The 118028-nt window shown below is 35.0% G+C and overlaps 3 protein-coding genes and 3 pseudogenes across 3 annotated transcripts; 2 read left to right on the top strand and 4 right to left on the bottom strand.

Annotated features, from left to right (window-relative positions):
• Positions 1–1166: 1166 nt before the first annotated feature.
• Positions 1167–3906, bottom strand: LOC120157684 (annotated as a pseudogene).
• Positions 3907–31929: 28023 nt separating this feature from the next.
• On the top strand, positions 31930–35063 carry LOC120157621 (protein NETWORKED 2A-like). Its single transcript, XM_039168704.1, has 3 exons — positions 31930–32105; positions 32224–33692; positions 33843–35063. The coding sequence occupies exons 1-3, from the start codon at positions 32009–32011 to the stop codon at positions 35061–35063; spliced, it is 2787 nt and encodes a 928-aa protein (XP_039024635.1). The 5' UTR covers positions 31930–32008.
• A 1702-nt stretch (positions 35064–36765) lies between these two features.
• On the top strand, positions 36766–40044 carry LOC120157496 (annotated as a pseudogene).
• Positions 40045–46376: 6332 nt separating this feature from the next.
• LOC120157691 lies at positions 46377–86822 on the bottom strand (annotated as a pseudogene).
• A 3315-nt stretch (positions 86823–90137) lies between these two features.
• LOC120157688 (E3 ubiquitin-protein ligase UPL2-like) lies at positions 90138–105440 on the bottom strand. Its single transcript, XM_039168750.1, has 17 exons — positions 105253–105440; positions 104965–105088; positions 103178–103273; positions 102883–103089; positions 96178–102754; positions 94960–96053; positions 94568–94873; positions 94286–94490; positions 93805–94058; positions 93456–93724; positions 92020–93142; positions 91789–91935; positions 91555–91635; positions 91243–91468; positions 91019–91158; positions 90674–90780; positions 90138–90423 (listed from the first exon to the last, which is right to left on the bottom strand). The coding sequence occupies exons 2-17, from the start codon at positions 105058–105060 to the stop codon at positions 90321–90323; spliced, it is 11031 nt and encodes a 3676-aa protein (XP_039024681.1). The 5' UTR covers positions 105061–105088; positions 105253–105440; the 3' UTR covers positions 90138–90320.
• Positions 105441–111625: 6185 nt separating this feature from the next.
• Positions 111626–117539, bottom strand: LOC120157690 (transcription initiation factor IIA subunit 2-like). The gene is made up of 3 exons (XM_039168751.1): positions 117411–117539; positions 114844–114894; positions 111626–111953 (listed from the first exon to the last, which is right to left on the bottom strand). Exons 1-3 carry the CDS (start codon positions 117537–117539, stop codon positions 111813–111815), a joined length of 321 nt encoding a protein of 106 aa, XP_039024682.1. The 3' UTR covers positions 111626–111812.
• Between the last annotated feature and the right edge of the window lie 489 nt (positions 117540–118028).

Raw genomic sequence — 118028 nt, 5'->3', positions numbered from 1 at the left:
GTTAAAAAATCATTAAATTAGACACTGTAATTTTTCTTTCCTTACAAATTAATATTACATTCGTAGAATATAATATCAATGGCAGCAAGTTCAGTACAAAAATAAAAGTTTGGCACAGAAAGTAGGGGCGAGCGTTTGATTGAGTTGAGTCAAAAATTTTCTAACTGACGAGTCCTATTTTACAATTTAGAGTTGACTTGAAATTTTTCGAGTCGAATCGAATTTTTGAGTTTGTATTTAAATTCAATTATCATATTTACAATATTATGATATTATTTGATTTTAATTTAAATTATTTTTTATGATCATATATATATATATATATATATATATATATATATATATATAACAATCAATTTTTGTGTTATTTTTTATAAAAAAAAATTACAATACATGTATATTTCATTCATATGTGATGACATATATCATACAAAATTGAGTGACTCAATTCAAACTTGAAAATACATCTATTAATTACTAAAAATTTCGAGTTATTCAAGTTTTATTTCATAACTCGATTTGAACTTGAAATATTTTCAAGTCGAGTTGAGTTTATGAGATTACTACTCGAAGTCATTTCGAATGAAGTTTTTTTCGAATCGAGTCAAGTTGAAAAAAATCAATTTTTCAAATCGAGTTTTGCTCAACTCTAAAAAAACTCAGTGTCTCTTGCATAATAAATTCATGCATGCGGCGTAAATACATAGGTTTGTAGACAAATACATAACACCTCATGCCATTTATACAACCTTTACAACAACAATCAAAAAGCTTTCATCAAAGCCAAAATACATCGTTGAAAACCCCACGAAAGCACCAGCACAAAAGCAAAAAACAAATACATAAAGCACCTTTAAGGGTTACTCATGCTCGAATGTGTCCAACATGGATATCTCTAGATTTAGAGAAGATAATGAACACGCAAACATCAAAAACAAATACTCAACCGGAGCATCACAACTCACAATGACCCTTCAGGCGCAAGTAGTTGGATGATGAAATGGTAGATAGGCTCATTTGCTCGTGCAACTTTCTATATCAAAGAAAAAGGGAAAGCCACAAGGATTAAGCTTGGGACCCAAAACACCTAAGAGGCGTGCACTTAGTCCACCCTTTATGAGGGTCCCTGCATTAACCAATCTTGTCATGCCGGCCTGTGTGTTTGGTACTTTCTCTAAACCCCAAGACTAATAATGATTCACAATCCTTCACCATCATGCTTTCTCGAGATACAGAGATTTCAAGCCAAATGGTACTGGTTTCCAGCTCAAATCATTTGAGAAAAGACACAATGGGACTCGAGTTGGTAGGCTCCAGATCGTGTGTAATGCATGCATCTCCAAGCACAACAGCGTAAACTTCATTTATTTTAGCTCGCTCCATTACCAACGACTAATTATGACGGATGCTATACTAACACTACTAATACGAGCAGTGACAACTCATAGAGTACCACGTCCCAAGGTTTCGGCTCCGCGTTTCAGGGATTTTAAGTAATCAATGGCTTCATCAAGAACCATAATAGCATCCTTGCCCTCAACACCTGGAATTAAGCTTCTTAATACGCTCGCAGTCTCACGAATTTTATCCACTCTCATTCTCTTGTTGCTTGAAGATGAATCCATACCATCGGATCCTGGATTTTGGCCAAAACTGGAATCAGCACCATACTCATGCTCAGAACATCTATTATGATTCACTGAACTATTATTGTCCACAGGGAATTGCATATAACCATTACTGCCATCGAGCAGTTTTTGCTTTTTGGTTAGACCAGTCGAGCTAGCAACCCCTTCAGCGCCTCCCACAGATTGCTCATGGTAAGCTGTCATAGTGCTAGGATAGTGACCCGTTTTCGTCAAATACACCTTTAAATGTTGGGCCAGGGTGAAGATCCAGGCTCACTTTAGCCAAGGGATCCTCCCTACTCAAGTTACAAGCAAAAGGTAATTTGGGACCCAAAGAACCGCACTTGATAGGAGTCCCAAAAGCAGAACTAAGCATCACGGTAGTTTGACCACCAGATTGGTAAAAAACAAGGAATCCCTTCTTAGCACACTTGGGAGCAATGTTTTCCGTACCATTCCCATGAGGGTTATGTGGGAGTCGCTCATTCAAGAAAGTGTTTGATGCAGGTGCAAATACTGTTGGGAGCGGGGTAAACAGTCACACCAACCATGGGACTGAGGTAAATCACGACATCCATAAATTGGTGAAGTCCCAGTAGCAGAGACCATATTAGTTCCAAAGTTTATGGGTTGAGAATTAGCACTTCGCTGCCTCAAAGGATGGGGAGCAGCCAAAGTATTCAGTTTGGGTGATTGCCAATCAAATTGCTGCAGAGGAAACCAGGACCCGCAGCCTTCTCCCATCCAACCAGAACAATCACCTACGAAAACAACAAAATCAATATGAAAAAGGATATTCCAAGAATAAAAAGTAGATACTATTAATACCGAGTACAAGCAATACATACCAGGAGTTAAATGTTGTGGCAGTAGAAATAGCAGTTTACTTTAAGTTTCTCTCAAAACCGAAAGGAAATAACTAAGAACTCCAGCTTATAACTTGAACAAGGAAATATAAAATCAAACTACGTAACCGGCTTAAGCAAATGACGGAAATATTCAGCCTGCAAAAACATAAGAAAGGAAATTCAACAGAAAAGCTTTGCATAAACATTCTTATCAATCGTCAGTAATAAAAAGAACAAGAACGAGGAATTCCATACGAATGTAAACAACATAAGTGTATATAATTCCTTCAGAAAGGTTTGTACAAAAATATAAAGAAAATGGAAAATAAGGAAAGAACTAACCTGGCAATCCTGAAGAGGTTGAAAGCATGCTATAATTCTAACTACAATGGTGGCACTCCCTGCAATACCATTTTCGTACTTCAATGCCCGAAATCTAGTTTGGCTAGCTGCTTGGCACACAATAACTACGTTCCCAACCCTTCAATATGACAAAAATCGAGAGATCTTCCGGTCGAAGACTTGCTTAAAACCCGTAATCCAGATCGATAAAACCGAAATACCTCTTCAAAAACCACCCCTACTAAAATCAAAAGGCTAAGTCTTGGATTAGAAACTTGAGAAATGGGTTTGAAGGCTTTCAGCTGGTACGTTGAAAGTAACATGGAACGACAACGAAAAATGTGGATCCCATGGAAGATTAATAAGAAGACGGGTGAGTAAAAATGAAGGCTACTTGCTAATACAGATTACTGAATTACAGAATCACTCTACAATACAAGTTCAAATAGATAACTTTTCGAAACACATCAACGGAAAGAGTCAGCCACCACCACATACTGTTCTTTATTCAACTACAATCACCGCACTTCAGTTTCTTAATAACTCGTTTGTCTTAAAACAACCTGTTCAAGAACCCTGCAATGGCCAATATATCCATTCATAATTTATAAATGAAAATTCATAGTATTAAACTAACGCAAGACAAAAAATGGAAGAAGACGGTAGTGAACAAGTAGTAAACTTCATTCTCTTAATATAACTGTAAATGTTGAGATAAGATATGACATCTTAACATCCAACGCTCACACGCCTGACATATCTGGTAACAACAATTATTTTATCACTGAAATCACTCTGTTCGTGCAAGATATAATTAGGGTTTCTTCCAGAATCCAAAAAGAAAAAAGAAAGTAGATGAAATCAACCACCCAAATCTAATAAAAAAAATCAGCTAAAACCAGACGTAAAAAAACAGGAAAGCAAGAAAATTAAACAAAAAGAAGAAGAAACTTAAACCGATTAAAACGGATAAATTGAAAAAGAAAAGCACGAGAAGCCTTACGGAACTGAATGAAGCAGATGAAAACCCCAAAACCCAAATCGAGAAAACAAAAGAAGCCACTTAAAATTGCGTCAATCCTTAAGCTATAGAGAAAGACACTGGAAAACGGAGAGTGAAAAGGTCAAGACATATGGAATGCACGGAAGCTTAGATTACGATTATTATATAGAAAACTAAATATAAACATAAAAAATAAATAAATTGCGATTAAAGCTCTAATACGTGCGTGCGAAGGTGTGCACGCAAGGTATTAGTGAACAATAATGAAGCACAAGTTGAATCCGTGGGGTTGGCGGTTAAGGTCGATGTCTTTCAAAGAGACTGATATTTATAATTAATTTCCATTTATTTAAAAACTATAATTGTTTTATTTTTAATAAATAAATATGGGGTACCAAATAGGTAATTTACCAAAAAGTCACACCAGAGGTGAAAAGGTAATTAACTCTGGAGTGAAATTGAAAGGAAAAAAGAATGAAGAACTCGTGCAAGTCACAAAAATGAACTAAAAGTAGAACGCATCCAATGTTTAAACATGAAGACCCATCATTTCAATCTTGACCATTCAAAGCATGGATCATTCAAATATGATGTGACCCTTCTACCACTCATGGTCTTTTATTTATTTCTTTTTATTTATATTTTCATTATCATTTTTTAGTTTTTTAAATAATATATATATATATTGCAAATTTATTGTCACAACAAACAGTAAATTGTAAATGGTATACATTTTATTTCATTGTTGCAACTTACAAATTAAGTTTCATCATTCGTAATTAGGGATATTCATGTACGATTAATTATAATGTTTAGTTTAAACGGTCGGTTAATCGTTATAACAATTATGAGATTTTGTTAATCAATTTAATCGTTAAGAAACAATTAATATTTATTAACGGTTCGATTAAAGGTTAACATACGATTAGTCTATTATAATTATTTGTCAAAAATTTCCACAATACATACTACAACAAATATAATACTTAACACATGCTCACACTGATGTAAATAAATAAAATAAAAAGAGTATAATACTTAACACATAATTACACTGATGTAAGTATGTACATCTTTCAATATCTTGGTGCCTAACAATAAACACATAATTATATTGGTGTAAATATGTTTATGTATTTTCAAAGAAATAAAAAATTAAAAATAATAATATATATATTAAATTACTTGTGTATAAATTTGATTAAAAATATATATAAATTAAAAATAATATAAAATTATATTAAGTTATTTGTGTAAAAATATAATAAATTAGAGATATAATTATAAATGTAATTTATTTGGTCAAGCGTTTATTAAAATTCGTAATTGTAATCTTAACCGTTAACTATTATTTTTAGTGGTTTGGTTAATCGAACCGAACCAAGTATATTAGACCATTTTTGTATAATAAAAATTGGTTTCAAATTTGTTCAAAATAAATGTAATTAAAACATGTAGTGATGGATTTTAATACAATAACAAAAATCAATATTAATTTATAATATAATAATAAGTGAAATGAGGGAAGGGTATGGTTTGCACTTTGCACCCAAAAGGAATAAAATAGAGGAGGAAAGACCCGTGATTTAATCACGTGAACAGGAGATCTAGTGCACAGATAAGATCCACAGCCCACAATTATAACTTCATTGTAGCTTCAAATATTAGAGAAAATATTATATTTATTTATATTATTTACAAAGTTAGTTAATAAATAATTTGTGATAATAATGTTGTCTTAATGATTTTTTATTACTTTATTTTTATAACATTTTAAATACAAATATATTATGTATAGCAGATTTGAAAAAACATATTTAAAGACACATAAAATATATCTATTTAAAGAGCTCTGTAAATACAAATAATGGATAACTTTCATCATGCCATGTTGTTAGGAGTGGAGGGAACAATCAGTAAGCCCAATCAAGCTTTATCATCCTCCCTATTGGGTCTACCCTTTTGTAGCACTAAAACCACTATCACCGATATTAGATTATACATTATATAAAATTTAATATTTATTCATACAGTGTAAAATTTTATATAATTTTTACATTGTTTGATGAGTGAAATTGAATGAATAAAATTATTATTAAAAAATAAAATATATTAATTAATTTAGGGTGATTGTAAGGTAATATATGTGTCGGAACCGTCTTTCGGTCGGGCCCCGAATTAGGCTTCGACTTGAATTAAACGAATTGGAGTCACCACCAACCACTTTAAAACGAATTTAGGTGAGTCGGACATCATCTTATCTGATCTGCGTTGTACCAGAAATATGTCAGGTTCGGGAGTCGGTTACGGTCAAGGAAGGATTAGCACCCTTGAACCGCCCTTTCGGTACCAATTAATTTATCGACTGTCTTTAATTGCGAAAATTGAAAACTTAAATTAAAATTCAAAAACCCGATTCGAATTGCTTACCTTTGATCGATTGAAATTATTACTGAAAAAGGCAAAAAAAATGTTAGATAGGAAAATAAGTAAAAATAAATAAATAAATGAAAAGACAAAAAAAACAATAAAATAAAAAGAATAGAAATAAAATAATAGTAATATAAAGAAAATAAATCAAAGGAAATAATAATAATAATAATAATAATAATAATAATAATAATAAATCAAAGAAATTAAAATTAAATTAAAATTAAATAAAAAAACAAAAAAAAACAATTATTTAAAAAGTAATAAAATGGAAACAAAATGAAGTAAAAATAAATAATTCTAATAATAATTAAAAAACATAATAATAATAATAAAATAAAATAAGAATTTAGTGGTCAAATTGCAAAATACATAAAATATAAATGGGGACCAAATTGAATCAATTGAAAATTCTGTGGCCAAATTACATATAGTGACTGAAATGAATTGCGACACAAAACATTAGTAATGGCGGAAAGGATTTAAAAATCCTATATTTGTAAAACGGTCCTTGGTATATAAATACCCAAACAAGCCCATTCTCCCTTCATTTTAACCATTTCTCAGAAAAGCTATATCCCCTAATGAGAGATATGCTCTCAACTAGCCCTCCCTGGCCAATGGCCGGTCGAAACCCGATGACAGCCCGTCGCCACCGAGCGGCTGCCGGAAAAACTAAACCTTATAAACTCCCTTTAATCCCGTACACCCAAACCCGAGACCTAAAATACCAAAACTTACCTCTATCGACGTATATCTAGGCGTAAAGTTTTGATTTTTACCCTTAAACCGTTTGTATTCCCGGTGACCCCTCCTCTTCCGACGTGCTCCACGACCGAAGCCTCACTTCTTGTGCGAGTGGTTTGCTTTGTGACTTGTATTCATGTTTTTTTTTTGTGATGAATAGTATAGGTTTGTGTGGGTTTTTTGGATTTCGTGGGTTGTTGTGGTATTTTTGGTACCGTGAGGTTCTCGTCGTAGATCTTGTGGTTTGGTTTTGATTTTGTTCCACTGTGGTGGTCTGGCTCACTGTGTTGTTGTTTGGTTCTGAGTTCGCTGTGGGTCTCGATGATTCTCGTGGTGAGTTGATGGTTTGGTATAGCGGAGTGTTGATGGTTCTGTTACTGAGATATCTCTGTGTATTTCGTGGTCGTTAGGTGAAAAATACTGGCTTACTGTTGATGGCCGGTGTGTTCTCTCTTCGTTCGATCGTTTCACTGTTGGTTGTTGTTGATGGTGCGTATGAGTTCTGTGTGTTCTCGGTCTTGTGAGTTCTAGATGCTCGTTTCTGTGTGGTTCTCCGGGGGCTGTTTTTTTTGTGTATTGTTCTCGCGATGATATTGTGTTTAGTTTCGTTTTTTGGCAGTATGGGTTAATGGTTCTATGTGCTTGGCCGATGATGGTTTCTCGTCGGTGATGGTTGTTCTCCCCCCGTACTGTGATCTGTGGTGAGGTATTTATACCCCCACCGGTGCTGGTCAGTTCCGATGGTCACGGGGTCGTGAACGTTACTGGTGAAATCCCAGGATGGTTCAGTCCCGGGATCCTTGGCCGACGTCTGGCCATTTCGCGTGACCCTTGATCTCCTGATTTTGCGGCGTTGTTGAAGGTTGAATGAAACCCTAGACGGTTGCAACCCTAACCTCTGTTGGGCTAGTTCAGGTCTAATCTGGACTGAAATGTGGACTGGATTTGGACTCGTTTGGACTCTAACAAAAATAACAATAAATGAAATTAAATTAAATTAGATTAATAAAATGAAATGAAATGAAATGAAATAAAATAAAATAAATATTAATAATAATATAGATTATATAATATATGTTTCAAAAAAAATATTTTTAAACTATATATTATAATTAAAAACGTTTTTAAAACTATATATCATATAGTTTTCAAAAATGATTTTAAAAATATTATATAAGTTTTCCAAAATGTTTTTTTAAACTATATATTATATAAATTTTCAAAAAATGTTTTTTTTAAAAAACTATATATTATATTTTCAAAATGATTTCAAAACTATATACTATATAATTTTCAAAATGTTTTAAAACTTATATATTGTACATAGGTTTTCAAAAAACGTTTTAAAAAACTATATAATATATATTTCAAAAAATATTTTTTGAATACTATATATTATATTTTCAAAAACATTTTCAAAAATTATACTATATTACTATAATAAAAATAAATAAATAAAAAGCCCAAATTCGGACGAAAATGAGTGTCTACAGCTGCCCTTCTTTGTCCTTTTTCGTGGAATGAAAAAATAGGACAAAGATAAAAAAGACACAAATTTTCATCCGATGGAGTTGAAGATTGAATAAAATAACTCCCTGTCGAATGGGGTTGCGGATGGCTCCTTCGTCGCGAAGTCGAGTCCATCATAAAATGATATATAATTGAAGTCGTGGTCTGGACTTTGAATCGGAATGTGACTTCTCGCCTCGGTCTTTTCTCAGTTTTAAGACCTTGGTTTGAAAATTCGACTGGAAAATATTTCTTTGACTCCACCATCTAGTTGACAAGCCCTCGAGTTGAATAAAATCGAACTCGAAAAGTCTTCGTTGACAAATAGCTTTTCTTGACTTAAGCTACGCTACCGGAAAGTGGTTTTTTGTCACTATGACACAGTTAACTAGGTCTTCTTCTCGACTTGAAAACCTCGATTGCAGCCGGACAGTAAAGGATGTGCCCTTCTTACCTTGAGCTATGATGTAAAGGATGTGCCCTGGAGCTGAGTGTAGTCGAACTCAAGGGTCTTTGGTTGGTAGTTAACTCTTCTAGCTTTGAGTTATGCTGCGAATGATATGCCTCCGAAGCTGAGTGTAGTCGTGTAACACCCTCAACCCGTATCCGACCCGGATACAAGTCTGAGGTGTCACATTGACTTTTCAAACTTTAAACTTTTAACGAAAACCAATGAAATTTAAAACTTTTATTAAAATAACATTTTCATTGTACACGAGTTAACCAAAACAAGACAAAACTAATCAGAGCATTTGTAACTAACACTTTTCTTACATGCCAACACACTACATACAACAAAATACCTACTATGACTTTCCTTCTGATCTGATCGCTGAGTGGAGATATGTTGATCTGCAAATTCCTATTCTTGATTCTCCTGCTCTTCGAAACCTACGTGTAAAATCACTTACACGCTAAGTCATAGACTTAGTGAGGCATAATTACATAATAAAGAATTACTAAAAATATAAACATTTCGTCTGCTATCCAAACGCAATTATACTATCATACCATCATTTATTATACCACATATGAGACAATATAAATCATAATAATACCATATTAAGATACAATTATATACATCCTCGTTATGTCCTATTTAAGCCCATATACACTATTGAGAACCCAAGGTATACGAGTATTATGAGGTTGTGCACACGTATGCTGTCACCACAGCTCAATGAATGTTCCGAAAGACCTATCCAGAGGTTATAAAGATCCTCGGTAACTATCCAGAGGTCATAAAGATCCTCGGTAACTATCCAGAGGTCATAAAGATTCTCGGTAACTATCCAGATGTCATAAAGATCCTCGGTAACTATCCATAGGTCCCGAAGAACCTAGGTAAACTATCCATATATTCCTTAGAACATAGGTATACTGTCCATATGTCTCGAAAGACATAGGTAGTTCTTTGACTCTTGGCATGCCAACTATACCTACAGTTCTCATAACTCATATCATGGGCATTGTCTTTTACCTTATTACATATTCACACATCATATCACATTTTTCTTTTCCTATAGCTCTTTATCACATGTTCATATGATCATCTTATCACCTATACCTTTTCATATAACCATTACATACATACATGCATACATGCATACATGCATACATGTCATCATTTATGTTTTTATCATACTCCTATAGTATTATCCTTCATCTCTTTTATCTCTTGTTCATTTTTCATCCAATAACTTATATAAATGTATATATATCACGTATACTAGTTCCTAGGTCCCATTACATTAGCATATTTTCATATATTTGTAATCACGAAGTTTATTTTTCATATAATTCATGTCACCTCTCATATGATTTCATATTCATATACTATATATTTCATATTCTTTCTTATGTCCTTTCCATACTTCTTATTTCATATTCTTATGAAATCATATTGATCATTTTAACTATTTCACATATTTAACACATTTATCTACCTATTTACACAACTCATATAATATATATATATATTGTAACATGTCAATACATATGCTCATTCATACATATAAACCATAAAAAAACACATCACATACACTTCATATACCTAATATAGATATCTCGTAACTCATTCAATCCCATATGACACATACATTCATATATAAGCTCTAATCTGGAAAATAGACTTACCACAATTTGCATAGTATATCCCATAATGCATATGGTATGAATTCATATCATCTTTAATAATATTGAATGAATCATGTATCAAGATATTAAATCTATACTTATCGCAAGTCTAGAACTGAATATACTAACATAATCATGTTATGCATATGCACTCACCTTAGCCTTGTTTTAATTGAATCAATTCTAACCCTTCGATTACTTTGAAGCAAAGTCACGTTCAATATCTACATAATAATACATTGATACATATCAGTATCCAATTAATATACTCTAATCTATCATTTCTTAGACCAAAAGAAAGGTTTATTTCTATTTCTCTTGAAGTGCATCGATGCATTCAACAGTGCATCGATGCATTCTTTAGCATGTGCATCGATGAAGTACCCGTGCATCGATGAAGTACCCGTGCATCGATGCACAAATCACCTTCGATGTTTTCATTTTAAGGGGATGCATCGATGCACTCCTTATGCATCGATGCACCAATTGCATTCGATGTTTCCATTTTAATAGGTGCATCGATGCACTTCCTGTGCATCGATACACACTAAAACAATTTCTAGAGATTTACCCTTGATGCATCAGTGCACCTTGAATGTGCATCGATGCACATAGCTCAGAATTCATTTTAAATCCCGAAAATCTACTCAAAACAACTCAAATGCTTCATATTTAATCCCCTTTCATGTTCTTAACTCTCATACACTTATTTAAACTAATTAATACCCATTCAATATCTTTTACACTTCAAAATCCATTCCTCCACATAGAATTTAAGAATTTCACTCAAATTCCCATATGATATAATTTTGATTCTAACCCTTCATATCCTTTAATCAAGTTTGGGACAAGTCAAATTCAACTTCCAATTCTCAATATAAACTTTATTTCTATATTTCATTCAAAAACTCCAAATCTTTAAATCCTCATAAACTCTTCATCTTGTTGTTTTAAAGCAAATTAATTTTTCCTTAATCTTACTTAGCATCTAATAATCAAAAATAAACTTAAATTTCAGCACATAATCAGCTCAAGAGAAAACTCACCTTTGCTTGGCTTCACACGTGAAGAAGAAGAAGAAAAAAGAAGAGAACTCTGGAAACCTCTAAACTTGTTTCCTTCCTTCCACGTGTATCTATATATACCATATATTATTATTATATTTTTCTTTTCTTTGCAAATGACCATACTATCCTTTCATTCCTCATTCTTTTCAATTTGATCTTACACCTCATTTCTCATATAAGTCTTTAAACCACTCAATTATTCTAATTTAAATCACCAAATTTTGAAACCTTACAATTTAGTCACTAACCAGGTATTGAGGATGTTACAAGTCGAACTCGAGATTCTTTGGTAGATAACCCTTCTCGACTTAAGCTATACTACAAATGATGTGCCTTGGAGCTAAGCGTAGTCGAACTCAATGGTCTTTAGTTGGCAGATAACCCTTCTCGACTTAAGTTAAGCTGCAAATGATGTGCCCTCGAAGCTGAGTGTAATCGAACTCGAGGGTCTTTTTCAGATAGCCTTTCTCGACTTAATCTATGCTATAAATGATGTGCCTTGGAGCTGAGCGTAGTCGAACTCGAAGGTCTTTGGTTGGCAAATAATCATTCTCGACTTAAGTTATGCTGTAAATGATATGCCTTGAAGCTGAGCGTAGTCGAACTCGAAGGTCTTTTGGTCACAGATAACCCTTCTAGCCTTGAGTTATGCTGTAAATGATATGCCCTCAAAGCTGAGTGTAATCGAACTCGAAGGTCTTTGGCAGATAGCCCTTCTCGACTTAAGCTATACTGCAAATGATGTGCCTTGGAGCTGAACGTAGTCGAACTCAAAGGTCTTTGGTCACAGATAACCCTTCTAGCCTTGAGTTATGTTGTAAATGATGTGTCCTCGACGCTGAGTGTAATCGAACTCGAGGGTCATTGGTAGATAACCCTTCTCGATTTAAGCTATGCTACAAATGATGTGTCTTGGAGCTGAGCGTAGTCAAACTCGAAGGTCTTTGTTTAGCAGATAACCCTTCTCGACTTAAGTTATGCTGCAAATGATGTGCCCTCGAAGCTGAGTATAATCGAACTCGGGGGTCTTTGGCAGATAGCCCTTCTCGACTTAAGCTATGCTGCAAATGATGTGCCTTTGAGCTGAGCGTAGTCGAACTCGAAGGTCTTTGGTTGGCAGATAACTCTTCTCGACTAAAGTTATGCTGCAAATGATATGCCTTGGAGCTGAGCGTAGTCAAACTCGAAGGTCTTTTGGTCACAGATAACCCTTCTAGCCTTGAGTAATGTTGTAAATGATATTCCCTCGAAGCTGAGTGTAATCGAACTCGAAGGTCTTTGGCAGATAACCCTTCTCGACTTAAGCTATGATGCAAATAGTTTGTTTAAGAAAAATGGCTTCCCTTCACAGGTTGAAGCCGGTCATGATTTTTCAGGTGATTCCTTTGAGCGAGTCTGAACCAAATAAGACGATATTTGGATGACTTCCCTTTTACGAAAAAAGCCTACTGACAAATTCTGACAGCCGGATATCTTCCGTTGTGGAATCAAAATCTGGCTTGAAGACATTAATTGGTAACATGCTGCTCATTGAGTTGAGCTGAACTGGATTTGATCTGAATTGGTTCTCGAACCTATCTGAAATTGGTTCTGAGATCTATAGATATGTCAAGTCAGTTGAGGTGTAACATCTTGCTGCTAAGTCAAGCAACCACAATTAATCTTTAAAGGCACTTTCGAATCGAGTATCCTTCATCCTGAAGTCGAAGCTTGACTCCAAAAGCTGCAAAAATCTTGTATGCTAAAATGATGAATGTGATACACCTAAGTATGTCTAAGATGCATGCAACATGAATGAATTATGTTTTATCTCTTGGACGGAGTCTTGTGATTTGTCTGCCAATCTAGTCTATGGAATCGATCGTGCCCCATCTTCTTTTCAATATCCGAGACTGTTTTGTTTGAAAATGTTTTTCTCATTTTTCTTGTTTTAGGAGGGGAAATGATAAAAATGTTATAAAATATTGCTCGCAATTGAATCAAATTGTAAACGTGAGTTCAAAGAATATCAAAGGAATCAAGAGCTCTTTTAATGCTTTCAGAGTTACAGCTCTTTGACAAATGTTCAAATGGATGAGTTGGCTTTAGGTTGGCCTCATTTCAAGGTTTCGATAACCCAAAATATCATATTTTTGAAATATCGCAACATGCTTTGGCATTTCAATTGGGTGTGGACAAAATGACGCAACTAGCATGATCAATTACTAGTCCTTTTATTTCGGTCCTCTGAAATCTTCCATTTGTTCAAGTTTTGTAAGCTCCTCTAACAAAGGTAGTGCAGAAATATCGGTCTAAAAATGAAATTCTTGAGTGCTCGTGTGAAATTGACTATAACAGGTGTTCCTTAACTCCTTTAGTCCATTTTTACCGAAAATTTCTTGCTTAGATAAATTTGATTTAATTTGTCGTTTTCTGGCTAGCTGAATCCATAAAGCCAGGGCGTTTAACCAATTGCTTTAGAGGGACAACTTAACATTATAATAATTTTTATCAAGTTAACTGAAAGGTTCATCTCATCACAAAGTCTTCGGCCGGATAATAGCAGTTCAGCAAACACTGAATTGCCAAGTGTTCGATCAATGTCTTGGTTTGAACGTAATCTATTCATAAGGCCAGGGCTCTCAAGTTTCCTCTATAACCAATTGCCTTAGTGGAATAGCTCAGCTTTACGGATTTAATTTCTTAAGATTGTCAAGAAGAACCTGTTATAGTCTAGTTGTTTGTTAGAAGTCAAAAATTTCATCTTTAGAGTTCAATTTTCAAGCAACTGACCTAAACTGGATTCACCTACTCAACTCTTTCATTTGTAAAGATCATCATCGTCATTGAACGTCTTAAATAAAAAACATAGTAATTGTCATATGCAAATGATGCCCCATGTTGTCTGTACCTTATGAAAGGAAAAGGTTGTATTGGTTAATTGTAAGAGCAGGGTACAGTGTTTGAGAGTATATTCTGGGTAAGGTCAAGGTCCTTGTTTTAAAACATGTTACTTTTTCAAAGATCCGTAACTTTGAACCATTCACAGAGTTTCTTAATTCAAATGATATTCAAAGAATTGTCAGTTTGCAAATGTGATTTATTGCTTAACATCTTTAAAGTAACATGAATTTATTCGAATGTCCTTACAAAAACTTGAAAAAGTGGGAAAAACAAATTCAAGAAGAATGTCTCAAATGATGAGATGATCTTCCTCACTTGGATGCCCCCAAGTTATTGAAATCAAATCAAGTTCTGGTTACGCATCTTCTGTATGACTCTTTTGAATGCGTAACAGTTCTCAATTGTGTGTCCTGTGACACCGTCGTAATATTCACAATGCGCATTCTCATCATACCACTTGGGGTATAGGGGCTTCATGGGTTCCACCGGGTATGGTGACACTACATGGGTGCCAAGAAGTTGATGGTAAAGCTCTTTGTAGGTCATGGGAATAGGGTCAAAATGTTCCCTTTCCCTCCTTAGTTCTCTGGAATCTTGTTTAGAAGTACCTGATGGTACAGCTATAGTTGATTTCGGTTTGAAGATCGTAACACCTTTACTGGCATGGTTGATGTTGTTAATCTCTCCATCCCACTCTCACATAGGAGGTTTCTTACTGGCCTCTCTATCCTTAATTTTGCCTTGCTTTATGGTCGACTCAATCATTTCTCCGGCCATAACCAAGTCTGAAAAGCTTCTTGATGTTATCGCAACTAGGTGCCTGAAGTATGGGGTCTTCAGGGTCTGTACGAAAAGTTTTCGGGTTTCCTTTTCATCCAACGGTGGATGAACTTGCACAGTCAAGTCCCTCAATTTTTGTGCGTATTGCCTAAAACTCTCGTTATGCCTCTTTTCCATGCTTTGTAGCATAACTCGATCTGGCCTTATGTCATTGACATGCTTGTATTGTTCTAGAAATGACTTGGCCAGGTCCTTCCAGGTCTTTATATTTGATCGGCTTAGTTGGTTATACCACCGGATGGCTGAGCCCGATAGACTCTCCTGGAAGTAGTGGATTAGGAGTTGGTCGTTTCCTCCATATCCTGTCATCATTCGGAAGAACATGGTGATGTGAGCGGATGGACAACTGTTCCCGTCAAACTTTTTGAATTCCGGGGACTTAAATTTCGGAGGAAGAACTAAGTCTGAGACTAGACTGAGTTCTACGGCATCGACTCCATAGTAGTCATAGTCTCCTTTAACTACCTTCATTTGCTCCTCCAACTGCTTGACCATCTTCTTCGCTTTGTCATCTTCGTCCAAATCCAGTATATGGTAATAACCCGGATTAGTCTTAGGGTTAAATACGGAGGACGAGGGCTTCACTTTTGCAGCAGATGAGTCCCCTCGAAGTTTTGGTAAGATTTCAGGTGAGATAACCACTTGTGGGGTAGGTTGTACCCCTTCCGGTGAACCTGCTCAGGCACACTGGTCTATTGTAGGCCAACTAACTTGGCAACAATTTGATCAACCAAGAACTCTTGGTTCTTTGTGATTGTTTCCAGAGTATTTCGACTACTCTGGTTTATCTTGTCTTCTAGCTTTTTCTGCAATTTGGTCATGTTCTCCTCGATTTTCTCTATTCTTGCTTTCATCTTCTTCTTTTTCAGGCGGGTGTTATACGGATGGGGTGTGTCCAATGCTTGAGGTGGTGTATCCAGTATGTGTTCCCTTTTGATGAGACATGCATATGTTAGTTAATGCGAATGTAAAGAAAAATAACAAAATGCAAAATATGTCTAGATGCCTAATGCATGCAATGTTCGAGGCATTAATCCAAAAATATGTATGTTATTAGAAATAATCCTTATTGGGGACAAAAGTGTTTTATCTTTTAAGAGACAAAAAATATTCTGACAGCTCCTAACATGTTGGCTAGTCTTCTGCCTTCATCTGTCACCGGTTGACTAACCTGTCGAACCGCTCTGGCTTCTCTGGATGAACCATGCAAATAACGATTTGTTTGCCCCAAAAAAAAGTCTCGAAGGACTGCACCTCCGGCATTTATCTTTTGTTGAGCCTGTTCCCAACGAATACATCATTGGAGCCCTTAATTGATAGGAACTATGTGAAGTCCATTTGTTTGTTTCTTGAATTCGCCAGGAATGGTCTCCAATTTCAGCTATTATTTTTCCATTGGCGTCTTTGAAGTGACTCCTAAGATCAGTGGCCTTCATCTTGCCCCTGCAACTTCTGCCAGTCAGTTCTTCAAAGATAGACTTTCATTGTGCTTGATGTAGACCCAGTTCATTGAGTCATTTATAGTGCAGTATAGTGATATACTCTTCAATTGTGGGCACCACGTCTTCTGGATTAAATATGACACATAGTCTCCTTGTAGACTGTCATCTGCATTTTTATCTCTTGTATTACAACCCCTTTGCCCATTAATGCAAATTATTCATGTTTAACAAACACGTTTTTGGTGGATCAACACCTCGTTTTAAATTATGCGAATGATGAAAACAAAATAAAGGAGAACAAAAAATAAAAAGAGTTAGTGCGGTAAATCAAAACAATAATAAAAATAAAAAATCCTACCCCACATGATATCTACCATACATGCTTTAATTCCTACCCGGACATGATCTCTATCCCGCATGCTAATTTCAAACAAATCATAACCGCATATTTGTCTAGTTCGCATGCTTTGAACAGAAAGTAAAACAGGAAATAAAATCATAGCAGCATAGGGTTTAGAATGAGGTTTTGGGGTGGGCTCTAATTCCCTGCACTCTCCCGGTTTAGGTTCTAAAAAGGTACTCAAGTTCTCCTGGCCGGTGTCCCCTTGGGCTTGCCAGACCCTTAGTCCTAAACCCATCACAGGCTTGTGTGGACTAAGTTAAACTCGAGAGGACACATTCTCTTATGTCTGTGCGGTGAATAAATTCACACGAAGACATAAGGTATATGAATCCCGAATGCTACTAGCTAGGCCTGTGCGGTGAATAAATTCATACGAATGCGTCGCTTTTACCCCCACTTAAATAGGGTTTGGAGCTCGGGTATAGAGCTAGAAATGACAATTTTGAAAAAAATCTGAAATCATTAAAAAATGTCAGTACAACTATTTATTTGAAAAATAATAAAAGATAAATAATTGGAATCGAATAAATAAATTTAAATTTACCATTTTCGCATAAAAAAATAATCGAAAATAAATTTCGGCCTAACTCACTTACCCGTCCCCAGCGGAGTCGCCAAGCTGTCGGAACCGTCTTTCGGTTAGGCCCCGAATTAGGCTTCGACTTGAATTAAACGAATTGGAGTCGCCACCAACCACTTTAAAACGAATTTAGGTGGGTCGGACACCATCTTACCTGATCTGCGTTGTACCAGAAAAGTGTCGGGTTCGGGAGTCGGTTACGGTCAAGGAATAATTAACATCCTTAAACCGCCCTTTCGGTACCAATTAATTTATCGGCTATCTTTAATTGCGAAAATTGAGAACTTAAATTAAAATTCAAAAACCCGATTCGAATTGCTTACCTTTGATCGATTGAAATTATTACTGAAAAAGGCAAAAAAATGTTAGATAGGAAAATAAGTAAAAATAAATAAATAAATGAAAAGACAAAATAAACAATAAAATAAAAAGAATAGAAATAAAATAATAGTAATATAAAGAAAATAAATCAAAGGAAAAAATAATAATATAAAAAAATCAAAGAAATAAAAATTAATTTAAAATTAAATAAATAAATAAATAAGAGAAAAAATAAATAAATAAAAAACAATTATTTAAAAAGTAATAAAATGGAAACAAAATGAAGTAAAAATAAATAATTCTAATAATAATTAAAAAAACATAATAATAAATAAAATAAAATAAGAATTTAGGGGTCAAATTGCAAAATACGTAAAATATAAATGGGGACCAAATTGAATCAATTGAAAATCCTGTGGCCAAATTACATATAATGACTGAAATGAATTGCGACTCAAAACATTAGGGATGGCAGAAAGGATTTAAAAATCCTATATTTGCAAAACGATCCTTGGTATATAAATACCCAAACAAGCCCATTCTCCATTCATTCTAATCATTTCTCAGAAAAGCTATATTCCCTAATGAGAGATATGCTCTCTACTAGCCCTCCCCGGCCAATGGCCGACCGAAACCCAACGACAGCCCGCCGTCACCGAGCAGCGGCCAGAAAAACTAAACCTTAGAAATATACTCCCTTTAATCCCGTACACCCAAACCCGAGACCTAAAATACCAAAACTTACCTCTACCGGTGTATATCTAGGCGTAAAGTTTTGATTTTTACCCTTAAACCGTTTGTATTCCCGGCGACCCCTCCTCTTCCGACGTGCTCCACGACCGAAGCCTCACCTCCTGTGCGAGTGGTTTGCTTTGTGACTTGTATTTCTGTTTTTGTGATGTGTAGTATAGGTTTGTGTGGGTTTTTTGGATTTTGTGGGTTGTTGTGGTGTTTTTGGTACCTTGAGGTTCTCGTCATAGATCTTGTGGTTTGGTTTTGATTTTGTTCCACTATGGTGGTCTGGCTCACTGTGTTGTTGTTTGGTTCTGAGTTCACCGTGGGTCTCGATGATTCTCGTGGTGTGTTGATGGTTTGGTATCGTGGTGTGTTGATGGTTATGTTACTGAGATGTCTCTGTGTATTCCGTGGCCATTAGGTGAAAAATACTGGCTTACTGTTGATGGCCGGTGTGTTCTCTCTTCGTTCGATCGTTTCATCGTTGGTTGTTATTGATGGTGCGTATGAGTTCTGTGTGTTCTCGGTCTTGTGAGTTCTAGATGCTCGTTTCTGTGTGGTTCTCCGGGGGGCTATTTTTTTGGTGTACTATTCTCGCGATGATACTGCGTTTAGTTTTGTTTTTTGGCAGTATGGGTTAATGGTTCTGTGTGTTTGGTCGATGATGGTTTCTCGTCGGTGATGGTTGTTCTCCCCCCGTACTGTGATCTGTGGTGGGGTATTTATACCCCCACCGATGCTGGTCAGTTCCGATGGTCATGGGTCGTGAACGTTACTGCTGAAATCCCGGGATGGTTCAGTCTCGGGATCCTCGGCCCACATCCGACCGTTTCGCGTGACCCTTGATCTCTTGATTTTACGGTGCTATTGAGGGTTGAATGAAACCCTAGACGGTTGCAACCCTAACCTCTACTGGGTTGGTTCAGGCCCAATCTAGACCGAAATGTGGACTGGATTTGGACCCATTTGGACCCTGACAAAAATAACAATAAATTAAATTAAATTAAATTAGATTAGATTAATAAAATGAAATGAAATAAAATAAATATTAATAATAATATAGATTATATAATATATGTTTCAAAAAATATTTTTTAAACTATATATTATATTTAAAAACGTTTTTAAAACTATATATCATATAGTTTTCAAAAATGATTTTAAAAATATTATATAAGTTTTCCAAAATGTTTTTTTAACTATATATTATATAAATTTTCAAAAAAATGTTATTTTAAAAAACTATATATTATATTTTCAAAATGATTTCAAAACTATATACTATATAATTTTCAAAATGTTTTAAAACTTATATATTGTACATAAATTTTCAAAAAAAATGTTTTAAAAAACTATATAAATATATATTTCTAAAAATATTTTTTGAAAACTATATATTATATTTTTTAAAAACATTTTCAAAAATTATACTATATTACTATAATAAAAAATAAATAAATAAAAGCCCAAATTTGGACGAAAATGAGTGTCTACAATATGTTTAAAAGACTTTCAATCATTTGATAATACATGTTTAAATATTCTTGCAAACGTCATATTTGAATCGAGTACCTCAAAGAATAATTATCATTCCTTAATTATTATGTTCACTTGGATCATACAAAAGATATACAATATTTTTTTAAGTTTTATTTTTTTTATGTATATAAATTTTAGAGGTATACGTATGAGATGTAAAGCAAAGGATTCCCGTTTCTTTATCCCCATCCCATGTCTCATTGGTTTCCTTATAATCATCAAGTTCAAATTCAGTACTTTCTTTTTATCTATTTTAATTTATAAGATTTTAAGTAGGTTAATATAACATTTAACATGATAAGAATCAAGTTACCTTAATGATTAAAAGAATTATTGTTATTCTTAAAGGTTTCAAATTCGACCATCAAATATTATAGTATATAGGATATTTAAGTGTTCATTGTCAAATTATTAAGAATTTTTAGAAAAGATACAAACACTTGTAAGGCCCTTATATTAAATAAAAAAATATCATTTAGAATAATATATATATAAATAGTATTTGGTTTATAAGAACCAATGATTGCTCTCCTTCAACTCATAATATTCAACAAGAGAGCCAGCACTTAATGCTTTTTATTTAGTGTAGATTACATTATTACACATTATTATTATTATTATTAATTTACTTTAATCGATAGATTATTTTTTCAGTAAATCAATCATTAATGTTATTTTTTTCAAAATTAAATGATAATTTTGATATGATTTTTTTATATTTTTATTTTCTATGTTATTTGTTTCCTAGTCAATAGTTTGTGTTTATTTTTAATAAATTAATGTGCGCCTTCTTTCTTCATCAACAATTCAAATATTATTGTTAATAATTTAATACTTTAGACGGCGACACATATAATCATTTTATTGATAATTAAAATGAAAAATATTTTATTTTAGAAAAACCTAAACCTAGGACTCATAAATAAAATATTTCAATATTTAACCACTAAATTTTTATTTTTCTTGTTATTTTTCATATGATGTCATTGTTTTTTTTCTTGAGTTTTTTTTTTACTTTTAAATAAGAATATTTGTTATTTTGTCGTGCTTTTCTCTGCTCTTGTGGCATGTTTTTTCTCTGCTCTTATGGCATGTTCCTTATGGTTTTCATTAAATTTTTCGCATACTTCTGTGGTCATGTTGGTGCTTCTACAAAGATCCTCACAGCTTTTGTTTTCTGATTGGCTTGTCGGTGGTCACGTATTGTCAGATCATCTATATTGTAATTATGGTCGTTTGCCGATATAATCAAAATTTTGTAGCGAAGCAGTCTGTCAAGTTCTTTGGTTCGCTCACCACTCCTTTATCACATCGTAAAGTGTCTCGTTCTATAGAGTCCAGGAGTTTTATGAAGATTACTAGATTGTTATGATGTTTGGAAGGTTTCATTCTCTTCGTATCTTTGAGCTTAATATTTTAATTTCATGTATGAGTTTTTAGTGACTAGTGTCTCCATTTTCCCCTTTAGATGCGTTTCAATTTTGATTCCTTCATTTTTATTAATGAAATTCAGTTGTCGTTGTTCAAAAAATAATATTATCTCATTAATTTTTCAATTTATTAAAAAATATCACATATATTACTATTGAAGAGAGAGAAAATGATATAAAAATATTTTTATCCAATATTAGGGTTTTCGACTATCTGGACTGTTTTTATTTTTCGTTTATTGAATTCTCTTGTTTTTGGAGTATTGAGTTTTTCTTGGTGAACTATACACGGGTGGCGAGGAGTGATGGGGGACATTGTTAATAAGTTGGAAGGATTGGAGCTGGGGTGGAGGAGGAGGAAGAGGAAGTTCTTTATTTGGAAAACTTAGGTATTGCCCCGTTGGTATATTTCGAGAATTATTTTGTAACGTCCCGAATCCTGGATTAAAAGTATTGAGCTAACCCGAGACAGGCATTGGTTTAAGTCTATAGCTTGAAGGAAGCATTGACCCAAATTAAAGAGGATTTGGGCTTGAGGTAAGCCCAATAGTGAATAAAAATGTGTTTCTAATCTGTAGTCAGAATTGGAAGGACCAAGGAAACAATTATACCCTTGTTGAAAAATAAGCATGGAATCCTTAATTGCTTGGTGATATCACGTCTGATACACCCTCTTTTTCTCAACTTTCCTTTATTTCTTCTTCCTCTTCAAATCTTTATCTTCATAGCTCTTTCTTCCTCTCCAAGAACCAAGTAAAGGTAGAAACTTGGTAGTCTTGCAACCCTAGTTCAACAACCTAAAGATAGGAATCATGATCCTTGTATCCCAAGCTTTGTATCAAGCTCTCAAGACACCCATTTCACCATAGTTATAAGGAAGGGGTTTAGAAGGGTTTTAGGAACTAGATGGTTCCAACCCATTTTTCAGATATTTTTAGCCTTAGGAAGTGTTTTAAAACCCTCATTTGGTTTTGTTTAGTGCAAGAGGTTGGAGAAGGCTCATAAACTAAGGGGAAGGAAAATTTTACTTTGGGATGAGCCTTTGATGTTTCCAACAGTATAGCATTAAAGGTAACTCACTCTTGACACGACTATACCATATGTAAGCCATTTAGATGAAATGAAGTAGGTTGCATAAGCTTGAAGCATTCCCATGGTAGATTTCATCTTTAGAGTTATAAACATGCTTAAAGCCTTATTTATGCTCCTTTGTATTTTCATAAAACATTAATAATGTTTGAGACCTCACTAAGGTCTTCTGGATAGTAGAATAGGAGTTTTTGCACCCATTTTATGCTCTCTATAGGTTGAGTTTTGATACTAGAGGGATAGTATAGAAACTTGATCTTCTTTTCAGGCAAACTCGTAAGTTTATGGCCAAGAGTATGAATACTCTTTCAAGAGCATCGATACTTTGGGTCATAGTTTCGAAAATCCCAGAAAGTATTGAAATTAGGCGGTTCAGAATGTTTAAAAGTATCGATACTTGTAGAAAGCACTGAAACTTTTGCAGAAGTATCGATACTTTTAGTCTGTTTTGGAAAAAAAAGACCAGTTTTTAAGGGAATTAGACTCGAGGTACCTCAACACTTCAATATATCCCCAAATAAGACTTTAAGCGAGAACAATAATTAATAACATAACAGTAGAAAAAAATAGCTAGCTTTACATAAAACTAGCCTTGTTTGACGCTTGGGAAACAATTAGGACACCCGAGTTCCTTTTAGTAGAAATATGAAAGTTAGTGGTTCGAAGTCAATACCATGGTACTAAAGTAGCCGACTGGGTGCCAGATGCCCCAAGACTCGATAGAGTAAGTTGATGGGTGTACGTTCCGATGAAAATTTTCAGATCTCACCCAAGAGTAACCGATGGTGCTTCGGTAGTGCTAGAGGGGTGCTTGAGCTCAAAGATGCAGAATCCATCAGTCGCACCATGATGACAGCCACAAATTAGTAGTACAATATTCAGCATGTTCAAACCTGTGCCACTAGTCATTTCATCTAGTGAATTTATATGGTATATTACAGTTTTCCGTGAGTCACTCAGCTTGTCAACTCAGGGTTCGGAATGTGTTTCGTGCATAGGTTCTTAGGGGCAGATTTTAGGGAGCTATCGTCATCAGATATTCCAATGCAACAAAGCATATTTCCAGAGACCTTTTAGAGTATATCTTGAGTCATCTTTAGAGGGCATGTACTGTTATGGACATGTATTATATTTTCATTCGCAACTCTTTTTGGAACTCAGTATTTTGTATTATTTTTATAGATGTATTTTCGGAGCTCCTCATTAATTGTAAACTCAATTTATTACTATGTTTTTATATTACATTATGAATGTCTAAATTTCAAAGATTTACCAGCAGTTTTAAAAGAAAATTTTGAGTCACTATTTCGGTAGTCCCGTGTAACATTGTAATTCATGGATCTTCGGATCTAACTGGACTACGATGTTACATGTTCGGTGGGTAGATTTCTTACAACGGGGAGTGTTAATTTTCAGGCGATGAAATCAATGATGGCTAACGTTTGGCACCCCATTAATGGAACTGAATTGAAGGCTGGGCGATATCTATTCTGACTCTATCTTGAGGTGGATATAGATAGGGTTTAGAATGAAGGTGATTGGTATTTTAATTCCCATCTTTTGGATGTTCAACAAAAGCTGAAAGATGAAAATCCGAGTAAGGTGAATCTGATCCATACGATTAGAATTATTTCTCTCTCTTTCTTCAATAGAGGCAATGTCATTAAAATGGTCAATGACAATCCAAGGTTTTGAACTGGAAATCGAATAGTTGCTCAGGTCTTCCCAACATTCCTCTTTTTTCCTCAAATAAGGCTGAATATACACGAAATTTATAAGCCATTTTTCCCATTTTCATTTAAGTCACAGTGAATGGCTTGATCAGTGTTATAACAAATTGTAACATCGATTAGGTCAGAATTCCAAAGCAGGATAAGACCGCCCTTAAACCCACTAGTCGGGACTTCAAAATAACTATTGAACTTCATTTTCTTACAAATTTTACTACCCATACCAACATCCGCTTTAGTTTCAAGGAGACAGAGTAAACTTGGATTATCTTCTTACACTAAATCCAAGTAATTCCTCGTAAATTTGAGGTTTTCCACCCCTCTACAATTCCAAGAAATCGCTTTCATAGCGAAGGATTTATAATGTTAATGTTACCCTCTATCGTAGGGCTAAAATCAGTAGAATTTTCTCTATCCTTACTCAAAGTCTGATTTGAATTTCTTTGGTCAATCTCTTCTGTAACATGGGTAATGCCTCCATCTGTTGAGGGAGCTATGGAATCCACTATCATCTTTTCTCTTTCAGTGAGCTCTTTAGAAGTGCATTCCTTTTGTTGCGCCTGATTTTTTTGGTCTGTTTTTCCTGATGGTGAAATTCTTCTTTGGTTTCTCCTCTAACTTTTTTTTATTAGATTTTAATGGTTGTTTACCCATAATCTTCTCATTTCTGCTGATATATGGTTCTTTAACATAACTAAACATCTCGCGAGCACTACTTGAACGAGGTTTCTCCTGTAAGCTTATGTTTTGATCGTCTTGGTTGTTCTCGTTCCTTTCCCTCGCTGATTTCTCTTTATCAAACACAGAGAATCTATTTTTGTCTTGATTTCTAGATTTATTTTCTTCTTGATTCTTGTAATTTCCTCAACCCACACGTTGTCTCCTTTGAACTAACATCCAAGGACCAAATTTATTGTTATCAGATTCTGTTTTCTTTGCTTATTCCATTTCTTCGGGGGAGTTTTCCTAAGTTTTTTTTTCTCTTGAATTGATCGACTATCTTCCTTTTTTTGGACATTCCATTCTTCCTGATTCTTAATAATATATTGATCTGTTCTATGTCCGACTATCGCACAGTTAAAACAAATTTGATGAATACCCTCATATTCGATGTTGAAGATGGTGTTCCCAATATGAATTTTAGAGAGTAGTGGTTTGTTTAAATCAACTTCCACATAAATTCTAACAAATTTACCCCAAGTAGACCACACAGTCCTGTAATCGATTTTTATAGATATACCTATTAATTTTCCAATATTTACCAAGATCCCTTCATCGAAATACTCCATTGAGAGACCTAGAATGTGAATCCAAATAGCTGTAGATGAAATACTTGCACTGTTCGCGTAAAAGTTCGGACGCCATTTTTTTAACTGTGAGGCAATGATCCATAATCTTCCAAGGTCCATCTGTTAGGACCTTCAATATGTCATTCATATTCTGAAACTTCACGACATAGAAGCCGTTCCCCAAATCAATGCAATCTAACTCGCCTTCGAGTTTCCACAGAAGTTTTCTGCTGATTAGTGTTTTGTAAGCCACTGATCTTCCCAGGAGTTTAATTATAAGCGCCTTTCTCTATGGTTTTCTGATATTTTCTTTCAGTTCTGCAGGAACTTGATAGTTGGTATACCATCTTCCATTTCATCTTCCCCATCGGAGTCTGCTTCTTCCTCTTCTATCCTTTTGGAATTGTGAAAGATTCCGGTAAAGATAGGTAAGTCCACCACCGTATCTCTCCAGGATATTGGTCTGACTTCATCTATATTTTCTCCATCATCCTCATTAGTTCTGACTCGTTTGTTGCTTTTGTTGATTTCATCAGCCGTTGTCTCCGCTATAGTCACCTTGGTGACAGGCGGAATCATCACATGTTAACGCCAAGAGAACCAGAGAACACAAGAAAGCTTTAAGGAACGTTTGATTCAGGGTATCTCACATCACCAGAGGAATGAAATGTCATTTCCCGTTTGGTTGGCATTCTTAATCTCCTCTAATAAGTTATTCTCAACAATAATATTTTGAGATATATTATCGGAAATGTGATTACCCCATTTTCTTATGTATTGTTATATTTTCAACGTTTTGGATTAAAATGTTCTTAAAAAAAATTCCCAAAAATATTATTCTTTTGTAGTTGAATAAAAAAATTCTACGAAGTTTAAATTACAAATTTATCTTTAAACTATTTTAAATTTAAAAAAAATCCATAATTAGAATTTTATATGGAGTTCAGGGGTTAAAATAAAATTTTACCCTTTCATTAAACATATTTATCTTTTTAATTTTATAAAAAAAAATTAAATAAATTTTATGAATTTAAAATTTTTAAAGAAAATATATAAATTAATTATAGTAAAATTATATTAGAATTCAACTTGTTAAAAAAATAAATATATAATAAAGATAATTTGATAAAATATACATTACAATAATTTTTTATTCCTTTAACCAAACACTATAATCTTACATTCTTGCTAAACAAATCAAACACAAAATACAACATTCCCAGTATCTTATTCATCGATAATCTTATTTCCGCCGATAATTTTATATTTTGTGAACCAAACACACCCTAAGAAGATTACGAAAATTTCTAAGATTAGACTAACAATAACATCATTATGAATTATACAAATTTAAACTATAAAAATATAATTATAATAAAAATATATTTTATATAACTCACTATTAATATTTTAATACATAAATCATAAATTTTATTTATTTTCAAATAATTAAAATAAATTAAAATTAATAAATTATTTTTTAAAGATGTTAATATTAAATTATTAAAAAGGTAAACTACACCAATAATCACTAAAATTTAGATTAGTGTTTATTTTCACAACTGATGTTTTAAAAATTATAAATCGGTCATTAACATTATCATTGATACAAATTTATCACAAATTTGTCATTTACAGTTAACCGCTGTTAATTAGAGTGACATAATATACAAATCGGAGTGTCAAATGTTGAAAGCAAAAGCATACATGTGTTGTCGCTTCATCTTCTTCCTCTTTCTTAGGTAGTTACCATGAATTCTTGCTTCATCTTCTTCCTCTTTCTTGGGTAGTTACCATTGGTTCTTGCTTTGTCTTCTACTATCATCCCGCAATTATCGCTTCCCATAAAATCCATAAAGTAAGTTTTGGGGAACTTTGGTTCTTATTCACATTGTCAACGTCGGCCATTGAAATCAAATGGGTTGAGTCAGTTTAAAACAGACGGTGTCGGTGACGCCTGCAATAGATCAATAGGGTGCTTTACGTGACAAGACCGGTGCCGTCGGTAGCTTTGGGAGTGACTAGGGTCTGTCTTGGATCGGGTTCTCGGAGCTGGAAAAGAAGAGCAACAACTTCGACGGTAATAATAAGAAGAAAAAGAATAGAAACAGTGATGTTGTGACTAATTTGGGGGTGAGTTGGGGTTAGTCAAGTTGGGCGAGTTGGAGATCTGACTCGCTAAGTTTGCGGTTGGGGAATTTGTAGAAGTATATAAAAGGTGAACACGTGGCTACTGGTTGACTTGAATGGCTTAGGTGGTATTTGTTTTTGCAGAGGTAAAAGGTCTGCAGTCTGCGGACCACATCTGCAGGCATCTGCAACAGAAGAGGTGGACCAAAAGTCTGCAGTCTACAAGAAGAAGACTGTTTGTTTTTTAACGTCTGCAGACTACTAAAATGAACTGAAATATAAATAAACTGATTTTTTAAACTTAAAAGAGTTTTGCAATACTGAGATTTAAATAATTTTATTTTACAATACTGAAATTTAAATAATTCATACAACTACAATAATAAATTATTTAAAATAAATCAATCTATATTTTAAAATAAATCAATCCATACTAATAAATTATTTAAAATAAATCAATTCATACAACTACAATAATAAATCAATCTATATTTTAAAATAAATCAATCCATACTAATAAATTATTTAAAATAAATCAATCCATACAACTACAATAATAAATCAATCCATATTTTAAAATAAATCAATCCATACAAATAAATTATTTAAAATAAATCAATCTATACTAATAAATTATTTAAAATAAATCAATCCATATTTTAAAATAAATCAATCCATACTAATAAATTATTTAAAATAAATCAATCTATATTTTAAAATAAATCAATTCATACTAATAAATTATTTAAAATAAATTAATCCATACAACTACAATAATAAATCAATCCATATTTTAAAATAAATCAATCGATACTAATAAATTATTTAAAATAAATCAATCAATACAACTACAATAATAAATCAATCCATATTTTAAAATAAATCAATCAATACAAATAAATTATTTAAAATAAATCAATCCATAAAACTACAATAATAAATCAATCCATATTTTCAAATAAATCAATCCATACAAATAAATTATTTAAAATAAATCAATCTATATTTTAAAATAAATCAATTCATACTAATAAATTATTTAAAATAAATCAATCCATATTTTAAAATAAATCAATCGATACTAATAAATTATTTAAAATAAATCAATCCATATTTTAAAATAAATCAATCCATACTAATAAATTATTTAAAATAAATTATTTTAAAATAAATCAATCTATATTTTATAATAATTTATTTTAAAATAAATTATTTTATAATAAATTATTTTAAAATAAATTTTTTTATAATAAATTATTTTAAAATAAATTATTTTAAAATAAATAGCCTTATTAAATTATTTAAAATTATTTTAATAAATAATTATATTTTATAATTGTTCTTGAAGAGGTTTGAAGACCTTTGAAGACATAAAACCAAGTCTGCACCAAGAAGAGCTCGCGCAGACGTTTGAAGAGCTTCTGTCTTCTAAAAAACAAACAGTCTGCGAAACCTAATGTCTGCGCGTGATCTGCGCGACGCAGACATAAATGGTTTGAAGAGCTTGCACAGTGAAAACAAACACCACCTTAGCGTTGTCGCTGGAGAAGCCATTAAAGGCTGGGTTCTCCTCAAGGTCGACTCTTTTGAGAAGCTTGAGAATGTGTGACTTGTTTTCATTTTTGTTCTTTTCTTGTTTATTTTATTGTTTCCCTAAAGAAAATTATTTGTTTCTGAAAGTCAGAAAATTGTTTCATTTGGATATTAAATTCTTTTAAAATTAATTCTTACTTCAAACCTTTTCAAATCAAGAACAACTAAATTTCTTTTATGTTTTTTGTTTTCAGCGTTTAAATGGAGTGAATTTATTTATTGTTTTTGATAATCTAATAGGGAAGTTCTTTTAAAATTTATCTTGTATTTAAAAATTCATTTGAGATAAATATTCCATCTTCTTTAGGCCAACTCAAAAAATCATCTGTGTTAACTAATGAAGAAAGAGGAAGAAGATGAAGCAACAACCAATGATAGATCTAGAAATTAAAAAATGAGATCTAAAATTTTAATGTTCATATTCTAAAAGATTTGGGTATACATTTTTTTTTTACTTTTTCATATTTTCATTAACAAATTAAACTAAATTAAAAATTTTCTCAAAATAATGGGTGTGTAGTGGCTCCCCTAAGGAGCCACATACATCCGCCCCCGGCAACAACCCATGCATGCTATTATTTCAACATTTGACATTCCATGTAGCGATCAACCCAGTCCAAGTAAGCTTTAAACGATCCAGTTGTATATTCCGTCACTCTTATTAACGACGGTTAACGACAAGTAACCAATTTGTAACAAACGATAGTGTTAGTGGCCGATTTGTGACTTTTGAAACATCAGTGATGAAAAAGAACACTAACCCAAGCATCAGCGTTAGTGTCCATTGGCGTAGTTTACCCTTATTAAAATAAAATGTAAATATATAATTGAGTGGAGCACATGCATTAATAAGGGTAAAATTATAATTTGTTTTCAAACACAAAGTTGAAAAATAAAAAAGCTAGAAATCCTAGCTTTTGCGATTGATTTAAAAGCACCGTTTCCACTACAAATTATTGTATGATATTGATTTTGCGGTCAAAACGAGCTTTTAAGCTAAAGATGCTTTTAGAAAGTTTTACCAAACGAGCCCTAAGAACATTAGAACAACTTGTGTTTTATTTTATGGTAAACTACACCTATGAATTAATGCGTGATTTTATTTGGACTATTGATTTTTTGTTTTATCAATCAAATAATTTAACTATTTAAATGTATTAATCAAGTTATCTACAGCTAGCATTTGACAAATGGACTAATATGACAATAAAATTAATTAATTACATATTTTTGTCCTCGTTTTTTTACACATTTCATAATTTTATCTTAATTTTATTTTAAATTAATAAGTTTAATTCTATACTCAAATGGCTACACACGTCATTACTGGGTTATAGAGTTTTTTAATTTTAATTTGTTTAATTCAATAAATTCATGTGTCACTATCTGATTAGAGAATTAAATTTATTAAATTAAAATTATGATCAAATTGATTGAAAGTGTAAATAATAAGGATCAAATGTGTAAATATACAAATTTTAAGTGTCACGTTAGTTCCTCCATCAAACGTTAACGACATATGACTTGGTTGACAATATTTAAATACTTAAGTGGTTTGATTGACAAGATTAAAAGATCGATGGTAAAAATTTCTCATAGTTATGTGGTCATGCATGTAGTTTATCCTTGATTTTTTCTAAACCTTAAATGAGGAAATTAAAAATTTTATGGGAGTCAAATTAAAATATTTAAAAACTTAAAATCTTAATGATAATTTCTTAAAGTTTTAAAAGGACAAAATTAAAATTTTCAAAACTTAAAAGAAACATTCTCCAAAGCTTGGGGCCAAGGCCCCTCACGCTCCCATTGTCATCCGCCCCCGTCGCCAATCTCTCCTTGATCTCCACTTGCGGTTCATGCATAAGGATCCATCTCATTGACTAGGTAAAATCCATTCAGGATTCATACAAAACATAATGACATTTACCTGAATCAAAAGGGAATCAGAGTACCTTATAAATTGATCTCATATATATATATATATATAGCTTTAATTATAAAAGTATATAAATAATGGAGTAAAACCATATAGAAGAAACTCCGGCAAATGAAGGCCACTGATAACAATTTCTATATTTAAGTGTTAATCAATTGATGGAACACATAATTCGGGCGATCTATCCTCTCCTTCATTTCTAACTGCAATTTTTCTCCATAATCTCTAATCTAATCCAATCCTCAAGTCAGTCAACACTATGATCCATTGTTTTTTGATCGCCTTTGTCCATGGGATCTTTTCTTCCTGTACTTGCAATAAAGGAGGAGTTTGAGATTAACAAGTCAGATAAACAATTATGATGCTGCATAGAGTTTCCAGTAATGTATACCCCTGGTGGTGGGCTAGCCATATCAGAACTAAGCAATCAAAATGGCTGGAACAGAATCTTCACGGCATTCTCTCTTTCTAATCTAACATTTTATATCCTCATTTTATTTTCTATTCTAGCAGATGTTTGCATTTTTTTTCTTTGGGAGAGTAATGGTTGAAACTTTGACTTGAAAATCACAGATATGGAGGAGAAATTCGCCGGCATGCTTGAAATCATTGATGATGATGGAGATTCCTTTATACGAAGGGCAAATATGTATTTCAAAAAGAGACCGGAGCTTTTAAGCATTGTTGAAGACACTTATCGAGCTTATCGAGCATTAGCCGAAAGGTATGATCTCTTATCAAGGGATCTGCAAAGTGCCAACCGCACCATTGCCACTATGTTCCCAGATCAAGTTCCGTACTCCATTCATGACGAAGATGACGAAAATGGTTGCCTTGCTTCCCCGAGGCCCGATACACCACCGCCATCAAAACCGGGATCAAGAGTTCCGGTTCCGAATATAGATTTTCGGAGCCAGTCGATGTTGTTGCTGCGAAAGGGACAGTTAAAGAAGTCTATTAGTTCAGCTGAAGCTGGTTTGTGTCCGCAGTCGGGGTTAAGCAAAGAGGAGGCATTGGAAGAAATAAATAAGCTCGAAAAGGAGATTTTAGAAATGCAGACTGAATGGGAGTTAGTGAAGAACTCATATGAGCAAGCGTATAAAAGATTGTGCGCGATAGAAAATGGCATATCCGAAAAGCAAAAGAGGGTATGCAGCTTGCAGGACGAGTACGATATCAGATCCACTATCGACGATAACGAAGCTAGGGTTCTAATGGCGAATCGGGTTCTTAAAACTTGCCACGAGTCATTGGTTAAGTTGCAACAAACACATGAGCAATCAACTGAAGAAGGAAGAGTTGAATCCAAAAGGATTAAGAAGGCAAATGAGGCTTTTGAAGCTCTTCGGAGGAAGTTCAATTGCCCACCAACAAAGCAGGAGCTAAAGAGGGTTAGCTCGGCTACGGATGTCAACAAAATGGTGTACGAATTCGAGATTGCTGAAAAGGATAGTGGGTATATTGAATCATTGCAAAAGGAGATTGAAGAGAAGCTCGAATCAAGTTTGGGTTCCTCTCTTACAATGTCGCAACTGGCGGATAAAATCGATGACCTCATACAAAGAGTTGTTAATTTGGAGAATGCGGTCTTTTCTGAGAATGCTTCAGTAAAGAGATTGAAATCAGATGCTGATGATCTTCAGGAACACGTCAAGAACCTCGAAGAAGACGAGGAAGCGCTGGTTGGAGGCTCGGAATGTGCAGAACAGAGGATTTGTGCATTGGAGAGGGAACTAAGTAGAGTTAAAGATCTCCTAAGAACTGTTATAGACCAAAATAACAGCCTCAAGGCTCATTTCGCTGAAGCAAAATGTAATATCAATCATTTATCAGTGAATTTACATGCTGTGAACATGGATGAGGAGTTCGACAATTTGGAACTCTCCAAAGAAGGAAAACCTAAGGTGGATGCCAAATCTGATAGGAAAATTGAGCTGAAGGAAGAAACGGAAGGGAAGGATGAAGATGACTCGGCTGAAGGAAGAAACGATGTTGATTCTGAATCAAGCAATAAGATTGATGCTGATTCGGATGAATACAAAGCCGAGAAGAACTCTTTGTCCGAAACAGCAACCAGTACCATGGTTGCTGATTCGGGAAAGAGTACGGAACAGATGGATGAATGCAAAGTTGAGAAGAAATCCTTTCCCGAATCAGCAAGCAGTACCATTGTTGATTCTGATTCGGAAAAGGGTGCGGAACTGATGGATGAATCCAAAGTTGAGAAGAAATGTATTTCCAGAACAGCAAGCAGTACCATTGATACCGATAATCCGGAATCAGAGACCGATGAAGAAGAAGAGCTACAAAAATGGAGGAAGCTGTACAATAGTGGATCGGATGAGAGGGATAAGATTTTACTAGATGAGTATTCTACGGTTCTTCGGAATTATAAGGGTGTGAAAAAGAAGCTTAAAGAAGTGGATCGGAAAAACCGGGATAGTTTCTACGAATTGGCATACGAGATCAGAGAGCTGAAGACTGCTCTTGCTACCAGAGATGAAGAGATCAAACTGTTGCGCCGAAAGTCAAGCTTGACAGAATCTGAAGCATCCCATGCCATGATCAGCCCAGAATCTACTTTATCAGATTTTATTCAGATATCGCCAGTAGCAGCAGACGAGGGGAAAGTCGAATCCATTGAAAGAGAAGCTAAAGCGACAAGAAGAAAAAGATCTTTAAGCCGATCCCGTTCCTTCTTAACCTCAGAAGGTAAAATCCGGGCCGACATCGATGAACTGCTGGAGGACAACATAGCCTTTTGGATGAGGTTCAGCACATCTTTTCATCAGATACAGAAATATGAAACTTCAGTGCAGGACTTGAAGAGTGAGTTATCAACATTGAGAGAAAGAAAGAAGCAAGAAGCAAACGGGAAAGAGGAGCCTCTGGGATCGGAAGGGCGCCCCATTTATGCTCATCTACGGGAAATAAAAGCCGAAGTGACGTTATGGTTGGAAACCAACGCCGTGTTGAAAGACGAAGTGCAGGGTCGATATTCTTCCTTGTGCAACATCGAAGAAGAGGTATTGAGGATGAGCAAATCAAATGACTATAAAGGTGAGCTTGAGCTCGATGGATATCAGGCTGCAAGGTTTCAAGGTGAGCTCCTAAACATGAAACAGGAGAACAGCAAGGTTTCGAATGAACTGAAAGAAGGATTCGATCGAATGCAACAACTCAAGGAGGATATAGGGAATGTAATGGCCAACTTGGAAAAGGGAATCGAAGCTGCCTCCGCATCAAGGCTACGGCGTTCTGGATCGTCAACACGGAATAGAATCCCTCTCCGATCCTTCTTATTCGGAATCAAGTTAAGGAGCAAACGGCAGAAGAAGGGGTCTTCCATATCCGGGCAGCCACAATTTCAGCCACAACGCAGTTATGGTACAGAACCTACTGAGCCTCCATGAGAGACCATTCGGAACTCGGAAGATCTATAGATTCTTTTAAATTTTGATTCTAACAGGTTCAAAACCTTTTTCTTCATATATTACTCGTAATGGTTTGGGATTCTTAATCTTATATTAAAATTCTAATGTAGAATTAAGAGATGTTTTCAATGATAATCGTCTGTTGATTCTTTCATTCTCCATTGATGGACTCGACATCAATGCAAATCGAAGTTCCCGAGTCCAACACCACACTTGTGCACACCAGCAATAAGTAATCACCAGCTGATCCATCATCGACTTGGTTAATCTAGAAGCAATCAGTACCTAACAAGAAGAACCATCTCAGGCTCAGCACACTGGCTTGGGGGAAAACCAAGCAATAGGATGAATCACTAGAGCTATATTGTTCATCAAGGATAGAGGATGTAAAACCTCTATTCTACTTTTGGCTTATGATGCTACAAACGCTTCAACTTTTGATGAAAACAATTAATTAAGTTTTAATTTTTTCACCCAATTAAGTTTTATACCTTAAAATTCTATTAATTAATCCCTTTAACTAATGTTCATTATTAATTTAATATTTTTTTTTGAATCAATTGGTACCCCATATCACGTCGTAATGATACCACATGACATATACAAGGATTCTTATGTTTATTTAAAAAATTATTTTTTTAAAAAATCTAAAAAACATCTACAAATTATAAAAAATATTTTTTTATAAAAATCTACAAATATCACATAATAGAATCACGATGTATCATATGACGATAATATCTGTTAAAGATCAAAATTGATAAAAAAAAAATCCATTGATCAATTCATCAATTTGAGAGTTTAATTTAATATAAAACAATTCAAATTTAATTGATTATTTTTAAAATTTTAAGATTTCAAACACTCCTACATGTTTCTTATTTTTGGATCTACATATAACTTTTATATCTATATTTTCCATTTGTATTTAATTATTTTCAACATATGTGTTACACATGTATATACACGTTTACTATTTTTTTTCCACGTCCTAGACCTTCTCATTTCACTAGATATTTAAGGATTGATTTTCTGACTATCGTAACATTTCTATCGACAAGGATCTTAGCAACATAACGTTGCGAGGGCGGTTATACATAAATTGATACTTTGATTGTGTGACTTTGATTATTGTCGTTGAGGTCAGTAGTATTTAATTTAAACTAGTCGATTAATAAATCAGAGTATCATTGGTTATAAAAAATATATGAATATTTTAATTTTCCTTAAGATTTTAGGTTGCAGTTTTATGAATTTAAAAAAATTAAAAAAAAATCTAAAATGATAGAATGATAGTGATGAGGCTAGTTCATTAGTCTTTAGAGTAATTTGAGAAAAAAGTCGAAAAATAACAGTATTGAAGATGACATCAGATTAAAATAAAATTCTAAATATTAAAAATTTGTGTGAATATGATGAAATGAAAAAATGAGAGAATTTTCACATCAACACGAAAAATAGACAAACACCATTAAGAAAACAGGCCATATAATCTTGTTATTTCTGATTTTAAACTTAAGTGACTAAAATTGAAATAATTTAAAAGTTGAATTATTTAATTAATTTGTTTTAAAAGTTAAAGGATCAAAATAAGAATATCATCATAGCTAAGTGGTGAAAATCCGTAGTTTACCTAAAATCAACCATTCTCTTTGATTGATTAATAGTTTTATTAGGGTTTTCCCATTCACTCTCCTTCTTCCCTTTTGCTCCCTGTAAATGCTTCAACATTCCAATTTCCTCAATGTACGGACAGTACCAGCCCATGAATGTTCAAGCTCCGATGGTCGATTCTGGGGCCGACGTCTGTGATGATGTCTCAGCCTCGGCGTCCGTCGATAACCACCAAAACATTAGTTACGACGCTCACCCACTTGACAACGGCATCGGAGTTGAGGGCGTCGCCACCGATTCTATTTACGCCACAGCTGTAGCCGCAGCTGCAGCTGCTTCGGCCTCTAACTTGGTTATCGTTCAGCGAGCTGAGGATGCCAGCCAGCTCACTCTCTCGTTTCGCGGTCAGGTCTATGTATTCGATGCAATTACTCCGGATAAGGTATCATTTTCTCCCTTCACAATCTTTCTCTCTCTCCAGTTAAACCAATTAGGGTTTGCTGAAATGTTTGATTTTTTAAAACCAAAAGACGACTTAAATCGAAAAGAGATATGACTTCATTTCCACTTGATTTAAGGTATTAAAGCAATATTCAACTTCAACATCATACAGTCATACTTCATCGTTCCTGTTTCTATATTTTCCCCAATGAAATGCACATTGTAAAGACTTTCATTTTGAGTCAATTTTTGCAGTTCCACGCGGTGTTATTACTGCTAGGGGGATGTGAACTGACTTCAGGTCCCCATGTTGAAATGCCATCTCAGAACCTAAGGGTAATTCACTTAAATTTTTTGAATTTAGAAATTCTTTTTACATTCCTTTGTAATTACCTTGTTTTCATCCTTAGGGTGGTTTGGACATTCCGAGATCTAATCAACTGCATAGGGCAGCTTCGTTAGATAGGTTCCGTCAGAAGAGAAAAGAGCGATGCTTTGATAAGAAAGTCAGATATGGTGTTCGCCAGGAAGTTGCTCTTAGGTGTGCATTTTCCCTTTCCTGACATGCAGTTACTTTAGGTGGCTGTGCTTGTAAAAGTTTTCATCAAATTTTGAAGAGAAATATCCTAATATTGATCTTGCAATTGATTCTAACAACCTAACCCCAGAATTAATACAGTGAGTATGGCCTTTTTGGGTTTGAGGAATTACTGAGCATTAACACTTGGAGGAGAGTATAGTTTATATTATGATAGTTGTGTTGATTGTATGGATAGCCAAAGTAAATGATTTTTATTCACACTTTTTTTGGCATCTTTCTCTTATATTCCCTTCCATTGCTTCTTTTCATGATCTATATTACGAGAGATATTAACTTTCATGCGCTATTTATCCTATTCTCGTGCTCCTTTTCATACTAGTTTATAATTGTATATCTTAATGTTATTTTATATATGTACATGACACACCCGCGTAAGTACACAAATATCTGCTGCACCTTACTTCACTCAAGCAAGCATAATTTTTGCATCTTGTGCCTCAAGAATATAAGGGTTCTAATTCCTTGCACCCTTGACTCTTCATAACTTTGCATTTAGTATTAGGTTTAATGATCAACTCATTTGGGAGTTTTGTTCTTAACTTGAAGTGTAAGGTTTAAGTTGTTACAGTCAGGAAAGTTTAACTGATTCTGTCTCTTTAAACTTTTTTCAGTTAGGCGCTCTTATGCAGAAGAAATGGATGAAGTCGAATAAGGTTCTCTCAAGAGGCAAAATAAATTAATGAATTAAAAATATAATGTAGAATACTATTTTCCTTCAAAGTTTAATTCCTTGATCTAGGAGCAAATGCAACAGTATAATTACATGGACAAATAGGAGAGGATTATAACTGTAGTCATGGTTAAGTAACAGCATAACTTAGAAATATATATTATATGTAATTGAGTCCATATCAATTATTTGAGTTCACTTAAATTGAATCTTAATAACTAGGGTGGTTTATTTTAACTGAAAAGGAATCTAGAAAAACTCATCAGGGACAGTCCGTCCTTATTGTTAACTTTATATTTGTTCCCATAGTTGCCTAATTTATGTTTCTGATTTCTGTGAGTGCTTCAGGATGCAGCGTGATAAGGGTCAATTTACTTCTTCCAAGAAGTCTGACGGAACTAAGAGCTTGGGTACTCAGGATGAAGATAAACTATCAGATACTTCGTGAGTTTTATACCATCTTTAGAGTGTTATTGTTTATATTTTCTTTCTCTGAACCACGCTAGATTTCTCTCTTTCTTATGGCACTCCATTTACAGATGTCAGATTCAAAATTTCCTGGTGAATTCTCATATTAAGTTCATAATAATTGTAGTTATAGTATAATGCCATTTCTACTTTTTCAGATGTCCTCACTGCGGCATCAGCTCAAATTCCACCCAATGATGCGACTTGGTCCATCTGGTCCGAGATTTTTGTGCAATGCTTGTGGACTTTTCTGGGCAAATAAGGTTGGTGTCTCTTGCTTCGTTTGATAGTCCACAGTTCTGGGGTGGGGGTAAACTATTTTGCTGATTCACAAATGCAGCTTAAGAAGGTTTTCCAATCTGCTGGGTACAGGAAGAGGTCCTCCCCCCTTTCTCTCAGGCCTCCCCTTTTGTTTCTTACATTTAAGTTCTATCCCATTTCTTTTGGGCATTTTCTTTTAATTTTGCATGTGTATCAATGCTTTCCCTCTGCTGAAGCATGCCCCATGTTTTCAGATTTTAACAAAGCAACTTTATGCAGGGTACTTTGAAGGATATACCCAAGAAAACTCGGGATCATTCCCCGACTCTAGTCGAGCATGTAAGTTTCTCAATGCATAAACTTTTTATATTAGGCTTCTTGACCACCTGTCATAATTTACCTCCTGATTCTTTCATTAACCTAATCTATGATCTGCATTTTCTTATGATATAGAGAGAGAGTGAAGCAAATGACTCTGATTCTGGAACTGCTATTCCTACTCAAAGCAATGTAGTTTCTTTCTCAAATGGTGATGGCACTGTGCTAATTGCCGAACACTAATTGTCTGTGCTAATATGGTCATTGTTTCTGTTAGATCTTGATTATTAATTTCCTTCAAACTTGTGCTATATGTACAGATATCATAGCTGCCTTCAATGGTATACGAGGTTTCCCCCCTATGTTCGTTCGTTTAGGGTACTTTTGCATGAGTTACCTATTCGGGAGGGGAAAAAACCATTCTGGATGTTGTATTACCCGAAGCTTCATGTATCTTAGCTTTTATAAATTCAGAGGCCGTATAATTCAACATATTATCCCTCACAAGAGTTACCTTAGACGAACTATCTAAGCCTCCTTTATGTACTAATCAAAATGCATATTAGTTCATGTAAAGGATGAATAATCTTTTTTCTGTAATGATAATTGTACTTTATATTTCTTTTCCCTTTCTATGCTAAATCCTTGTTCTGATCTCTCAGTTTCCTAGTGGTGAGTGGATCTATACTGTTATAAGCCACCATTATTATAGATAAAATGAATGTTTCTCACCGCTGTTATTTGAATCCACCCCTTACAATTTTTAACCAGTCTATCCTCGAATTAGCTAATCCCTTTGGGTTTCCATCTTTGCCGAAGTTTTCCCAACCTTAACGATACGAGGGACTATAAGCTACACTGCAAGTAGAATTTTGTTTTTTCACAAGCAAGGCACATTGTCAGTTTATCAAATTATAGTTGACGTGTATGTATATATATTGTATTTTTGACTGATATTTGAATCAGAATTTGTATATTCAGTCTTCAATTTTGAATCCATTTATTATTATTTGCATAAAATTGAGCATCATTCAAATATAAATTAAACAGTACTTTGTTAAGTATCTGAATCTGTCAACATTTGAAGGAATAACTCAAATTTTTTGAAATAAAATTTAGGGTAGCTTCAAAAAAGTCGCTGAACGTTTATGGTGCTTGTAATATGATTATTAAATTTTTTGAAACTTGCAATATATTCGTTGAATTTTTAACTTGTTTTCATTGTGGTTATTGTTGTTAAGAAATGTTGATATGACATATTTAAGTCGTATTCAAGAGTTTCATTATCTTTTCATAACCGATGAACCATTCATCAACAATTATTCTCTTTTTTAACTTAACACATCAATTCCCAGATGAAAGTCTCTTTCATTTTTCAGTTCTAATCGAGCTTATCTCTTTAGATTTAGCTTCAATTTTTCCTTTTTAAACAAATTTTGGGACCATGGTTCGAAGGATACGATGCATCCTTACTTTTAAACAGAGCATAATTTTTAAAACCTCATATTCATATTTTTCTTTAAAGAAAGAGAATTGGTGTTCGAATTTTATGAAATATGAGGATAATTCGATAATGATGATTTCATTGTTGCAACTAATGGAAAATATTCATAATTCAGGATCGTGGTTTCTGAATAAAGCCTTTAACATGGTGAGTGATCCTAGTACTAGCTATATACTTTCTTGGAGCATAGGAGGCAGCAACTTTGTTATATGCTCTTTCTCCAATATTCTGCTGCCTTTATATTTCAAGTACAACAATTTTTTTTTTCTAATTTTGTTAGGCAGCTCAATACTTATAAGCTATGTTTCCCTTTTTTAATAATAATCTTTATTGTAATTTCGATTCTTTTTATAAATATTCTCTTAGGATTCTTTACTTTCTTTTATTTCAGGGTTTCCCCCCCTTTTTTTTCATTAGAGAGTTTATTCTGTAACTGCTTTATAATGAAAGTACTAAAAACTCTAACTTGTGTTTTCATTTATTTTAAGTTTTTCTGTGATTGATAATTTATGGGAAAAAACTGAGATTGAAATATATTTTTTAGGGTTTTAGAAAGATTGATTCAGTCAAATGGGAGGTTGCAAATGGAGAATTTATCATGAGCAGAAAAATTTACTAAACTTAATCGAGAAAAGAAAGAGTTCATCTCAATCTTTAGGAACAGAAGTTATCAATTTCAAGCCTGAGAAACTTGGAGTTTTAATGGGAAAGAAGATGATTTTAATGTGTTAACGCTAACCTTCTTTAATAACAATCACAGTAATGAAAGTGAATTAAAAGTTTAATGATTATATTGTAAGTTTTATAAGTTTAACGACTAAAATGAAAGTGCCTTAAAAGTTTGGTGACTATTTTTATAGCTCAACCTAGAACTTAAAATAAACGGGTGAAGTTAAAAGTTTGGATTCGTTACCCTAAAATGTTAAACAGTCGTATTCAAATTCAAATAAGATGATTATACTATTTGCTACTTCGGTTCAAACAAGAAACACCCATTGATGTCAAGCCTACAACTATAGAAGGGGACATTTGTGCTAACAAGAGCATGTACATGCCTTTCACATGTAAAATATTGATCTGAGCTTTTGATGTTGCCATTTGTTTCTTCCTTCTAACGGCATTATTAAATAAAAAACACATTTATTGGAAAAACATTATTACTTAGAAAAATATCTAACATCCTTAACTCGTATACGTGTACTGATACGAATTAAAGATGACACACTAATTAGTCGAAACATTTCGTAACTCAGACTGAGTAAAATTTTGTTTCTTTCAAATATTGACAATTTTTAACCTTTATTATAAAATAAGTAATCAGAGAAAATCAAGATAAACTTTTGATTTATATTTCAAATCCGATTTCAGGAAATAACATACAGTTCTACTATGTTTTATATGATAAATAAAATTGTCTATAACTGTTGATTAAAATCCAACCAATTAATATTTAAAACATAGTTTAATATCAAAATATTTATTCATACTATTAATTATATTAATTACGGATCATATTTATAAAATTTTTAAATATTTCTTACTCGTATACATGCCAGCTAGAAAATTTGGAACACAATAAGATGTCATCACTGTTACTTATAAATATCCCTTGGTGATTGATGCCAAGTTCAACTCCTTACTCCTTTCACTTTCTTTTTACCTACGCGTGAAAATCATCACATGCTAAGTATACACTTAGTGAGACAAGAATAGAAATATTCAAGGCAATGCAATACATAAATGTAACAATAATATATTCAATGCATCATGATCATTTTACATGTATTTTCAATCATGCTACTAATATTACCATGATATGAATCGCATATAAATTTTCTTACCAATATACTTGTCATTTATTCCATAAGCTTATTAACATATTTGTCATTTATTACCCAATAAACCATAGCCCAAAATATAAACATATTAGAACCCCGATATTCGAGTCAAATATATGCACCATAATGTTAAACTTGGACTAAACTTATGCTCTAGTGCTGATCCAGATATGACACATAAGGTCATGCCCACCACTTACACTAGATTTACACTCTAGTTTTGATCTGGATATGACATATATGGTTGTGTCCACCACCTGCACTAAGTGTCCTTGCACACTATAGTGCTGAAACCTGCAGCTGCTGAACTCTATGACATGTCATCAATACCACTGACCCTCATACATAGGCATATAGTCTATATTTATTCAATCCATCCATGACAAAATATATTAATATAATTTCATATTGGGCAGCTCATACCCGAAATAACTTCATATAAATTAGTGATCAATGCATCATATTTCTAACCTTGACATATTATGGACTTGTCAATAATATGATAAATAACATAAATAAGGTAGACTTATCACAAGTCTTCCCAATGATGTATAAAACATCCATGTATAATATCATGCATGCACTTCGCTCACTTTGACATTATAAACAAGTCAAAATATAAGCTTCACTAAGCTTCAACTTAATCATTTACTTTCGATTTGATTAAATTTCAAAATTTATCACAATTTCATATCCTGACAGTTTGCATTACCTTTAAATAAATATTATTTTGTATTAATATAAACCTTTAAAAATTATTTTGTTTATATCAATGGAAACTAGACTCAAATAAGAATCTAACCATATAAGTCACTTAACTCAAATAAGAATCTAACCATATAAGTCACTTAGTCTAGTTTAATTTGTACAATTTATAATGAATTTTCAAAGTTGACTTACATAAGCTATTTTAAGCATAATCTGCTGCCTTGTTTTCTAATCTATCATTGATTAACAATTCATATCTTTTTGTATACACCTCAAAATCAGTAGGTGTTTGTTTTAAAAAACACTAGACTAATATAAGAATCCAACTATATAAATATAATCCTATAATCATTTATTTATAATTTATGGTGATTTTCTAAACTTACTGTTCAGAACATAACTCTAGGCAGTTTTCACCAATTTGCAATTTCAGCTTATTCATTAATTCTATTACCTCACCAAATGAACATATATTCATGAACCAAAAAACACATAACATTTAGGAGTCACTGCTTACCATATTAACTCTCACTGGCTCATCGTAAGTCAATGTCTGTTCGATAAGATAAATACAAGTTAAATTTGCACTCACCTGGTGTCCTTAGCTTGTAAACCTTCCTTAGATATTCACATTTCATCCTTAAGTTTCTCCTTATCTTAAATCATGTTTGATCTTGATTTCAACCACACATCTAAATGAGCATCATTTACAAAACATATGCAATTCAAATCACATATTAGAATCGTACTAACATAGACACACGTTAGAAAATAAATTCCTAAAAATATTCCGATACTCATTCCATACACTTTTCATGTCACAACATACTTGTTGACCTTAACACTTCTAATGATCATTCAAGTTCCTATTAATCCAAATTTCACATAACATTTTCACTTAAGTTCCCAACTTTTTCATATTTTTGATTTTATCCTCAACTTTTATCAACTTTCCAAAATGGCCCAATTTCACATCCTAACATCAATTTCAACACTCTAACATTAATTTTCAGCATAGTACATCAACTATTGAACAATTACACATTGATCCCATAATTTTATATAATTTCCGAATAGGTACCCCAACTTTCACAAAATTACAAGAGAGTCCCTATAACTTTCTAAGGCTTGTAGAATACTTCCTACATCATTCCCAACCCTTACATAATTTTTCCATAATTGTTCTCATCCTTAAACACCATGATCAAATTCTTCAAGGTTGGGTTCCATGATTTTCACTTGATTTCAATTGATTCAAGCATGAAATTAACATCAAATCAACATTTCCAAGCTTTTACAATTAAACCCCTAATCTAATTTTATCAAAGCACAAACTTTCCCAAATTAGGGTTTAGGTCGAGAATCATTAATAACATTTGTAAGAGGTTTTGATCATCACACAAGTTTGGAAATAATTCTATAACCTCAATAATATCAATATCCATCATTAATTCATGAAACCCTAACATGAAATTAACCCTAAAATATGAGAACTTAATATCCAAGCATGATTATCATACAATAATGCACCAAATGATAGAGCTCTTTAAATAGAACAATTTTCTATTTCATGGTTTAACCTAAAAACCAAAGGAAATTGCTCAAAAATGAAAAATAAAATTTCTCTTACCTAGGATTATGAGAAACAAGAAATGGAGGTTGAAGAAGGCTTTATTTTCATGAAATTTCTAGTTAATTTCATGTGCATTTGTCATTTATTAAACTTAAATGAATTTTAAATTCATTTAATTGGGAAAAAATGAAAATTTTACCTTTAATGAAACTTGATAATTACATCCATACCAAGCCACATGTTACTTATCATCTTTCCAAAGTCAAAGATAAACAAATTATTATGCCCTTTACAAGTTTGCCCATGCATTTTTCTAAAAATTTCAGTCTTGTCGTTTTCATCAAACGATCCAAATTGAACATAAAAATAAATTCTCAAATCCAATGATCCATATTATTTTCCATCATTTTATAATGTGGAAATAATATTTCTAAGATTAATTTAATGTCCTTCAAATTTTCTCAAAATTCCTATTCGATCCGATTTATTGAATTTTAACGGACTTTAACACTTTCCAACTTTTAACACAAATTTCGGATAAAAATCTGATTTCCACCAAAACATCATTTTTGGGAGTGAACTGGGTCAAAACACCTAAAATTTTGAAAATTACACTTTTGGTCCTTGAACTTTTGAAAATTACCTTTTGGTCTATAAACTTTTCCAAACTTTATACTTTGGCTACTAAACTTTCAAATTTTATATTTTGGTCACTAACCAAAATTTTGGGTGTTACAAAATATCCTCCAAACTGCCAATATAAGATGATCTCGCGTTCTATAAAAAGTGGAGTCAGACTCGCGTTCTGCAAGAAGCGAGATGCATCAACTTATTTTTCTAATTAATGTTGTTTGAGGGTTGTTTTTCCAATAAAATAAATGTGGGGGGGGTCATTTAGTAATGCCCCCTTCTAACATGATATAAAGTTTATGCCAACGAAACCCTTCTAAGCATGTCACGAGTAGATCCATTAATGTCCATGCAGATGAAATATGTTTTGAGATCTTATATCTGAAGCATGCCCAAAGAGAAAAGGATGGCAACTTTGACATTTATTTATTTTTATTTCAAAATAAAATATTTAAACATACTTTACAAAATAAAAAAATATTAAATTCAAGCTACAAAATTTTCAGAATTGAACTGCTTGAAGCACTTGCTGTATGTCAGCGATGAAAGTCTTCACTTTCAGATTTTGGTTGAAAAGAAGTTAGGGTCAGGGTTGTTTTTGTTTGACAAGGCATATTATTATTGTATCGTGTATGTGCGTTTGCTTCCCTACTCTCCAATTCTATCAGTTATGGATCTATTTCTGAATCCTGTTCAGTTCCTCAATGAGCTCAGATCCACTAGAAGAGTCGGATTCATATGCAGTTGGATTGGTGGAATTCATAGGAGAAGATGGATTTTGTTCTTTATCTAGATCAACCGATCCCGATATTGAACCTGAACATGAACCAGAAAAAAATGTCTAAACTTCATCCTTTCATAGCCTGGTAGGGACAACCCTCGAGAAATAGACACCATTGTTTGAAACAAAACTAAATCAGAGGAAGGAAACAAATTCATACCTTTCTCGAACTTCTTTGTGTGCCGCTTAATAAGTTTCTTAGCTTTGGTTATTGTCAGCTGGCGAGCAAATGGAGAGATCTCAGCATCACCATCACTCAACTGTCCCTGCTGGTCGCCCTCCTCTTCACCCCTCATAGTTCGTAGCACAAATTGTTTGGCTTTGCGACGTTGATTGTTGAAAAGGCCCCTAACGGAAGTAACAAATCCATCACCGGCGCCATCAGCTGAACGCTTAGGAAAGGCTCCTTTCTGATCTTGATCATTGTCAAGGAGATGGAATTCACCATCAGGAGCAGCAGTCGTAGTTGGCTGTTGACTGTGTCCCTTGTCTTAGAATTTCTTGACCTACCAAAATGTCAAATAATTAACAGGAAGGTCAGAAGATCTGCATTCCACAACTTTATGGTATACACTAAGCTCCTGCATGCTTGCAAATAATATGTTACTTGAGATCAGTGCGAGTGCTAGAAATGAGTATACGTTCGGCACGGGTATATTCAATTTTTTTTATTAGTTTCTTCATATATCAGGAGGGTAATTATATCCCATACACACATCTAATATGTGATGGAAGTGGATGCTTTAAGAAAATGAAAAAATGGGAACAATTATTATCGTTGTTCATTAAGCATTAGAAATTTCCATGTTCTATTCAGGAGGGAGACAAGACTGTTACGTTTGAAGTAAGAGAAGATTCATAGTACGGAGATTTTAAGATCAGTTTACAGGAGTATCATTAAGATCCCTTACCTGCATTCCAGTGACAGACTTTAGGACTCCCCATATAACATGCTTCTTAACTCGAGAGATCAGTCTCCTCCATGTTCCGGTGAACTCGACTCGGTGAAATGTATCCATCAGCAACTTGAGATCACTTACAACAAATCTGGACCCTTCGTACGTTATTGATAGCTCAACCTAATGCAGAACAACAGAGATATAAGACAATAGAAATCAAATAATGGCAATACAAAACATGAGACAACCAATTAAATTAGTTGAACCACCTGACTTATCTTGATATTGCGAAATTCAATCAGTTTCGGAGGCCTAAGCTTTTTCTCATCAATGGGTTGACCAGATTTAGCAGATCGTGTGTCTTCAAGTAGGTCCGTTTTTGAGGATTGAGCTTGCATGAGAAGTTCGGTAGCTATGGACTCTGCAACAGCGTCTTCCATTCTGTCGACAGATGATGTTCTCCTCAGGTGAGTTCCAGGTTTTAGGTCTGGCAATTTTGATGCCTGCAAGTGGGTTCCAGAAAGAGCTTATGCATTAATAATATAAAGATCCAAAGCCTCTATAGAACCTAGTTGCTTAAACAAATCAGTAAGTTTCCGCGTTAATACAAGTTACCAAAACATAAGGATGCTTACTTTGTTAGAATCAGTTGGCAGATCAGTAATGGACGGTCTTGATTTGTGTGATCCCTCAGATTCCTTTAATGCTTGGCTGACTGCTGCAGTAACATCCATGCTTTTCTTTGCCCTTCTTGCACCAGCTATTGTTGAGACCTTCCAAACTTCCTGCATTTCCCAGGTTCCAAGCATAAAGAATATCACCAATTGCAGTGAAAATTAGCATAAAGAATATCACCAATTGCAGTGAAAATTTGCTTACATATTCAAAGATCCAAAGCCCAAAACTAACCTTCCGTTTTTGCGAATCTTGGTCTTCGGATGGGAAGAGGTATCCCCACACCATTCTGTACATTGCCTCAGTCAAATGAATCTTAAGCGGATATACATCTACCTACAGTACAAAATAAATAGCTTGTCTCAACTTTTCTCAACACTGATTCATCAGTCATTGAACATTCTCAAGCTCAGTTTCGAGGAATAAAGGACCAAAAGCGTGATCAAGAAAATCCGTCTTCTCTTTGTGGACCTTGCTTCTTGTTTTCTCTTTACAATCTTATTTCTCCGTAATTGCTGATAGTTTTTGATACATTTTATTCCCGATGACATCTTATTTCTTGCTGACACTTATTTAATCGGATTCATGTTAACCGATGATCCAGCTATAATTTCTCACAAAGCTATGACAATCTTTTAACTCACCTTTTAGTTTCATATCTGTCTATAGTAGTTATCATATCTGTCTATAGTAGTTATCATATCTTCTCCACGAGATTTTATGGACATCTGGATGCACATCAACGATATGATCAAGGTTTTCAAACGAGGAAGTGGATCCAACTTAGAACAAACATGTGAACCAGAACATTGGTTAAATCAACGTGCAATCAATGAATTCATGCAGGACTCAGCAATTTAAAAGCTACCGATGGTTCCAAATGTTCTGTATTGAAGTCGTTCAAAATATAAAATACTCACACATTTGAACAATGAATATGAAAGGAAGAGAGAAAAGAAGAAAATTTTACTTGCAAAAACTCCAGAACAGAGTTTCCATCCCTGGGAGCTCCCTGCTTTGCTTCGACGCGAAGCAGTACTTTTCTGCTCCAAGGAAAGTTGGTATCATGAATTTCTAAAGAATCGTTACAACAAGCTAAGGTATCTAATCCAAAATCTTCAGACACATATTTCAAGAAGAAAATGATCATGTACATGAGCAATTTCCAGATGTCATAAATGGCAAAACCAGAGGACCAGAAGACAAAAGTAAATATATGACTAGGTTCTTTTGGCATTTAAAGCATAGGAATTCAGAGTTTCAAATGAGGCGTGTTGCCAAAACGACTAAATCAGGGATTCAAATAGCGGTCGGATAGCGGTATCGCGGTAGCAGCGGCGGCCGATACCGCTATTACGGAAAATAACGGCGTGAAAGCGGAATCACACCAATAACGGTAGATCGCGGCTGCAATTAGCGGGTAGCGGCCAATCATGGCAATAGCGGACCGCTATTCCGTTATTTTTCCTCTATTTCATTTTTTTTAAATAACTCATTTAAAAAAAATTCACGACTGCGATATCCACAATAACCTCAATAACATACGTTATAATTACAACCACGATAAACGCAACGCGACTTAATCATGGAAAAGTACGTACTTTCCCCATTCTGGAGGAGGATTCCAGGCTGATAAAAGTGTATCAGATTTTGCATTAGGCAGACAGTTTCTTTTAAAAATGGACTTAGTTGTAAAAAGGGCAACACCAATATCTTTGTAATCACGATCATAATCATAAATCTGCATGAACAGATGAACAAAAGCTGTAAGATTCCATCTTCAAAAGCAAACATATTTGAGTGCAATTCCTTGTGGAATTGAAACCTCAACTAAACCTCAATAACGAACAAATAAAGAAGCCAAATGTCAAATTAAAACAGAGCAATGGAAAGAAATAGTCGATCAAAGGTTCTAGTTGCATAACTAGTACAGACCAACGAGGAAGAAGGTACTAATTTCTAAAATAAATAATCGATCAAAACACACACATATATAATATGTTCAATAACCTCCAAATGTATAACTTTGTTAGTACAAGTTCAAAAGTTGAGTTCAATCATTTTCTAATGTATTCCAGATATAGGTAGACCTAAATAAAAGTCATTTAACTCGAACTCTTAGTTTCCTTCACTTCACCTTCAACAAGATATAAATTAACATTTTCATCATTTCTTATCCTAATCCTATACAAGATACATGTATCATCTCACCTATCAAATAAAATCATAGTTCATTTAAAATAAACTGTATTTTGTTTATCAATTCTCTCTGAATTGCTTAATATTGTTAATGAATTTCTCAATAACTCTTTTGCTGATTCAAGAAAATAAGCAGTACATTAGTTCCTGGAATATTGATGATATATAGAAACATATCAATGAAAAAATTAGAATAAAAATATAATTTATGGATTAATCAAACATTTCTTCAGTTCTTTTTAATATATTTGTCAATATCAATTTGAAGATTCCAATATTAACTGATAATTATTTTTTGTTAGAACCAATATTTATTTCACAGGTAAAGGCAGACACGGATGAGTGTAAGGATCATTTTTAATGTTTTATTTGTTAAATTTGTGAGAGAGAAAGAAAGAGAGTTTTGCTCTGTGAATTTGAGCCTAAACACATGGTTTGACTGAACGGACTGACCCTAATCACTTTTAGTTCAGGACAAGCTCATCTATTCGCAAATACAACCTTCACTAGAAGATAAAGAAAGGTATCATTTGATATTCTCTAGCATAAGCATAAAACAAAGTAACTTATCGTTTTCAGGAACTCACCAGGTCATTTATCTCTACCTCGGCAAATGGTTTGCCATCCATAAGCATGCTCCATGCGACTTTGGTAGTATGCACAGAAACTCGCATGGCACATGATGGACTTTTGTTTTTTTCTTTCTCCATCAGCCGTTGCTGAGCTGCTTTCTGCATGGTAACCCTTAAGGCTGCTGTGGCTTCCTTCCTAAGTTTTTTTACATCAGAAAGTTCTTTCTTCAGTCCTTGCACCTACACGAATCAAGTTCTATTGCTTGAAATCTATAAGAAGACTAATAAGAAACACAAAATTCATGTCGTAATAAAAAGTGCAGATAACAGGAAATACTGTAAAAACTCCTGAACAGAAAGCCTCCAACAATTACAGCAACTCTAAAATCCTCCCTATAGTTAGCCTCTTTAGTTCAACAAGCAATGAAATTGGTTGACCCACATACAATTTCAAGGAAAATTTCCCCCATACTAACCAATATGGATACTCACGCTTTGAGTGACGAGTATACTGGCTGAGTAAACACCTTAGAAATTGGTTCTGGCAGGAAAGATATGCTAAGAAGCAAATTCGGCCTTAACCAGTAAGATAGCATGCATCTTAGTTAAATTCCTTAATACTATTTCAACAATAAGTACAGTCTCAGCAGAAAGAAATTTATGGGATTCATAGGAAATATAACTCCCGGAACAAAGATCATGAAAAATTTCCCAGACAAGATGAAATTGGGAAGCAAGCAGGCATGCTAAATTATTTGACCTCTCAATGGTTCATGCTCTTTCACGTCACGTTAAAATGGAGTTGATAAAGTGAAACACTAGAAAGATCAGCTCTCCACTTTTCTAATATGAGTTGGCTCATATAACAATATTAACCTACTACAGCTAAGATGGTTCAAAGAGAGCATAAATCCACAAACATGGAAATTTGATAATTAAAGATTATTGACAATGTTCACTATCTTACCAAAATAGATTTCCCACCATTTACCATCCACCAATCACCTTCTTTTTCCAGATTGTCTCATGAAGTATCACAATGAAGAGATAAATTCTTAATGTTATTGAGTATAAACTTATGCTCCCATTCTTTCTTCTCAAGGGCGATTTTGGCAAGTTCTACTTCTTCAACACCAGAAGGAACCACTGCATCTGCTTCCTCCCCTTCATCTTCATCATCTTCTCCAGGACAAGTGAAGCAACTTTTTCGAGGCCTGGATTAAACATGTTACTTCCATTAATTTGAAGAAAGGAACTATAAAATACCAAAAAACTCTTTTGCTGCTGAAATTATGTGACAGCTGTAAGTAGTTAACGAAGGAGATGATTACATTCAATTGACATGCAATGAATATTGAAGCATAGGTTACATTTCAAATAGATCTGAATCAAGATATAATGGATGTTTATTTTTTTAAGAAAACCCATCTAGGCAGCTACTGACCATCCTTATACCTTATAATATCTGCCCTACACTTGATCAAACTAATCTGAAACAAAGGTCTAATTTATTGTTTAAACACATGCAGGAAAGGAAGAATAGTGGCACTCAACCAGCCTAACCCTAAGAAAACAGATGCTTTATCTCCAACTGATATTTTCGTCAAATCTAACATTTTGATTTGGAGTTGGACTCGGATCCATAAAAGGTATTGACCACATACCAAATCATTGGTAGGTCCCTCTTTACAATTTGGAAAAAAAATGTTGCCTGCTTAGGAACACTACTACAATAATATCCACTTTCAGAATCGTCAAGTTTCAAACAAAAAGAAAAAAAAAAAGAGGAGAGGAAAGGAGATCATAGATTTTCAATGCTCCTTGCTCGTTATCCAATAGCTCTATGCTGGTTTTGTAATCCTTTGGTTTTTAATAAAAGTTTTGGCTTAGTCATATATATATTGCGAACAGATGGATCAAATTCCAACCAGAACAAAGTACATGACATGCAGAAACTCTTACAATAAAAACAAAACATACTATAATTTCATAAAAGAGACATTGTAAAAAATAAAGTTAAAAAAACGGAAGGAAAACAATTGGGGCATGTACTTGGGAGCCCGAGCAAAGAGAAGGTTGGTTAATACATCCAGCATAACCTGAAATTGACGAGATGTCATGGACATTGTTATGCTCTGAGAGTTGAAGCTGAGATCCTTTAACGGTTTCACCTGCAACACAATAAAAAAACACATGCAAATTTAATATAGGTGAGGTCTATAGCTCAGAAAAATAAAAATCAATATTGTACTTTCTTCATGAAAGAATTAGTTTTAATACTTTTTCTATTAAAATACATCTCATTTTTACTTATAATCAATAATGTGCCAACTACTTGGACGTGCATCTTTGCAAAAATGAATACTTTGTAAATGTTACATTACCTTCAATTCCGGGGTTCCACTTTTATGCCTTGTGAATCGGAAGTACATATCACAAGGCATAAACACTGTTTCCAGTAGAGCGCCAGTACGCTTGACCTTCTGAGAACCTCGACGAATTTTTGGAAGCCACTGTATTCCAGCCCCAAGATCCACATCAGTAGGTGCAACATGAGCCTGCACATGCTCCAGCATCACAGAAAACTCCATGCGTGTCAATGTCATGTCATGTCCACCTTCAGGAATATGAGCACTCTCAGTACCCAGTGCTTGCTCAATCACCTCAGAGCCAACACGAAGAACTGAATGAAAAGATCGTGCCAAAACACGACCACTAGCAGCAGCGAAAAGAAATCTCCCCTGATAGGCAAGAAGAAGTTATTTTGTCGAAACATAGCTAACAAAAGATGATAACTATCAAAAAAATAGTTATAAGAGAAACAATGTATATCATACAGATTAGAATATACTACAAGACCTGCCTAACATATAGCTAGTGAAATCAAGCAATGATTTCAGAAGAATATGAAATACTCTGAACAACAGCAGGTTAATCATTATGATACGCATTATGAAGAATGAATAAGCTCATAAGATGAAAAAATGCATCGACTCACATTTGCTTCTTCAGAGTGAAGATTGAATTGAGGCTCGATAACATTCACCATAAAATGACGAGTCCCCTCCTCTTCGGAATCATCAACCTTATCATTTTTTTTCTCGGTCTATAATAAAACAAATAAGTCACAGCTGTAACTTTTGGAACTAAAATAATCAAGTTTTTCTAAATTGCCAAAAAGATAATAATTGCAACAATGAATCAGTTCCCATTAGAATTATATGGAATGCATACATCTCAATTTCGTTGTAAGCTTGAGACATACCAACTGCAACAGCTGATGAATTTTCCATTCCAGCTGCTTGTGATACAAATGAATCTGATGCTGATGTCTCCATATTTTGAGAAGAGGAAGGCACAACATTGTTTGAAGAAGGGGACTTCAGAGCATCCTCTTGAGGCATATCAGGTTCACTAAGTTTCTGTTTCTCCTCGAGTAATTTCCTCTGTGCATACTGCCGAGAAGCACAAGGCTTTTGAGGTTCTACTGCTTTGGCTAATCCAGCACCAAAAGACCTCACAGCATCTCGATTCTCTATGTTCAACAGAATTTTAAGGCCGTAAAGAAAAATACGCTGACAATCGTCAGCTATAATCACATTGTATCCATTTTCATCACTAGGATCTGACTCTGCATTCTCATCTCTCTCTCACTTTCTCCGTCTTACATCTGACATATGTCGTTCCAAGATTTTTTCTCCCAGCCTCTTGCCAAGCCGATAAGCTTTCAGGATCAGCAATTGGGAACTGCTTTCTGATTGTAAAATAGTCAAATGACACAAAATATCCTTCATCAGGATGCTTCTCTTTGCAATCACTCGTAGAATTGCCCTTTTGCTGAGAAGTTTGACCTACTTTTATGACACTAGTGCTATCTGCTTTGTCTAAAAAGGCCTTCAACAAATGAAGGTCAAGCCCCAGGTAGACAAGACCAAGAGGTTCACGCATGCATTCGAACGTAAATTTTTGCTTACCCCTGCTGGAACAAACTTCAACTTTAAACTTCGTTGTAGTAAATGTCAGTCCTTTTGCTGGATCATCTTCGGCAAACGTCTTATACTTTATACAAGTAGGTGTGATATCTAAACGGAACATAGTTTCTGTCATCACCCTATCTAATGGCAAGTTTCCTGATCTAGGAATTAGTGGAATTCCAAAACGCTTAAACCGAGCAAACAAACGGATTTTGCAAGGAGGTAAAGCCACCACATTTCCAAACTTAGCCAGCCAAGCTAGATCTTGAACATTGAAATTCACTGTTGGTGAAGCAATTGAAACATTCTCGGCCTTACAATGTGGCTCATTTAGGAGGGGTTTAAGAGAAACATCAAATCGGAGAGTAAGAGCAGTAGATCTGAAAGGATCAAATACTTTCTCCCGAGATTTCCCTTCCACAGGAAGTGCAAATAAATAATGATTCAAGGGATGGCCAGAGTCGCAATCCCAATCCATTAAAACTTCAATGCTAAAGGCTGGCACATCAAGGAATGGAGCAGATACAATGGTAGGAATTTTTACGCTGCGACTATCTATCAAACTCTCCAAACTGCTCAGGAAAATTTTAAAATTTTTTGCACAGGCATAAATGCGGCCATCAGATTGCTGGATCTCCAAAGGACCAGAAACTATTTGAAGCATGTCAAGCTTTTCATAAGGATCAGCAGATGCTTGAATGTACCATTTAGTTTTAGAAACGAATAAATTATTATTTCCATGAATGTAATTTCTCATGTCATCCCACCATGGTAAGCTCTTCTCCTTTTTTGGAAGCACTGGAAGACCAGGTCCTTTTTTGCTTAAATTAGCCCTACGAAGCGCCACAGTGAAAGCATAGCTGACATCAGCAAAAACTGTTTCATATCCCACCCAAAGGACACGTCTGCACTTTTGAAACGTAAGTGTAAGTCTGTGTATGTTTTCATTGGCGGAGTTGTACCAGTGGCTGAGCGAAGCATGCGGACCTTTCTCCACCTCCCAATGAAGACATCATGCGACATTTGGGGCTGGAAAGCTGTTGCCTAAAATTCAAATAAAATTATTTCAATCAGTGTAAGATCAGAACAACCTTCCACCCTCCCACTTTTTTTTCTCCAAAAAATGGATAGACATACATAGAAAGAATTTCAAATATTCTTTTCTTGGAATATAGAATGGGAAAAGAGAAAAAAAAAAGGTAAACAGAGTTAGCTTAGGAGTTTACCTGCTGTCCCATCACAAGACGGCCTTCACATCTACCAGAAATTGCAGAAAAAAGAGGAAATGGGTAGTCTCTTATCTGAACAGCTAGACTGCCAGCGTTTAAGAGAAGATTACACCCGTATACACGAGAAAACGGAATATCAAGCTCACGACATACAGAATCAAGCTGCTTTATTACTTCTATCATCCCGTCAGTTCCGCCATCAATCAATGTCACGGTCACATCTAATTCTGTTCCTGAAATAGAAAAAAGTGAAATTCTTGAAGTGCTTGGCTTAAAACCAGCCTGTAAACCTTCTCTCCAGCTACCAGAGCCTTCCGCTGGCGTTAGCTTCTGACACGCTAAGTAATAAGATTGAAAAGACTGTCTATATATCTCTTCTTGCATTTTTTGGATTGATGAAGGATCTTGCATATCAATCTCAGCTCCATTATACTGGATCTATCTTTCACAGGAAGAATCATTACTTTCATCCGTTTTAGGACACTGATTGGCCTAGATGGTAGTGCTCGTCAAGCCAGCCCTGGATTGGTTCTTCCTCAATTTCTATAGTCAGCTTGCGTAAAAAGAACTTCACACATCCAAATTTGTTCGAACTAGGTTTTTTAGGTTTGAGATTGGGGTTGTCTTTCTTCATGGGAAGAAATAGGTGAGTTTTAGCATTAGCTACAATCTTCAAAGCTCGCAGCATCTCTTCAACGACATCGTCAATGGCACGCAACTCCAGCCTGAAAGGTAAGCAAGCATAAACATCAAGTGCTTGAATAACTATATCCCACACAGTGACAACTGGTATTGTTGCATCAGATGAGCTGGAAACATTGGGAATACGGAAAATTTGCATTCGGCCACTTTTCAATATCTGGGCTCCGTTGAAACCAAGCAAAAGTACTTCAAGAAGTACCCCTATGCGGGCATTCTCAGAGAAAATCGACTGAACCTGCACAAATGCATCAACACCATCTCCAGCTTCAGCATATATACTCAACACCTCTACATCAACAGCAAAAATAGATTCTTTTTTCTTTGGTTTATTAACATGACCTGACTCCACCCCAATGACCTCTTTCGTCTGCTCAACTTCTCTTTCACTAGAGATATTATCTGCATGTTCATTACCACTTGCCTTAACCTTCTGATTCCGAACCAGTGCTTTCAGTTTCAAACCAAGTTCAATGAAAGACAGATGCATGTCAGGCTCCCATGTGATGGAGATGTCAGTAGCACTGAACAGAGAGCAAACAGTTACCTCTTTATGTCCAACAGAGCGTTGTACAAATTTTGCATTCTGCATATCAAATAATGTAACTTTTTTGTCTGGTTTATCTTCTTCGAGATGATCCTCATAGATAGATCTAACTCTTTCAAGCTCAACTTCTGTGGATTGTTTCTCCTTGTTTACACAAACTAAAGTGAAAGATGTCAAGCAAAAGAGAGTACTTCAAATTCTTGCATTCGTCTGAAACCGTGGAGATTACAGTGGCAGTACGTTGTGTACCATCTTCCGAAACACTAATAACAACTCGACCACCCTGAGAACCATAATTTACACGCTTGGGATCTGCCACAACAAGTGTGTTTTCCAAGCAAGTGTCGCCACAAAAACTAACTGAACATTGTTTGAGAGTAAATTTTAAAAGTCGAGTGCCCTTCCCTGATGGCTTTGATGAACGTGATGGCCGGCTCTGTGTTGTTTTCTTACCAGCAGATGGATTTTTTAAGACTGCTTTAATGAACATGGCTGTTACTATAAGTGATTCAACATGCTTATACGTGAAATAAATTCCCATTCCAGCCACACCAGCATAAAGAACTAATTTACATCTAGTGCCGCCATCTTCAGATGATTCCATATCCTTTTTACCCCAATCTAGGGTAACCTTTGCTACATGCAGTAATGAACCTGAATTTGATGTCGCGCTGGAAATGCTTTCTTTCAAGCATTCTTGATTTTCATCTGCCACACGCAAATGCAGCTCGCCAAGTTCCGTGTGTACTGTGGGTCCTGTACTTGAAATGTCACTAGCCAATACATATGATGACTGTAAGCTGCCCTGCATTTGAAATCAAAATCAAAATTGGTGTCACTCATTGATTTGTTCCAAAAGGCAAACACAAACTTTGTAAGGCATACAAAGTGAATAACAACAAAAAAAGGAACAGAACGAACATGGAATCCAAATAGAATATCATGTTCTCAGTAAAGTAAATATATTATAAGTGTGACCTGAATGGAACTAAGATATCCTACAACCTAATCTATAACAAAGAAACTTAAGTTTCGTACAACCCTCATAAGCATCCAAGCATTTTGGATTAACTTTGATTTTCATTTGAGTAGCCTAATTAGCAACTTTTATGCATTCGGAATTTGATAAACAGTAAAATAGGATTCTTCTTTTAGCAATATGCTGATTTTAAAAGTGAAAACCGCATTTTTATTATATAGTCTGACACCATGGTGGAACAAAAAAGGCACCTGATTATACATCAGAAGCAATGTGCTGGTAGAATAAGTTAAATATTTGGCGGGATCATCGGGAACAAGAATAAAATATAGATGATTACCTGAAATTAAACTAAAATATGAGCTAAAGAACGCTATTCTGCATATATCCAACAATATCAACGAATGTTCTGGCAAAGAAGGAATAACTAGCAGGTTATGCACCCTCATATATAACCCTGTGCTATATACAGCAGCATGAGTTGCAAGACGAAGGCTCATCCATTTCAGAGGTACCCAATATAAAAATGAAAAATTATGTTGCTTACTTGATACAGCGGTGCATCACAGATACTATAAAGCACAATTGTAATCTCAGGAACTGAGAGAGTACATTTCCACATGATGGCTTTGGGTTCAGTTGATTGTGGCTTCTCAATAGTTGAAGTTTCCTCTTGAAGAACCACTTCTTTCTTTGTGGCTCCTGTACCAGAGGGTTTCAACCTCAACAGTTTCTTTAGTGTACTTATCATAACATTGCACCGAATCCCTCCAAGCTTAACATCTATTTCAGCTCTAACAGGTGAGACTGGCTGAAAGGAAACAGCATTAAAATAAATAAACAAGCCACTGAACCAACTCAAAAAATAAAAATGTGGCACCCGCATCATGCTTAAGAAGTCCAACTGTTAGAGCATATACTGCTACCACACAAAAGATGAATAAATTGGTAGTAGGAGAACTAGATAGAAATGAGGAGAACAAGTATTCCGTACTCCCAAACAAAAATGGGGTGCTGGCAATAGTCCATCATTCGAAGGGTACCAAAATAAAAGTAGTCAACTCTGTTTTAGCCACCCACGTTAACAATGGAAAGAATATAATAAGGAAACTAGAGAAGTCAGAAGTGCTAAAGGTAGCCCTGTAAGGTAGTTTGTTTTTCCAATTGATAAAAATCATCTCCAAGAGCCACAAACCCGCTAAGTTCAATCAATTGAATAGGGTAATCATTCACCAATCGGGGAAATTTAACTTCCTCTACTGCATTGGGCTTAAAATGATCAAACCAGTTCCCACCTGGGAAACAGACAAGGTTTTTCCTTCTAAAAAAAATTCCTGCCTGGCAATTTTTGATTTTATAGAAGTCACTGCTGTTTAAAAGCAGGTCAACTTGGGCCATTTTAGCTATATTATTCAAAGTTCAGGTAAATGTAAACAGGAATGCATTTGATGCAAGTATACTCGATCCTTTCCAAGTTTTTCCATGTACATGGAGAATTATAGCCGAATGCCCTAGTCCAAATATGTGTTGGACACAAGTGTCTGGTACAGGTACTTTAGGGAGGAGAATCCCAGTTAAACACACAGTGTAGCAACTTGAAAAAGACGCCAACTTGGCATGATTTAACAGACCTGACTGGAATGCTGACAAAAGAGAAAACGCCAAATTTCTTTATCTCTAATACAGAAGAGCCAGATTCTCTAAGAAACTGAATTAGAGAGGACAAATCAAATATCAATAATACGCAGAAATGGAAGATTGAAGTTAAAATTAAAACAACGAGAGATGCAAAATCAACAGTAATGACTATACATGTATCTCACTTGAAGATAGTAACTTTTTACCCATTTTTATTATTATTATTATTATTATTATTATTATATTATATATTATTATTATTATTAAAAAAATAATAGTTACAGGCCCAATCAACCGGCCCAAACTAAACTGAAACCCTAAACATTTAGGGTTTCAGCTAGAGTTTCTAACCCTAGCGCCGCAGCCGCCTCTCCAGTTTCCAGAGACCGTTGCCGACGGTCAGTTGCCAGATGCTCGAACCCACTTCAGCCACGACGCCCCCGCCTCGCTGAAGACTCCAGAAGTTTTGTTGCTTCAACACCCGTCGCCCACGTTGCAAGCTCTAGGGGTGAGTCACCACATAGCTCGGTGACTCACCGAACTCCACCCTTAGGACCGGTCCGAGACAAGCGCCGGTGATGGCTATAAAGCCATCACCCAACCTGCAAAGAAAACAACGACAACCATCAAAAACAGAGAACAAAAAAAAAACAGAAAGCAAATCACTAAAACAACAAGGAAAGGAATGAGAGAAACTTATCGTGGAAGCCACCGCCTTGATCGGAGTCACCACCGGCCTCTAGACGTCACCAAAAACCTTCGAAAACCGAAGGTATTTTCTTAGATTTGCTCCGATCGGGAGCTATTTAAAAGAAAAGACCACCGGAACCGTCATTAGGACGATCCGATCTACTTTTTAGTGTAAAAAAAAATTTTCCGACCACCGAAGACGGTGGCCGGCGGCGGGGTCAACGCCAGCGAACGGCTGCCACCCGGTGTGCTTCTCTCTGTTTTAGAGAGAAGCGAGAGAATTCTGAATTCTCTCAGAGAAGAGAGAGAGAGGGAAGAAAGGAAATGAGAGCTGGCCCTTCGGGCCAGCCAGTTTCGGGCTTTAAATAGCCCTTCCCAAACGACGTCGTTTCGGGGAGGGCTATTTGTGTAATTAACTAAGGGTTAAATCCCGTCCGCAGTCCCTTAACTTGTAATTCTTACATTTTAGTCACTAAATCAAATTTATAATCCTTTTAATTTGGTCTCTCAATTTTATTTATTTATATTTTAGCCCTTAACCGTAATTATAAATATTTTAGATAAAATACGTATTTAGTCATTTAGTTTTTAATAAATAATATTTTAATCCTGAGTATATATTTTTAATTTATTTTAATCTGATATTCAAATTTTATATAATTTTATTTTAGTCACCAAATTAATAAATAAGGAAAATGGCATGTTTAATCCCTATAATTTTAAATAATTAATTATGAATTAGGTATTTAATTTTAATTTTATTATAATTTAGTCACTAATTTTAAATATTTTCATTTATTTTACTGCTTTTAAATATATAGTTCTAATTGTATTTTTATTGTTTTAATTTTACTTATATATTATTTTTATTATTATTATATAGTCATATAAATATATATATAATAAATAATAATTTATATTTTTTACATAAATTATTTTTATCATATTTTAATGTTTATTTATTTATTTTTCAATATCGAAGAAAAGGGCAGTCTTAATACAACTGGATGTCCTATTCTGGTATTTTAAAATTAAATATTATAAAAAATTATAATTTAATTTTATTTAAATTATTATATTAATATTTATTAATATCGAAGAAAAGAGCTGTCTTAAGACACCTAGAAGTCATTTTCTGATATTTCTAAATAAATAAATATTTTATTTATAAATATATATATAATTTTTTTTCATAATTATAATTTTGAAATAATAGGATTATAAATTAAATATATTTTGAATTTTTAAATTTCTAATAATAGAGACAATTTATAATTAAAAAGTACCAATTTTGGGCGTTGTAGGGGTGTTAATCCTTCTCTAAACGTAACCGACCACGAATCCCTTTTTATTATCAAAAAGAACGAATTTTTGGTTAAAACGCAGATCAGTTTATCTTTTAATTGATGTTTTATTAAAAACTCTTTTAAAAGATATTTTTTTAGGTATTCGACCTACCTGACCTAAAAGGCCGATGGCGACTTCCAAATTATTTTCAAAACCATTTATTCACATCATTTTTCCCGCCAAATAAATATTTCGTGCCCGGACGAAAACCGGTTACGACAGCTTGGCGACTCCGCTGGGGACGATGTCAAACTTTTAAAATCAATTATAAATTGTCTCTATTAATTATAAATTAAAAATTCATATATTTGATTTATAATTCTTTCTTTTCAAATTTTTTATACTTATTATTTTCATAGCATTTATATATTTTCTTATTTATATTTCATTTTATTTACAAGTATTTTATTTCATTATTTATTTTTTTCTGTCAGAGGTTTGAACATTTCTCCTCACACACAACAATTGCATTGCATAACATAAAGCTCTATAATTGAGTTTGTCCCTTTTAAGTGGGAGTGAAAGCGACGTCTTCGTGAGAATTTATTCTCCATGTCAGACCTAGCAAGTAACTTTCGAGGTTCATATGCTCTATGTCTTCGTGAGAATTTATTCTCCGTGTCAGGCATAGAGAAATGTGTCCCCTCGAATTGAACTCGATCCGTTTTAAGTCTGTAATGGACTAGGATTGAGGGTTTGATAGCCCAAGGGGGCATCAACAAGGACAGTTCGGGTACCTTTATTCTTAGATCTAAAACTTTGCATATAATAAACCCTAGAAACTCTTCCGATCTAAAGCCATGCCGAAATTTTGTCCAAAATAGGTGTACACACAGGAGAAATGAATTCTAACTTTCCTTTTAATTTATTTATTTATTTTCTTACTGATTAAATTACATGTGAATTTAAATTATTTAAATTATAAAAAAAGCATGTTTAAATAAGGATATTTCTGTAGACATTATTATTAAATTTCTTTATTATGTAAACTAATTCATTTCTTTTTGTGTGTTCTTTATTTCTTCTGTTTGCATAGCATCATACAGGATAAAAGACATTGATCCTCGTGTTAATTGTCTCATTGGAAAGCCTTCATCCATGGATAAAAAGTGTTCAAATCAAATAATTCCAAACTCAGAAGTAAGACAGTGGGTTGGGGACTTACAAAGACAAGGATGAGACAGTCTGCAAGATGACTATGTATTGGACTTGGCCAGTTATGCTCCAGTTTCGCTAAAAAGAAATGATATGCAAGATTTGCGAAGCATTTGGGAAAGTTGGGTCTCAAATAAAAAGTTACAGTTTTATCAGACTTACGGAGACATCCCATATTTGCTCTATGTTGAAGTTGATGATGACTTACTTCGAGCCCTAATTCAATTCTGGAATCCCGGGTACAATTGCTTCACTCTCAATAAAGAGGACTTGGTCCCTACTATTGAAGAATACACAACTTTGTTACATATAGAAGGGGCTTTGGAGAATCGAATTTATTCAAAGTCAATTAAAACTCAAACCTTTCGAGTTAAATTAGCAAAGATTGCCGGAGTACGAGAAGAATGAGTGGCATCCCGTACAAAACAAAAAGGCGAAAGCGAAGGCATTGCTTGGACTAACATTAAAGAACTTATTCAGAGTCATCCAGACACTAAAGTACGATTCGATCTATTTGCTCTGGGTATGTATGGTGTGGTCATCTTCCCAAAAGTATTGGGATATATTGAAGCTGCAGTAGTAGATTTATTTGAGCAGCTACCAAAAATGATTAATCCTGCTTCTGCAATTCTAGCAGAGACTTTCAGATCGTTAAATGCTTGTAGAAAGCTAGGAGGTGGACGATTCTCAGGGTGTACCCAATTGTTATATGTTTGGATCCATAGCCATTTTTGGAGGACAGAAAAGGTTTCATACCGGCGCTTTAATACGGATTACTCACCATTAAAAGAATTTCTGGAGCAAGAATGGCCGAAAGAAATTAAGAAAGATATGTGGATTAATGCCTTTCGAAATCTGCAAAGCAATGACATTGTTTGGCGAGCCCCATGGCAAATCCAAAGAGAATTCTTTTACAAATGTGGTGATTACAATTGGATAATGCTGCTCGGATTGTGGGGAGGAATTGGATATGCACCACTTTTGGTCATAAGACAGTATGAAGGTCGTCAATTTGTACCTGTCACTGTTGGATTACATTCGTCTGAGTTCGCATTCCACAACAAAAATTATAAAAGAAATATTATGGAGGCTTTTACAGCTTGGAAAACAACTTTTTGTATCCGAGCTAAAGCAACAAAAGAAATGCTAACTCCTGATTATGAGGAATGGAGATCTGTCAGGAAAAATGAAAATATTCTGTACCAGATCAAAATGAGGATATCTCTATGGAAGATCGCATTAAGGTGGTTCCATCAGAGATTGAAATCCTGAGAGCTGAGTTTGAAGCAGAAAGAGAAGGCTGGTCGAGAGAATTAGAGCAAATGAGACGAGATAAAGCTATGTTGGGTGTTGACATTGACTTTCATTCATCACAATGTGCAATGTTGAGAGAAAACAAAGAAAAAGTTGATGGCGAATTCAGAGCATTAAAGAAAAATTACCAGAAGTTATATAAATCCCGGAAAGTATCAAGACCAAGTCGATCAACATCACAAATGACTAGAGAATTGAACATCGAGAAAAGTCGAGTTGAAGATCTGAAAGAAAAGAATAGTCGTCTACTCAAAAACCTTGAGAAAGGAAAGCAAAAAATAGAAGATTTTGAGGTTGACAGAAGAAAGCGAATTATAAAACACAAAGCTGAACATCGCGAGATCATGAATGAAATGCAAAGAGAAAGGGATCGAGCCAAAGATTTAGAGGAGATGAAGAATGACATCTTTGATAAATTTGAAGGTGAGAAAAATATCATGTTCAAGGGATTTGAATCTGAAATGAACCATCTGATTGCCGAACTTGAAGTCAGGGGCCAAAAGATTGAAGAATTCAATATTGAAAAAGAAAAATGGGAGCTGGAAAAAAAGAATTTCAACACCAAACTTGAGGTAGAGCAAGAAATGGCTAGCAATTGGATGCAAAGATGCAGAAACAATAATGTTCAAATCCAGAAGCTTAATCAAAGAATGCAAGAAGCACGAACAAAACTTGGAGAAGATCTGGATCAGTCTAGAAACAAAAACTCAGAGTTTAACGCTTACATTTTGCAACTTGAAGAGTCATTATTTCAAGAAAAGGTTCGTCTAGGACCTAATGATCTCAAAGAAAGTAATGAGGAAAGTGCTTCACTGCGAAGACGCATTAGAGATCTTGAAAAAACTCTGCACAATTGTCAAGTCAGAATCACTGAGTTAGAGCAAACTCTTGAAGGAACTAATGAACAATGGCAAAAGTCAACTGATTTCTATTTAGAATAAAATGAAGAAAGAAGTAATATGGTATTCGAGGCCATGGTACAAATGAGCGAAGTTGCTAGATATGTTGGGGAACTAGCTGTTAAAGCTAAAATAATTGAGCATCACATTGATCCAGTTTCTAAGTTCGGAAAGAAGGTGTCATGGTTAATGAAAGAAATTATAGAGCTTAATAGGAAAGCTACGGCTTATCTGTAGTTATGAACTATTATAAAGAAACTTTTGTATGCCGATGAAAGTTGTTCTATGACAGTTAACTTTTTGGGATCAATACCTTTTTGCATACATACATTTTGCATACATTCATTATTCATTTCATGATTTTCTTTATGTATAATTTTTATGATTAAGATAAAATTCATTAATTAAAATTTTAAAAAAATATAATAATATCAGAAGATTTTTCAATCGCAGTTATTCTGACCAAAAGAGAAATACAACATCACTATGGTACTAGACAAGCTACTAAGAGAATTATGGAGGATAAAATACAACGTATTGAGGAACAACATAATAAAGAACAAGCAGAAATAAGAATGAAGCTAGAGAAAATTGAAGCCAGTATTGCAAACTCACAAGACAACATGATGCAGAAAATAGAAGACATGTTTAAAAGGCAGGCTATCATTGAAAAAATGCATGAAAATCCTGTATCTTTCGACCAAGAACCTATGTATCCTTTAGGTTTTCCACCAGAACCAATTTATCACTCTGGTACTACACCTATACAAATCAATGCCTGCACATCAGCATTTCAAGAAGCCAAACCACATGAAAATCGACAGATCAAGAGCTTAGAAGAACGAATGAAATCCGTGGAAATAACTGAATCATTCTATGGGTTTGACGCTAGTGAGTTGAGTTTGGTTCCAGACCTAATCCTCCCTATCAAGTTCAAAGCTCCCGAATTTGATAGATATGACGGTACCACATGCCCTTCATCCCACATTACTATGTTTTGTCGCAGAATGGCAGGATATGTGAAAGACGAGAAATTGTTAATTCACTGCTTTCAAGATAGTTTGACAGGACCAGCCTTAAAATGGTATACTCAATTGACAGTACCGTCACGTAACAGACATGGTCCCTGATAGATGAACTCTCCAAAATTTGGAGAAAAAGAATAACGAAACGTTCAGACAGTATGCTCAGAGATGGCGTGACACGACAACCCAAGTTTAACCACCTTTGTCAGAAAAAGAGGCCACAATAATATTTGTCCATACATTGAAAGCTCCTTATTTAAATCATCTAATGGGGAATGCAACCAGAAATTTTGTAGATTTGGTCATTTCTGGAGAACTCATTGAAAATGTCTTGAAAAGTGGCAAAATTGAATCAAATGAGGGGTCTAGTTCCAAAAGACCTATGTACCGGAAAAAAGAGAATGAAGTCAACAATGCAAATTCTTACAACAAGGATTCATCAAAAAGTGTTATAATAACCCAGCCAAGGGTTAAGAAAGAAGAAACAAACACTAATCGAGCAGAGTCCAGAGGATCTCGAAAGGAAAATGAAAGGTTGTCTTTTACACCTTTACCAGTACCATATGCTGAAATATATGATTCGCTGTTAAAAGCAGATGTCATACAGCCCTATCCTTTGGTTCCCATGCAACCACCATTCCCTCCATGGTATGATGTAAAGGCACACTATGTTTACCATGAAGGAATTACGGGTCATTCTATTGAAAACTGTTTGGCATTCAAAAGGGTGGTTCAAAATTTGATCAACACTGGAAAGTTGGAATTCAATTCACCATCTACATCAAATCATCCATTGCCAAATCATGGAGATAAAAACGTGAATGCAATTCAGGAAGAGAACAGAAAGAAAGCAAAAACTGACATTTCTGAAATTAAATCTCCTTTTGTTTGGGTATTTCAACAACTCTCTTTAGCCGGTATAATTCCACAAAAATTCAGGCCAAAGCATAATGAAGGCAAGAATTATTGTGAATATCATCAAGAGAAGGGGCATGAAATTCAAATATGTCCTGAGTTTAGGGATTTGGTGCAAAAATTGATGAATAGCAGAGAGATAGAATTCTTTGAAGAAGAACCAGGGAAAAAAGAAGATGATGTTTGCTCATCAGAGGATTCTAAACCTAGTCAAAGAACAAATGATCCTGTGATCATTAATGTGAAATCATCTACAGTAATTCCTGCACCAACAAAGCCGAAAGTAGTTATCACAACTCCTTTACCATTTCCATACAAGGATACCCGCAGGGTACCTTGGAATTATACTACCAATGTTTCAATGGTAGGAGGATCTGTTTCTCTAGAAAAAACAGAAGAGAAAATACAGAGTCTGGGTTCGACATCTGAAGCAGTGAGTGAAGTCGGATTCTTTACAAGAAGTGGGAGATGTTACTCTCCCGAAACATCCAATAGCTTAGAACAAGTGAAAGCAAAAGGAAAAACCATGGTAATACCCCAAAAGGTATTTGATGATGAATCCCCTCCAGCATTCAATGAGCCTGTAACAGAAAAACAAGCGCAAGAATTTTTGAAATTCCTGAAACATAGTGAGTATAGTGTGGTTAAACAACTACACAAACAACAAGCGAAAATTTCTATTCTTGATCTATTGATGAATTCAGAAGCACATAGAAATGCTTTGATGAGAATGCTTAATCAAACCTTTATCCCTGAAGATATATCCCTCAATAAACTTGACAGAATTGTGGGACATATAGCCGCTGACAATTACATAACGTTCACGGATGATGAAATACCTGAAGGCGGAATGGGGTCAGTAAAAGCTTTGAATATCACTACACATTGTCATGGTCATGTTTTGCCAGAAGTATTGATTGACAATGGATCCGCTCTCAACTTGATGCCTCTAGTCACACTTCAAAGAATGCCTGTGGATAAATCACACATGAAGAGTTATCAGAATGTAGTACGAGCCTTTGATGGTACTCAAAAAGAGGTGCTTGGGAAAATGGAAATACCGTTGTTAATCGGACCAGTCATGTACAATATTGACTTTGTGGTGATGGACATCCACCCTACATATAATTGTTTATTAGGGAGGCCATGGATTCATTCAGCAGGAGCCGTTCCTTCTTCATTACATCAGAAATTGAAATTTGTTGTTGATGGACAACTAATATGCGTAGGAGCTGAAGAAGAAATCATTGCGTCTATAACAAGTGATGTTCTATATATTGAAACCAATGATGATGCTCTTGAATGCTCTTTCCGAGCTCTTGAATTTGTCAATGCAACCTTTATTGCAGAAGGAAGCAAAATTCCATATCCCAGATTATCTGATTGCACCAAGATGACGGTACGACAAACTTTAGGCATCGGAGCTAAAGCTGGGAAAGTTTTAGGAAAGAATCTTCAAGGGATTTCAGTTCCTGTAAGTATAAAGATGAAGAAAGATCGTTTTGGGCTTAGATTTAAGCCCAATTTTCAGCAAAAGAACAAAGAGATGAAAAGAAGGTGTGAAGACAGAAAGACAAGGTTGAAAAGAAAAGAAATCATTTGGGAACACATGTTTTTCCCACAGTTGAAGACCACATTCAGATCAGGAGGAACAATTAATATAGAACAACAGCTTGTTGAGGCCTTTAAAGAAGAAAAGTTGATGAAAGATCAAAGCATAGTTGAAGAAGCTATGAATAGATTATTTATCAACATGATCATGAATGACAACAAGACTGGCAAATATTTGGATAGGATTCGCCCATGTTTTCCTGGAGAAACACTCAACAATTGGACCATTGAAGACCTTCCTATAGTTTTTAATATTAACACAGAGTAATATTCAGAACTAATCTTTATGTTTAGCTCAAAAGTATGAAAACTTGTTGTTATCTTGTAAAGGAAATTATGTTAACCTAATATTAAATATAAGAAATTTTCTTTAAAATTTTCAGATGGCAATCATTCTTTACATTTTCTTACATTTTACATTTATTTCATAAATTTACTATATTCTTTCGGAAATATGTCCGACTTAAATTTGCAGGTGTCACAATGTTAATAGCATGTTTATTCCTAAATTTAATCGAGAGATAAATTTAGAGCAGCCCATATGTCTGGAAGAAATCAATGGGTGTGAGGATGAACTGGAATGTGATGTTCCTACTGAATTATTAAGACTGGTAGAAAAAGAAGATAAACAAATTCTACCTCACAAAGAAGAGATTGAAACTGTAAATCTGGGAACAGATGAAGAAATGAAAGAGGTGAAAATTGGTACTACTCTGACTATCCAGATAAAACAAGAATTGATAAATCTTCTTCAAGAGTTCAAAGATATCTTCGCCTGGTCTTATCAAGATATGCCTGGTTTGAGTACAGATATAGTAATGCACAAGCTTCCAATCAATCCAGAATATAAACCGGTCCAACAAAAGCTCAGGCGAATGAGGCCAGAAATGTTGTTAAAGATCAAAGAGGAAGTAATGAAACAGATTAATGCATGTTTCCTACAGGCAGCCAAATACCCAGAATGGGTAGCCAATATTGTTCCCGTACCAAAGAAAAATGGGAAAGTTTGAATGTGTGTGGATTACAGAGATCTCAACAAAGCTAGTCCGAAAGATAGCTTTCCATTACCCCACATAGACACCTTGGTGGACAATACTGCAGGACACGCATGGTTCTCATTCATGGATGGCTTTTCAGGATATAATCAGATAAAAATGAATCCTGAAAACATGGAAAAAATAACATTTGTAACCATGTGGGGCACATTCTGCTATAAAGTGATGTCATTTGGATTGAAAAATGCAGGGGCAACGTATCAAAGAGCCATGGTAACTTTGTTTCATGACATGATGCACAAAGAGATTGAAGTCTATGTAGATGACATGATTGCCAAATCCCGAACTGAAGAAGAACATATTCAAAATCTGAGAAAGCTTTTCCAGAGATTGAGGAAGTATCAATTAAAACTCAACCCCGCTAAATGCACTTTTGGGGTAACTTTCGGGAAACTTTTAGGATTTGTGGTCAGCAAAAAAGGAATCGAGATTGATCCAGATAAAGTAAAAGCAATTCAAGATCTTCCACCACCCAATACAAAAAAAGAAGTTCGAGGCTTTTTGGGAAGATTAAATTATATATCTCAGTTCATTTCTCAATTAACTGACAAATGTGATCCAGTGTTCAAATTACTTCTAAAGAACAATCCTGAAGTCTGGAATGATGAATGTCAAGAAACTTTAGATATTATTAAGAAATATTTATCCAATGCCCCCATTTTAGTATCACCAATGCCAGATAGACCGTTAATTCTCTACTTGACGGTCTTTGAAAATTCGATGGGATGTGTACTGGGACAGCATGATGAATCTGGAAGAAAAGAAAAAGCTATTTATTATCTGAGCAAGAAATTTACTGATTGTGAAATTCGATATCCACCAATACAAAAATTATGTTGTGCTTTGGTGTGGGCTACTCGAAGACTCAGACAATACATGTTATATCATACTACTTGGTTGATATCCAAACTTGATCCTTTGAAATTCTTAATGGAATCACCAGCTTTGACAAGCAGAATGGCTAGATGGCAGATGTTATTATCCGAGTTTGATATTGTATATGTCAATCAAAAAGCGATAAAAGGAAGTGTCATAGCCGATTTTCTGGCCAGTCGTGTATTAAATGATTATCAGCCTTTGAGTTTCAACTTTCCAGATGAAGATTTGTTGTGCATATCCATGAATGAAAAAGTCAGAACAAATGATGTATCTGCATCTTGGAAGCTTTACTTTGATGGAGCATCCAATGCCTTGGGACGGGGAATTGGAGCAGTGTTAATTTCTCCAGAAAATATTTATTATCCCTTTACAAGTAGATTGGAGTTCTTTTGCACCAATAACATGGCAGAATATGAAGCTTGTGTCATGGGATTGAAAGCAGCTATAGAAAGAAAAATCAAATGTCTCAAGATATATGGAGATTCATCGTTAGTGGTGTATCAATTGCGAGGTGAATAGGAAACAAAAGATCCCAAATTGTTGGAATATCAAAATTTTACCCTTGAATTAGTAAAAGAATTTGAGAGAGTCACCTTCCATTATCTCCCTCGAGAAGAAAACCAAATGGTAGATGCTTTGGCTACATTAGCTGCTATGTTTCAGGCAACTAAGAAAGTTGATATGATGCCAATCAAAATGCAAGTATATGAAATTCCTGCACATTGTTATAGTGTGGAAGAAGAGGTAGATGGTAAACCATGGTATTATGATATCCTGCAATATATCAAAAATCAAAGTTATCCAAAAAATGCATCTGAAATTGATAAAAGAACCTTGAGAAGAATGGTTGCTGGATATTTTCTTGATGCCGAGATTATGTATAGAAGAAGCAATGATCAAATGCTATTGAGATGTTTAAATACCAGCGAAGCCAGAAGCATCATTGAAGAAGTACACAGTGGAATATGTGGAACACATGCAAATGGTCTTTCCATGGCTAGAAAAATAATGAGATATGGATACTATTGGGCTACCATGCACACAGATTGCATTGATTATGCAAGGAAATGTCATAAATGCCAGATATATGCAGACAAGATTCATATACCCCCATCTCCTTTACATGTAATGACAGCACCCTGGCCATTTTCTATGTGGGGAATAGATGTCATTGGTGCAATCACACCAAAAGCATCGAATGGACATTGCTTCATCCTTGTGGCAATTGATTATTTTACCAAGTGGGTTGAAGCTGCTTCATATGCCAATATTAAGAGGTCCACAGTCTGCAAATTCATAAAGAAAGAGATAGTTTGCCGGTATGGCTTACCAGAAAGGATCATTACAGATAATGCTCTGAACCTGAACAACAAAATGATGACCGAACTTTGTGCACAGTTTAAGATCAAACATGCAAACTCAGTAGCATATCGTCCAAAGATGAATGGGGCAGTTGAAGTAAAAAATAAGAACATTAAGAGAATCATTACAAATACCACTGAAACTTACAAAGATTGGCACGAAAAGTTACCTTTTGCTTTATATGCATACCGAACTACTGTTCGAACATCTACTGGGGCAATACCTTTTTCTTTAGTCTACGGGATGGAAGCAGTCTTACCAATTGAAGTTGAGATTCCATCGCTTCGAATGTTGAGAGAAACAAAATTGGATGAATCCGAATGGATCCAAGCTAGATTTGATCAATTGAACCTTATTGAGGAGAAAAGATTGAAAGCTATTTGCCATGGACAGATGTATCAGAAACGGATGATGAAGTCTCATGACAAGAAAGTACATCCAAGAGAATTCCAAGAGGGTGATCCAGTACTAAAAAAGATCTTGCTATACATAAAGATTTCCGTGGGAAATGGATGCCTAATTGGGAAGGGCCATACGTTGTAAAAAAAGCTTTTTCCGGAGGAGCGTTGATCTTGGAAGAAATGGATGGAAAAATTCTGAGAAATCTAATAAACTCGGATTCTGTCAAGAAATATTATGCTTGAAGAAAAAAAGAACAAAAAAAAAGCAAAAAAAAAAAGAGAAAGGAAAAAAAGAAAAAAGAAAAAAAAAGAAAAAAGGGGGTCAAGATGAAAACTCGCAAAGGGCATCTTGTAACCAAAGGAAGTATTTGAGTTGAAAACCTGAATGGGCGGCTCAAATTCATATTGATATTGGGCATCTGGCAATTGAACCCTCTTAAGATTTTGACAGTTTGGGAGAAACTTCACATCTACAAGCATTTTGACAACGTTTGAGATCTTCCAGACAAAAGCTTACATCATTACTCTAAATTGTGTCAATTTGATTAATTTAGAAATACTTATGCTAATAATTTGTTGAGTCATTTGAATTTTTATCATTCTTATGCTTGCCATAACTTTGAATACAATTCTATCTATTTATTAATAAATTCCAAGTTCAATTTATTTGAGATTCAATTTATTTATAAAATTCAATTTATTCTTTTATGGATTAACATAATTTTGAAATAAGTTAAAGATTTCTGAATATCACTTTATGTTAATACTTTTAAAGGCATGGAATACAAAATAAGCAAATTATCACCATCATAAAGCCATGAACAAGTCATTATCTGCACTCTGGTTATATAGGGTAACATTGGTTACAGTATTCCAAAAGTTGAAGATGATAAGTTTTACTGTCAACTAAACCGTTCCATGATTCGAAAAGAGTGGGATATATTGGAGCAGCAGAAGAGACAGTTTGTTGTAGCAATCATTGCAAGTAAATGCACCAACAAAAATCTTCAAGCCCATCACAATGATGTTTATTTCTTCCAGTAAGGTTGTTACGCTGGATACCACCAACAACAAGGTCGAGTCCGTTAAAACTACTCATCAATTGCTCCAACTGATCATCATTCAGTTCTTGCACATCTGTTTTCAAAAGTATGCAAAGACAGTAAAAGGCAACCTCTGCATCATTGATCCTAGAGAAAAGAGACAGGACATTGATACCACCATGGAACATGTCTCTATACAGATCCTTATGTATGGTTTTTAGGGAAACCTAGAAGCATTTCCACCTCATCAGGTTCAAGTGGAGTAACTTTATTCCTTCCAACCCATACCAGATTCCATTTTCAGCACTCATCAAGAACATACTTCTAGACACTCGAAGGTGGCTCATCGTCATAAGCTTCAAGAGCCTTACATATCCTTTCTGTCAATTTGGCACTTCCTGTACATGTTTGTAAACAGTTCAACTTTGTTCTTGGATCCCAGGAAGGCCATCATTTCTTTGTCAATGGAAAAATATCATGTATAGTGCGTGGAGAAAACAAGATAAGAGGAAATCTATTCTCAATTGGCAGATTATGAATATAGCCTATTTTCAGTGTAGTAGCATGAAAATGCTTCGAATCTACAAATTCTGGCTCTACATCGAATAAAGTACTATGATATTCCAGTCCAAACATTAATTGGAGCAAGATGAATGTGCTCATAGTAGAAATAAGAAGACCCAATAGCATCTTTGGAAGTGTTCTTTGAGTTATCTGATCTGGTTTAGTATGAACCCCAAAAACCAATCATTAGATTTGAAATATGAATGTGCTCATAGTAGAAATAAGAAGACCCAATAGCATCTTCTGGAAGTGTTCTTTGAGTTATCTGACCTGGTTCGGTAGGAACCACAGAACCAATCATTGGAATTAAAAGATGAACTGCATGATCGTCTTTATTAAGAAGCTTCTTTTCAAGCTTCTTCTGCTTATTTCTTTCCCAAAAATCATAGCCCAAGTTTCGCCTTTTCTTGTAATTGGGATCATTGCATAATGGCTTCCTATCTTTTACCAGAAGAATTGTGTCAGCAGCCTTAGCCATTTGAGCAGCACATATAAAATCTGTCAATTTTATAATTGATGAATCTGAACCACATCTCTTCATGGCTATTGAAGCCTCAGCCTCTGAGAATCCCATTTCTTTTCAAGTATAACAGTTTACTCTCCTCATCAGAATCAAAATTCAAGATTTTCTCGGTATTAAAAGAACTATCGATATCTGCGAAATCATTTTGAAAGATCACTTCATAATCAGATGAGTTGTTATCAGAATCAACATGTTGCATGAATGCAAGCTTTTCAAGAGCCTATACTATTGAGTTTTATTCTCAAGAGATTTTGTGACATTATATCTACATCTACATTTGTCAAAGATGATAGATTCTCTGGTTTGAAGAAGAAAGATTTATTGGGTTTCTACAACTGAAGAAATACTCAGTTCACCAATCTGAAATCAAATAACTTAACATTCATGCATCATATTTAGGCATTTGCAAAAATAGGTGCATTTTCATTCATTCTCATCCATGTTGAATTTTGACAGGAATTTCAAATATTTTAGCAAAGATTCAAATCCATCATTTGATGGATCAGCATTACCAGTTCGAGTTCATAATAAGAAGAACTCATCTGAAGAAGGAAGAAGAAGTTCATAATGAGAAGAACTTGTTCAACTTTTTGCTTAAATTCATCATTCAATGGATCAGCATTACCAGTTCGAGTTCATAATAAGAAGAACTCATCTGAAGAAGGAAGAAGAAGTTCATAATGAGAAGAATTTGTTCAACCTTTTGTTTAAATTCATCATTTGATGGATTAACATTGCCAGGTAGAGTTCATAATGAGAAGAACTCGTCATCTGAAGAAGAAGAAATTCATAATGAGAAGAATTTGTTCAACTTTTTGCTCAAATCCATCACTTGATGATCAGCTTTTCCAGAGAAGTTCATAATGAGAAGAACTCATCTGAAAAAGAAGACGTTCATAATTAGAAGAACTCATCTGAAGAAGAAGAAGTTCATAATGAGAAGAACTCATCTGAAGAAGAAGAAGTTCATAATGAGAAGAACTCATCTGAAGAAGAAGAAGTTCATAATGAGAAGAACTCATCTGAAGAAGAAGAAGTTCACAATGAGAAGAGCTTGTTCAACCTTTTGCATAATTCTATTACAGAAAGAGATAGATTAGCATCAACCTTTCCAGAGAAAGTTCATAATGAGAAGAACTCATCTGAAGAAGAAGAAGTTCACAATGAGAAGAGCTTATTCAACCTTTTGAATGACTCTATCACAGAAGGAAATAGGTCAACTTCATCCCCATCGGAAAGTTCATAATGAGAAGAACTCATCTGAAGAAAGAGAAGAATTTATTCAACATCTCCATCAAAATCAAGTGAAGCCAAATGGATAAAAAAATTATTATCTTTTCGTCTTTGCCATATTCTTGTTAACACAAGAATGAGCAAAGAGGGGCAGCTGAAGATACTAACTTTTTACCCATTTTTATTATTATTATAATTATTATTATTATAATTATTATTATTATAATATATATTATTATTATTATTAAAAAATAATAGTTACAGGCCCAATCAACTGGCCCAGACCAAACTAAAACCCTAAACATTTAGGGTTTCAGCTAGGGTTTCTAACCCTAGCGTCGCAGCCGCCTCTCCAGTTGCCAGAGACCGTTGCCGACGGTCAGTTGCCAGATGCTCGAACCCACTTTAGCCACGATGCCGCCGCCTCGCTGAAGACTCCAGAAGTTTTGCTGCTTCAACACCCGCCGCCCACGTTGCAAGCTCTAGGGGTGAGTCACCACATAGCTCGGTGACTCACCGAACTCTACCCTTAGGACCGGTCCGAGACAAGCGCCGATGATGGCTATAAAGCCATCACCCAACCTGTAAAGAAAACGACGACAACCATCAAAAACAGAGAAAAAAAAAACAGAAAGCAAATCACTAAAATAGCAAGGAAAGGAAGGAGAGAAACTTACCGTGGAAGCCACCGCCTTGATCGGAGTCACCACCGGCCTCTAGACGTCACCAAAAACCTTCAAAAACCGAAGGTATTTTCTTAGATTTGCTCCGATCGGGAGCTATTTAAAAGAAAAGACCACCGGAACCGTCATTAGGACGGTTCGATCTACTTTTTAGTGTAAAAAAAAAAATTTTCCGGCCACCGAAGAAAGGAAATGAGAGCTGGCCCTTCGGGCCAGTCGGTTTCGGGCTTTAAATAGCCCTTCCCAAACGACGTCGTTTCAGGGAGGGCTATTTGTGTAATTAACTAAGGGTTAAATCCCGTCCGCAGTCCCTTAACTTGTAATTCTTATATTTTAGTCACTAAATCAAATTTATAATCCTTTTAATTTGGTCTCTCAATTTTATTTATTTATATTTTAGCCCTTAACCGTAATTATAAATATTTTAGATAAAATACGTATTCAGTCCTTTAGTTTTAATAAATAATATTTTAATCTTGAGTATATATTTTTAATTTATTTTAATCTGATATTCGAATTTTATATAATTTTATTTTAGTCACCAAATTAATAAATAAGGAAAATGGCATGTTTAATCCCTATAATTTTAAATAATTAATTATGAATTAGGTATTTAATTTTAATTTTATTATAATTTAGTCACTAATTTTAAATATTTTCATTTATTTTACTGCTTTTAAATATATAGTTCTAATTGTATTTTTATTGTTTTAATTTTACTTATATATTATTTTTATTATTATTATATAGTCATATAAATATATATATAATAAATAATAATTTATATTTTTTACATAAATTATTTTTATCATATTTTAATGTTTATTTATTTATTTTTCAATATCGAAGAAAAGGGCAGTCTTAATATAACTGTATGTCCTATTCTGGTATTTTAAAATTAAATATTATAAAAAATTATAATTTAATTTTATTTAAATTATTATATTAATATTTATTAATATCGAAGAAAAGAGTTGTCTTAAGACACCTAGAAGTCTTTTTCTGATATTTCTAAATAAATAAATATTTTATTTATAAATATATATAAATTATTTTTTTTCATAATTATAATTTTGAAATAATAGGATTATAAATTAAATATATTTTGAATTTTTAAATTTCTAATAATAGAGACAATTTATAATTAAAAAGTACCAATTTTGGGCGTTGTAGGGGTGCTAATCCTTCCCTAAACGTAACCGACCACGAATCCCTTTTTATTATCAAAAAGAACGAATTTTTGGTTAAAACGCAGATCAGTTTATCTTTTAATTGATGTTTTATTAAAAACTCTTTTAAAAGATATTTTTTTAGGTATTCGACCTACCTGACTTAAAAGGCCGATGGCGACTCCCAAATTATTTTCAAAACCATTTATTCACATCATTTTTCCCGCCAAATAAATATTTCGTGCCCGGACGAAAACCAGTTACGACATCACTGAATTCCAACTTGACATCAACTCGTGTACTCTCCCCCACCTCTTCAGTTGATTTTGATTTTATGCTTTTCAACTGAATGCTCTTGATGTTATTTTCAACAACAATATCATGTTCCCCATGCACAAACTTCACATCTAGTTTTGGTAAGTTGAAACTAATCTGTCTCAGAAAACAAATAAAATAACAATGAATAGAACTTGCGACCAGTGCATTCAAAAAAACTTGAGCATTGTATTTCTTCAATAACTTGAGCACTGTATCTGTGCTGCATATTTTAATTCTGAGTTCTCAATATTCAAACAAGACAATATGACTCCATCAAACAAACACCTATCTTCTTCTTATGGTAGAGATTATCAATAAAACCCCATTTCATAGGAATTCTGTTAGGTATGGCTTATAAATATACCAGTAAAGAGGACAGGAGATGGAGCGGAGTGAGCGAAGCGAACATCAACTGTCCTTACAAAGAAAGTCTCGTTGTGGGGTTACGAATTATGTGGGTTGGGGGTGCGAGGGCGCAGCCCCCGCGGTACGATACATTGTTAATTTTGTAATTATGTACCAGGGTTTTCTATTATAAATAGAGATGTAACCTAGACCTAAAATATCATTGAATAAAAAAAAACTTCTAGCGCCGCCTAGGCACCGAGGACGTAAGCACATTGCCGAACCTCGTAAAATTCTCGTGTTCTTTTGTTTTCTTTACCCGTTTTCGTCAACAATTGGTATCAGATGTCAGGAGCAAAATTCGAAGTCGCGAAATTCGATGGTCAGGGTAACTTCGGATTATGGCAAACGAGGGTGAAGGATCTATTGGCGCAGCAAGGGATCTTGAAGGCTTTGCGATCTACAAAGCCGGCGTCGATGGATGAGGAAGATTGGGAAGAATTGCAGCAGCGAGCGGCAGGAACCATACGATTATGCTTGGCGGACGAGGTCATGTATCACGTCATGCATCTATCGTCTCCAGAAGAAATTTGGAGGAAGTTGGAAAGTCAGTTTATGTCCAAATCCTTAACGACAAAACTGTATCTGAAGCAGCGGCTGTATGGGCTGAAGATGCAGGACGATCATGATTTGGCGCAACACGTGAATGTCTTCAATCAAATCGTTTCTGATCTAGCTCGGCTTGATGTGAAAATTGGGGATGAAGACAGAGCGATGATTCTGTTGTGTTCGTTGCCTCCCTCTTATGAACACATGGTGACTACTCTTACATATGGGAAAGAGACTATCAATGTTGAGGAGATTACAGCAGCCTTGTTGGCTCACAACCAGCGGAAGCAGAATGTAGGGGAAAGCTCTCAAGCCGATAGCTTATATGTCAAGGGTAATCGAGATCGTGGACGGAAGCCAGAGAAGGCAGGGTCCGGGAAGCGGAATTCCAGATCCAAATCCAGGGATAAGAAGACGATTCACTGTTACAAGTGCAATGAGGCGGGACATATGAAGCGAGACTGTCCGAAGTTGAAAAAGCAGACTGATGAGAAGCGTGATGGCTCATCCAAGTCTGTGAACGTGGTCGAGGATGATAATTCTGATTGCAGTGAGGGTGATATGCTTTCTATTTCAACGACACAATTGACGGATGCTTGGATTCTTGATTCTGGATGTTCTTATCACATCACGCCAAATAGGGAATGGTTTTCGACATACAGGCCGGTTAATTCTGGTTCGGTTTATTTGGGTGATGATCGATGTTGCAATATTGTTGGTATTGGTGATGTCAGAATTAAGATGCACGATGGCTCCGTTCGGACGTTGAGTGGTGTTCGACATATCCCAGACTTGAAGAAGAATTTGATTTCCTTGGGCACTTTGCACAAGAATGGTTTTATCCCTAAGGCTGACGAGGATAGGGAAACCATTCGGATTGTTAAAGGAGCATTGACTGTGATGAAAGGAAAGATGACTGCAGGGAATATCTACAGATTGTTAGGCAGTACCGTTGCAGGTGGAGTTCACTCTGTTGAGTCCTGTGATGATACGACAAAATTGTGGCATATGCGCATTGCTCATCTTAGTGAACGTGGTATGGCAGAATTACACAAGAGAAACTTGTTGCATGGTGTCAAAAGCTGTAAGCTCGACTTTTGCAAGTATTGTGTTCTTGGTAAACAGACTAAAGTCCGTTTCAAGACTGCGAAGCACACAACTCAAGGGATTCTTGATTATGTGCATTCTGATGTATGGGGGCCTTCCACGACATCGTCTTTGGGTGGATCTAGGTACTATGTTACTTTTATTGATGATTTTTCACGGAAAGTTTGGGTGTATTTTTTGAAACAGAAATCTGAAGTTTTTGAGAAGTTCAAGCTGTGGAAAGCTGAGGTAGAAAACCAAACAGGACGAAAAATCAAGTGTTTGCGGTCTGACAATGGTACGGAGTACACAGATTCACAGTTCCTACAATTCTGTAAGGAGCATGGGATTCAGATGTATTTTACAGTGCTCAAGACACCACAACAGAATGGTGTTGCGGAACGAATGAACAGGTCGTTGAATGAAAGAGCCAGATGTTTACGGTTGAATGCGGGGCTTCCCAAACACTTTTGGGCTGAGGCTATTAACATGGCGTGTTACCTTATCAACAGATCGCCAAGGGCATCGCTGGCTGGGAAAGTTGCAGAAGAGGTATGGACTGGTCATGATGTTAGTTTTGATAACTTACGGATTTTTGGTTGTCCTGCTTATGTGCATGTACCTGCTGATGAGAGATCCAAACTTGATGCAAAATCGAAGGAGTGCATTTTTCTGGGTTACAAGAAAGGTGTCAAAGGATTCAAGTTCTGGGATCCAGTTGCGAAGAAAGTTGTGATTAGTAGAGATGTCGTTTTTGATGAACAATCCATGTTGCAGCAGAAGCAAGACACGACAGTGGTGGATTTCGAGCAGTTTCCAGTTGAGAAACCAGAAACTTCTCAACCGACTTCTGGTGGTTCCACTACGGATGATTTGTAGGATTATAGTCTCGCCAGAGACAGGGTGAGACGGACGAATATAAAGCCTCCGAACAGATTGGGTTTTGAAGACTTGGTATCTTTTGCACTTATTGTTAGCAGTGATGATCCGGTTACTTTTCATGATGCCGTTACTAGTCAGGAAAACGACAAGTGGATGGCAGCCATGGTTGAGGAGATGGAGTCTTTGAATCACAATCGCACATGGGAGTTAGTTCCCCTTCCTGAGGGTAAGAAGCCGATTGGTTGCAAATGGGTGTATAAGAAGAAACCAGTAGTAACAGAAAAAGAGGGGGAGAAGTTCAAGGCTCGTTTGGTAGCGAAGGGTTTTTCACAGCAGAAAGGAGTTGATTATGATGAAATCTTTCTCCTGTGGTCAGGCACACTTCAATCCGAGCAGTACTTGCATTGGTGGCTAGTTGGGATTTGCATTTAGAGCAGATGGATGTTAAAACTGCTTTTTTGCATGGTGATTTAGAGGAGCAGATCTACATGCGGCAACCTGAAGGTTTCACTCAACCTGGAAACGAGCATTTAGTTTGCAGATTGAAGAAATCTTTGTACGGGTTGAAACAGTCTCCGAGACAGTGGTATAAACGGTTTGACTCCTATATGATCAAGATTGGCTACAACCGATGTGAGTATGATTGTTGTGTCTATGTTAAGAGCCTTGATGATGGTTCTTTTATTTTTCTATTACTGTATGTTGATGATATGTTGATTGCTGCGAAGAACATGGATGATGTTATCGGTTTGAAAACTTTATTGAGTCAGGAATTTGATATGAAAGATTTAGGTGCTGCAAAGAAATTCTTGGAATGGAAATTTGCAGGGACAGAGACTCAAGGAAACTGCGGCTATCTCAACGGGGTTATGTTGAGAAAATGCTAGAAAGGTTTGCGATGAGCAGCGCGAAACCAGTTAGCACTCCATTGGCGAATCACTTTAAGCTCTCATCAGAACAGTGCCCCAAGACAGATAAGGAAGCTGAAGATATGGCAAAGGTTCCGTATTCTAATGCTGTTGGCTGCTTGATGTATGCGATGGTATGTACTCGTCCTGATTTAGCTCATGCTGTTAGTCAAGTTTGTAAGTACATGTCTAAACCTGGTAAGCAACATTGGGAAGCAGTCAAGTGGATCTTTCGGTACTTAAAGGGTACTGTGGGACATGGAATTGTTTTGGGAGTCAGCGGGATAATCCTTTGGTTGTAGGATATGTGGATCAGACTATGCAGGTGACTTGGATAATAGAAGATCTACGACAGGGTATGTCTTTACTCTTGGTGGAGGGCCTATTTGTTGGAAGTCTACTGTTCAATCTATTGTGGCTCTATCTACAACTGAAGGTGAGTACATGGCAGCGGCTGAAGCTGCAAAAGAAGCTTTATGGCTTACTGGTTTAGTGAAGGAGTTGGGTGTTCAACAAGGTGGAGTTCAGTTGCTTTGTGATAATCAAAGTGCTATTCACTTGGCTAAGAATCAGGTGTATCGTGCTAGAACTAAACATATTGATGTAAGGTTCCACAAGATCAGAGAGTTGGTTGCATCTGGAGAGGTTTTGTTTCAGAAGGTACATACTGATGAAAATGCCGCTGATATGTTCACTAAGCCAGTTACGACAGACAAGTTCAAGCATTGCTTGGACTTGTTGAATGTTTCGAGTTGTTAAAGAATCAAGGTAACCCAACCCACATTGAATTTTCCAAGAGGCAGGATATTCGCCAAGGTGGAGATTTGTTAGGTATGGCTCATAAATATACCAGTAAAGAGGACAGGAGATGGAGCGGAGTGAGCGAAGCGAACATCAACTGTCCTTACAAAGAAAGTCTCGTTGTGGGGTTACGAATTATGTGGGTTGGGGGTGCGAGGGCGCAGCCCCCGCGGTACGATACATGGTTAATTTTGTAATTATGTACCAGGGTTTTCTATTATAAATAGAGATGTAACCTAGACCTAAAATATCATTGAATAAAAAAAAACTTCTAGCGCCGCCTAGGCACCGAGGACGTAAGCACATTGCCGAACCTCGTAAAATTCTCGTGTTCTTTTGTTTTCTTTACCCGTTTTCGTCAACAAATTCTATTTAATTTCTTCCATTCTTAGTTTCCACATCACCTCTGCTAACATACAGCCTATTCTTAAGCTCATCAATAGTAAACCAGAGCAGTTATCTGAATCAGGTTGGAACTACATCTTTAATTGTCCAATCCAGTAGAACATTAAATAACAATTTTCATGATAGATAAGAAGGTAAAACAATTATGACCAAGGACCAATACCAATGTTTTTGCACTCTGATAATGAAGTTCTGTATTTAATAGCAACTTTAATTAGAAACTGGATTCCAGCCTAGAAGACAAAAAGATATAGCAAACTTGTCTCTATTGATGAGTAAAAGGACAAACCTTTTCCGGAAAAATAGAAGTATGCTTTGTCAATGCTAAAATTGCAGCTTGTTTCTTATCAGGCTTTTTAGTGGTTGAAGAATCAGTTGTTGACTCTTTAATTTTATCAATTTGAGAAGAATCATCTGGTGGTTTTTTAGTCTTGGAGAGCAGCTCCTCATTGAGGTTTACATTTATCTCTCCAAATTTAATGTCCACATTTCGGACAACAAGACCAGCTTCCCTGAATGCAAATTTAAAAAACATGAGCATTTTTAGCACATAAAGCAAAAGCCAAAACAAGAAATACACGTTTAAGTAGAGAGTATGTGTACGATACAGAAATGAAAGCCAAAGGAGCTTTATGCAAAAGCTAAAAATTACTATCCCTAACCAGCCAACGAAATTATGCCAAAGATTAATGAGCTGGAATTACGTGGCCTATGTAAAGAACAATTCAGAGAGGAAAGAAATACCTATCATGGTCAAATTCACAAGAGAACTTTTCACAACTAGAAGGAGCAGAAGGCTTTTCCTCACTGCCAGAGAGCAGCTGAACAGCTTGCACAGAAATGGGTAATATTTGTAATATAACAATCAGACTGGGTTTAGACCCAGGGTCTTTGGATATATCTAGTTTGATTCCATTAATTTCAACAGTTGCTTTAGGTGCCTGCATGATTTCAAGATAAAAATAACTTGAGAGTACACAAACTTCCAAATATAAAAAGACAACTTTAAAAAAATTGAAATATAAACTGGCACTGGATCTATGTGAAACTGAACCATTCAGAGAACCATGAACCTGAACTAGATGATACAGCTCGTTTTTATGAAAATAAGATAATAAATATGTCTATTAAAATCATGTTCCAACACCAATTTGCTGAATTTAGATCATTACTCATTGTGCCCCATCACACTCTTCCCAGCTCTCCTTATCTAACATTTATTCCAGTGAACAAACAGACACAACCATCTCATAAAAGAATTAAAAAGCTATATGCAGCAAATGAATCATATAAAATGGAACCGTTACATAAAGGAAAAAGAAAATGGTCAAAGACTGATTACCTTCAAAGCCAAATCTGTAATAGAAACTGACAAAAATCTTGCAATGTTACCTCCAGCCATCAACTTCTTTCCCTTTCCTGAAGAGCTTTTACGGGATTTAGCTTTCTTTGAGCTTTTACTTGGAGGCCTTAATACAATTTCTGGCTTACTTGTTAACAACTGTAGCTTTAAACTCTTAGAAACTCTGTCAGTCCCAAATTTAACCGAGGACTGACATAAACTGAGCTTAATTTCACCCACTGATATGGATTCAAGAGCACCCTGGAAATTATCCAAGCAAAGAAAAAATGATAAATGTTATGCACATAGGTTGCAAAACAGTATCTAGTGCACAAAGTAAGAAATGATACAAATTAGGGGGGGAAACATAACATCCAACTAGCCTTCGTGCTTTTTTCCTTGATACATTTACTAGACTAACTATAGTGGAGGAGGGTATTACGCACTTAAAGACAATATTTGTTCAAAGATAATTCTCAACCATTTGACATTGAACGTTCACACCCCTGACATTCCTAGTGCTCGAACTCAGGAATCTCAAGGAATAACAACAATTCCTTTACCGCTGAGGTCGTTTCAAAATGTACATTTATAATGGAATCATGAACGGTAGGCAATGAAAAAAAAAGCTAAATACCAAACCATAACTATACCATCCCACTCATCATTTAGCCCTACATATATATATATATATATACACTCAAAGAAATCCTACTTAAAAACTTAACTCTTTCCTGTGCCTCCTTGACATCCCATATAAGATTAATTTCCAAGGCAGAGAACTCCCCACCCGGAGCTAAAGTAAATAAATAAAAATAATAAAAGATTCGCGATGATCAGGTTCTCCATGGAAGAACACAATTAGATTTTACAGAGGTAAAAGGTGGACCTTCGCAAAGTCATATCTAGGACAAAGTACATCATATAAGTTGAAAGCAAACAAAGCAGATCATCATTCCAGTAATATGCCAAGTGGTGAAACCCATCATATAAGAGACAAATACCAAGAACTCCACCCGGAAGACACAACATGAAAGCAAACATCAATACAAAGGTCCGTATCATTCCTTAAGTGAAAATACTCCATATGATCAGTTCAACTAAAATCTATTCTCAGAAATTTATTGAGCTTAGATGGGAAAAAGAAGTGACATGACAGATAGGTGCAAGAAGAAACTGGGAAAAAATGAAGGCTTTTTCTGAAATAGGAGAAGTACTCTACTGGGAAGAATATGTAAGACACCAGTTTTAACAACAGAAGAAAGTGAGTTGTTCAACAATTAACTTACATTTAAGAGTCCTAATTTAACAGAATATTGAAGATGGAAACAATCAATTGAAATTCGAGAAAGACCTTTTTCAACTTCACCGCTATATCCTTCAAACAGTTCCACCCTCCAAGTCTGAATTCAATGGATACTCCGACTGTTTTGCTTAGAATCCAAAACAGCAACCTCAAAGCAAATCTGTAAGGTGAAATAAAATGTTTAACATAAATTTTAGCAATCTCGGTCATAGATGGGTCATCAATCATCACCTCAAAGTTCGAACATAATACAAACATTTTTTTTGGTATAATTCATGTCCGTTTTATGGTCCATGTTCGGATTCGGGGCAGTCCCTGCCAACAATGCTGTCTCTAAAGTTCAAACCTGGGGCTCGCCACCCAAAATTTATATTTGGTATAATATATACAATTAGACATTACTTCAGCATTTTTTAAGTATAGAGAAAAACAGTTTCCATATATAATTATGTCATTGGAATTATTTTGCACAAGAGAATAAATAAATCCCCAGTGCCTGTAACAAACTTGTGTCTAAATTTATTGGATATAAAACCGCTTTTATCACCACAATTTTAAACATCTGCAGTGTTTATACGTTACCAATAGATTAAGAAAGTTCTGAATAGGTTGTAATCACCCCCAGACTATTCAAGAAATAAAAAATAAACATCGTGAACAAACACTAAAGAACGATGGAAAGGTTCCCTTAAAAGGAATTCCAAACACAATAATAAAATCGACATGCATAAGTGAAAAGATGATTCAATTAAAATTTCAAATAATATAAAATAATAATAATCATATCGACATCTTAAAATTTCAAATTAAACACGAAAAGGAGAAAAATGGATGCACTTACATGAAGACTATCCACGATGTAACGGAAATCACCAAAAGTCCGAAGAGAAACCATAAAGCCCCCATTATTTTCCCAGTGACAAAACTTTACTTGCACGGAACCGTAAAAAATCCAATCGAATTATCCAATCCGAAAAAGAAGACGAAGCAAAGGCTAAGAATGAGAGCCTCTGAACATAATAACATGAAGTTGAAAAATAGATTAAAAGGGAGCAAGGAAAACCTACAGAATTTGTGCCTCTGAAAAAATATAAAGAGACCAAAGTGTTTTTATCTGAGGAAATGAAACTGAGTCTTCGAAGCGAAGCGATCGGAAGAGAGAGTCTCGACATGATAGATGATCCGATCCGAGTGGTGCTCAGTGATAGATGGAGGAGTGACTGTTATTCTTTTTGTTTCCGTTTTTTCTGGTATTGTAACGATGGGTTTGTATCAGATGGTGTGAGGGTGCAGGGGAAATGGTGTTTCATATGTCCAACAGTAAGAATTCCCAACTAGTTTCTACCTAAATCTTATTTTAAATATTATTTGATACAACAGTAGAAAAAATTATTTACAAAAACGATTTTAAAGTGATGAAAAATGTTAGATTTATTTATTTATTTTGATTCTTTTAAAATATTTTGAATATATTTTTCATATTCTTAACATAATTTATAAAATTATTTTGTATATAAAATAATAATATTTTAAAAATTAAATTTCAAACTAAAAATCATACATTTTTCTTTATTTTGTGATTCGTTTAATTAGTAAAGCCATAAATTTAATTTATATAATTCGATATATTTCAAAGATTTGTTCTCATATTAATTCAATTAAATATCATATAAGACACATTATCGAAATAAAAAAAAAATTTTGAACTTTAAAGATTAATGTTGTTGGAAAGAGCAATTATAATAAATTATTAATTTATCATTAAAACATTTTTAAAGGAAAGATAAAGCTTAGTTGAATCAATATTTCTGTAACACCCATGACCCGTACCCGACCCGGATATAAATCCGATGTGTCACATTGACTTTTCAAAACATACGAAATTAACGAATAAGAATAATTTATAAATCATAATTAAGATAAAAAGGTGTAATCGTTAACATATATAAGATAAACATGTCACATTCATGTTTACATAAAAACTTTGATGGTTTACAAAATACAAAATATATAAGTTTACAAAATCGATCAGAGCATTTCAAATTAAACGTATAATACATGCCAACAATTTACAACATGATCAAAAACATACATTTAATTTGTACTGATCTGATCTTCAGAAGTGTATGTTATCCTCACCCAAATCAATCTTCAGCTTTCTTCAAACCTACGCGTGAAAAAACACACGCTAAGTCGGTGACTTACTGAGGCCAAACTAATAGTGCTAACTTATTAACAGAAATCTTATTGTTTTATTCAAAATGTTTTGCAAAGAACTTCCTTTATTTACATATCAAAGATATATTATGAATAGTTAATCTTTGTAGGTCTTTGTTTCAAGTGCCCAATGTATACTACTGAGAACTCTAGGTATCTAAGTACTATGAGGTTATGCACTAATGTTGTCACCACGGCTCGTAATTTGCACCGAAGTGTCACATAATTGTTCCGAATGACCACATAGGTTTGCACCGAAGTGCCACATAGGATTGCACCGAAGTGCCACATATTTGTCCCGGAGGACCACATAATTGTCCCGAAGGACCACATAAATCCTTTACTCTTGGCATGCCAACTATACCTCTAATCCTCATACATATACTTTGGGTCATTAAACACATAATATTGTTCATTCAAAATGTTTATTATTCACATAGTTTCTTTCTCACAGAATTTGTTTACTTTCACTAATTCAAAGTTCACATTTTCATAACATATAATCATAAAACATAGTTTGCATAATGTAAATTGAATAAAACATTGAAATGTAACATAAAATAAATATAAAGTTTTCGATCGAAAACACGGAGGTTGGCTTATCGCAAGTCTTCCTCAATTCTATTACAAGAAAGAGAGGTTGCACTCACATTTGCCTCACTAAAGTCTAATCCAAATCCTTTCAAATCGATACTCAAAAATGCCAAGCTGACTGGAAGTCAATTACGTTCAATCACTACACGAAACAATCTAAAAATCAATATTGTTCTTTAACTCAATTATATAGAATCAAAATAACTTGGAATGCAAGAAATCTTACATTCCATTTCATGCTTGAAAGTATCGGTACTACCCTAATGATACTGATACCACCACTCAAGGGTATCGATACCTCCTCATGGTACCGATACCAAAATGACATTCGATGTTTCAAGGGTATCGATACCTCCTCAAGGTACCGATACCAATCTGACATTTGATGTTTTAAGGGTTCCTTCATGTATCGATATTACCCTTACAATATCAATACCACTATCAACATGTATCGATACAACCCCTACAAATACTCATATTTAACCCAAGAGGTATCGATACTGTTCATAAGGGTACCGATACTCGAAGCCTAGAATGGCCAATTTCATCCCGAAAATCACCTAAAAATCCTCCCAAAACTCTCATAAACACATACCTTAAGCCTTTGAACTCACCTTGATACTTCCACACCCATTAATATTCATTTACCACTCTTAATTATTCAAATTCTCATTTGAACACTTGAATCTTTAAATCATACCCAGATTTCAAACATGTTATTAATCAATTCTAACACTCTTAACCTTTTAGTTGGCCTATTGACAAGTCAAATATCCAATTAAAACTCCAAAAAACTACATTATATTAACAATTCATCTAAAAACTCATTTTACAAATTCATTTCTAAAACACTCATCTTGTTGTTTTAATGCTATATAAGCTTTCCTTAAGCTTAGCCAATTAAAATTAGAAGAAACCAACATATTTGAAAAACTTACCTTTGGATGAAGGAGTGCACGACAAGAAGAAGAAAGACAGAAAGGATTCCAAATGTCTCCAACCCATGCTTATCTCCTAAATAAAGGAGATAATAATCCTTTATTATCAAAAGACCATATTGCCCTCTCAAATATAACAAAATTGCTTTTAGCCCTACACAAAAATTCCACCATAAATCACTAAATTTATCACTTTATTCTAATTTTACCACTGAGTTTAAAAGTCTTACATTTTGATCACTAAACTGCTAATTGGGTTGTTACAATTTCAATTTACTTTAACTTTTTAATTTTGTATTAAAATTTTATTCGGTCAAATTAAGAATAATATTTTTGTCGTATTTAATGTTAATGTATAACTGAAATACTTTACTTATAAATAAAGATTAGTGAAATCGATAACTCGATTTTAAGTCAACAATTTTCCTCAATTATCCAAAAAGAGAAGTCCAGAATTAGATATTTTTATGTACTTACAATTAGGGAGGTCAATAATATCATAGAAGATGATTTTTCCAATATTAAAATTTCCAAATATTTTAGCAAAATTATAACTACCCAACACAGAGAGCTTCTTCGTTTGTTCTTTTTAACAAAGGCAAGGCAATACCTGGAAGAAAGGGGGAAATAATGGCAAATTTAAAACTGCCAGAGCCATTCCAATAGTCAATATGCGACTGTACAGAGTATATAAACAAGTAATCACTTCACAAGTCGGTTCAAGTCCGTCCCCTTTTATACCCCCACCCCATTACAAGTTCCTTGATCGCACCAAATCTATATGATTACGCTCCAAATCCTAACCAAATCCGAACCCTTCATTGGCTTCATGAATTGCGAGCAACAATCTCTCTTCCAGATGTTCCTTCGATGGATACTCAGGTAAATCCAATTGATTGAAACTGCATTAATCACAAGGAAATGCTTCTTATTAACAAACAAAGGTCTACAAGTAACTCAATGCAAATAACGGGCACAAAACCTGAAAGAGGAAATCATTAACTAGCATCATTAACTGTAGCGTTTTTTGTTAACCAAGAAAAAGCAGAAAACCCAAAAGAAGGAAAACATGGAGTAGCACGATTAACAGAATATATTGTCCAGGCGATGTACATATCGTACAAATAGCATACATATGATAGGACTGATTACCAGGTGTGAGCAGAAGGTAAGTGGTCAGGGCTACCATATGCTTTGTGAATCTGAAACTTCTGGGAACCTGAAATACCTTGAAGTGCACTAAAACCTTCTAAAGGCACCTATGAAATTACAAATATCGAGAATTAACATTAGAGACCGGTTATGAAAAAAAATATCTTCTAAACTATTATCAGACCCCGGGCTTATGTCCACACACACTAAAGAAATAAACAGTCATGATTTCAATATCTTAATCCTAATTCAAGCATTAAATAGTCAAACTTTAGATTGAAATACAGTAAATAACTTGAAATGTCACATTACAAGTATGGTCAACAATTTCAGGTGTCATGTTACCTTTGAGGTTCCAGTCACAAACTGTAGAAGTCTAGCTTTATCCTCCTTACTGAACCCTTGAACCACCTCCCAGAACCACTGTACAACAGGTGATGCAGCACTATAACCGGAGTACTCGGTATTTGCCCTCATATCATCCACTAGGAAAGATAAACCGCAAATCAGGTCATATTCAGAAGATAGTGGCAAAATAAAGTATTCTAACATTAAATTTAATGGCTTACAATCTATTTCTGGAAGACCACTTATCAGTAACTCCAGTTCCTTGTCATTAAAAATGGATATTAATTCCCTAGGAATTAATTCATTGAATCCTTCCAAAAATGCATTTATTTGAGGACGAATAGCAGTGGTCAAACGATGCTCGGCAACTAAATCAACGTATCGGTGTTTATTCTCCTCGGTAACTTTAATGTTCCGACCACCAGGAATCAGTTCACAGTCAGTCACCTGCATCGTATTTGGTAAAGACGGATTTATAAATGAGAAAGGTTTGCCACAAAGGGCTTCATGATAGAATCAATGAAAAACAATACCTGAGTACTTTCATATAATATTAGCTTCTCCTCATCAGCATCAATGCTAAATGTAAGATCCAGGACATCACTAATATCATTCTGAAAACAAAATGGAAAAAAGTTGAGGGAAGAGAAGTTGCTAAACAATACTCTCAAATAAACCATGAAAATGCCAGGAAACCAAATAACTCAATTGCTCCATCTGCACTTAAGAAAAAGGGGGGAAATGCGGAAATCTGGCATATGACACACCTCAAGCATCCACTTCAGGTTTTTGAAGTAATCAGGATCAATTGCTTCAATGTCATGATACGTAACTTTGGTCCCCAATATATGCTTGTAGAAAGAACGGGTAAAGTGGACATCCAAGAGTTGCCCATCAAAAAGTGCTTTACCAACCTGGAAAATTTCAGTAACAAATGAATAAAAAGTTACAAGGAAAAAAGTGTGTCAATCCAATAGGGAACTAGAGAAGATACTAACAACTCGTCCAACAAATTTGAAGTATGAAAGATGTTCAGTTTGGTAGACTGAATTGGGGTTGGGCTGGAATGTTGATTCATTGCCCACTGTTGTGAAAAGCAATGCTCCTCTGTCAAATATGACCCTGGACAACAGCTGGTACCATTCCCTTGTAAGCCCACCAGCATCAATACCTTCTTCTCCTTGGAAGTGAACTGTCAACCTCCCCTTCAAATCTTGAGTTGACCGCATTCGCAGTTGGTTATATGAATCCTCAAGTATGTAAGCTCTTCTGACTGATATCCTTAGAGAACTGTGATGATGATCATGTTGTTGATGTTTTATTTTGGACCTGAAGTGAGCACGTTTATTATCAAAATCAACAAAGCGCGGAACCTTCAACATGAGTGAAAATGACTTCTCAAGGAGCCCAGGATTCTGGCGGATGAAAGCATTTAACAACTTCCTATGCCTCTCTGAGAACTTCACAAAGGCAACATGCTTCTCATCAAATTTTGAGACAGAAGCAGCAGTTTTCTGCTGGCCAGAAGATAGAGTGCTGACATCCTCAACATCAGAAAGTACAGCCATGCCAAAATCATTGTCAGAACCTGGTTGTGCAGAATGTAATTTCTCGCACATCACAAAGAAAGATTCAATATATGGTAAGATGTTCTGAGTGCCTGCAGGTAGGGGTGGTGTTAAACCAGATTGTCTTGATGTGGAAGTCCTGGATGGAGCTAAGAAATCTGGTACAGAATCTGAATAGCTCTCAATTTTACTTATGCAAGTGCTCAACTCTATCCACAAAGGTTCTAAAGCTGTATTAATGTCCCACACCTGAGAAAGAGCAGAAGAACGCTCTGTTTCAGGAAGCAGCTGTAGATCCTTCTCTTTCTCAGTTATTGAGGTAACAAGAGTACTTAGTGCCTGTAAAACCCTTAAAATTGCAGCTCCATCTGAAGATGTGCTGAGTAGAGCTTTCACTGCTTCACCAAACATCTTTAACTCATCCATGGCCGATTTAATCAAATTTTTAACAGCATCTGCTAGCTCAGAAATAAAAAGATGACAATGGCTTGGAGCAAAAGCAACCAGCTTTTTCATTACCTCCGCCACCAGACTATATGCATTATCTGACAACCTGGTAGGAAACATAACATGAGCCCAAGCAAATGGAAAGTGCATAATTATATTAAAAATTTAACAAAGAAAAAGAAATATTTGGTAAGAGGTGCTAACTGCCACACCCAGACATCCTCTATGCTGTATTTTTTTTCTAGTGAGGGTGTGTATTTGGGGCGGTGGGTTGGCAGGTGGAGTTTGTTGGGGGTGTTGCACGTCAGTTACAATCCACAACTTACACAACTTTTCCACAATTGACACATAAGAGATAAAGGGTGGAAATACAAACTACTGTCAAAATATATGGCATAAATTAGACATATATAGCTTACCCTTCCCGTGCAAGCAATGAACATAAAAGCCTGAGCTCTGCTTGTGGGAGATTGGTCAGTACACACTGTGCATCACATTCATTACTTGCACCAGATGATGAGGGTGTGGATGAATCAACAGTCTTTAAAGGTGATTCAGTAACTACAGGAGCATCAGACGTTGAAATTTGCAAAGCAGGTGTTTGTTCAGTGGATGATGCCTTCAATTTCTCAGATGAAAGAGGCTTCCTTTCCGCATGGTCAATGATGACATCCAACAGGTTAAGCAACTGGAGCAAAATCATAAATGAGCAAATAATGAACACAAAGATGTACAATTGTTTAATTTATTAAGGTTATTACTTATCACCTGCTCAAGATGCGCTATACTTCTCAAGTACAAGGGTTGATGGAGAAGGCTCAAAAGCAATGCAATGGAAAAGTTTCTTTCCTCCTGTACCTCGGTCATCAAAGCTTTTCCATGTGACTGATCATTATTTCTTAACTTTTTTACAGTAGGAAGCGGCAATCTAAGCTGAAGTAAGATCTTAGCAACATATGGATGATTTCGAGTCAAGTAAGTGAGAGTTTCAAGAACTCGCCTAGACACCAACGGTGGAACTCCTACAAAGGGAAAAGTACATGATAAAATAAACCACTCAGAAACCAAATACTACAGATTAAATCAAAATAAAACCAAAAAACTTCTCCAGAGAGTAAACTCGTTAAGAATAAGATCCACCCAGAAAAAGATAAATTATCTAAGAAATGGATGAGAAAAATGTTATGACGGCATCCACATTGAGTCACTACGGATCATGAACTTAAATCGTGAGTATAGAATATCTCACCATCAAAATGCTGAGGACGAGAATACATCACATTATTCTGGCAACCATAAAGCCTGTACGGTTGTTCAAATGCATTTGAATAATTGACAGCCTTTCTTGTATCAAGCGTCAACATGTCCATCAATAATTTAACTAGCTCTGTTCTGGTTTCATTATGGGCACATAAATTCAAGAGAAGCTTCTGCAATGAACCTTTATACAGTGGCTGCAAGATCAAAGACGTTAGTGTATAAATCAAAATCAGAGATAAACATCAAAAGGAAAAATTATCTGAGAGAGCACCTGCACCATGCGAAGTAACCGAAACATTGCTTGAAGAGCTTCTGGGTCAATTAAAGGGGTGCCTTCAGCTTCAATTAGCTTAGCAGAAACAGATCTGCGTGACACAATACTTCCCCCAATCCTGTTCAAGCTGGATCTGATTCTTTCGCCTCTCCTAGAAGATTCACCTCTGCGACTCCTAGGGTACATCCCAAACAAGTTACGATTATGATACCGATGTGCAAATCTCTCGCGCAACATGTTTGCCTCTGCCACAAGGGCAGGTGTGAGATTAGCAAGAATAGCATCCGAAGATGTTAATAGAACCTGAGTATAAAAAATATAAAAGGAAAAATGTTTAGACATCTTCAACTTACACTGAAAATTTAACCACAATATAACAAGCTTTATACCTCTTCCCGTAAATCAGAAGGAAATGTTGCAATTATTGAGACCGTGTCCATTTCAACTGGTTGGCCTTCAAGTTCTTCAGATTGATGAAGCCTTTGTGCTTGCTGTTGTGCAAGAACTTCAGCTCGGATGTCTGGGGGAAGGGCAGCAAGAAATTCTGGATCGATATCCCCAGAATTCTGTTGTTCAGCATTTGAAGGCTGTGCCACTGGACCTTGCTGAGCTGAAAGAACTTCAGTACGCAACTCCTCAGGGAGAGCATCTAAAAATGCAGGATCAATTGATCCAGAACCACCATCACTATTCATCTGCTGCTCAGCAGATATACTATCCTGATCTGCTTCTCGGCTAGAATTCTCTGAAACCTCAGTAACACTATGAAGAGGTACATCCCTCCCACCAACAGCAGTGGAATTCCCAAAAGCCAGATTTGTCCTTCTTGAACGCACAGCTTGTGGATCAACATTTCTGTCAGAAGAACCTTGCCTTTCTCCACCATCATCATGGCCATCTGCACTTCCAATCTCAACATCAAGGCTACGAAGGCTTTCCCCTAACGTAGCCCCACTACCACTACTTTCTTGGCTCACTGCTTCAATAACACGAACAGCTGCATCATTCTGATCAAATTGCATTTCAACAGACTGTGGATGTATGCTTGATGCATCTGTTCCTTGCAGAGAGGCAGTAACTGCAGGTCTCCCATCAGCATTGAGAGAGCTATCAACTGTTGCAGAACATGGAGGTACATTAACATTTTCATTATTTTCGTTGTTTACTACAGGAATGTCAGGTCTTTCATCAAGCCCTGATCCCTGTAACTGACTACCTTCACCATGGGTCTGAGGTTCCACTGTTGATGTGTTGTGATCAGAAGATTTCACAGGTACAGGTCGCCTGAGTTGGGAAACAAGCAGCTCTTCAAGGCCTTGTGGTACAGTGGCTGCACTGGACCCACTGCTTTGTTGGCTCTCATCAACCCACAAGTTCAAACGATGGCTGTGACGCCCATTTCTTAAAGACTGGAAAATAGTATCCAGCCGTGATGAGGTGGTGTCTGAGTTTCTGCTTGAGAGAATAATATCACGGGCATTTACTGTAGATGACCAAAAAAGAGAGAGGTGTAGGGTGATTAAAATGGAGATCAATGAATAACTACAAAATTTATGAGCACTAAACTGTAAATTACAAAAATTCATATTAAAATACAGAGTAAAAACCTGACTGCCTTGTAGAGGCTGAGTGCAGCGATGAAGGTCCCAATAAAAGAGGATGTGTTGAAGAGCCTGAATTTTCACCATTGCGCCCCAAAGGACTGTAAATAGATGTTGTACGTTCATGTCGTCTAGAACCAAAAACTTCAACTGGCATTACATGAAGAGTTTCATTGGCAAAACTGTGGTCTCTGCCAAAAACATCAACAGGGTCAAACATATCAACCCCATTCATACCCTCCTCTAACCTTAGAATAACTCCACCCTCATCATCATCCTCATCCTCATCATCTTCCTCCAATACTTCATCATCAAATTCATCATCGTCAATCTCATGATCATCTTGATCTGTGTCAGGATGGGAGAGGTTATGTACATCACCTTCCTCCAAATCATTTGGGTCCTCATCTTCGTCAACGTCATCTTCATCCACTCCATCCCCCTCATCTCCTGACATATCCTCATCCTCGTCATCATCAAGGTTTTCTTGCTCATGGGGTTGGATTTCAAAATGAATGCCCAGATTGTCTACACTGTTTCCAAGACCCCTTCCATCCTCAGAAGTTTCTTGCGTATAATCATCTTCAGTAGCAGGAGCAAAACTTCCATCAAGATCTTGGTCATGTTCCATATCATCTGTAACAGCTTCAGACCCACCATAATTTTGGATGGTATTGAATGATTCAACATACCCGGCTGCAACAGCATCGCGATTGGACAGAGATGCCAATTCCATGGACTGTGATGCATCCGCAACATCATCTCCTCTCCCAGAGTGATTGTGATCAGCAGGTTTGACAGAATTCTCACCTTTGATAGCAGAAGAATCAGCAGAATGGACATACTCCTTGGTTATAAGTTCCAAAGCTTTAATGAGCCCCGTTACAACTTTAGGTGACTCAGCATGATCCAAATCCAAAACTTCAAGCATCCGTGTTAATGATGCAACCAAACCAACATCTATAAAAGTGGCAGAAGCTTCTGCCGAGATGCATGAGCCAGTTGGTGTACGAGCAACAAGTATATCATTCAACAGATCAACAAAAGCCTGCATATCACTACTTGGAGGTTTGAAACCTTCACAGGAATCAACAAAGGCATTGAAAATACAATTAATCTCAGAAAATACTCTCTTCCTGGCCTCTGCAGAACGCACAAAAGAGGCAACCAGAAATTGACTGGTCCTGACTGCTAATTTATGCCTCCAGTCACCATCGGTTTTCCTTTCCTTCTTTGAACTCCGGGAACAAGGAATAAAATTGTGAAGGAAGTGGTGAAATATTCCGCAAGTGGATAAACAAGCTGAGCTCCTTTGATGAGGGACCCTGCAGCTACTAATTTCACTATCTTTCCGGAGCAGAACATGAACAGATGAAGTGTACATCAACAGAATCTCAGACAAAAGTTTCATGATGAAGACCATCTTTGCAAGTGATGCAGAAGCATCTTGACCAGAGGCTTCATTCTCCTCGGACATAGTGGCAATGGCCTTTCCTTTACCCTTGCTGGAAGCAACATCAATTTCCATATCAGTTGATGATGGTGCATCAACAGGCACCTCTATTCTGACATCATCTGTCAAGGGAGGTACAAATGCACTGACCGAATCCAAAAGAAGCTCAATCACATTTACAAAGCTTTGAGGAGATTTTCTGTGCATCTTAACAGACTTGGAATTTGAATCATTAAACTTTCCATGCGCAATCCCTGGACCTGCTGAATTCACATTGCACAAATTAACCTTTCCATCACTTTGTTGTGTTTTATCTTTGTCTGATGCATTCTCCTTCTCTTTCTCTTTCTCCTTGAATTTATCTTTGTCACGGTCTTTAATCATAACAATATAGGGTCTCTCACCAACCATCTCAACTTGACAGACAGACTTAACAGACTGCATAAATACAACTGGATCACGTGAAATGACAGAACTTAAATTGACAAGGAAATTACGCGGACTGACCCTTCCATTAGAATGCCTGTTAGCCATAGTCAAAAGACTGTGCTTTATTTCAGCTTCCATTGCCTGCTGCAAGGTTTGAGGATCTTCAAGGACATGATGGATAATGGTAGCAGCTACATTATCAAACCCAGGAAAAAGACTACTAGTTGGCAATGAAAGAAGTGAACTTACACCCCCACCATCAAGAAAATAAACTGCTATAGAATGGGTTCTAGTAAGAGTAGCACATAGCTGTAGGACAGCATGCATTGTTTCTGATGGAAACTGGCTCCTTATACAACTACAAGCAATCTCTATCAGTCTCTTCTGCTCATGAAGATCGATATGTCTTGCAGATCCAAATGAAGAATGCAACTTACTTTTCTTATCCTCATCAATACTAACAGATATCTGCTGACTACTAACATTGTCCCTTTTCAACTGCTCAACAATTTCAGTATTCAATTTTTGATCCACCTGAAGTAGCCTGTCAAGAGCCAGGAACGCAGTTGTTACCCACTTTGGAGCTTGACGCTTCTCCTTGTCTACGGAACCAGAGTCCCACTCAGACAGTAAATCAGTTGCAAGTTTAATCAGTCCAGCCTTCGAGGCCATTTCCCGTGCCCCCGCATCCACGTAAAGAATTAATGCAAGAACAAGGAAAAGGGCAGAGAGCAGAGAATTGTTTCTGTTTTCAGAAGCAGAACTAGAATCTCTCACTTGGTCAAGAATGAAAGAAATGACGCTGGACCTATATTGACCATCATTTTGAGAGCATATTAATACAAGGAGATCTCTAACTGGGAAAGCTAGAGGTTCCTTCATCTGAAGCAGCTTTGTACATGTTGACAACAATTCCTCGACAGGAGGAAGTTGGACCATCTCTTCTTCAAGTTCCTGGCTACTGTCATTTGTAACATCTACATTTGTGTCAGTTTCAGAGTTCCCAAGAGACATGGCAAGTGCACGAGCAAGTTCATCCTCCTCCTGGGTTTCCTCTGGATGGGAGAATAACCACTCCATTGCCAAGTCCACACTATTAGATCCAATTTGCCTCAGAGCTTCTTCCGCCCTAGACCTGCAAAATCCCATCTCTACAATTGTTGCTATGGTGGTTTCATTAGGAGGGGGCCCCATAATACGAGCACTATTGCTGCTGGGAACATCTTTCACTTCAACACCAGAGTAAACGTGCCTAATAATAGAAATAACTGTAGTGATGAAATCATAACTGCAATCAGTAAACTGTGGATGCGTCCATACAGGAAGCACAGCCTTGAGCACCATAGATTGAAGCACCTTCACAAAAGTTTCAGCATCCCTTGGGAAAGGAACATCTCCGCTTCCAAGTGGTTGCACAAGCAGGTGTTTAGTGAATGGGGACAAAATAAAAGAAGATGCCACCAGGTGAGCCATAAGTTTGCCACAGCTAGCTAATGCACCATAAATCCATGCATGATCTCCATCTTCCTTTTCATCCTGCTTTACATTACCATCATCCACATCCATTGGAGATGCTGGTGCCCTATTAATTTCAAATAGAAATTGACTGGTAGCTTCAAAAGTTGTCAAAACTGATTGAACAACTCCACATCCATATAAGCAGTTTAATATAATAGCATTACAAGAATCTGGCCTGTCCTGGAGAACACCACCAATGAAATCAATAACCTTACTGAAGTAGCGACACTTTGTTGACACAGATGCTTCTGAACCTGAAGAATTTACACGACCACCAAAGTTCATGTGACCAAATGCAATAGAGGCAAAACTAGAGGCAACAGATTTTGATGCAGGGGATGCATTAACAGTATCATCCCGACGATGAGAAGGATGTAACATCACTTTTCCCAACTCTTGAAATAAATGGGTAATATGGAAGGAAAGGGACCTCATCATATCACAGCAGGAGGTGTGATAAGATCTCAGATGGTCAAATTCCCTTTTGTTGGCAGTTCCAGAAGCATTTGCCGTGGTTAAATGATTGGCTCCAAGGTGCATGATTGAACCATCGATACCCAATCTCTGATGAATGCCACCAGATCGGCCAAGGTCACGATAAAGGTTTAGGAGGTCAAAGAACTGGGATTCAGCACTCCATCCTGGTGTCCTTCTCCTTAATAAGGGATCAAGGAACCGTCTAAAGATGTTCAACCTTTGCTCAAAAGTATCACTTGCACTAGTTTCCAGTTGCTGTGAATCAGGATAAGCAGAACTAGCACTAGCACCATCATTGTCCAGTTGAAGCTTGGCATCTTCAAGCAGAGCAATCTGCCATAAAATTTCACGATGAACACAGCCAATGTCTTCCAGAACATCTTTGCTGCCATTTCCAAGTTCAGCAAGCAAAGCACTAACCCAACGGTTATCTTTGGAAGCAGCTAGAAATAGAATGAACTCAACCAGGAAAAGGGGAGAAAAGACTCCATCTTCGGGCATCAATTTGGGATCCAGTAAAAAGGACCCTGAAGCAGAACCAAATCCAGTTAAAGCTTTCTTCAGTTGTTCCCTAAGAGAAGAACAGAAGGCCCGAGCTAGAGGAGCAGAGTGATGCTGAGTAAACCCCTTAAAAACCATGGTGCTATGTAAAGCAATAGACATGCCCTCAGATGATTTTACAATACTGGGCCTTAAAAGAAGCTTCAGTAGAGTGTCAATTCCTGATTTCTCCACAAACAGGCGACATGTTTCAGAATTCTCCATAGTTCTGTGAAGCAAAACCATAAGATGCAAAATGCACAATTGAAGAAATTGCTCATCACTGATTCCTTCAGCTGTAGAATCCACTGCACCAACAAGGCAACGGTTTTCTTCATTTCTTTTGTCTTCGGAATCAGTTTCCATTGCAGTGCTCTCATTAACTTTCTCCAGAGATGATGATCCAGAGAAGCTACTACTGTCCCCGAAAGAATCAATTTTATTTACAATATCAATGATTATATCAACACCACTGCTTCTCAATGAAGATGCATGGCGCAAAAGCTCTTCAACTGCATTAGCCAAAGGAACAATTGCTTCATTCATCGCCAGCACATACTTCCTGCTAGTAAAGATATCAACAAGGAACCGCAATGCTGAAGTTTGTTTCACAGCCTCCAAGCCTTTGGCATTAAGAGATATGGCACCAAGGCCATTTGGGACACATGTTATAGCCTTTGAGGATGGAAGTATGCCAGATAACACTGAAGACAAAAAAGCATCTGGAAGACCCAAATCAAGCAGTGCAGGAAGACGTGTGGGATCTTTATGGATAATTTCACTCATAACGGTCACAGCTGAGTAGTAAATATCCCCTCCAAATTTATCTGCACTCCCAAATATGAGCGACAATGTACCAGGCAGTGAACTTTCATTAAGATTCTGCGGTCTAGTGGAGTTTGCAGGGGCATATGTAGCGGAACCAAGAGCCTTCAAAAGTACCTTGATAAGCCTCTTTTGTGAATACAACTGATCATCACTGTATCCAGAGCATTCACCATAGACTGTAGAATTATCATTTCCGCCAGAGATACCAATAGCTCTGTGCACTTCTATCTGTAGCCTCTGAGCTAAAAGCTCCACTCCACCCAGTTCTCTAAGCAATGTTACAGATGAACTACTGTAATCCATTAGCTTCTGTAGAGCTTTTACAGCCAAATAGACAAGATGCATATGATTGGGGTCAGAATCCTCCAAGAGAGGTAAAAAGGTTGGAACCATTCCTGACCCTCTAATATTACTTCCCGATGCTGAGGAAGACGTTATATGAAGCAGATAGAATTGAAGAAGGGACTCAACAAAAGAGAGAGATGACGGTTCAATGGAACCTTTGAGTGTCAAAACTGCCTTCTGGAGCACATTCAGGAGGATCATCCGATTCCCTGCGGTAAAACTAATGCTTGATCCACTCAAAATCCGTGCTCTGTCATGAGATGCTGAATATGCAGCTAACTGAGCACCCAATGCAAGCATCGCAAGAGTTCTAATATTTCCTGGAATAGTTTCTTCCGACCGCACTATCTTGATTAATTCATTTGTATACTCCGGTTCATTTGCAAAAAAAGATGACAGCTCATCATTTGCATCATTAGACTTAACAAGCACAATAAATGCAAGAAGGCAAATCCTGCTGTACAGCCTGCATATCCTGGGCGACCGAAAGGCATGCGCATATCTAATTCTTGTTAGTAATGAAAACCGGAGCTCAGGTGGTACATTATATTGCTCAATACATTGCTTCATTATCAACAGATCATCCTCCTCCTGCAAATGCAGATTTGGAATGTGTATGACTCTTGTAGAACTTGAATTGCCAATGCTTTCTTCGGTGCTTTGAGTATTGAGCCCATGCAATTCAAAATAAAGGTTAGACCCAATCCGATGTTGAGACTTATCATAATCATTTTCCATGTTGCAAGGAAACAAGGTAATCCCTTCCACCTGTGATCTCTCATTTGCCAAAACACATGAATACAAGCCCAACCCCTCCTCCTTGCTCCCCCATCCCTGAGCAAGAGACAGAAGATAGCTGTTTACCGAGCCACATCCAATGAGCTTGCCACTACCATGGACCTTAGATGGATTTATTTTAACAAGAGCAGAAAGAGTCTCTAGTGTAGCTATAAGAACTTCGGGATCAGTGGATGAAAGTAGAAGCTTGAAATGCTGAAAGGAGAGTGGCAGTTGTATTAGATCAAACAACATTGGAAGACATAGATAGAGCATCCAATAAATTTATAAGTTTGCAAGTTACTGTAGTTAAAAGAACAATTTCTGACTCCATCTCAACATACCTCCAAGCCATCAAATGAAGTCTTATTGCGGCAATTCTCCAAGATTGTTTGCATTACTCGAAGTATTTGAAGAACTGCATGCTTTGGAAATGGACTTTCATCTTCTAGAATTTTATCTGATAGTAGAAGATCATTCCTCCAAGCCAAGTAAGTCTTGAAATATTTATCAAAATGAAGAAACAGTGGCCTCCAATGATGAAAATTCCCCTGAGTTGAGAGCAACAAGTGAATGAGAACCTTAGAATAGAAAAAATAAAATAAATGGAAAACAAGAGAAATAAATATAAAAAATCACCTTACTGTACTCCCATTGAAAGTCTGAAAGAGGTATTGCTATATCCTGTAATGGACTCTGGATCACTTTATCAATAAATGCTTTAATTTGAGGAGGCTGCAAGTGACAGTACATATAAAAGTTATTTTCCAAAGAAATATATTTTTAAAGAAAAAAGGAGCACAGAAAAAAGCTTTCTAAGCCATTCCAACAAGCTCTTCAAAACCAGTATAAATTCCATTTAAGCAAGGTAGGTAGCAACCATTATATAAATCGCCATAAACATATGAGTAATAAAGGAAACAATAAAATAAAATAACTTATTCCAACGCATAAAAATAAAAGAGAAATTGAAGATTTATGACGTGAAGAAAACTGATGGAAATATTAAAAGCAATTGAGTTGGAAACTCAAAAATACCTTTTATTTAATGTTAATGCATAAAAAGCTTTCCAAGTATTTGGCTAAATTGTTCTTCACAGACTATTGACATTGGAATATTTGTTGCAGAATTGCCTTCTTATGAAACATACTCAATTTCACATAGAAAATGATAAAGAAATTATATAAATCTTCAAATGCTAATGTAGCAACAGAAATATATGCTATCTAGGAGATAAGCAGCACATTTTCCAATGCCTAAAATGTATAACAAGCAAACACCTAACCGAAAATAGATTAACCTTATTACAACAATTAATATCCGTAAACAGAGAATGCATATATAAATACAAACATGTGAATGTATATATATATATATATATCAAATCCATTTTGATAGCATATATAATACTAAAAGATCATTACCAGAACAAAAAGATTACAGAATAACAAATGACATCAAATTACAAGCACCAACTCTAAACCACACAATAATAAAATATTATAGGATAAATGGTTGCCAAAGAACTAGCATGGGTCAATTTAAACCATCTAAAAACTCTCGAAAATGGTTTAGAAAGCATTGAATGAGAGAATACAAACTGTCCTCTCTAACCTTAAACAAATACATCCATATATATATTGACAAAAAATACAAAGAATACAAAGGGAAGCTTAGAATTATGAAAAGGCCTTCATACCTAGGGGGAAATCAAAATGCATGACTTACTAGCATAACTTTTTTTCCCAAAAAGAAAAAATATATAGTGTGAGAACTGAGAACATAAGAAGACTGCTCGTGACAAACTACATGCTAAAATTTCCTACTTCAACATTATTTTAAGAAAAATGTATATTTAAGTTAATTTTAAAGCCTCGTATCCTACTAAATACGAATGATCCTGTCAGCCAATATTCTAGAGATACCAATACATTTGCCCTGATAGTTAGATAAAATATTTGTGCCGCAAGTCCAAAACTAATACTACAAGCGTGTACCTGCATCATCCTAGTGTACTATCCCATGTTGTAATCATGTTTAGGGTTCATTACGTTTTAATAAATTGTTGACAAGCCAATAATTCATATGACAGATTTTGAAGCACTGATGTAGTAGTTATTTTTTCACGTAACCATGTTGGTGTATAAGATTCTCAGGTCTGCACAATAGCAGAGAAGCAATCAGTAGAACCACTGAAGCAGTCAAACAATCCAATACAACAGCCAAAACTTAAAAGAGGAAGCATAAGGAATCAAGCACATTATTAAAATACTAATTAATACGACAATGGAGTAACAATTGAAAGCGATAGTGGGTTCGACCAAACAGTACTAGACTGAGATAAACCCTAACCCGAAAGAATTTTTAAGGAAAAATTAAACAAGTAAAAATTATAAAGATAACAACAACCATAACAATAACTCACGGGCTCAGAGTCGAGTTTGATAGAAGGACCGATGGTGGTTTCACCAGACAAAAGCTGGCGAAGCCTCGAAGGCAAAGTCGATCTTATATTCGGCATGTCACTTCTGCTTCTCTACTTTCAATAACTACAAAAACAAAAACAAAAAAATGAATAAAACATAAAATCACACACTAAACTACGAAAATCAAAGATTGCTAAAGAATCGAAAATATTCAAAGCAGATCAGATATTAGATTTCAATAAAATATAAAAAAAATACTAATAGTTCAAAAGAAAGAGAGAGAGTACCTGAGGAAGGAGATGGAGAAGAGCGATGGATGCTTACACATCCAAATTATAGAACATGAAATTTAAGAAAATTCGAGAGAGATTTTCGAAGATAACGATGAAACAGAAAGAGAAAACCCCCAAAAGCGAAAAAAAAGAGCGGAGAACAAGAAGAGGGGCGGAAGCTATGGTAGTTTTGATTTTGTGGGCGACTTTACATGGTGTGTTTGTTTAAGAAGAAACCGAAGGCCCGGGAAGGGATCAGAGAAAAGGGAAACTTTTAGGGTCTCCGAGGAGTAAACTGAAAGGAAATAAATAATGAAAGGATTGGAATATAAATATGTAGAAGTTTTAGTGACCGAGAGAAATTGACACTACAATGTTACAGGGATCATTTTTGTAATTATGTTTTTGTTTTCACCCTTCTATAATTCTATTTTACTTTTGGTTAATACATAGGTGGTAATTAAATTATATTAAAATGATTTTTTATTATTAGATTTATCACGCTATAAGTTGCAATTAATTAGTGTTAAAATACATGATGTATTAATATTAAATTAATAAATAATATTTTATTTAATCATTCAATTATAATTAAAATATTTAAAAAAAATTTAAACAATAATTTTTAAAAAATATTAAAAATCAGAAATTTTTTAAATATATATAAAAATATATAATTTGATTTTAAACTATAACTTTATATTTTAAAAAATCATAAAATATTTATGGTTAACTATGTGATTAATGACTTCCGTTTAATATTTGTTCATTTTTGCTTACTAAATTAAAAAAAAAAGTTTTGGTAACTTACGTTCTCATTATTAAGATTTGATCACTGTGACGTTAGGTGTCGTTAGTTTGATGACGTGACAAATAAATAGATTTAATTTTTATTTTCACCCTTAAACTTTAAATAAATTATTAATCATGGATAAGAAAATATGAATTTATACTTTTTTTTCATATGTTTTCTTTCCCCGGCTCTATCTTTTGCTTGCGTCGTATACCTCCAGTGCATTGGGGATGATTAGGTCATAATGGCTTACACATTGGTTGAACTTGTTGCGGTACAAGGAAGTGTTTAGATGATATTGTATCGATAACATCAACTCCTTGGACAAGAGATTAATTTAACTGGAGCTTATTTAAGAAAATTTGCTCATGACTTGTAATTGCATCTTGCCAAGAACTTTTGCCAACTCCTTGGACAAGAGATTAACCGGAGCTTCTTGTTCCATATCCGTCAGGTGATCGGCGACGGAGCAGTGGAGATGTGAGGCGCAAGTGGGAGATAGGTTGGGAAAGAAAACATATGGAAAAAAAAAAGGATAAATTGATATTTTATCTTAAACTATTTTAGGTTTACAAAAAGATCTATTATTAATAATTTATCTAAAGTGTAAGAGTTAAAATAAGAATTAAATCTATTTACTAATTTGTCACATCATCAAACTAACAACAACTAGCACCTCAGTGACCAAATCTTAATAAAACAATAACATAAATGACCAAAACTTATGTTTTTAAATTTAGTGAGTAAAAATATACAAATATTGAACGAAATTGATCATTCATATAGTTATCTTAATATTTTTATGACCCATCAGTTGTATTACACACCATAAAACAAGCTCAATGTAATTTTTTTTTCTTGCTTTTTCGAGATTTGTGTTGTAGAAAATAATGATATGAAGTATAATCACATCAATATTGATAGATTGTGGTTATAATTTAACAAGTAATGGTTAATTACAGTAATAGTGAGTCGTTATTTCCATTATTATTATGTTAGTCTAATTAATTTTAAAAGTCAACTCATAAAAAAAATTCCGTTCATTTAAAAAAGTTCTCAATCGCGACATCCGTACCTATAATAATAAAACGTTACCACGACCACAATTTAAATATATGATAAGGAATTAAGGGAGTTGCAAGCATTTTTAGAACCACCGCCAAGGATTCTGATTAGTTGGGTTCTTCCAAGGATTCTGATTATCCAACCTATATCAAGTCAAAGGGATAGAATTGTAATCAATCAAAAAGTTATGATTATTTTGTAATTTAAGAAAGTTGAGTTATAAAAAATTATTTTAATGCAGATTAGATGTATTAAAATTTCTACAATACATATTATTAATTTATCAAAACCATATAAATATAAAATATTTTAGACATTAATAAGAATAAATGTGATAAGAATGCGGATTTTCATATTCATCTGAAAGAGAAAGCAAATGGTGAAGCCTATTTATGAAGAAAACACAATGTTGTAAAGATTCAAGGAAGTCACCTAAATATTAATGGCAAAATTGCAATTTATATCCTTGGATAGCATAACCGACTCTAGGCATATTTAAAGTAATCCTCATGATTAAGGGTGAATTTTTATTAAAATAATCGTAGTTGATATAAATTTAATGGAGTTATTTAATTTCTAAACTAATTCAAAATTTAACATGATTTTTTAATCAGGTTAAAAAATATCACAATTTAAATATTTAAAAGTATTTTTTATTAATCTAAGTTAAGTGCAAGATCGAATATATTCAAGTATAATTCTCAACCACTTGATATTAAATACATACTTGTAGGGATGGACGTAGGACTTTATGTTAGGAGGTGAACATGAACTTATAAAATTTCAAGAGACGAACTTGATCTTATAAAATTCTAGGGAACGAAAATATATTTTCAATAAATTATATAAAAATATTTAGAATATATGATAATTTTAAAATTTTTAAAGAAACAACATCCTCACGTATCCGCGTAGGTTCATCCCTGCGCACCCGTGACATTTCTAGGATAAGAACTGCACAATCTATATTTTGGTTATTGTGTTTGTAATTTGCAGGTTGAATTAGTTTTTTAATGTCTGGAGTCTGTTCCATATTTTGGGCTTCATGCTTCTTTGGGTTGGTTCTTATAATAAGTTTTGGCAAAATTGCGCCATTAGGTCATCATAAATTTCATTTTTGTGTATATGACAAATGCTACAATATAAGGTAAACTTGCATCCTCTACGACATTTGGTGGTGGCCTTTTCCCCAAAACTTGCTCCACAATATCGAATCGGTTGCAAGTGTTATGTCTCATCATTTATCTGAACACCAAGTAAGTGATATCTTCCAATGTAATCGTCGTTTTACCATTCGAAAAATGAAAAAAGTATGTGTTTCGGGCCTTCAACATTCAATCAGGGCAGAGTTCACCTTAAAACCACGAAGAAATGTAATTAGATACAACTTGAATTGTTGTAGATATATAATATTCCGCTCATGCGGATATTTAAGTATCATTCTCGCTAACGAACACCTCGTTCTTCTTCCTACAATATCAATTTCAACCAATTAATCAAATTTTCAAAACAACAAAATTAATAATTTGAATTATTAAAAGTATAAGAATTTTTTTATCAGAGCGAGTTCAACCGAGAAAATATGGACAACATCAAGACGTAGCATTTTATCTCGGGTAGCACATTTTAAGAAAAAAAATTCTTATAAAAAGAAAAAAAAATCTCAAGAGTATTTTTTCCTTCTTAACAATACACAATAAATCCTCCAAACTTCTATTTATAACCCTAAATCCAACTGTTATAAATAACTAGTTAATTTAAATTACAAAGGAACTCATTACGTCGACATGACAATTCCGTTATTTTTCCAATTATTATAAATAAAAAATTATTTACTTAATTTAAAAAAATATTATTTTATCTAAATTCATCACGTCGGCGTGACAAATTTTTAGAAATATATTAAAATATTAGACCAATGAGACCCACTACCTGGGTTCATTTAAAAATATTATTTAAGTCAACTCATCACGTCGGTAATATGAGTTTACCCTTCATTGTAGCATTTACTATAGATACCAAAATAAAATTCTAAGTGGCCTAATGACCCCATTAATTATACTGCTTGGCCTAATGGGCCAATTTTGCCAAGTTTTTTGCCTATAAAATGGCAATACAATTGGAGTACTTAGTTAAATAGTTTTATTAATTAATCATAAATTTTAATTAAAATTTATAATATATTGATCCATTTAAAACCCAATGTATAATTACAGCCATTCTCAAAACTCACATAGTAGAAGATTTTTTTAACAATGGTAACTGTATTTTATCAATAATGGAAGGAATTAAAATTACATCGCATCAGAATAAAGAGATAAATTTGGAGACAATAGTCACCAAAATACTAATAAACCTACAAATATAAAGAAAATTAAAAACTTCCATTGAGAATGACGACCAATATCAAAACCCAATAACCTTCATATAAATTCATTGTCTCTGTCGAATGAGATGCTTGACGAAGTGATAAAAGAGTGGAGAGCGAACCAAATAATATGGTAGGCTACTTCGCTACACAATTCTGATTACATCGGCAAACAACCTTTTACCAAAAGAGGGATTTGACTATATGTGACAATCGACTAATCAATCAGAAAATAAATGTTGTGATGGTTTTCGTGCGAGAACCAAAACGACCGCAAATGTATGCGAAAAAACGTACCAAAAAATATAATGATCATGTCACAAGAGCATAGGAAACGCTTGTCACAAGATAAGAGAAAAATCATGTCACAAGGACAGAGATGCTTATTCAAAATTAAAAAGACTTAAGAAAAAACATAAAGACATAATATAAAAAATAAGAGAATTAATATTCTCCGACGGTTGGCAATCAACATTAAAATTAGGGCCGCCGCCGACTAAACAAAGATCAAAGAGAAAGAAGAAGACGATATAAAAATATTGAAAGAAAATTAGGTTGAGAGAAAAGAGAGGCGGCTCCATAGTAGTAAGATTTTAAGTTCACAACCATGGTTCTATAAAAACAAGTGTTCACAACCATGGTTAAAGTTTATATTTTGATATTGTAGCATTTTGGACTCTTAAATTGAGTTCATATGCATGATTTATATACTTGTGTCTACTTCTACTACTCATCCCAAAGTTAGATTTAGGTTTAACCAAAATTAGATTTGACAAGCACAACTCAAATACTACTCCGTACCACGTAATTCACAAGCCATCACATCCACAACTTCCCTAAGGGAGTAATGGTAGTCAACCTCTCTGGTATTAGGTATTACAGTAGGGTTTTAAATAGCATTCGTAGTCACGTTTTCGGTCACGTCGTGTTTATCGCGGTTGCGGACTTAATGGATGCCATCGCGGTCACTGCATGTGTCGCGGTCATGATTTTTTTAAATTTTGCACAACTTATCTTAAAACATAATAAAAATAATTATAATTATAATGAATCATTTTAATAATTTTTAAAATGTTTTCTAAGTGAAATTGACATATATATATATATAATATAGTTTAACAAAGAAAACAAAACAAAAACGTAAACAATATAGATTATTTGATTTTTTAGGCTTTTCTAAGTAGGGTATTTATTTATTTTAAAATATCAAAATATAAGGTCTAAAATAAAATAGTTCAGAATATTAAAATATAAAATTAAAATGACTAAAATATAATAAAGTAAAGCATAGAGATCAAACTAAAATAATAACAATAAGTAGATTATAAATAAAAATAATGACCAAAATAAAAGAAAATAAAAATATCACAGTTAATTTCGAAATAAAAAATATAAATGAGTCATTAAAATAAAACTAATAAAACTAGAGCATCATATTTAAAATAATTTAAAAAATGAGGAAGGGGTGACTATTTTATAAAAAGACGCATAAATGTGATATAAGAAGGATTATTCCTAAAACTTCTTAATAAACACTTCAACAAAACAATAAGGTAAATTATCATGATCAGACCCTATGATCCAGAATAAAATTCATAATAATCCAAACTCAATGACAAAAATACAAATATGCTGTTAAAGATGGAAGACTTAAATGAAATTAATCCAAAAGTAAATTAATATAACCTAAAACAATACCACGTGTACTTCATCTCTTCCATTTCTCTCCCTCTCCATCTCACGAACGACGCTCACCACCATGGAGGCTCCAAACCTCTCGATCGTCGGCCACTGTTATTAACGGTAGATAACGGTAATAGCGTCCCGTTATCAGCGCTATTCACCGTTACCCGTTAGATTGCGGACGCGATCGATCGATTTTGGTGTGAATCCACTGCCCACCGTTATTTTTCCAGATTTCAGTTTCGGAGGACGACGCTACCACGAAATAGAGGACGCTATTATGTTTTCGTCCCGCTATTTTAAACCTTGATTAACATGTGACGGACCTATCTTTGATATAAGATCACAAGGAGTCTCATTATATTCAAACAAGAGAACTTCAAAAATTGAATGTACCATTATCGACAAACACACGTTAAAAATGACAACGAGCCTGAATAACATATATATAAATCATTTCCGTCATAAATAAATAGGTTTCATCTTTTTGTTCTGAAATTTTTTACCTCCATAATGTTATCAGAAAGAAAAATAAAATGATCAAAGAAAAAACTCATCTATAAAGGTTGATGGCTTCAAATTAATATATATGTAATATATATGCCGTCCAATCTTCAGTCAACCATCCCCTTACACCATCATCAGACCCAACACTGATTTGACATTTCATTGTGAGAGCAGCTTAGAGTCGCATGCTACTATTTTGACCCGACCAACATTTTCCTGAGAATCCTTGTTCTTAAACAAAGCATCTTGTAAGATGAAGGTCCAAACATTGTCGCAGAATCTAGAGGTGTGCAGATGTCCCTGTAGCATGAACATACAAAACAAGATCAAAATTCAAATGCAAATAATAGCACATGCTTTTGCCTGGCAATGCTTGGTCGTATGTTGATTTAAAGGTCCGTTACTAAAGAATACATAAGCACGCAAATAATGTATTTACAAATGGTGACTAGTCAAAACAAGTAAACAAACCTATATTACTCAGACTAGATTGTGAATCCCAGATAAGTACATATCCAAAGTGAACATGCTTATTTTTTTCAAGTTTCCACGTAGTTAGTCCTTTGAGGGACATATCCTTACATCTATATATGAATATACTTCAAACATCCATACTTAAAAGAAAATAAAGTCTAAGCAACCTAGTAGGAGAAAGCTAAAAGTCTAGGAAGCACGGGGACGCCATCGGTGTGCCGTTTCAAGTACTCGATACGTCCCCGGTACGGGGACGACACGGGGACGGCTGGGGTACGTACTGGGGACGTGCCACGGTGATAGGGTACGACTGAATGGCGTCGGGGATGTTTCATCGAGAGCTGGGGACGTTTCGGGGACGGCGGGAGACTTTCACATGCGTCCCCAGGTTCTTTTTGTCATTTTACATTTAGAAAAAATTCCAATCGCATAACCTAATTTCACAGCTATTTAATTCCCTCTTTCTTCTCTTGATTCTCATCGTCTCTCAACTGTCTCGAGCATAATCCTTTCATCGAGCAGGACTGTAAGCTTTTAAAGGAAGCTACAACTATTTCCCTGTGTCTCCATACGTGTTAGTTTCTCTTTTCTTTTATGTTATTTTTCATGTGCTTTTCTTTACTTGATAATTGCTGATCTGGATTTTCTTCTTTTTCTGTTGTATTTGGATGATTATTTTATTCTGGGTTGTTATTCTTTTCTGGGTTGTTTTTCCTTTCTGGACTATTTTGTAATTTATTTGATTAGTTTTGTTGTGTCAGATATGTCTTTCTCGATGTCTTAAATTCATTAAACTATAAGTTCCAGAGATGTTTTGTATTTGATTTCTACTGAATGCCAAATTTCAGATTTTTTTTGTTATCCGATTTATAATTCTTTTAAATGTGATTTCATTTTTCTTGCGACCTGGTTGTTCTGGTCAATACTCCTTCATGTTCTGTTTTCACTTCTTTACCTTTGCTGGTCTCATGCATATAAGTATGTTGTATGTACATAGTGGTGGTTTGAATTATATGATTGTATAATAGCCAAAGGATATGGCAGACTTATGTAGGAGATTTAGACTGCACTTTGCCTCTCTTAATGGAATCCTGCACTTATGTCCGATTTTATGGCTTGCTGATTTGATTTCAACTTGTGTTCTTTCGTTGCGTATGAGCACTGGATAACTGGATTTTAGTGATTCGATGAATATACGAAATTGCTTACCAGATCTTAGTTTCCTCTTATTTTTCAGTGATTATAGATAACTGGATTTTGTAATATAGTCCAACCTTATATGTTCTTTTATCCACTCACTTAGGAGGAATAAGTTAAATCCGAGTCGCGCCGAAGATTTAGTTTACATCTACTACAATCTTCGTCTTTTATCAAGGAGTTATAGTCAATATGAGGATGAGAAAACCAAGATGTGGGATGTTGGTGGAGATGCTTTTGATTCATTGGGAGATGTTGGATATTTAGAGTTTGTCGAACTCTCGCTTGATGAGTCGGATTTAGAGAACCAGTTAATATCGGAAGATGTTAACAATTTTTTATTTGAGTTTAATATTTTTCTAGACTTAATATTATGGTTTGAATCTTGAAATTTGACATTTTAATATTGTGGCTTATTTATGGATTTTATTGTTCTAAACTTAATATTGTTGTTTGAGTCTTAATAATTTCACTTTATTTATGATTTTTTATATATATTTATAATTTTAAAATTATTTTATATGCCGTACCCTTGCCGTCCCCGTACCCTGTAATTTTAAAAATTACCGTTTCCCATCCTCGTATCCGTATCCGTCCCCGTATCCGTATCCGTATTCGTATCCATATCCGTATCCGTATCCGTATCCGTATCGGTGCAACATAGCTAAAAGTTTAGATACATAAGAAAAGAAATATGATTTAGAAAAAATAGTGATGAGCAATCAGAGGAGCCATATTGCCAACTATCAATTTTGACTGTTCTTGAAAAGTAAGGTAACACATACCAAAACAAAGATACATTAACATGTATGATAGAAAAGAACTTTTTCAAACAAATAACCTCTCCACAAGTCTATTATTTTAGGTCCCTGAAAATGTTTATCTAGCATGTATACTAAAATAACCCAATTTTTTGGCATAATTGAAGGTTTGAAAATATAATTAATGTGTTCACTCTGCACTTCAAATCATCAACACTGATCCTAGAAAACATTTTAGAAATAGGAGAACTACGAAGCATGGACATTTCTGTTAAGGGGGTGTCCAAGTGTTGAAGATGTATGTCACATGAACATGACTCCAACAGAATGAAAATTATGCCATACAAGCGGGGATACCGCAAATAATAAGAAGCAATCATGTGAGCTACTTGCTAGTACTCCCGTCGCATAAATGCAAAACACGCATACTGAAGATAAACAATATCCAATTACTACCACAATTAGGTACCATATATGCGACTCTACTACCATTACAATTAACACCCAAGCTAGAATTTGATCCCGACAAATACTTGTAAAATAAAATAAAGGGGTATTTCACCGTTCACGGATGGTGAAAATTATTTCTCTCCAAGGATGGGAAGATCAAGGTACCACATTAAAATATCAGGTTAACGTTGCACTTAACTAACAGATCTAAAACAAAATATTTCATCACAGTTGTTCATAGAAACAAAAGATCCCGCAAACATAAAACACAAAGATCTTCATTTTCTATTCAAGTAAAAAGAATGTACCTTAATGGAAACCTTGCTTTTCACTTGACTTTCCAGGGCTTCAGTCATAGACTAACCAAATGAATAAATGATCAAGGAGAAAAGGGGGAGAGATAACCGAAACAATGTTGTTGTTGGGAAAATAGACCCCTTGTAATCCAACAATCCCTTTAGATCACAACATTAACAAAAATACTTGAAAAATAAAAGAGAGAAAACACAATAATTTAACGTGGAAAACTCCCAAATGGAGAAAAACCACAAGCGTTGTCAAAAGACAACCAAGAAAAAAAATATTTACTATGTGGAAAATTATTACAACCACACTACAAAATATTTAACTCTCACACATGCCCAAAAGCTAAAGTACACCCCAAGAGAATTTCCCTTTAAATTCTCTACTAGTATAGCTAATAGCTTTCTAGTACACCACTTGTATTTTGGTGATTGACATACATTTAACCAAAGGGAAATGTTCTATTTATAGGCTAAGAATTTTTCCATCCTTTGTTCATTTCCAATGTGGGATTTGGCCAATTTTTGCCAAAAACTAACAAATCTACACCTTGGCAAAAATTCCATACAATTCTTCACCATAAAAACAACAGCTACCTCAATAACACCATCAGCTATGATAGTCACAATTCTAAAAACAAGAATTGTCATACTCCACCATAAGAGTATACACACTTGGAATTCACTAACTCCAAGAATTTTTACCTCGACCAGTTCATGTCGAAAAACTGCTAATAAGTTATGGTGCAACTTCCAATATTGACTTTCTAGGAAGTTCATTAGCCATCGACATCAATTCCACCACACACCTTGCATCAACTGTCAACCAATGCCCATGTGTAAATGTGGACATGCTACCTTTTCATACATCCTTTTCTATGGCAACTCAATTGGTAGCTATCATGCCATGAGGATATATATCTTACTTTAAAAAACAAATTCATCGTCTTCATTTTCAAAGACGACTACATTAGTAGCATCACTTTTGGAGCCATTAGCCGAATTAGCTCCACCGTTTTTGCAATCCTTCTTTAGATGTCCAGGTTGCCCACATCCCCAGCAGATAATTTTCTTTTTGGAGCCTTTATACTTCTTCCTATTTCCACAAACCGACAATGCTCCACTTTCAGAAGATTTGTTCTCTCCATTTTTCAGCCTTCTTTCTTCCGAAATCAGCTTACTTGTCACTTCTGAAAAATTCACATTCTCTTTCCCGTACATTAAAACAGTTTGCATGTGCTCATAGGAAGATGAAAGAGACCAAATAAGTCTCAATGCTTTATCTTCATCATCAATCTCCACTCCAATAGATTCCAGTTCAGAAACAATCCCATTGAGTGCACTAAGGTGGTCAGAAATTTTTGTACCTTCTTCCATTTGCAATTTGTGAAATTTCTCCTTCAAATATAACCTATTTGAAAGACTTTTAGCTTGGTACATTTCCTCAAGCTTTTCCCAAAGCTCCTTTGTTGATGACCATCTAGCAACATTAGCAAGAACATTTTTTGCTAGACAGAGACGAATCTGACTTGCTGCTCTCATGTCTAACTCCTCCCATTCTTCTTCACTCATCTTGGATTTTCCCTTGTCTCCACTGCTGTCACTAGGTTTATCTGGTTCCTTTCCTTCAGACAAAGAAGCTGGCTTTCCCTTTAAGGCCTTATACAATCCAGACTGTATTAGTATATCCTTGACTTGTACTTGCCACAACCCAAAATTAATTCTCCCATCAAATTTCTCAATATCAAATCTGAAACTCATTTTTGCTCAACAATGCTCCAGTGATCTCACACGTGAATAATGAGTGAACAATTGTGTCTACAAAATGCACTAAGAAAGTTTCCAGGAGAGATTGGGGGGACACAAATGGTACCGCTTAAGTCCCAACCTCCTTAGGCGATTATAGCCTTTGTGACAAAACTTTCTTGGCTGCACTTACTTACACAATATCACACTCAATAAACACAATAACGTGTTTAAAGGACCTCCAGTTGGACCACAACAATTTCTAAAAAATCTTTTCTGATGTAGAAGATCGGACAAAGCCGCAACCACAGAGCATACTAAGAATTTTAAAGAAATTCTTACCCCGCCTTGAAATTTATCTTTTACCAAACCATTGACTCCGATACCAATTGTTGGGAAAATAGACCCCTTGTAATCCAACAATCCCTTTAGATCACAACATTAACAAAAATACTTGAAAAATAAAAGAGAGAAAACACAATAATTTAACGTGGAAAACTCCCAAATGGAGAAAAACCACAAGCGTTGTCAAAAGACAACCAAGAAAAAAAATATTTACTATGTGGAAAATTATTACAACCACACTACAAAATATTTAACTCTCACACATGCCCAAAAGCTAAAGTACACCCCAAGAGAATTTCCCTTTAAATTCTCTACTAGTATAGCTAATAGTTTTCTAGTACACCACTTGTATTTTGGTGATTGACATACATTTAACCAAAGGGAAATGTTCTATTTATAGGCTAAGAATTTTTCCATCCTTTGTTCATTTCCAATGTGGGATTTGGCCAATTTTTGCCAAAAACTAACAGTTGTAACAGTACCTTATCGAACTGGACGAGAACATGAATAGCCAGCTCAGGGCTCAGAGTACTGCTTGAAATCATCTCATCAAAAGTCTCCGTCAAACACATCCCGATCGTTGACTTTCGGTAAAGGTCAAACGTCCCCATTATTCACTTGATCTACGCAAAAATTTTAAAAAAGAAAAAAATGTAAATCTCGATATCGAAAAAAGTTCAAAAAAGGATAAAAGTCAATTTAGGATATGAATTTTGAATGAGGAAATTACGAATTTTGGAGCCAAAGCGATTGTGGATGTATGGAAATATTGGAACTTCGAAGAATTTTTCAGGAGCTCAACGTTCAATTATGGTGAAAAGGGAAAATTATTTTTCGTTTGGACGGAGACGATTTTGGGCTTTTTATGCCCTAGATTTTGTAGATAAAGGTATATATAGAAGCGCCTGTCTGGGATAACTGATATAACTCTTTTGCCCCTTTTCTCTCTTTATGAGACCAGACCTCTTACTCTCACGGATATAATTCAGTTATGGCCCACGTCATTATCCATATTTGTTATTATTTCTTTTTTATATCTTTTAAGGTAATGTATACACATTATATAGTATAATTATATGTAGAGTTGGCAAATTTGACTC

The sequence above is a fragment of the Hibiscus syriacus genome, unplaced genomic scaffold, assembly GCF_006381635.1.
Source record: "Hibiscus syriacus cultivar Baekdansim isolate YM2019G1 unplaced genomic scaffold, ASM638163v2 tig00111273_pilon, whole genome shotgun sequence".
Classification (NCBI taxonomy): domain Eukaryota; kingdom Viridiplantae; phylum Streptophyta; class Magnoliopsida; order Malvales; family Malvaceae; genus Hibiscus; species Hibiscus syriacus.
Note: the sequence above shows the minus strand (reverse complement) of the source record. Positions and strands in the feature narration are given on the sequence as shown.

Coding starts and splice junctions, on each gene's coding strand:
- LOC120157621 (XM_039168704.1), top strand. CDS start 32,009: ATGATGCTGCATAGAGTTTCCAGTAATGTATACCCCTGGTGGTGGGCT. Junction 32,106..32,223: donor GCTGGAACAGAATCTTCACG/GCATTCTCTCTT, acceptor TGAAAATCACAG/ATATGGAGGAGAAATTCGCC. Junction 33,693..33,842: donor CTGATTCGGATGAATACAAA/GCCGAGAAGAAC, acceptor GATTCGGAAAAG/GGTGCGGAACTGATGGATGA.
- LOC120157688 (XM_039168750.1), bottom strand. CDS start 105,060: ATGCCGAATATAAGATCGACTTTGCCTTCGAGGCTTCGCCAGCTTTTG. Junction 103,090..103,177: donor TTCAATGGGAGTACAGTAAG/GTGATTTTTTAT, acceptor CTCTCAACTCAG/GGGAATTTTCATCATTGGAG. Junction 91,159..91,242: donor TGGTCTTCCAGAAATAGATT/GTAAGCCATTAA, acceptor TATCTTTCCTAG/TGGATGATATGAGGGCAAAT.
- LOC120157690 (XM_039168751.1), bottom strand. CDS start 117,539: ATGGGGACGTTTGACCTTTACCGAAAGTCAACGATCGGGATGTGTTTG. Junction 114,895..117,410: donor TTCTCGTCCAGTTCGATAAG/GTACTGTTACAA, acceptor TCATTTGGTTAG/TCTATGACTGAAGCCCTGGA. Junction 111,954..114,843: donor AAAGCAAGGTTTCCATTAAG/GTACATTCTTTT, acceptor TTCATGCTACAG/GGACATCTGCACACCTCTAG.